The sequence below is a fragment of the Budorcas taxicolor genome, chromosome 5 (assembly GCF_023091745.1).
Source record: "Budorcas taxicolor isolate Tak-1 chromosome 5, Takin1.1, whole genome shotgun sequence".
Classification (NCBI taxonomy): domain Eukaryota; kingdom Metazoa; phylum Chordata; class Mammalia; order Artiodactyla; family Bovidae; genus Budorcas; species Budorcas taxicolor.
In genome coordinates this window covers 109,014,342-109,158,520 of record NC_068914.1, presented here as the reverse complement: position 1 = coordinate 109,158,520, position 144,179 = coordinate 109,014,342, and the positions used below count along the sequence as shown (strand labels likewise).

At 38.6% G+C, this 144,179-nt stretch overlaps 2 protein-coding genes and 2 long non-coding RNA genes across 4 annotated transcripts; 3 read left to right on the top strand and 1 right to left on the bottom strand.

Moving 5' to 3' along the window:
- Positions 1 to 30,423: 30,423 nt before the first annotated feature.
- On the top strand, positions 30,424 to 40,947 carry ARL1 (ADP ribosylation factor like GTPase 1). The gene is made up of 6 exons (XM_052640945.1): positions 30,424 to 30,610; positions 32,797 to 32,934; positions 34,863 to 34,944; positions 35,833 to 35,944; positions 37,739 to 37,917; positions 38,646 to 40,947. The coding sequence occupies exons 1-6, from the start codon at positions 30,607 to 30,609 to the stop codon at positions 38,674 to 38,676; spliced, it is 546 nt and encodes a 181-aa protein (XP_052496905.1). The 5' UTR covers positions 30,424 to 30,606; the 3' UTR covers positions 38,677 to 40,947.
- A 4,851-nt stretch (positions 40,948 to 45,798) lies between these two features.
- UTP20 (UTP20 small subunit processome component) lies at positions 45,799 to 132,797 on the bottom strand. Its single transcript, XM_052640944.1, has 62 exons — positions 132,644 to 132,797; positions 131,725 to 131,805; positions 129,729 to 129,795; positions 129,481 to 129,613; positions 128,833 to 129,021; positions 127,906 to 127,987; positions 127,139 to 127,276; positions 126,508 to 126,663; positions 125,707 to 125,853; positions 125,488 to 125,622; positions 123,952 to 124,029; positions 122,058 to 122,236; positions 117,770 to 117,925; positions 117,537 to 117,625; positions 115,894 to 115,999; positions 112,281 to 112,431; positions 111,532 to 111,594; positions 110,596 to 110,754; positions 109,054 to 109,130; positions 108,221 to 108,300; positions 107,614 to 107,857; positions 102,144 to 102,329; positions 98,494 to 98,584; positions 97,354 to 97,439; positions 96,454 to 96,579; positions 92,952 to 93,118; positions 90,871 to 91,079; positions 85,772 to 85,915; positions 85,097 to 85,176; positions 82,643 to 82,860; positions 81,875 to 82,019; positions 80,177 to 80,264; positions 79,128 to 79,271; positions 78,880 to 78,930; positions 78,621 to 78,773; positions 77,139 to 77,294; positions 76,677 to 76,817; positions 76,117 to 76,254; positions 72,201 to 72,340; positions 71,870 to 71,952; positions 69,471 to 69,763; positions 69,021 to 69,160; positions 68,691 to 68,847; positions 65,314 to 65,412; positions 64,421 to 64,588; positions 62,888 to 63,054; positions 62,069 to 62,210; positions 61,039 to 61,155; positions 59,478 to 59,648; positions 59,114 to 59,245; positions 58,596 to 58,706; positions 56,528 to 56,607; positions 56,039 to 56,108; positions 55,730 to 55,912; positions 54,876 to 55,007; positions 54,272 to 54,404; positions 52,356 to 52,543; positions 49,754 to 49,825; positions 47,881 to 48,144; positions 47,569 to 47,695; positions 46,297 to 46,442; positions 45,799 to 46,053 (listed from the first exon to the last, which is right to left on the bottom strand). The coding sequence occupies exons 1-62, from the start codon at positions 132,686 to 132,688 to the stop codon at positions 45,898 to 45,900; spliced, it is 8,349 nt and encodes a 2,782-aa protein (XP_052496904.1). The 5' UTR covers positions 132,689 to 132,797; the 3' UTR covers positions 45,799 to 45,897.
- Positions 58,806 to 63,063, top strand: LOC128048539 (uncharacterized). Its single transcript, XR_008199395.1, has 3 exons — positions 58,806 to 58,957; positions 59,594 to 59,857; positions 62,908 to 63,063. It is a non-coding gene; the product is annotated as an uncharacterized LOC128048539 (long non-coding RNA).
- A 120-nt stretch (positions 132,798 to 132,917) lies between the features above and the next one.
- LOC128049035 (uncharacterized) lies at positions 132,918 to 142,275 on the top strand. The gene is made up of 4 exons (XR_008199422.1): positions 132,918 to 132,944; positions 135,461 to 135,614; positions 137,819 to 137,920; positions 142,151 to 142,275. It is a non-coding gene; the product is annotated as an uncharacterized LOC128049035 (long non-coding RNA).
- The last annotated feature ends 1,904 nt before the right edge of the window (positions 142,276 to 144,179 follow it).

The window sequence follows — 144,179 nt, the reverse complement described above, 5'->3', positions numbered from 1 at the left end:
GTGAAAACACCAAGTCCTAACCACTGGGAGTGATTGAGAGTCCTCTTGAGAGTCCCTTGGAGCAAGATCAAACCAGTCAATCCTAGAGAAAATCAACCCTGAATATTCATTGGAAGGACTGATGCTGAAGCTGAAGTTTCAATAATTTGGCCACCTGATGCAAAGACTGACTCATTTGAAAAGACCCTGATGCTGGGAAAGACTGAGGGCAGGGGGAAGAGGGGACAACAGAGAATGAGATGATTGGATGGCATCACCAACTCAATGAACATGAGTTCTAGCAAACTCCAGGAGACAGTGAAGGACAGGAAAGGCTGGCATGCTGCAGACCATAGGGTTGCAAAGAGTAGGACATGACTTAGTGACCGAACAACAACAACTAACCACTGGACCACAGGGAAATCCCTAAACATGTTTTCTTTGCACATTTGTTAGTAACTACCTAGTGTGTTTCAGGTCATCTTTACTCCTGATAGTTGTTCCTCCCAGAAGCTGCTGGTTCGCTCAAGGACAGGGCTGTATGTAGTTGGGGAAAAAATGTTTGATAAACTGTGGGTTAGAGGGGAGAAGTGAGACATCTGAGATACTCCCTTTCATATCTTTGATGGTAGCAGAACTGCCTTCATTTATTCCATCCGATAGTTGCTGTGGGTTTCCCAGGTTGCTCAGTGGTAAAGAATCCATGGATCAGGAAGATCCCTGGGAGGAGGAAATGGCAATTCACTCCAGTATTCTTGCCTGGTAAATCCCATGGATAGGAGAGCCTGGTGGGCTACAGTCCATGGGGTTGCAAAAGAGTCAGACAGGATTTAGTGACTGAACATGCATACCTATATAGATGCTGTGCTAGGTGCTAGAATATATTTGTGGATAAAACAAAAATTCCCATCTTTGTAGCATTTCTATGGGGGAAAGACAGATAATGGGCATGACAATAAAGTCAATCACATAGCATGGTAAACAGTAAGTGGTTCATGAAAAAAAGAAAGCTGAGTAGGGTAATGAAAAGCAGGAAGGAGAACAGTTCCTCTTTTAAATAGGGTCATCAGCCATGCTGTTTTAAGACGGTAGACTTTGTGCAAAGACTGGAAGGAGGTGAGGAAGTGAACTGCTTAGTTGCCAGTGAGACAACAAGTCAAGGACTGAAAGAAGCTTAGGACCAATAGTGTCTCAGGAGGGAGAGCCGCAATTAATTCCTGGGATTATATTGGTTGCCTGGGGTCACAGAAGTAGTCTTCATTTCACCTTTCCTGCTTTCAGAACCCACTTCTAAATGCTTTAAATGTCATGTTACTATCTCACGGATAATGATTTGAGTATTGACAGAATCAGGTTCTCAGGATGCCCCCTTGTTTTTCTCTCTTCTGGTGCCGTTAATGCTATGAGTGATGTGTGATGTGTGCGCAGTCACATCCGACTCTTTGAGACCTCAAGGACTGTAGCCTGCCAGGCTCCTTTGTCCATGGAATTTCCCAGGTAAGAATACTGGAGTGGGCATTGGAGCTGCCATTTCCTACTCCAGGGATCTTCCTGGCCCAGGGATCAAACGCACATCTTCAGTATCTCCTGCATTGGCAGGCAGATTCTTTACCACTGTGCCACCTGGGAAGCCAGCGCTATGGGTAGTGGAGGCATAAATTTTCTCTCTAACTTCCCTGGTGGCTCGGATGGTAAAGAATCTGCCCACAATGCAGGAGACTTGGGTTCAATCCCTGGGTTAGGATGATCTCCTGGAGAAGGGAATAGCAACCTACTCCAATATTCTTGCCTGGGAAATTCCATGGACAGAGGAGGCTGGCAGGCTACAGTCTATGGTGTCTCAAAGAGTTGGACATGACTGAGCAACCAACACTTGGATTGAGAGCTTGCAAGCCCCTACTCTATGGTTAAGTCAAAACTGGAAGTCAAATTGCCTTACTAGAAGTTTTAGCCCAGTTTGTAGCTATCATTTTAATTCCTGAAATTGGATTTAGGGACTCAAAGTTGCTAATGCCCTGTGGCACTTTTAGATAGAAGATAGCACTATGGCCTCAGGGTTTCAAATACAATGCCCACAGGCATTAAAAAATCATTAAACCTGTAAGGAGATAAGGCAATTTGAAGGAGAACAAGTAGTAATAGAAAATAGAGTTACCACACCAGGGCTTCTGATATTGGAGTTGTCAGCCACAGGCTATAAAATAATTATGTTTGATAGTGTTTAAGGAGATAAAACACAAGATTGAAAATCTCAGCAGAACACTAAAAATTATTTTTGTTGATAGCAGAGGTTAGGGGTATGGCAGATTTGAAGAAAAACCAGTGGAAATTCTAGAACTAAAAGCATGCAGTAATCTAGATTAAGAACTCAATACATCCATTCATGTCTTTTCTATCTTGGAAAATAGAAAAACAAGCCAAATAATTTTGTTCACCTTTTCAAAAACGTTTGGCTTTGCTGATTCTAATTATGTGCCTTCTTCTATTCTTTGTTCTCTGTATTATCTATCTCCTTTCATTCTGTTTGGATTTCTTCTGTGTTTCTTTCTAATCTCTTATTTTAGACACATGTCTTTAATTTTTGTTTGTTTGTATTTTATTAGCTAACATGAGCATAAAATGATAAAAGTATTTGCTTTATCCTACAAGTGTGTCTAGTCAAGGCTATGGTTTTTCCTGTGGTCATGTATGGATGTGAGAGTTGGACTGTGAAGAAAGCTGAGCGCCAAAGAATTGATGCTTTTGAACTGTGATGTTGGAGAAGACTCTTGAGAGTCCCTTGGACTGCAAGGAGATCCAACCAGTCCATTCTGAAGGAGATCAGCCCTGGGATTTCTTTGGAAGGAATGATGCTGAAGCTGAAACTCCAGTACTTTGGCCACCTCATGCGAAGAGTCGACTCATTGGAAAAGACTCTGATGCTGGGAGGGACTGGGGGCAGGAGGAAAAGGGGATGACAGAGGATGAGATGGCTGGATGGCATCAATGACTCGATGGACGTGAGTTTGAGTGAACTCCGGGAGATGGTGATGGACAGGGAGGCCTGGGGTGCTGCGATTCATGGGGTCGCAAAGAGTCGGACATGACTGAGTGACTGAACTGAACTGAACTGAACAAGTTTTGTTTTTTCCATTCCACACGTTTTGATGAACAGTGTTTTCACTATCATTCTGTTCCAAGTATTTATTAACTTTTCATTATTATTTCTTTTTTACCCTGGAGCAATGTATATTTTAAATTTCTAAGTACAGTATCTCAAAGGGCTTTTAATATGTTTTTTGTTATCAATTTTTAATCCTGAGACCGTGTTCTCTAATCACTCACTATTAAGTTAAGAATTAGCAACAAAAAGAGAACCCAAAAAAACTTCCTCTGTAAAAGGCCAGGTAGTAAATATTTTAGGCTTTGCACAATATATATAATAGTTTCTGCGGCACAGTCTTTTGTTTTTGCCACACCACGTGGCTTCCTGGATCTTAGTTCCCAGGGCAGTGGCGCAGTGGTGTGTGCTCAGCCGTGTTCGACTTCTTTTGACCTCATGGGCTGTAGCCCACCAGGTTCCTCCATGCATGGAGTTTTCCGGGCAAGATCCCAGACCAGGAATCTAACCCAGACCCACAGCAGTGAAAGTGCTGAGTTCTAACCACTGGACTGCCAGGGAATTTCTGTGGCATATTGTTTAATGGACTGTTATGTAGCCATTACAATGAAACATTTTTAAAATATCAATATGGAACTCTAAACTACATTATAAAATAGAAAATGCGTGATCTAGTGTATATATGGTAATTCAATTTGTATTTTAAAGAATATATTAAATATGTGTGCTTACATATGCATGGAATATCCTGGAAGGATATATAGGAAATTGTTAAAAATGAGTGTCTCTGGAGAAAACTGGGGACGGGGTACCAAAGATATGAGACTTACTTTTCACTATATACTTTTTGATATTCTGAATTTCTTTTTTTATAACTTGTATTAACTAGTTTTAAAAGCATTAAACCTTTAAAAAATTATAGGCTGGCATTTTATCATATAACAGTGTTTAATATATACTTTCCTCCCTTGTCCAAAAGAAGTGTCACAAGTAAAAATAAAGGTTACTTTGAAAACAGGTAAGAATATTTTATTAACACCTATTCTCAGTAGAATAAAGAAATCTTAAATGTTGACAAAAGAAAAACAAAAAACCTTAAGCATGCATTTAAAACCTGGCTGTTTGTGGCCTTTAAAAATTATATTTTAAACAAAATTACCTCTTGTCTGAAGTCTATTCAGATTCCAGAAGAGTTTAGCTCTTTTTTTTCCTTAATATATATATTTTATAGAAGTATAGTTGACTTACAATATTTTAGGTACACAGCAAGGTGATTCAGTTATATATATACACGTTATTTAAAAATTATTTTCCATTATAAGTTATTACAAGATATCGACCATAGTTCCCTGTGCTATTTAAAAAATTTTTTCAATTTTTTTTGGCCCTAACATGCAGCATGTGGGACCTTAGTTTCCTGGCTAGGAATCTCAGGGATCAAACACACTTCACCTGCACTGGAAGCAGAGTCTTAACTGCTAGACCACCAGGAAAGTCCCAAGTTTAGCTCTTTTAAAAAGTTGAGCTGACGAAAGTTAAAATCTAGCAGAAAAAGTCCAAGAGTCATAGAATTTAATATGAGTTAGGAAAGTTAAATTTCAAAAGCCTTACGTAAGAAGTAGCAGGGCACAGCAAAAGCATAAACTTTGAAGATCTCTCACCATGTAATAGCTACAGGAATTTGAATAATGGCTTACCTATTGGTTCATTTTCTTATCTGTAAAGTTTATCAACTACCTGACTCCTTGGCTGTTTTGGATCTCCTGAGAACACACATGCCAGAATGGAGTATTGAACAAAGTTGGTTTTCTCTCTCTTCCCTTGGTATATTGTCACATAGAAGGAACTATGATGATATAAATGCTGCCTTTACTTTTTTTTATAATAAGAAGAAAATGATAAAATAACACTAAAGAAAATATATGAATGATAACATATGAAATGTTGTTCATCAGTATCATTGTCATTGGGGAAATCAAAATTAAAAACCACAATGAGCTACATCTACACACATACTAGAATGACTATAATTAAAAAGATTGATAATTAACAAGTGTCAGCAAGGATATGCAGTGATTGGAACTTTCATAAGTTGCTGGTGGGAATGTCAAATGGTATAGTCATTTGGAAAATAACTTGTTAGTTTCTTATAAAACTGCACATGTGTACCTCCTGTTATGACCCAACCATTTCACTCCTAAATAGTTGCCAGAGAAATGAAAACATGTTCAAATAAACACTTGTATGAAAATGACCATAGCAGCTTTATTCATAATAGCTTCAAACTGGAAAAACCCAAATTTCTATCAACTCATGAATAAGTAAACAGTTTGCTATATAGCCATGCAATGGAATTTTACTCAAAAGAAAAAGGAACAAATTATTGATACACAGTCATTCAACATGGATACATCTGAAAAGCATTATGCTAACTGAAAGAATCCAGACACAAAAGACTACAAACTGTAAGATTCAATTTATATGAAATACCAGGCAAAATGATAGTGTCAGAGACCAGATCAACAGGTGTCTAGGGTTGGGGACTGGGGGAAGGAACTGGCTGTAAAGGAGCCCAAGAAAAATCTGGGGGGAGGGGATGATAAATATTCTATATCGTAATTGTGGTGATGGCTGCACAACTCTATGAGTGCTAAGTCGCTTCAGTCATGTCTGATGACTTTATGAACTGTAGCCCTCCAGGCTCTTCTGTCCAGGGGATTCTCCAAGCAAGAATACTGGGGTGGATTGCCATGCCCTTTTGTAGGAGATCTTCCTGACACAGGGATCAAACCCAGGTTGTTTACACCTTCTGCATTGGTGAAGTGAAGTCAGTTGTGTCCGACTCTTTGTGACTCCATGGACTGTAGCCTACCAGGCTCCTCTAGTCCACGGGATTTTCCAGGCAATGGTACTGGAATGGATTGCCATTTCCTTCTCCAGGGGATCTTCCCGACCCAAGGATTGAACCTGGGTCTCCTGCATTATAGACAGACGCTTTACCGTCTGAGCCACCAGGGAAGTCTAGATGGGTTCTTTACCACGAGCACTACCTGGGAAGCCCACATAACTGTATACATTTGTCAAAACTCTTTGCACATTTAAAACTGGTGAATTTGATTTTTTGTAAATTATACTTTGATAGAGCTGATTTTTTTAAAACTAATTATAGAAGATATAATGAACAACCTTATGTCCAAAATTTAAGTTTAGATGAAATGAGCAAATTCTTTGAAAAACATAACTTACTGAGGTGACACAAATAGGAAGGTTTTCTAAACTAAGTACGTTTGTGAAAAAGAAGCTAATACTGGCAAACAAACCAGCATCGTACTTGTCAGGAGCATTAGAGGATGCAATTAGGACTTGTTATTTGTTGTTATTGTTGCTGTTTTGTTTGTTTCGAACTAGTATTTCGAAACCATATTTATCCCTCCTTTTTCTGTTTGCCTTTTTTTTTTTTTTTTCCCTGCACCAAAAGGCTTGTGAGATCTCAGTACCCTGGCCAGGGATTGAACTCTGGCCACAGCAGTGAAAGTGCCTGAATCCTAACCACTAGATCACTAGGGAACTCATTATCCCTCTATTTTCTTAGGAACTTTATCAATGAGTACTATATTGCTTTCAGAAAAAAAAATTCAACTACATTTGTTTACCGGAAACCCGGAGACATGTATTGTTAAAATCAACTATGAAAACCACAAAAGAAAAACAAATGATTAAATATATGAAAGATATACATAACTCAGTGTGAAAATAAGCATATACCCAGGATATTACAAAAATTATAGTAGAAAGAATTTTTTTCCCCTTTTATCCTGTCTTTGTAATTCCCAATTTGGTTTCAGTAGAAAATAAAATCTTACTTAATATGTCTTTATGAAGATCTGGTAGTGGGTAGGAGAGGAAGGTAGGTCTCTGGGTTGAATTTTTGCTTTCTTTAAACAGAAAACTATTAAAGAGATTATTCCTACCCCCATTTTTCTTCCCCTTAAAAAAAGATAAAGCTAAAGTTGAATCTGTAAGTTATTGACCTTGCTTTTGTGTATCTGCACTCATTCAAACTTATTTACATAGTGTACTCCCTCTTGGATATCTTCTCATCTATTTTTGCTCTTTTTTTTTCTCTCAATTTAATAAATCAAGAAAAATCATCCAGGGCACAGACTCCTAAAGTTGGAGACAGATTCCTTGGGTCAAAATCCCAGCTCTTGCATTTTCCAAATTCAAATTTTCCTATGCCTAATATTAATAACAATAAAAACATCACTGACAGTTATTTACTATATGGCATAGAGCAGTTAAGTAACTTGGCCAAGGTCATGTAGCACTCGCTACCTGGGAAAAGCCTCACCTTTATGGAAATTCTATGCAGAGGCAAATTAATCTTGACACTCCCATTGAAGTCCGGGAAGCAAAATTCCCTTCAACCCACCATTGTTGATTGAGCAGCCACGGAAACAAGACAAGACTTACAACCTTAGGTCCTTGATCATCTCAGGGGAGGTGAATGAGGAGACAGCCCAGTAGTTATGTGAGAAACAGACATGGGAAAAAAACTGGGGAGCTGATTTAAGTATGGATCTGAGGTCCTAGAATAAATCAGTAAAAGCTACGGGACATTGGAAAGGCAGCCTTAAAACATGCTCTTTAGAATCACCTTGGGGCTTCCTAGGTAGTGCTAGTGGTGAAAGAACCTGCCTACCAATGCAGGAAACATAAGAGACGAGGGTTCATTCCCTGGGTCGGGAAGATCCCCTGGAGGAGGGCACAGCAACCCAATCCAGTATTCTTGCTTGAAGAATCCCGTGGACAGAGGAGTCTGGTGGGCTACAGTCCATAGCGTCGCAAAGAGTCGAACGTGGCTGAAGCAACTGAGCACAGAATCACTTTGAACCTACAGATTCTGCCAATGTCTGCTAAAACAATTTTTGTAGTGGTTCTTCCAAAGTGAATTGACAAAGCCAGTCTGGTGAACACAGGGTTCCAAGCTGTTTACCTGGGACTGAATGGTCTCCCAGGATGTGGGACTTTCAGTTTTGAAACTGAAGAATTAAAGCAACCCTGGTCAAACTGGAAGAGTTAGTTGCCACTGCAGAAGTAAACTATAAATGTTTGCTAGCATCTGTTGATTACCTGCACTGTGTTAGGGGCTTCTCAGGTGGCTCAGTGATAAAGAATCCACCTGCCAATGCAGGAGATGCAGGAGATGCAGGTTCGATCCCCGGAGGAGAAAATGACAACCCACTCCAGTATTCTTGTGAGGAAAATTCCATGGACAGAGGAGCCTGGTAGGCTACAGTTCAGGGGGTCACAAAGAGTGGGACATGACTGAGTGACTGAGCATGCATGCCTACTATGTTAGATGGACACTGTTCTAAGAATTTTCCATATGTTTGTTCATTTAACTCTCCTAATAACCTCACCCACCATTTGAATACTATCAGTAGCTCCATTTGGAGAAGGAAACGGCAACTCACTCCAGTATTCTTGCCTGGAAAATCCCACAGATAGACGAGCCTAGTGGGTTACAGTTCATGGGGATGCTAAGAGTTGGACACGACTTGTTGACTAAACAACAACAATTAGCTCCATTAGGCAATGAAGGACACAGATGCTCAAGGTCATTGTTCCGGGAAGTGTTGGGACCAAATCCAGACATTGTCCTTCTGGGGTCGACCTTTACATTGTTCTATCCTGGACAAACATCCAAATATCCAGCTGTGCTTTATGTCTGAGGATCTTGGATCCCCAGGAAAAGCAGAAAGGTCAGACTTGCAGGGGGCCAGTATTACAATGGATAATGCGTCTGACAAAGGATCAGAAGAAAGGTCAGACTTAAGAACCAAAGCATTAAAAATGTCTCTTAATTTGAACCCAAGACTGCTAGACTGACAAGTCCATGACTCTCTAGGGCAAAATTCCTTCTGCTTTGGATGAAGTTCTAGGTCCTTAGGACACTTTGCAATTGGTTCTTATGGGCTCTGACTTGTTCCCAGACAACAATGGTTTAAATAGGACTCAGTCTCAGTACTGCTTAGCCAATATTTTTCTCTCTTTTAAAAAATAAGTTATCATTAGTTGAGAATGTACTGTGTGCCTGGAATTGTTCTGAATACCTTGCCTATATTAAATCATTTAATCCTTATTTCTTGTAATGAGTCATATACACACCTGCAGAAGAGAAATTTGAAAGTTATCTTTTTACCCTCTTTAAAGTCGATGATGGCTCATGAGGAAAGGGAAATGTATATACTTATAGCTGATTCACGTTGTTGCATAGCAGAAGCTAAACAACATTGTAAAACAATTATCTTCCAATTAAAATATAAATTTAAAAAATTAGAAAAAAATAAAATTGATGCTGGCTACTTGGATAAAATAAATTGATGGAGAATGGAACATGTTGATACTTCAATTAATATTTCTCCTAGTATTTAAGTAATTTTGTTTTCTCACAGCTAATCTCTGCTTTTGCAATATTCTGATTTATAACCTATTTGTTTTCCTTTTAAACACAATTTAATCCTCCCCATCAAAGTTCTATAGAAGTGTTCTTGGTGATTTATAAACTCATGATTTCGGTGTTAAGGAGTTTTGGAAATGTTGGTTTGCTTGTTCATAGAGGTTTTATCAGGCAGTTTATATGCCCCCATGCTTTAGGGGAGAATGAGAAACCACCAGCATCTGTGGAATTTGTTGAATGATTTGGCTTAGAGCACTAATACTTGGGGAAGAAAGGATTTGAATGGAGAGGGCTTTTTTCCCCCCCTAATTCTCAACCACTCTACCAGAGCCTTGGATTTCTGTTGCTAGAATATTCTTGCTTTCAAGTGGGATTTCCCCTTCTCAATTTTTATGTTGCCATAGGACTAACAGTCATAAAAATTCATGTCCCCTTCCAACCACCCCATTTTTTTTCTCCTTCTAAACCTCCAAGGAGGACTTTCCTGGTGGTGCAGTGGATCAGAATCTGCCTGCCAGTGCAGGGGATGTGGGTTGGATCCCTGGTTCAGGAGATTCCACATGCCGAAAAGCAACTAAGCTGATGTGCTGCAAGTACTGAAGCCCAAGTGCCCAGACCCCATGTTGCAGTAAGGGAAGCCACTGGGATGACACTGCAATCAGAAGCCTGTGCACACCAACAAGGAATAGCCTCTACTAGACTCCACAATTCGAGAAAGCTAGCGGAAAGCAGCGAGGACCCAGAGCAACCAAATTAATAAATTAATTAAACTTTAAAAGATCTTTAAAGAAAAAAGCCTCCTCTGGTGGCTCAGACGGTAAAGCATCTGCCTGCAATGCAGGAATCCCAGGTTTGATTCCTGGATCGGGAAGATCCCCTGGAGAAGGAAATGGCAATCCACTCCAGCATTCTTGCCTGGAAAATCCCATGGATGGAGGAGCCTGATAGGCTACAGTCCATGGGGTCACAAAGAGTCGGACACAACTGAGCGACTTCACTTTCACTTTTAAAGAAAAAAACCTCCAAGGAGGGAGAGACTAAAACTTTCCTTCGAAAACCAAGACTAGTGAGTCAAAAGCCTTTATGGTAAGGAAAGGCAGTCACAGCTTGGATTTTGCCAGTTAGTCTCATCAATAGTGAATTATATTTATAGCATTTTGTATACATTCTTGCCAAAAATGTACTGTCCTGTGTCCAGAGCAGATCCTGCCACCAACCAATAAGTGCATTTTTTTTTCTTTAACATTTATTTATTTGGCTGTGCCAGGTCTGAGACATGTGGAATTTTTTAGTTGCAACATGCAGGATCTAGTTCCCTGATCTTGGATCAAACCTGGGCCCCCTGGATTGGCAGCTTTGAGTCTTAACTTCTGGATCACCAGGGAAGTCTCACAACTTTCTGTTTTAAAATAATTTCAAACTTTAAAGAGTTGCAAGAATAGTACAGATTCAGCAGTTATTAATGATTTGCTACATTTGCTTGTCTAACTTTTTATTTTGGGGGGCCCAGCTGAGATCTATTTATTATTTATGCATAAATTTTTAATAAATCAACAAATATCATGCTCCTTTATGTCTAAATAGTTTGGTATCTATGTCCTATAAACAAGGACATTCTCTTATATAGCTGTGAGGCAACAGAAAACATATATTGGTCTCTGCCCCCAGTTCCTGAAATCTTTGTAAATTCCTTCGTGATAAGAGAGAGTACTAGGTACATCTTTTGTTCTATTGATGTGACTGGATGACCTCCCTGGATGGCTCCTAGGTGTGGGCTGGTCACCAGAAAGACCAAACTGTGATTATAGGCTTGGAATTTTCAGACCCAGTCTCCATCCTCCAGAGAGAGGAGGGGTTTAGAAACAAAGTTAATAACTGATCATGCCTACACAAGGAAGCCTCCATAAACTCCTGATAGTGTACGGTTTGGTGAGCTTCCAGGTAGGTCCTCACTGGGAGGGTGACACACCCCATCTCCATGGGGCCTGAAGCTTCTGCATTCAGGATCCTTCTGGACCTTGCTCTATACTCTTCATCTGTCTGTTTACCTATATCTATTATCATGTCCTTTAATAAACTAATGAACATAAGTAAATACATCCCTGAGTTCTGTGAGCTACTCTTACAAATTAATGGACTCCAAGGAGGGGGTCTTTGGAACCTCCCACCTACAGCTAATAGTGAGAGGCACAACTGGTGTTAGAAATTAGTATGTTAGCTCAAGGGGTGAAGGGCAGTCTTATGGAACTGAGCCCTTAACCGGTGGAATCTGATGTACAGTTGTAGAATTGTGTTAAATTGCAGGACACCCAGGTGGTGTCAGAGAATTGCTTAGTGTGGGGAAAAAAAATTTTTTTTGGTGACCAGAAATGGAGTGTTTGGGACTTCTCTGGTTGTCCAGTGGCTATGACTTCACACTCCCAATGCAAGGGGCATTGTTTCAATCCCTGGTTAGGGAATAGATTCCCACATGCTGCAAACAATGATCCCTCATGCCACAACTGAAGATCCTGCATGCTGCATCCAAGATCAAAGATCCTGCATCTCTACAACTATGACCCAGCACAGGCAAATGAATATTAAATTTTAAAAAGTGAAGTATTTTAGTTAAGTAGTAAAGGAGACTCATAGGGAAAAAACATAAAGGTGGAAAACTGAGTTTTTTCCCTTTTAATAACCATGGTGTAATTTGGGAAATTTGTTATTGTTATAATACTTAATATATTGTTCATATTTGAATTTCACCAATTGTCCCCAGTCCCCTCATTTGGAAATTGATCATAGTGAGAGTATATGTAGTTCATTTATCTATAATGAGGTTTTGTAATAAAGCACTTAGCTCTAGGCTTGACACAAAGTAAGTGCTCAATAAAAATTAGTGATTATTACTATTATCATCAACCTGTACAATGGCAGGCAGAGACAGCTAGTTCTCCTTAAAATTTTCTCAACTTTCGCCATTGGGATGGGGTCATGTGATCCAGTCTGGCCACAGGACTATAGGGGGAAGTGCCATGTGCCCCTTCTGGGCTGAGGGAGAGCTTTACAAGCTGCGGCTCTTCTCCTGCCACAGTGACCCTGGAGGCTTTGTGTTCCAAATGGAGTAGCTACAAGGTGGAGATAGGCTGCCTATTTAAGTTGGTGTTGGAAAAAACTCTCTTGGTGACCAAAAGTGTCTTAAGTGGGGTGTTCTATACGAGTAGTAAAGGAGAGGAGACACACAGGTAGGAAACTAAATTTAAAATAAATAAGAAGTAAACTTTTTTGTCTTAAGCCACGGATATTATATTTTACTACAGTAACACTTAATATTTCGTTGATTAGGTAGCATGTCCACATAATATGTGAACAATAATTGACAATTATTCAAAAGACTAAAACATACTATTAATTCTATCTTTACTGCTGGTTGACTTATGTTTATTGAGACTGCCTGACCGTCCTGCTAAGTGGCGATGCAAAACCAGGGTTCCTGTAATTGTGAGTATAATAGTCTAGTAGGGGAAACAGGCATTAATCAAATAATGGCATAAGCAAATGCAAAAATGTAACCAGCTTATGCTATAAAGAAGGGAGAGGATCATAGTGCTATAAGAGGCTATGATTAAGAAGAAAGATCTGACACCAGCAATGTCATCTTGGGTAACCTGGCTTGTTGTTTATTTGCTAAATCATATCCAACTCTCTTGCAACCCCATGACCTGTAGCCCACCAGGCTCCTCTGTCTGTGGGATTTCCCAGGCAAGAATACTGGAATGGGTTGCCATTTCCTTCTCCAGGGGATCTTCCCGACTCAGGGGTTGAACCTGAGTCTCCTGCCTTGGCTGCAGATTCTTTACCACTGAGCCACCAGGGAAGCAACCTGGCTTAGTATCCTTAGTAGTTTCTCTATAAAATGAGTACATTGGCCTAGTTGATCCTGAAAGTCCCTTCTTTTTTTACTCTCATATTCTATATTTCTGTGTGGATTCCTCTTTTTTCCTTGTTTGTGTGAGCACTTTTTAATTAAAAAAAAAAAAAAACAAATTTAGCAGAAAATTTGGCTAGCACATGAGGCAATGTGACTTCTTTCCCTATAGCTAACTTAAATACAATAGTGTTAGGCAGCCTCCCTCAATGTTTTTGCTGAAACTTTGGAATAATGCTTACTAATCATCTGCAGGGGAAACTTGTGAGCCATGAGTAAGCAGTTTCATTGAGTGACAAAGGCAGGCGGCTGACATCCATTTAGCAAATTCTCTGGGGTAGAATTCGAAAAGTCCATGAAGAAATCTGAGGGTGGAGACAATATTTCCCGCTTTGGCTACCTGAATTCCCATATTATTCATAACTTCAGAAAATCTTGAAATAGCAATGAGTTTTCTCAGGAACATCATAGTTCTTTTTCTCTAATGCTTCAGTGTGAATGTTTTGTGGTAGCTGGAAGTCACTGAGGGATAAAGAAGAGAAAGAGCTCAGAAAAACTGAGCTTATGGTAGCTCAGTCACTGAGGGACTTGGCCAGAGAATGCAGATTTGAGTCTGTGTGCAGAGGTCATATGCTCTAGGAAGGCCCTGGCTATCAGGCTAAAGAGACCACCCACAATGAAGGATCCAGGGACACAATCCTACCTCACAATGTTGCCAAGGACCAACAATGAGTACCTGGCTTGTTCATTATCAAAGTTCACTACCTCATACCAAGTACCATAATAACATGAAATAGTGGACTTAGCACAATCTAAAGAAAGAAACAAAGTACTCTGAGTAAGAAAAGTAAAAGGCATGATTTTCCCCCCTTTTTGCTAAATGGATGTAATGATTGGAGGTCTTTGCTACGAGTTTCATAACACTTGTCTGCCCTAGATAGGTGTCAAAGAGGAAAAAACGACAGAAAAAAATTAGCACAAACTTCAGTTCATGTGACTTTGATTCCCACGTTGATGGCAGCGAAAAAGCCAATACATAACTGCAAAATAACTTTAAAAAAATTACATGACTAAGCAAAACTGGTATTAATAAGCCAGTTCTTCTTTTTATAAAGGACTCGAAACTTGCTAACATAATAGGAGCAGTTTTCTCATGCCCATAGAACCATTTTCACATCCCACATCTTGCCAGTTTGATATTTCCTTCCTTTATTGCTTAAAAGATTGTCAGACATTTTTGAAAGGAGAGAAGTCAATTAAAATACATTTAGACGGTTCTTTAAAAATTCTAACAGGACAAGGAGAATTTAAAATATCAAAAATGATTAAATATGAGGAGTTTATTTTTTGAGAAGGCAAGGAACTTTGGTTAATGTTCTGTATCTCTAAGGGAAAATGCTATATTTTGTTCAAAGTAAATATGGTTTTTTGATTCACTCAAGCGAAGAAATTTACTTTACTTCATATTCTTGAGTTGTCTCAAACATTAAGTCCACATAAAGTTCTTCATGATAATACACCTATCTAAGATTGTATGGAGACTTTGGGGACTCACTGACTTTCAAATCCTTTTCTCTTTTAATCAATGGAACTAGTGTCTCATGGGAAATGTCAACATATGAAACATATGAAAGCCACTTTGATGGGAGAGATGACTGAAGACCCACCTCAAACTCAATCCAATATTCATGTCAAATAAACTTCATTTCACTACTTTATCACCAGAAACCAACAAAATATCTGGCACAGATGTTTGTTGAAAGAATATGTTATGCTGCTTCAGCCAATATCAAATAGAGATCACTTATAATACATATTAGAAAAATTATAAAAATAAATAAATCCCAAATATTCATCAACAGATGAATGGATAAAATATTACATATATATTTTTTATATCTGCAATGGAATATTACTCAGCCATAAAAAGAATGGAATTTTGTCATTTGCAGCAACATGGATGAACATGGAGGATATTATACTTAGTAAAATGTCAGACAGAGAAAGACAAACACTGTATGATATCACTTATATGTGGAATCTAAAAAATACAACAGACTAGTAAGCAGAGTCACAGATGCAGAGAACAAACTAGTCACAGATGCAGTTACCAGTGACGAGAGGGAAGGGGGAAGGGGAACATAGGGGCAGGGATGTAAGAGATACAAACTATTAGGTATAAAATAAGCCACAAGGATATATTATACAACATAGGGAATGTAACCAGTATTTTGTGACTATAAATGGAGTATAACCTTTAAAAATTGTGAATTACTATATTGTACACCTATGATACATAATATCAAATAGCAAATATACTTCATTATAGAAAAAACAAAATAAAAATAATGTAATAACAGAAACTACCATTTAGCATATTCTTTTTAATAATAGTAATTAGCCAGGTAACAGCCTTTGAATACGTTTTAGTTCTTGGCAAAGCAATGTGAATTCATTTTCATTAGAGAAACATATTTTGAGCTCGATAGGGTACGTGCATGCATGCTAAGTCACTTCTGTTGTGCATGATTCTTTGCAACACTATGGACTGTAGCCTACCAGGCTCCTCTGTGGGATTCTCCAGGCAAGAATACTGGAGTGGGTTGCCATGCCCTCCTCCAGAGCATCTTCCCAACCCAGGGATCGAACCCACATCCCTTATGTCTCCTGCATTGGCAGGCTGGTTCTTTCCCACTGGCACCACCTGGGAAGCCCCTCTCAGATGCTACAATGAACTGAAGAGTTCAAGTACCTGGTGTCCACTTTGCCTGGACACTCGTCTCTGGTCTTCACGTGACTGGCTGCTTCTTCTCTTTCACCTTTTAGGCTTCAGCTAAGATGTTACTTTCTTCCAGGCCTTCAGGGATCCTTCTATCTAAAATAAGCCTTTTCCCCCAGTTATATTTTATCACACTACCCTACCCATTTCCTCCACAGAATTTATTGCAATCTATATGTACCTTGTTTATTTGTTTATGTGTTGAAAGTGACATGTTCTGCCTCCTTCGCAGGTGAAGCCCAGGGCTAGGCACAGTGGCTGGCCTATTGTCAGGGCTCAATGAATAAAGAATCAAACATGTAGTGCCCCAAAGTACATAGCTGTCCATGGTGAGCTTAGAATTTAATAGGAGTTTGAAAACAGTTCGTGATTGGAATGGCTGTGGATGGAGGGGTTCCCCAGCTCTGGGGAGGCAGTCTGGAAGGACAGAAGACTTTACTACCAATTGATTAATATCAGCCCCCTGTTTGAACATGCCAGACCAACTTCTTCCCATCCATGGTATTGAACCTCACTTTCTTCAACTGTAAATGAAAACAATAACATCAAATTTGATGTCTATTGACAAAAACCTTCTCTTCTCCATGCATACTGATAAATTTCCCATGGGGCAAGGGGACTGTATGGGAGCGCCTCATAGTGTATATTTAGGAGATGAGAAGTAGGGGGTGGGATGACTCATTTTGAGCCAATGAACAGTTTTATTACGTAGATTGAGATCCAACTGGGGATAGTTGGACTTTAGTTAGAGAGGGTCTACCAGTTTGTCTGAAAGACTCAGGAGCTTTTCCTAAAAGGCTCTTATTTCAGGGGAATTAGTTATTGGGGAAAAAAAGCCAATTTCGAGTGTTGTCTATCGTTTATCAGTCAGATTGAAGAGCTTGTGTATCGTGTCAAAAGCGAGAACTGGACAAGCTGTTTTGACACAAAGGTTTCAGTAGGACATAGTGGGGGAAGGAATGTCCCGTTGTTCTCTGTAGTGCAGTGATAGGGTTACCGAATCAGGTCCAGCTGCTTAGTACTCAAAAATCAATACTCATGAGACAGACAAATCTTGGTAGGAAAGGAAAGTTACTTCTAATCAGAATGCCAGCAATCTGGGGAGATGGTGGATTCAATGCACGCCCCCCCACCCCTTCTCAAAACCAGCTCCAAAGATTCTGCTCAGCCATGAGAGTTTTCAAAGGGAAATAATCTCAGTTAATCATTGAGATGCGGGTGTGGGTCAGAGTCGCCACCATCCCCCACTGTTTGCAGGCTTGTCGACTTTAGATGCTCTCTTGTTCACACAGTTTGTTGATGAGGTTACTGAAGGGGAAGCTAGGGAAGAGATCCGGTCATCTGTTAATTATTTATTCTTCATTTCTACTTCTTCGATCTACAGAAAGAATCAACAGATTAGGTGAGGTATTGTGTGGTCAAAAAGATCTGAAATGTGTCCTTAGGCCAGAGATGAGTAGAGTGTGGGGGTGCCTGGTTTTGGGTTAGTAACAAGACAAGGAGACCTCCTGCAGAGAGCTCTGTCTTTACAAAATCTACTTATAAGAGCACAGGGTGAACTCCCTGTATGATGGCACCAGTATCCACCTGTATCTACTCCCATTAACTCCAGGTTGAGAGGACATGTCTGTGGACTTTGCAGGGGGCCTAGTCACCTTCTAGTCACATCTAGAAGGTAGAACCTAAGAGATGCTCTTTATTACTGTTACTCAGTTTCCAGCTTTTCATTTCACTTTATTCCTCCATGTCTCCTCAACAGAACATTTTGCGAGTGTTAAAGAGAAGGAAGTAAATCTATTTGTATTGATACAGAATATTCTCCAAGTTATATCATTTAAAAATTTTTTTATTGGAGTACTATTGATTGACAATGTTGGGTTACTTTCTGCTGTGCAGCAAAGCAAATCAGTTACACATATACACACACCCACTCTTTTCTAGATTCTTTTCTCACATAGGTCATTACAGAGTATTGAGTAGAGGCCAAGATATATTAAGTGTAAAAAGGTACAGAACAATGTAAATATTATACTGCCATTGATAAATGAAGGAAATATACATATAATGCCTAGAAGACATTGGAAGGATACACAAGACCACTCAGATCAGTTCAGCCTCTCAGTCATGTCTGACTCTTTGCAGCCCCACAGACAGCAGCACGCCAGGCTTCCCTGTCCATCACCAACTCCCAGAGTTTGCTCACACTCATGTCCATCAAGTTGGTGATGCCATCCAACCATCTCATCCTCGGTCGTCCCTTTCTCCTCCTGCCTTCAATCTTTCCCGGTATCAGGGTCTTTCCAAATGAGTCAGTTCTTCACATCAGGTGGCCAAAGTATTGGAGCTTCAGCTTCAGCATCAGTCCTTCCAATGAATATTCAGGACTGATTTCCTTTAGGATGGACTGGTTAGATCTCCTTGCAGTCCAAGGAATTCTCAAGAGTCTTACTCTAACACCACAGATCAAAAGCATCAATTCTTCAGTGCTCAGCTTTCTTTAGTCCAACTCTCACATTCATACATGACTACTAGAAAAACCATAGCTTTGATTAGACAGACCTGTGTTGGCAATGTCTCTGCTTTTTAATAGGCTGTCTAGGTTTGTCATAGCTTCTCTTTCAAGGAGCAAGCATCTTTTAATTTCATGGCTGCAGTCACCATCTACAGTGATTTTGGAGAACAAAGCCTCTTTAGTTTGTAGTGATTAATTCTGAGAAAGTGACTCTAGGTGTGGAAATCTGGGGAGAGAGAGACTTTTTAATTATTTCTTTTTCAAACATATCTACATTTATATATTATCACATATCTTGTATACATATTACTTTTGAAAACTATGCATTGCAAAAAATAAAATTAAAAATGACTGATAAGGAGAGTGAAAAAGTTGGCTTAAACCTCAACATTCAGAAAACTAAGATCATGGCATTTGGTCCCATCACTTCATGGCAAATAGAGAGAGAATTTATTTATTATTTTTTGGGGCTCCAAAATCACTGCAGATGGTGATTGCAGCCATGAAATTAAAAGATGACTACTCCTTGGAAGGAAAGTTATGACAAACCTAGACAGCATATTCAAAAGCAGAGACACTACTTTGCCAGCAAAGGTCCGTCTAGTCAAGGCTATGGTTTTCCCAGTAGTCATGAATGGATGTGAGAGTTGGACTATAAAGAAAGCTGAGTGCTGAAGAATTGATGCTTTTGAACTGTGGTGTTGGAGAAGACTCTTGAGAGTCCCTTGGGCAGCAATGAGATCCAACCAGTCCATCCTAAAGGAGATCAGTCCTGGGTGTTCATTTGAAGGTCTGATGTTGAAGCTGAAACTTCAATACTTCGGCCACCTGATGCAAAGAACTGACTCATTTGACAGGACCCTGATGCCGGGAAACATTGAAGGCAGGAAGAGAAGGGGACCACAGAGGATGAGATGGTTGGATGGCATCACCAACTCAATGGACATGAATTTGGGTAGGCTCCGGGAGTTGGTATTGGACAGGGAGGGCTGGCGTGCTGCAGCTCATGGGGTCGCAAAGAGTTGGACACAACTGAGCGACTGAACTGAACTGATAAGTTAGTCTGAACTTTCTCATATTGACTATTACTATCTAGCCTAAATAAAAGGAAAAGAACATACCATTTAGAAAATAATACGTAAACATTTTCAGTTTTCATATATATGAGAAATATTTTGTTACACATGTATGTTCAGTCACTAAGTCATGTCTGACTCTATATGTGTATAAATAAACATAAGTATATATACATGTATATACACACATACATATATATATTATTATTATTTTTTTTAATAAGGAACTTTCTTATTTTGGGTAGGCTGGTTTCTTTCCCAGAACAGAACATAGCAATACTGCTTAAGAGGTCTGGCTCTAACATCAAACAGCTTGAGATTTAATCTTAGGTATGCCACTTACTAACTATGCACCTTGGGTAACTTAACCTGTCTAAGCTTCAGTTTCTTTGCCTTTGAAATGTGGAAGAATAGTCATACCTAATTTATATGGTTGTTAATGAAGACTACATGAAGTAATGCACTTGAAGTGGTTAGCGTATTGGCTGACCCAAAGTAAGCACTTGTAAGCATTATTAGAAAATGCATGATGAAAATGAAGGGCACACAGCAGTGAGGATTTGTGGGAAGTCAAATCTGTTTTCCTTTTTGAAAAATGTGGACATCCAGTGACAAATATTGATAATAAAACACTTTAAGAGAAATTCCATTGTGTAATTAATAATCTAGTAATTTCCAGTCACTGCTTGAAGTTTTGGATGTGGATTAAATGGCAGGGCTTAGTCGGTTTAGAAGAGACTGTATTACCTGTGTTATTGACACGTCTTTCTGGATGCTCTCACTATTCCCAATTTTCCCATGTGTCACTTAACAAGGTGGATAGAACCAGGGAACAAAGAGAAAGAGAATAGTCCAAGCCTGATTGTAACTAATGAGCTGGGCAACCTCAAGGCCACACCGGCCCCACTTGCAAAACAAGGAGACAGGCCCAGATATTTCTCAGGTTCTTCTAGATCTAACAGTTCTACAAAAAAGCCATGCCTGCTGAAGCTCTCCTGGTCTCTACCGATTCTATATCCTGTGTTACTCCATTCTGATGAACTCAGGTTATGAGGTGACAGAAAGCTGTGTAAAGTGGGAGCTAAAAATAACCTCTTCCCATAAATATTGTATCAAAAGCTAGAGAGCTAAATAAAATAAAGGTAATTAAAAATCAGTATTAATGTGTTTTCTGAGAATTTTCACTTTGTTATTCATTTTATGAAGAGAAGTTTCCACCAGAAGCTAAATTAAGAATGAAAACCTTCAGAGTTTAAATAGAAGAAACAGACTTCAGTGACTAAAATCTACTAAGAATCATTCTGCTTTATATCTACTATTCAGGTGACCCAGTACTCTTAACAGGTGTACTCATTTAGCTCATATTTTCTAGCATTTTGTAGAAATGTTATAAATTATGTGTAATAATGATTAAATGCTTTACATTTGTGGCATTGGTGTCTCATAGTTTACCAAGAGATTTTTACAGTTTAATAATTTACAATCAAAACACCTGTCTGGTCATGAATTTGATAATATACAACATAGCTCTTTTCTCTTGTCAAAACGATAAATTGATATTTGAGTTAGGGTTTATTTAATTTTATAAAGCAAATATTGCAAATTGGTTAAAAAAAAAACTGTTTAATAGAAATGCAAAATAGGGTGGTATGTTCTGGAATGCTTCTTTTTTCCCACAATAGTGAGTTAGGCAATATTCAAAGAACTTCCTTATTTTAACTTTAAAATTTAAAACAACTTCTCTATATCAATAATAAAGTTTCTTTGTTTTGTACCAGGCAGGGAGTTCACTTCATTATTTGATATGCAACATGGTATTTGGTATAAAGCCTGTTGTTTAACCAGGCTACTAAAATCATGTTATGATACTAATTCATAAGCTATAGGACCAATCTTTTATTCTCTATAATGCTGAAGTTCTCATACAAACTATGTGCTTTTGGTTTTGGAAGTTGCGACAGAAACAGCAGTAGCAAATTTCATTGTTTCAAATACCAAAGAGAAAATTTTATAAACTCATTTTAGGAATTTTAATATTGTTAATTTTTGAATAGATCAAATTATGGGGAAGTTCTGCATTGCCTCTTTCCTCCATGTTCTGGAAAATGACAGTATAGACAAGCAAAGCACTTGATTTATCTTTGGGATAATAATGCTGAAGTGAGTCATTCAGTCATTCAACAACACTTTATTGTATATTTACAATTTCTTTCCTCACAGGAAAGAAAAAGAAGTATATAACTGTGTACTTGCACATACACAATGATAATCATTAATTGCTTGTAGATGATGGTTTCAAACTCCAAGTACCAAAAATGGATACTCTAATAGATTAAAAAACAACAACAACAACAAAACACTGGCAGCAGGAGCACTAGGTTAGCCAGGGAAGGCTTTGCCCAGCACAAAGAGCTGGAAAAAGATGGATTGAATTCAAACAGGGGGAAATAAATGGAGGAAATATCCCAGGGACAAGAAGCAATATATAAAACATTATAGTATTAGTCAGGCAAAAGACATGTCCTGAAGACAATAAACAGGTCACAAAGCATAGAGCTTAAAGGGTGGTTTGTGGACCAGCAGCATTAGCATCCCCCAAGAACTTGTAGATCTACAGAACCAGAACCTAATTCCACATCTTCAAGGTTTTTGAGTGCTCTGTATCTATATTAAAGTCTGAGAAGCTCCAGTCTACAGGTTCTTCATTTCGTGGAGGAATCTGAACTCCAGAGCAATTGGATGTCTTCCCTGATGAAAATGCAAACTGCACTCTAGAACCAAAATCTAGCCATTCCTGGAAATGGTGAGTTTCCCCCCAAATTCCACAATGTCTGCCTAGTTTGGAGAGAGGAAGTAAGTCAGATATGATTGTGAAAGTATTTGATTGCCAAGCTAAGAAACTCAGGTCTCATCTACTTATGAATTCAATAAACATTTATTGAACTCCATTGTGATAGCACTGGGGATACAGAGAAGAATAAGAAAAGCCCTGCCCTTAAGGAGGTCACAGTCTTATGGAAAACTAAGTAACCAACAATTATAAATATCATTGTGAAAAAGAATTTTAAAGATTTATAACTGAGAAATTAATGATTTATTCAGTTAACATTTACTGAGTGCCTAGTATAAGCAAAATGATGGTATTCAAGCATATTTGGGATTGGGGAGAAAAAGAGATGGAGCAATTAAGTGGCTGCCACCTAAGAGTAGGAAATAAAGGAAGAATAAATAAGGTTTGGTTCCTGTGAATTTGATGGAAGGTCAGAGAAGAAGCAAGTCTTCATTAACTCAGAGGTGGTGGGGTAAGGTAGAATTTGGATCACTGAACAGAGAAACAGGAAAGTGGAGAGAATGAACCATATTTTGGGGGGTTTGTTTTTTACTTTTTAGCTGGGTGACAGATATGTTCGATTTTAGATATGTGAATCTTGAATGCATGTTCAAAGAGAACTTTCTAGTAAGGAGTGGGAGGTTCCGAACTGGAGCTTAAGAGAAAAACAGGGCTGGAGAAATGATTGATCAGATGTTTTTTCTTCCTAACAGATCATTTGAATCATTGGACAGTAAATAGGATTGATTGTGCATTTTGAAGCTGTCTGTTGCAGGTTAATTACATTTTGTTTAAAGTAAATCTTCAAACTTTCCTTTCTTAGCTGAGAACACCACACGCTAGTTCAGTGATCTCAATCACAACTATTATGTTCACTAACATCACTTTATTTCCTTTTCCTGCTAGTGCAACTGTAACAGCAAAAAAAAAAAAATTACAATAGCAAGTTTTTCTTTCAACTCCATTTGCAAAGTCCTACTCTAGTACATTTTGCCTGTGTTCACTTTTTAAATGTGTTAGCTAACTTCGGAAATCACAGCTGTCTTGTATCCTACAAAATGTGAACAACTGTATCAACGGTTATTACAGTCAATGCGCAGCTGAGTGACTCAAATTTCTCAAGAGTTAATCATGCAATTTAATTTTAACATGCAGATTTCATGCTATATTTACCTATTATGCTCTTGCTTTCCCCAAGCTTTGGGCAAGATTTATTGACAGATTTATTCCAACTACCAACTTCTACGTGGTATTCTCATTTGGTAGGGACTGAGTCTTATTGTGGTAGACTTGGGGGATGGAGTGTCCTGGGGTGATTTCTGAGCCCTGATGCCATGACTCAGCCGTAGATTTCTCCTACATACCTGGGGTGTTGATTCGGTTCATATAATGGAGCTTCCATGTTGGTTTCCAGAGAGCCTTGCAATGTAGACAAATACATTCACTTTATAGAGGAAAAAACTGAGACTCCACATGAGCAAATTCAGAGTCACAGCTGATGGTATGGGCTTTGGTGTTAGACTAGGACTTAAATCTAGGCTCTGTCACTTTTAACTAGATGACCTTGGACAACTAAAAACAAACAAAAAAGTCAGCTAGTTTACTTTTATTAAAAGAGTAATCCATGTACATGGTATAAAATTCAAACAATATAAAGGGTATACAATAAAAAATGTCTCCCTGCACTTTAAGTCTGTAGTCCTCTGTGCAGAACAACCATTCTTAAGTGTTTCTTGTGTAAATGTTCAGAATGTCATGCATTTGCAAGCACAGCATAGTACAAATGTGGCTGTGCAAACGCGCAAGCATATGTATAATTCCTAAAGCTGACATTTTGGTCAGGGGTATGTATATTTAAAATTTTGTATGTAGATCCTGCCTAATGATAAATGCACTGTGGATGAGAGTGACAATTTTCCCACATGGAACTACTTAAAAATTTTACAAATTAGATAGGTGAATGTCATCCTAATGTGCTTCCTTCAAATTATTTTTAAAATATAACACATAGACAGGAAAACACACAAAATATAAATATGCTACTCAGAGAATTATTAAAGAAGCAAACAAGTCAGGTCAAGAAAGAGAATATCTAAATATTCCAGAAACTTTCCTCATGCTTCTTCCTACCCCATTTCTCCTTTCCCAAAATTAACATTATAGTTCAGTCATGATAGCTTTGCCTGATTTTGAATTTATATCCATGGAATCATACATAGTATGCTTTCTTTGGTGTCTGCTGCTTTTGTTCAGTAATGTGTTTATGAGATTTCTCCAGTATACAACTCTAGTGCTTTTGTTTTGTTATATAGATTTCCATTATGTAAATACATGGCAATTTATGAATTCTTCTATGCTGACAGATAGTTGGGTTGCTTAGTTTTTTATGAATAAAGCTACATACATGTCTTTGTACATGTCACTTGGTACACATGTGCATGCATTTCTGTTAGGTCTATACCTAGGACTGTAGCACTGTCACGGCCATGTCAAGATCAGTCTAGCCTTTGAGAAGATGAACCACCACATGCAGAGAGAAGCCAACCACCTCAGCCAATGTACCAGTTGCATATAGCTGTGTGAACAACCTCCAGCAAGATCAGGAAAAAAAACTGCTTAGCCAATCCATATGATGGTGATAAATAATACTTACTGCTGGTTTAAGTCCCTACATTTCAAAGCAGTTTGTTACACAGCAATAAATAACTGACCTAGAAATTGGTACCAGAGAGATATGGTACATAAAAATTGCATTTCCCCATGTAAGGAAATGGCAACCCACTCCAGTATTCTTGCCTGGAGAATCCCATGGATGGAGGAGCCTGGTAGGCTACAGTCCATGGGGTCGCAAAGAGTCAGACACGACTGAGCAAATTCACTTCATGTACATGCATTGACTTGGGAACCATACTGTGAGTGGAGGCTGGAAAAACGAAGAGGTTGTTAGTGAGAGCTGGAGGACTGGCAAAAATTATTTTAGGAAAGGATTGAGAAATAGGAAAGGTGAGAAAATATTAAAGAAGGCTTGGAAAAGAGTCAACTGTGGCAAACAGTTGTGGAACAGTGGATAAAAATGCTGCCTGTGGTAACTTGAAATAGAGATAAACGAACTTGCTGAACTGATATATTTCCAGAAAGAAAATTGATAGTGTCATCCGGCTTCTTAGCACTGAGTATGATAAGGTATGGGAAGAAAGGCACTAGAGAGCTTTTCAGTTTGTAAGAAGAACTTGGAGGAAATACAGAGAGCCCAGACTTCCTGGGTCAGAAAATAAAACTGTTTCTTATCCCAAGTTTTTCCAGCTGGCAAGAATTTCAAAATAAGAAATATCCCCCATTCTATAATGAGGTTTGAGAGGAAACAAAGCAATGAGAGTAAAGCTCTCACTTCTGGTATAATAACTTTGATAGAGAGACAAGCCAGTCTTGCCCTTGGGGAAAAGGGGAAGGTGGGAGGAAGGGGTAGGGTTGGTCAAGAGGGCAGTCTATAAAAGAGACCACAGACCCTGTGCTACTGTGGCTTGTGTTGTGTCCTCTGGAACAGGGGACAATCACAGCAAGACGTAGTTTAGGAAGAGCCATTAATACTGTACCTAATGCCTGCCACATCCACCCCAAAAGGACAAATGCTGGTATTAGAAAAGAACTATAGTGAATACCTATTGTGTCCAGCTTCTATAACTTCCCCATTCCTGCACCCTTATTCATGCATATGGTGCATATGAAAGCAAATACGATTTTCCAGTGGGCACTGTTCTGAGCGCCGAAGAATTGATGCTTTTGAACTGTGGTGTTGGAGAAGACTCTTGAGAGTCCCTTGGAAAGCAAAGAGATCCAACCAGTCCATCCTAAATGAGATCAGTCCTGAATATTCATTGGAAGGACTAATGCTGAAGCTGAAACTCCAGTACTTTGGCCACCTGATGTGAAGAACTGACTCATTTGAAAAGACCCTGATGCTGGGAAAAACTGAAGGCAGGAGGAGAAGGGGACGACAGAGAATGAGATGGTTAGATGGCATCACTGACCCAATGGACATGAGTTTGAGTAAAATCCTGGAGTCGGTGATGGACAGGGAGGCCTGGCGTGCTGCAGTCCAGGGGTTACAAAGAGTTGGACATGACTGAGTGACTGAACGGAACTGAACTGTTCCCCTAGCCACAGCTGACAGGTCCAAGTGTGAGCAGCCTCGTTACAAAGAATTTAGTGTGTGGGTGTGGGGAGAGTGGGTGCAAATGGTAGGGATAATTATCAAGCAAGAGTGACTCTGAAGTATGGCCATAAATTGATGATTATTACAGATGAGTGTTAAGTGCATGGGTGTTCTTTGTAACTATTCTCTCAAGAGTATTTTGAAATTGTGTATCAAATGAGAGTATGATGGAAGTGCTAGATTGTCTTTCTGGGAAAAAAATGCATGCATACAGAGAGAGAAAATTCTAGAGATAATTTCAGTAGGTTTACAGTCTCCCACAAGTCTATCTATGGATTTCTATGATGTCAAGTTAAGAACCCTTAGTCTCAAAAAAGCTCAAAATATTCAGGAATAAGTTTAACCAAAGTAGTATAAGACCTGTACACCGAAAACTACAAAATATTGCTAAAAACAAGTAAAGATGACCCTAATAAATGGAAAAACATCCCATGTTTGTGAATGGGGAAGACTCACTATTATGATGGCAAAATTTCTCAAATTAACCTATAGAGTCAGTGCAATCCTTACTGAAATTCTAATTGCCTTTCTTTGCATTAACAAACTGATCCTAAAATTCATATGGAAATGCAAGGGATCTAGAACAGCCAAGACAATCTTGAAAAAGGACAAAGTTAAAGAATTCATTCTTCCTGATTTCAAAATCTAACACAAAGCTACATGATGGTATTGTATGAGAACAATACATGAGAACAGATATAAACATCCCTGTACTAGAACTGAAAAGTCCACAAATAACTGAAAAGTCTACAAATCTGTACGTTTATGGTCAACTGGTTTTCAACAGAGTGAATGACATGACCATTTAACAGAAAAATCAGTTTCAACAATGGTGTTGGAACAGCTGAATATTTACATGTAAAAAAATGAACCTGGGCTCCTACCTCATAAGTTACACACACAAAAAAAACAATTAAAAATGGATCAGAGACATAAATGTAAAAGACAAATCTACAAAACTCTTACAATATGGGTGTAAATCGATGTGAGCCTGGATTAGGCAATATTTTTTTTAGATATGACACAAAGAGCGCAAGCTGAAAAATAAAAATACATAAATAGGGCTTCATCAGATTTTAAGTTTGTGCATTAAAGGATACTATCAACAAAGGGAAAACACAATTCACAGAACTGGAGAAAGTACTTGTGAATCATGTATTTGATAAAGGTCTAGTTTCCAAAATATACTGAGAACTTCTACAACTCAATAAGATGACAAATAATTCATTAAAAAATAGGTAAGGGATTTGAGTAGACATCTCTCCAAAAAAGATAAACACATAGCCAATAAGCACATGAAAAGATGTTTAACATCACTAGTCACCAGGAAAATTCAAATCAAATCCACAATGAGATATCATTCCATACCTACAGGATGGCTATAAGTTAAAAGTAAAAAAAAGTGTTGGTGAGGAAGTGGTGAAATAAGAACCCTCAAATGTTGCTTTGAGGGAAGCAACCAGGGCAGTTTCCTTGGGGGGAGCAATGGGGGAGTTATTGCTTAATGGGTATAGAATTTCTGTTTGGGGTGATGAAAATATTCTGGGATTTGATAGTGGTAATAGCTGCAAACTTCTTGAATATATGAAAAACCACTGAATTGAATACTTAAAAAATGATACTATTGTATGTGAATGATTTCTCAATTAAAAAAAAGACCACATAGTCTAACGAGAAATTCTCTGACAAAGTACATATTATTGCAAAGAAACATCTGAGATGTAATACATATGTGTAAAAATCACACATCTAGTTATGATTTCAAAATGTTGCTTAGTTTAAAAAACAATTATAAATGCACAGTGTGAAAAGCCCTTCTGAAGCTTATATTTACTATACTTTTATATTTATTATATTTCATAGGTTCTGCTTCATTCTGCTTGGAATTTATTCTGCTTGGAATAAAATCTAAGCAAAGAATGTAACTTTCACTAGCAATGGAACACACTTAAATCTTAACTTTCTAACTTTGGAAACTACAGAAAACTACAGTATGGTAGTTTGCAAATCAATTTACCAAACGTACGGTTACAGAAGGCATCATAATGTAGTTACTTTAGGTCCGGAAGTTAAATGATCACAGTAGATGTCCTAGCTCTATCGCTTAGCTCTTTTCCACTTCTTCATCTGTGACTGAGATAGGTGGAATTGAAGTTCCTTCTAGCTTTAAAATTTTAAACTTACTCCATCTAATTGTGGCTTTACAGTCAAAATAATTTTGGAATTGTTTTCCTTGCTTGGACTATATTAAAGCGTTCACATTTTAAAATTTAACATATTATTATTGTATCATAACATTTGAAAGGGATTAAATCAATTAGACCAACTGATCTCATTCCGCTGAGAATTGGCCTGAGGCAATACCACCATCTGGTGGTTTCTCTTCAAACATAACTTTCTAGAAGACGGTTTGGCCTCATCAAATTAGGACAGGTGGTTTACATATGCCTATTTTAGGAAACAAATTTGATAATGTTGCATTTGTTTTAAGTTAACTAATGCTTATGTAATTGGTCTTAAAAACTTGTAATTCAATACATTCTCTCAACAGCTATTTGTTTAGTGCCCAATTATAAGAACAAAAGAGCAAACAAAATAAAAAATACTTGCATTCATAGATGTAACAGTCTAGTGAGAGAAAGTAGACAGATAAGCATAATATAAGTAAATTGTTAACTGGTAAGTTCTATTAAAAATCAGGATAAGGGGGATGTAGGGTAGGTTGCAATTTTAAATAAAATCTGAGCCAAGATTTGAAAGAGGTCACGTCAACTCTACACGCTTGTCTCAAGAATAAAATTCCACTGACTTACAATCTAAGTATCTAGCTTTAATTCTATCGTGCTACTGTACTTCCGCTTCCTCAAATGTTCCTTCGTAGTAAGCAGGGACTGCAATACCAGGTCAATATTAACAGGAAAGATATTAACATATTAACAGGATAATAAAATATTAACAAGGACTGCATTTTGAAAATGACGGTGCCCTAAAAATACATACCTTTCCTAGAGTAATGACTTTAGTATCAGGAAAGGTACAGGTGGAAGAAAGGAGGGGCTCTAACGCTGACCCTATGGACCACTGCGACGCCTAAAATCTCAATAGCCGCCTCACTGTAAGGCTGCTCCGCAATGGTGGCGCAGGGCTCTTCCTGTCATTACAATGTAGTTCTATTTCCTGATCCGAGAAAGGAACCGGGGAAAATCAGGTAAACTCCGCAGGGTGCTTCTGGACCAGGAATTTCTGCGACGCCGCAACCTGCGCCCGCGCCCAGACAGCCGCATCCAGGCCCGACGCGCATTCCTGGTTGGCGGATTCGTCACTTCTTGGTGTCAGAAGTTAAAATGAAAATTCTAATTTCTCTACTTTGGAATCACTTATTGTCCAAGAAAACAGAAGCAAGAGCAACTCGGAGTCCTTGAATCTTTTTTTTCCTCTCGTGACTCCCGCAATATCTACACCATGTTTGCCGGGGATTGCGTCGAAAGCGACGACGCGGACGCTCAGGCCTCGGTTTCCAGCGCGCAGTCGCGGCGGCCCTCGCTCCCGCCCCTGCCGGGAGGTCCGACGTGGAAGTTGCTGGCTGACCAAGCTTCCAAAGAAACTGTCTGGGAGCCAAGAGTCCGAGCCGGTGCCGGAGCGCAGGCCTAGGCGAGGGGAGGTGGCGGCGCCGAGACTCGAATAGGAGTCGCTGCCGAGGTCGGGGCCAGTCTCTGACAGTGGACGAGGGCGGACAGGCGGTTCATCATGGGTGAGAGATCTGAGAAGGGAGCCTGGGCGCCCTGAGAGGCCGAGGCCGAGGGGGCTGGGGTTGGGGAGAGGAGGAACAGAGGCGCAGGCCTGGGAAGCCCAGCCAGCGCCTCAGGGAGCTGGTTGCTGAGGACTTCGGCACCTTGGCTCTTCACTAGTGTGCGTGGACTCTGCCTCGAACCTTCGCTTCTTGTCTCCCCGCGGCGTCAGGGGTGGGTCACCGTGGGTCGGTGAACTTTTCCCTTACCTCCTCGGACCCAGCGCCGCTTGCTGGACGGAGCTGGTCTGCGAAGCTTGGCAACATGTCAGTCGCAAGTTCGCTAAGGTTTCTTGGGTGAAAGATGAGCTCTGACCTTGTAGTGGCAGCTTGATACTCTCTCCCTGGTCGCTGGGACAGCGTCAGTTTAAAATCCAAAAGGTGTTGCTCGTAATGTTTTATTGCCAACACGGCATTTATCTGCTTGGCTGTAACTTTTTCTGTAAGAGAGGAATATGGCGGGGGGAAGTGGGCAGGGAAGGTATTACTGGTCGGTGATGACGTTTTAAACCCAATTTTTGGAGTGCTAATTGAGATAGCTACATTGTCGTCAAAAGCATCAGATAGAGCTTCGCTCCCCAATGGAGCCCAAATGAAGGTGCAGATTTTTGAACTTGTTCACAACTCTCCAAGTGATGCAAATTCTTTGGGTTATTTAAATACCTCAGCTATTTTCTGGGGAGTTTCCATCTTGCTCTGAAACATCAGAAGCACTGCCCTGTCTTTTTGCATAACCCTTTAAGTTTTTTTCCTACTGCCTCTTTTTAACCTGTAAGAAAGGATTTTGTCAAGTCACACTGCTTATGTTACAAACTTTCAGGGTTCTCTAGCCCATGGTGGATTCATTTTTCCAGACTTGTAGTTTAAAATTTTGTCATTTCTTTGTAAAATAACCAGGTGTTGTTTGTGAGCATCGTTTCTGTTGTCAACTTTTTTATATTGTCAGTGTAACTTTTTTTCTAATCTTTTCAAATGTCTTTTGGTAAGAAAGGGCCAGAGTGCTTTTATTGGGTGGGGAGGGGTAATCATTAAAGAAAGAACTTATTTTAAAAGAGCATCTTGTTTGATTGTAGAAATAATAAAGATTCTGAATTTCCACCTCCATCACTCTTAGGGGTTATTTTATTTAAACACACATGAACAATTCAATCTATTACTGGGAGGCCCTGCTGACACAGAGGATGATTTTAAGTTTTAACTTTTTTTCAGCTGTATTGAGGTATGAATGACAAAAATTGCGTACATTTAAGGTGTAAAGCATGATATTTTGATATATATATATATACATTGTGAAATAATTACCACATTCAAGCAAATTAACACATGCATCACCTTACAGTTACCCTTTTTGTGTGTGTGATGAGAACACTTTGAGATCTGCTGTCTTAGCAAATTTCAAGGGTACAATATGTTATTAATTAAATGTAGTTACCGTGATGTTCATTAGATCTCCAGAACGTATCTTCTAATGAAAGTGTATACCCTTTGACCAACACTGATTTTCCCCACTCTCCCAGCATCTGGTAACCACCATTCTATTCTCTGTTCACAAGTGCTTTTATATTACACAATACCTTGTGTATAGGAAGCCTCCTGGTAATAGTTCATGATATGTTGAATGTAGCTTTATTACTAATTTTTAAAATGTTTTCATCAAAAATAATTTTTGTTATTTTTGGCTTCTGTCTCAATTTCTTGGCAAGTTACATTCCTTATGGAGAATTCTCAGTGATTGAAGGTACTTATGGTACTACTGTTGTACAACAATAATAATTGCTTTTCATGTTTAAGGACTTCATTGTCCCACTATCATTCTAATTTGCCCTTTAATTTCTAGAGGTAATAAGGATATCATGTTAAGCTATCTGTATTCTCTTGTTTAGAAAGTGAGCTACATGAGGGGAGTCATATTTCTCTTATTTTTTGCCTATATCTTCTGAGCCTGCCTAACAGTATCCAGGACATCGTAACAATCAGTAATTACTAGTTTGATGTTGAATGATGTATTTCATTGGAAGCAATGTTCCTATGAATGGAGGAAAATACTACAATGTTATTGAATTTAGTATAGCTTTTAAAGAACAAGATTAAATGTTTTGTGGATCTAGTTCTTGAAATGATATTGAAATACATTTTTGTTATTTTCTAAGGTGGCTTTTTCTCAAGCATTTTTTCCAGTCTGTTTGGAACTCGGGAAATGAGGATTTTAATTTTGGGATTAGATGGAGCAGGAAAAACTACAATTTTGTACAGATTACAGGTTGGAGAAGTCGTGACTACTATTCCTAGTAAGTGTTGGTATGATAAACTAATTATAGGATAGGAGCTTTTGTTTTCCATTGAAAAAAACTTTATTTCTGAATACATATGTAATGTAATTAATAAGATTTGTAGAGCATAATAATTTGTAGAGCTCATAATTTCTATGAGCATAATATTGATAACTTTTTTTTTCATAAATTTATGGACAGCTTGGTGTAATTTATGAACCCCTGTCCATGGCTGGGTTCTGCTGATTAGAGCTGTTTTAAAAGTTGGGTAGAGTTAAGCCACATAATATCATTGAGAGCCAGTATCTTTATTGATAAAATGAAGATAATAAATATTCATTTGCTTTGAAAATAAAGCCAATGAATAGGGAAAATAAATCAAGTATATAAAATAATTTGTAAATCTGAGTAAAGACTTATCAGTATGTTGATACTAAGTTATACTATTACATGTGCAGTGTTTTTTTTTCTGTACTTGTTATTATTTGATTAAGATTAGGTATTTTTTTTTTTAGTAATCCTATTGATTATTTTTAAAGATCTGAGTTGAAGAGACTGAGTGTTGAATTAATCTGGAACTTAAAAATATCAAGAAAAGTAACACCTTTAAATCAATTGATATCTTAGAAAAATATTCTTTAGTAGTACTAATTTACTACATAAGAAGACTGTTCTGTTACTTATACTATTTTCATTTTTTTACCCTGATCATTAGTATACTTAAACTAAGTTTAACAGTTCGTAGAGTTTGTTCAAGAATGTCTTTAAGTTACTCTGTCACTCAAGGTATTTCTATTTAGTACTATTTAAACTTCCAGATTAAAAAAGAAAAGTCTAGCTTTTACAAAAGAACTTTTTGGACCATGTCATCTGTTACTTCTTGCTACCGCATTCAAGAAATTTCAGTTTCTTTGGTTTTTGGTTCTCAAATCTCCCATCTGTGCTGCAGTTGAGTCATGGTGGCCGCTGTGGTACCCACAGCTCAGTGGATTGCGTTTTAGCAAATGTGGTTTATACCACGTACTTTTCTGCAAATAAACAACATTTGTAATTGAGGTTGAAGATGGTGATTACACTGCTACCTAATTCTAAGGGAGACATCACGAACTTGCTTTTTACTTTTTCACTCAAGATGTGCTATAGTAATTTTTTTATACTTGCCGTATATACTCTTAAGCATCGTTTACCAGTATAAACTTAAATCTAAAAAATTAATTGTCCAATTATAGCTGTAAGTTACATTTTGCTTTGATTTTTTTTAAGTTTATAAAATCTTAGTAATTTTCATATGTATAGCTTCTAAGTTTTTTCAGCATCTTCTCCAGCTCCTCTGGATTCCTTTCATTGAAAGTGATAGTATCTTGCCTTAGGCATGTGATGCCAAGCTCCACCTAAGAAGGATGGCAGGGAAAGGGGTTGAGACTCTTCCCTTTTGACCATCTAGCTGTGACCTTACTGTGGATGAGCTCTTGAGGAAGTCTTCAGAGGGTCTGTGAAATTCCCTACCTTAGCGAACTCAGCTTCCATAAAGAGGTATACAGCCATTGCTGTGCGTTACTGAAGTTTAGAATCTAGGCTTTTATCCTATTTGCCAAATACCAAAATTCCATTTTTTGTAATACGTTTACAACTGTCCTTTCTAAGTATAACTTTCTGAACACTTTTTTATGCCAGCATTTAACATAATAGGATTTCCATTGAGCAAATTATCTAATTGCAGAGGTGGCTGGGGGTTCTTATATACCCTGAAAGTGGGGTTGATCTTGCTTATTGGGGGAGGGTGGTGTGTGTGTGTATGTATAGCACAGCATACTGTCGTAAATGGAATAATATTTGAACTAATCATGTGATTCAGCAATTACCACTAATTGCTGAAACTCAGACTGCACACTTTGAAGACAGAAGGTATTAGTCTACATATACTATTAATTTGCTTTCTCTTCCAGCCATTGGATTTAATGTTGAGACAGTAACATACAAGAACCTTAAATTCCAAGTCTGGGATTTGGGAGGACAGACAAGCATCAGGTATGGTACAAAGGCCAGACCATTTTGTAGTATTGGGATCCTTATTGCTCTTTTAGGGTTAACAGCAATAAACCAAAATATGTCTTCTTTTGTAATGTAATGTGAGCTACCTGGTTTAAAATGAGGTAAAACCACCTTATTCTCTCAATTAAAATCTGAGAATTAAAGATTTTTAACTGAAAATAATTAAAATCTACAGAAGTCAGTTTTTCCTATATCACTTAGATGAAAATTTTTTCCATGAAAGTCTCAAGACCTGATTACTTCAGTAGTTTTTAAATAAAAAGAATCCTCTAGTTAATTCTTGTCAGTCCCTTCCTCTGTGAGACAGACTGCTTTGGATTTCATGAAAATACCTTTTGGGCCCACTATTTAGGACTAGATGCATTCCCCAAGCACTTTGCTGCCTTTTAACTCATTTTATTTCTTGAACCACTTTGGATTCATTTGTTAATTTTAGCCATTTCTACTTCTTGTCTTCAGTGATCAATTTAAAGTCTGTTACTAAAATTATTTTTAAAGAACCCTTTTCTCTTAAGGAGTTTCTAGTTAAAGATTTATAAGATACAGTGATCAGGTCTGCATGAAACATTTTTTCATCAGTACATTTAGTGATTTTATAAATTCTTCTCTCAGCCTGTAGTCTAAACTTATTCTGAAGCTCCTTGATCCTATGTTTTATCAATATTCTTTCTACCCATTCCCATCTGAGGGATATGATACATGTCCATCAGAAACAATCATCATGGCATTGATACTGATATGGGTGCGAAAGGATTGGCAAGTAACACCCTTCACCCCACCATAGCCAAGTCCTAGCATATAAATTAACCTATCAGTTTCATCTTTCAAATAATAATATATTCTCCCTTTCTGAATTTTCTTTAGGCCATACTGGAGATGTTATTATTCAAACACAGATGCAGTCATTTATGTCGTTGACAGTTGTGACCGAGACCGAATTGGCATTTCCAAATCAGAATTAGTTGCCATGTTGGAGGTAAGAAAACTTTATTAAAATGTGGGTAAGTCATTTATATTTGCTTGCTCTTTTTATTATTTATTGTCACATGCAGAAACAAGTAAAAGGGAAACAGGGGTCTCCCCCACACCCATGTCTATAGTATCATTTTCTTTTATGCAAATTACTTTCTATTCCAAAAATACTGTTGGGGAGAGTTGAAGACAAAAAAAAATTCCAGTCCTGTAACTTCCTTTAAATTAGATTCCTTAATTTCCAGAAAATTCAGAGCTAAACCCTTTCTAAACTGAAGTGACTATTCTACGTCACTTCTGTGAAGTGATTGTTTTTTTAATGTCTTCATTTCTGGTTGTATAAATTAGCATATGGAAGCAGATTTATTATATAAGTATATAAATAATAAAGTATATTTGTTTTAGAAACATTGAAGTTCAGAATGGATTTCTGGCACAATTCTGGCCCCTGTTTACCTCTCCCAGCTTTATCATTTTTTTTACTCTTTCCTGTGTTTACAGTACTTCAGCCATACCAATATTTCTTTTCTTTGCTCAGTGAGTTTGTGTACCTGACACCTGGTTTAGGGTTTTGCACTTGCTTCTCCTGCTTGGAATTCTCTTTCCCCAAATCTTTGTGTGGCTGCCTTCTTGACATGTTTTATCTCACATGTTTCTTCCTCAGAAAGGAGGTCTCAGTTATATTCTAACCCTTTATCTTACTTAATTCTTTGTAACTATTTACCATTTCTTTCCATTATTTGAAACATATTTGTTTACATATGTATGCTTCCCACCCTAAAGTGTAAAGTTCTTTGCCTTTACCTTGTACCCCTGATGTATGGAACAGTGTATCACAGCTCTTAACAAAGAACCCAGTACATTATATTCACTGAGGTTTGTAGATACTGATAAGCTAACTGAATTTAGAGGGTGCATTAAGTAGTCATCTAAAAGATTTTAAAATTGTTAAATAAGCTTCTCAAATGTACTAATGATTAACTTAATAATGAAATTGCCTTTGCTTGAGAAAATTAGATGTATAGGTTTCCTTTTCCCACTAAAACTATGATTCTGAATTACTCAATTATGAATGTTTAAGTTCCCGGCAACTTGATTCCTAGTTAGAACCAAAACTTAGAATATTTTGGACTTCTGAGTTCTTGGATGATTGACTTCTTAGTAGCTTCCAATTTATAAATTTCAACCTAAAGTTTTAAAGTTTTGCCAAATTTTTTTTTTAAACAACATAGCATCACATTTATCATAAAAGCTTCTTAGACCAAATTCAAAGTATAAGGAATTTTAAGGGACTGGTTAAATGCCTCAGCTATAACATATTTTTAAAATATAAGCTTTATTTAGCTGTAATTCACATGGTATAATAAACTTTTATTATATGAAGTATGGTATAAAAGAAATGGATTATTAACTTCAGTTCCCAATTCTCAAGTTGTATTGGATTGTTGTTAGGTTTTTTGTAGTATTAGGATTTGACTTGTGTAATCTTTCTCCACAGAAAACTAAAAGTTGTATTCATTCTTTAGGAATTAACTTTTAATTAATTCAATTAATATTTATTTATTAGTGATATAAAGTACACATGAAGGTTGAATCAGGACTATTATATTAAAACTTACAGACACAAAACCAATTTGTTTCACCTTTGTACACAAAACTTCTAAATGGAGTAAAGAAATATAAAAAGGAGTTAGGAAATAACTTTTAAAATAAGATTTTAAAATAAGATTTTTTTTTTGACATTTCTTCCTAAACTCAGGAGCAAATTGATTAGAGAGTATTTTTTTATTTTACTTAGGAAGAAGAGCTGAGAAAAGCCATTTTAGTGGTGTTTGCAAATAAGCAGGACATGGAACAGGCAATGACTCCCTCAGAAATGGCAAATTCACTTGGGTTACCTGCCTTGAAGGACCGAAAATGGCAAATATTCAAAACTTCAGCAACCAAAGGCACTGGCCTTGATGAGGCAATGGAATGGTAAGTATGTTTCCAGAAGCCGTTTGTGGATTTATGTGTACATGCATTTGTAATTTCCCTTTGGTCTTAAGGATGAAATCAGTTTACTTTGCATTTTATCATATTAAGTTCCTCCACCTTTTTCTTCCACTTGTTTTCACATATATCTGCTTTTGTTTTAGCCACACATACTAATTATAGTTAGGTAAACCACCTCTCTGCTATATTAATAGCTTTTTCCTTTACTCAGCTCACCCTCCAGTTCCTTATCCTTCAGGACTTAGGTTGAGGCTCTCTGCTTCTCAAGAGTCTTTCTACCTCCAGGCCCACTGCCTTACCACACACACAGATGTCCTTGTCAGAGATCAGTGATATAATAGTACTTGTTACACTGTCTTGTAGTTGGTTTGTGCATCTGCTTATTAAATTATCATCTCCTTGAGAACTGAGGCTAGTTTTCATCTCTGAATTGTCTACATCTGACCTGGCTATAGTAGGTAGCAGCCTGGAAAGTAGCTATTTGGTTGTTTTTGATTTTTCATTCAAAGCATAGACAAAGTGAGAGCTAAAATATACCCTTGTGGAAACTGAGTCCATAACTTCATTCTTCTAATATAACCATCTTAACCTTCATCATTTAAAGTGCTTTGGAATTCATCTTCAGTATGAAATTTATATTATAAACGGTCATTCTCTATACCTGAAAATTTGAAGTTAATTTTATGAAACTGTTCATTTTCTCTTCACAGGTTAGTTGAAACATTAAAGAGCAGACAGTAATTCAGTCACTTTTGCTCCTCTGAAACGAAGACCACATCACATATCCCTTTGGAAACAGTTAAGTGTGCTCCACACTACTAAATGTTAAAGCTGTCTGATTGTCAGCATATACCGAACTGACTGGAACATTTGTAATACATATTAAAACTAAATATTTGGTTGGAAGGGTAACTCATCGTGATTGAACCAACTTAATGTCTGCCCTGTATAATGTAAAATATTCTTTCCTTGTTATCTTGTGTTAAGGTATATATTCTATTTGTATGCAGTCCTATTATTCAGATACAGTCCTATTAAAGAATGTACTCTTAATGAGGAAGAAACCCTCCGATTTTTAAATTAGTGGTTGCATCTTGTTTGTATTAACACTAATGAATATCGTAACTCAGATTTTTCCCTTTAAAATGAATTAGGTTTTTCCAAAGATTAGGCTCAATAGAGAAGGCCAAGAACTTAGCGTGGGTAATTATAGTCTTCATTTGTTTAATGACCACTTTATCTAAGCTGTTTCGTTTAAAAGCTTTTGGTTATAGGCATGAAATAATTATTTTGGTGGCTAACTTCACTGACTTATCTGTAATTATTATTTTATACTATTTATAGTTGTTTAGGAAGTTTTTTCAGATTTGGACCTACTCAGTCAATTTGTACAGGAATCCTGCCATATAGCTAGGACATCATTTTTACATCTTCATTTTTATGGACATGGGCCCAAAATGCTGATAGACTGGCTTGACTAAAGTCACCTGCAAGGGGATCTTACAGTGAGATTACAGGGTCAGAAGCTTGTCCCATGAACTATACTATAAATTCCTGGAAGTGCCAGCATTGACAACACAACTTAATTCCTTATGTAAAATTAAGCTAATAGAAGTAGACATAGTGCACTCAAAATAATGTCTATAAATTTTTCCATACTAGTAGAGGTAGTAAAAATAGTCATCAATGGTTATATTTGATCAAATTCACAACACATTAAACAGAATTTCATATTAAAGGAAATTTTTTGAAAACAAGACTTATTTTAAGAAGCATTGTAAAGGATGTTTTTTACTGTCTTTGGTTCCTTCTATCTACCTGTAATTGAACATGTGACTTTGAATGGTGAAAAGTCAAAATCTTATTGATTCTAGAGGGAGAGAAACTAAGTATTCCTGATTTAAAAAATTAGACTTACTGCTGCTAGACTATCAAAAACAATTATTTCCTAATGGACTTTACAAACAACCCAGTCTACAGTGAGACAGAAGTAAATAGAGACCTTAGTAATTACTAAAATTGGGAGCAATGTTTTTCAGGCCGCCTTCCAGGAGCATGTGTTCCCAGTGTACCCCAAAGTACTAACAGTATATAACTGACATCATGTCATAGTTTGCAAGGCACTCCTGATGAGCAAACTGTCTTTTTCATATTCATATCCCTAATGTCCAGTATGGTACCTGGCACATTATGGCACCTCAGAATATGTTCATGGTTAAAAATGGTAGGCTGTATGTCTGTCAGCTAGGAAACTAGTACATCAGCACTTTATACTTGGGTCCCTTTCTGGTCAGTGGCACATATCTAGTGTTAGACTTGTACCTAAATGGATTAAGCACTCCCCAGTGGTTCAGGATCACTGTGAAAATGGAAGTATGGGGAGGTACAACCTTGGCAGGCAAATGCTGCCTGACAAATAGCCTTGGTAGCAAAGACCTGCACTTGGATGATCCTGATCCCTCTGGTTTGCCACAAAGAATAGGATGGGATAAATAGAGCATACACTGACATTAACCTGGTATAAATAAGAAGGTCCTTGTCTAGCAGGAAACTGTACGTTACAGGAGGTTGAATGTTTATATTTATAAAAATCTACTGAGTCTTGTTTCATGAGAAGCCTGAAAAGGACCAAACTTGAAATCAGAGCATATGAGTTCTAGGCACAAAGGGCCACTCCATCAGTTTCTGTTTGGTTTTTCTTTTTGTACAAATAATATCAAAGGTTTCTTTTAGCGCTAACATTCTGTTTTATCATTCTGTTTAGTAGTTGTGCTGTGTCATGTGATCAAATTTAGAAAGAGAAATTGAGAGTGGAATTCTATTATCAGAATACCTGAGATGCACTTTAAATTGTGGAACTGTAAGCTCCTTGAGGGCAGGGACCATACCGTATTTACTGTTAGAATCCCTTGCATCTAGCGTGGTGCACCTGGCACATACTTGGTACTGGGCTCTCAATAAATATTTACTGGAATAAATATTGATTAAATACTGATTAGAATGATTAAATATTGATTAAAACAAAGCCATGCTCAATATACTTGAGATATTTATTTTTCCTGACTTTGCCTTTAGTATTAATAACTTTTGATTTATAAACTTTCTATAAAAGCAAATACCTGCACTTTAAATCACTTAGAATTGGGTCTGCTTTCCAGGATGCCCCATGTTTATCCTTTTGGGATATTACAAACACCTTGGAAGTGTGAGAACTCCTGTTTGAGATACAAACTACATCACAACACAAATTGTGAAGTTCATGAATGTTTGAACATTTGATTCCTATGCCATATGCTGTAATATTCTAACCCTGTCACCATAAAGAGCATGGGCGTTCAGTCCCAGGTTTAATCTTGACTCAGCTACATTCAACCTGTGTCACCTTTAGGTAGATTATTTAACCTGAGATGAGATTCCTTATCTGTAAAATAATGAGTTTTAGGAAGCTGTTAGAAAGACTTAAATAAATGAGTTAAATAAAATGTAAAGTGTAGGATTTTTCCTCCCCCTACCCTTCCAAATGTATTGGATACTAAAGAATATTGCTTCTGTTTAATACATCAAGTGTAGAGAGGCAAAAGATAACATATGGTTGAACAACATAATGCCATACTGTTTTCCATAGTATTTTATAAAAAAGTTCCCTTTCTTCCTCCACGCTTCCCCACATTTGGTATTGTCAGCCTTGTTAATCTGAAGGGTTCAAAATGGAGTTTCACACACATGTTAATCTGCATTTCCCTAATTATTAACAAGGTTAATACAGGAATGACTCAAAAAAAGGACATAGCTGATACCAAAACCCTACTAGTACAGGTTTTAGTCCTTTAATTTCTGGTGTGGTGAGACAGTGGTGTCTAGGGACTCCTACAGCCAAGGTGGCGGTTTTGAAGTTCATGAGTGCCACCACGAGCTGGTCTCAAGACAGTGACTTACTAACCAGTACACAGTTCAGTTCAGTCGCTCAGTCGTGTCCGACTCATACCACCCCATGAATTGCAGCACGCCAGGCCTCACAGTCCATCACCAACTCCCGGAGTTCACTCAGACTCAGGTCCATCGAGTCCGTGATGCCATCCAGCCATCTCATCCTCTGTTGTCCCCTTCTCCCCCTGCCCCCAATCCCTCCCAGCATCAGAGTCTTTTCCAGTGAGTCAACTCTTTGCATGAAGTGGCCAAAGTACTGAAGTTTCAGCTTTAGCATCACTTCTTCCAAAGAAATCCCAGGGCTGATCTCCTTCAGAATGGACTGGTTGGATCTCCTTACGGTCCAAGGGACTCTCAAGAGTCTTCTCCAACACCTCAGTTCAAAAGCATCAATTCTTTGGCGCTCAGCCTTCTTCACAGTCCAACTCTCACATCCGTACATGACCACAGGAAAAACCATAACCTTGACTAGACAGACCTTAGTCGGCCAAGTAATGTCTCTGCTTTTGAATATGCTATCTATCTAGTCATAACTTTTCTTCCAAGGAGTAAGCGTCTTTTAATTTCATGGCTGCAATCACCACCTGCAGTGATTTTGGAGCCCCCAAAATAAAGTCTGATACTGTTTCCAGTTTCCCCATCTATTTCCCATGAAGTGATGGCACCAGATGCCATGATCTTCATTTTCTGAATGTTGAGCTTTAAGCCAACTTTTCCACTCTCCTCTTTCACTTTCATCAAGAGGCTTTTTAGCTCCTCTTCACTTTCTGCCATAAGGGTGGTGTCATTTGCATATCTGAGGTTATTGATGTTTCTCCCAGCAATCTTGATTCCAGCTTGTGTTTCTTCCAGTCCAGCATTTCTCATGATGTACTCTGCATAGAAGTTAAATAAGCAGGGTGACAATATACAGCCTTGACGTACTCCTTTTCCTATTTGGAACCAGTCTGTTGTTCCATGTCCAGTTCTAACTGTTGCTTCCAGACCTGCATACTTAAGGCAGGTCAGGTGGTCTGGTATTCCCATCTCTCTCAGAATTTCCCACAGTTTATTGTGATCCACACAGTCAAAGGCTTTGGCATATTTAAGCAGAAATAGATGTTTTTCTGGAACTCTCTTGCTTTTTCCATGATCCAGCAGATGTTGGCAATTTCCAGTTGAGCTATTTCAAATCCTGAAAGTTGATGCTGTGAAAGTGCTGCACTCAATATGCCAGCAAATTTGGAAAACTCAGCAGTGGCCACAGGACTGGAAAAGGTCAGTTTTCATTCCAATCCCAAAGAAAGGCAATGCCAACGAATGCTCAAACTACCGAACAATTGCACTGATCTCACATGCTAGTAAAGTAATGCTCAAAATTCTCCAAGCTAGGCTTCAGCAATACGTGAATCGAGAACTTCCTGATGTTCAAGCTGGTTTTAGAAAAGGCAGAGGAACTAGAGATCAAATTGCCAACATCCGCTGGATCATGGGAAAAACCAGTACACAAGTACTGGTTACAGCCTGTTACAGCCATATTTGGTAACTGGGTTAAGGGCCACTTATGCTTCCTTTGCAATGCCGATTTCTATCTTTTGCCACTTTTTCAACTGTATCATCTTTGTTGGTTTTTGGTATTTGTTATATAGCCTGGGTGCTGTTAATCCTCTATCAGTATAAGGTACATACCACATCCCGGGTGTGTCATCTTATAAGTAGAAGTTCTTTTCTCACATCATCCCTCTCTAGATAGCACTTTTTGTCTTATTTTTCATTCTCTGACAGGACAAGCCCCTTACGCTCTTCTCCTTTTTTGAGTATCATGGCTATTTTCGACTATCTTCCATATAAATTTTAGAATCAGCTTGTTGGGATAATATGAGGAACTCCTTTGGGATTTTGCTCAGATTTGTATTTAACCATAGGTTTCCAACTGGGGAAGAACCAGCAACTTATGATACTAAATCTTCCTACGCATGAATGTGAACTTCTCCATTTGTGCAGATCTTTCTTAATGCTCAAGTGTTCAGTTCAGCAGTCGCTCAGTTGTATCCAGCTCTTTGCTCCAGGCTTCCCTGTCCATCAGCAACTCCAAGAGCTTGCTCACATTCATGTCCATTGAGTTGGTGATGCCATCCAACCATCTCACCCTGTCCTCCCCTTCTCCTCCTGCCTTCAATCTTTCCCAGCATCAGGGTCTTTTCAAGTCAGTCAGTTCTTTGCATCAGGTGGCCAAAGTACTGGAGTTTCAGCTTCAACATGAGTCCTTTCAAAGAATATACAAGACCGATTTCCTTTAGGATGGACTGGCTGGATCTTCTTGCAGTCCAAGGGACTCTCAAGAGTCTTGCTCCAACACCACAGATCAAAAGCATCAGTTCTTGGGCACTCAGCTTTCTTTTTAGTCCAACTCTCACATCCATACATGACTAGTGGAAAAACCATAGCTTTGACAAGTCGGACCTCTGTTGGCAAAGTAATGTCTCTGCTTTTTAATATGCTGTCTAGGTTGATCACAGCTTTTCTTCCAGGGAGCAAGTATCTTTTTAGTTTCATGGCTGCTATCATCTGCAGTGATTTTGGAGCTCCCGTCTGTCACCGTTTCCATTGTTTCACCATCTATTTGTCATGAAGTGATGGGACAAGATGCCATGATCTTGGTTTTTTTAATGTTGACTTTTAAGCCAGTTTCTTCACTCTCCTCTTTCACTTTCATCAAGAGGCCCTTCAGTTTCTCTTTGCTTTCTGCCATAAGAGTGGTGTTATCTACATATCTGAGGTTATTGATATTTCTCCCAGCAATCTTGATTCTAGCTTGTGCCTCATCCAGCTCAGCATTTCTCATGATGTACTCTGTATATCAGTTAAGTAAGTAGGGTGACGATACACAGCCTTGACATACTCCTTGCCCAATTTTGAACCAGTCTGTTGTTCCATGTCTGGTTCTAACTGTTGCCTCTCGACCTGCATACAGATTTCTCAAGAGGCAGGTGGTCTGGTATTCCCATCTCTTGAATTTTCCAGTTTGTTGTGACCTACACATAGTCAAAGCCTTTGGATTAATCAATAAAGCAGATGTTTATTGCTTTTTCTATGATCTAACGGATGTTGGCTATTTGATCTCTGGTTCCTCTGCCTTTTCTAAATCCGGCTTGAACATCTGGAAGTTCATGGTTCACGTACTGTTAAAGCCTGGCTTGGACGATTTTGAGCATTACTTTGCTAGTGTGTGAGATGAGTGCAACTGTGTGGTAGTTTGAGCATTCTTTGGGACTGACTGGAATGAAAACTGACCTTTTCCAGTCCTGTGGCCACTGCTGAGTTTTCCAAATTTGCTGGCATGTTGAGTGCAGCACTTTCACAGCATCATCTTTTAGGATTCTAAATAGCTCAGCTGGAATTCCATTACCTCCACTAGCTTTGTTTGTAGTGATGCTTCCTAAGGCCCACTTGACTTTGCATTCCAGGATGTCTGGCTCTAGGTGAGTGATCACACCATCATGGTTATCTGGGTCATGAAGATCTTTTTTGTATAGTTCTTCTGTGTATTCTTGCCAGCTCTTCTTAATATCTTCTGCTTCTGTTAGATCCATACCATTTCTGCCCTTTATTGTGCCCATCTTTGCATGAAATGTTCCCTTGGTATCTCTAATTTTCTTGAAGAGAGTTCTAGTCTTGTCTCCTTGCTATTCTTTGGAACTCTGCATTCAAATGGGTATATGTATCTTTATAAATATCTATGTAAAATTTTATAATTTTGCAAATCTGCTTGATTTACTAACTTCTTCTACCTGCTGTCTTGCTATTTTAATGTGTATTTTTAAAAAGAAAACTACATTTTAAACTCTATAAGTCAAATGCTTTTTAGACAGTGAAGATACAGTAGTAGTATGAAATATTTTAATTAAAAACAAACATGAATTATATTAAACTGTATAATATACAATCTATGCCAAAGTTTAAATTAAATAATAAAACCTGCTATGATTGTGGACCAGCAGGTACACCAGGAAGTTCATGTTTCCGGGTAAGTTCGGACACAGCACAGGGAGCACTTTACTCCACCATTGCTAAATCTTTCAGGCTGTGGCTCTTTTGTCTCTTGGCCTTATAGCCTGGACGCAGGAACTCAATCTTTCTCTTCTTTGCTTCACTTTTATTTTTGTGTTTCTTCAGCTTTTTCTTGGCAGCAATATCAGGATTAGTTACAAACTTGAAAAAAGAATAGAAATTTTGTATTATTTTTAAAGTAAATGTTAAACCAATGAAATTCAAATGCAGAAATGAATCATTTTTGAACATCACAAAATATGGAGCCCCAGCTATAAAGTCCCACCTCTCAAACATAGCCAATTCCTCTTTCCTCCCTGGGTAAGTATGACACACACATGCACACACGCCTGGTTAAAACCAGTTCAGCCCAATGAACAGGTCAATTTGAAGCAGCAAGCCTACCTCCAAAGCCTTTCTCTTTTTCCGGAGTGCCCTTTTCTCAGTAGCCTGTTTCTGTACAGAGGCAAAGGCTAATGAGAAGCTCTCGAGCCCGACCAGCTTTTTCAGTAATTCTATGATTTCCTGGGATAGATTCTTCAGTGAAGGATCTAATGATACACAGAGTAACAATTAGGAACACATAGGAAAGGACATATTTGAATATGCACAAAATTAACATGCAGAATTTAAATTCCCAAGGCATGATCGCTTTTATTACTTCAACATTAAACACTGATCTGAAAACTAGTCTCTTTGTTTCTGAGTTCCTGAGAGAATAAGCAGAGGTGTTGGACACAGCATTCCATGGCACCTCCTCATCAAGGATGCGGCTAGAGATCAGAGACCATGAAGCACTTTCCTACGGGGATCCTGGCTCAGAAGACATATAAGTAATTTGAGAACTGGACAGATGTTTTGTGTTATCTTTATTAACCTGCTCAGGTCTGTGCAGATGGGGGCAAAGAAAGGTAAGCATGTATCTCTAGGTCCTCTCTAATTCATGGGTCACAGAGGCTTGGCTCTGGCTGTAACCTCTTTTTTGGGGGGTGGGGGGATGGGGATCAAAGACTCCTTTTAACCACCAGTGCTTGGCAAATATTTGGCGCTCAATAAGTGCTGGTTGAGAGCCAAAGCCAACCTGACCTACTCTAAAAAACTCTCAAGGCTGTAGGAATAAGATAGCTCCTGTTTTGACATTTACTTCATTTATTAATATTTTAAAACTCTTAACATTCACTTTACTCCCTTGCTTTCCAATCCCGAATTTCCACTAGTCCTGTTACCAAAAGAGAACTTAAGGATCACTGAGGAAAAGGTACCAAATGAACCAAGCAAGAAAATATACTAGGAAAAATGAGAACATCTGAAGTAAAAACTATTTGATAGTTTTGCCTTATAATTCTTAACAGACTAATAGTGACATTTGTTCAGTATTGTTCATAGCACTGTAAGGTTTAAAACCACCCCAAATTAGTTTTCTTTTAATATTTAATCTACACTTAGGAGTTAAAAAAACATCATCCTTTAGGAGAGAAACCTTGACTCTTAGACACAAAAAAGCATACAGAAGATAGTAAAAAATAACACAAATATGCTTTATTTGTTTGCTGTTGCCTTGATACCTAGCAAGTTTTCTTTCTTAAACTCTGGCAGAAAGGGAGGACAGAAAAGAAGAAGGAAGCATTCAGGAGAGAAGATAGGTATTTTAACATGTAGAAGACGACGCAGAATTACCCTGCTCTGAATAGGTGCTGTTCAGTTCCCGGAACAAAGGCGCTATGATCACTGGGAGGTACGGCTTCACCTTGTCTCTTCCAAGGTCCATTGCTATGGCTCCGAGAAATTTAAAGATGCATGTTCTCTGAAAGTACAGATCATTTTTCTTTTGTACTTGTAGCTACAGAGTTAACTTAGAAAACAAGGTCTATTTAGGGGCAGATATTATGCTACAGTTGTAGGTTCAAAAGGTTTTAGGGACTTGGGAGGATAGCTAGTGTCATTAAAAAAAAAAAGACTACTTTCAGCCATTTTGCATATGTACCACACCTTTAAGGGGTTTCTAGGTGAATACGCAGCTTCCACTTTTGCGATCCGGGACAATTTCTGGATCAGCCAGAGCAGTGTGGCTGGCCTGCTGTGCTCTTCTTTCTCATCTGCACACGCCTTGTGTTCTTCCACACCCTCTCTGGCCATGCCATCACCTAAAACTTCCTGTTCTTCCATGTCTTCTTTTATGTCCCCTTGCTTGTCCCCAGAATCAGGTTCCAATAAATACAAGACTTTGGCTACAAACAACAAATTCTTAACAACCTTAAATAAAGGGGGTGTGGGGAGTGGGAGAGAGGGGAAAGGTAAGAATTAGATTCTGATTTTGCAATAAATATGGCTTGGTAAAGCAGAAGCTAAAACAGGTATCCTACAATTAGACAATAAAAAACTGGTATTCCAATATTCATGAGCAGTCCCTTTTTGTAAAAATTCAGTTTACCTGACAGTGTGTCCAAATCTATTTCCATGTAACTTTTATCCATTTGGCCTACTTCTGGTTCTTTAAGGTCCCACTGAGTAATTTCATTCTTGACCATCCATTTATATTTTTCAAGAGAGCTTTCATCCTCATTGCATTAAATTCCTTCATCTAGTCCTCATAGAAATAATAATTTTCATTTGTTGAGCACTGACTAGTTGCTTTGTATACATTCCAATTCACCTTTAAAATATCCCTATCAGGTACTACTGGGCTTCCCGGGTGGCATTAGAATCCACCTGCCAGTGTGGAGACGCAAGAGACATGGGTTTGATCCCTGGGTCAGGAAGATCCCCTGGAGCAGGAGATGCAACCCACTCTAGTATTCTTGCCTGGAGAATCTATGGGCAGAGGAACTTAGCAGGCTACAGTCCACGGGATTGCGAATAGTCAGACACAACTGACCACATCAAGTACTATTATCAGCAGGGAAAATCAGGGCAGGCTCAGAGTTGCTGAATCTCACCCAAAGACAAAGTGGTCAGCCAGAAGTCAAAGGTCTTTAGAATTCAAGCCCAAGTTCTTATATACTGAGCCTCTTCTTTCCCACATATCCCATTAAATTAAACTGTCCAGGGGAGGTTTTTTCAGTCTTGTAATAATGGACCCATTTATCAAATCCTAATCTTGGGACATCTATGAAATCTCTGCTGTGGGTATTTCACACCTATTGTGTGACGGAGGAAATCAAGTCGGTTTTGAACTCCTTCACCATCCTGGCTACTCAACAGAGTAGCAGCCAGGAGAGTCTACTGTGTGCCTAAAGTTCCCCCAAATGTGGCACTCAGAGTACTACACGCTGTCCAAGGCTAGCCTGGTTATCAAGAGTTAATGCCAAGAGTATCACTTCCTTCTGGAAGCTGGGCCTTTGTGAGGACAGTACCAGATTTAGAGGCCTTTCCCTCCTTAACAGCTACTTCACATTGTTAACTCCAAGAGTAAGATGAACTAAAATCCATAATTTCGTTCATCCTGAGTCAGTATTTAGTCAATCTCTTCCTACCTGTCCTGGGTATTGTATGGTTTATCAGCCTCTACTAAAATATATTGTGTGAGACCCCACCCACTGTCCACCCTGGACTTCTTTGGCCTCACTTTGCTATCCATTCCCCCTGCATTGGGAACACAGTCTTAACCATTGGACCACCAGCAAAGCTCCCAAACGTACCATTTTTATTGGTAATTTTAAACAGAGCCAGGAGTAATCCCAGTTTGGACTCTAGAGTCGATTAGATATGTGTGCCTAATTGATCATGTATATAAGTGTTTATTTATATTTCATTTAATTCCCCAAGACTTAACTAGGGAAAACAAAAACCAAATGTGAGCTTACTCCTATACTATTGGTAGCATAGGTCCCTTATATTTAACTGGAAGGATCATAATACTTACCTGCTCTCCTAGAGACTGGTCCAAGAATTTGGAGTGCAACTGATGGCAAGAGGCTAGGCAGATACTTTTCATCTGTGAAAAGAAAATGGACATTGTCAGACACCACACAGGGTATTCCTGATTGTTTTCAAAGACTTCAAATAACTGTAATAATGCAACTATGGTAGTAGATTTTTGTCTGAATGAGCACCTACTTAGATCTAGAGAAGGAAGGTTCATGAGCAGAAATTAAATGTTCCCTTCTGTCTGTCATAAGCATTTTAACTAAAGGACATGGGGATATATAAATCATAATCTTTAGATTACTGGTAGACAACTTTACAACCTTCATATACTTTTCCTTTCTCTTTTCTTTTCTTCCATCCTTCACTCTCTTTCCTCAGAGAAAAATCCACTACCTTAGTTGCACTATTATAGTTACCTGAAATGTACCAAGGGAACATTTCATGCAAAATGGGGACAATAAAGGACAGAAACGGTATGGACCTAACAGAAGCAGAAGATATTAAGAAGTGGCAAGAATACACAAAAGAACTGTACAAAAAACAACAACAAAACAAACAAAAAAAAAAGAACTGTACAAAAAATACCTTCACGACCCAGATAATCATGATGGTGTGATCACTCACCTAGAGCCAGACATCCTGGAATGCAAAGTCAAGTGGGTTTTAGGAAGCATCACTATGAACAAAGCTAGTGGAGGTCATGGAATTTCAATTGAGCTATTTCAAATCCTAAAAGAGGATGCTGTTAAAGTGCTGTGCTCAACAAGCCAGCAAATTTGGAAAACTCAGTAGTTGCCACAGGACTGGAAAAGGTCACTGTTCATTCCAATCCCGAAGAAAGGCAATGCCAAAGAATGTTCAAACTACCACACAGTTGCACTCATCTCACATGCTAGCAAAGTAATGCTCAAAATTCTCCAAGCCAGACGTCAACAATACGTGAACCATGAACTTCCAGATGTTCAAGCTGGATTTAGAAAAGGCAGAGGAACCAGAGATCAAATTGCCAACATCCGCTGGATCATAGAAAAAGCAACAGAATTTCAGAAAAACATCTATTTCTGCTTTATTGTCTATGCCAAAGCCTTTGACTGTGTAGATCACGACACTGTGGAAAATTCAAGAGATGGGAATACCAGACCACCTGACCTCTTGAAAAATCTGTATGCAGGTCAAGAAGCAACAGTTAGAACCAGACATGGAACAACAGACTGGTTCCAAATTGGGACAGGAGTACCTCAAGGCTGTATACTGTCACCCTGCTTATTTAACTGATATACAGAGTACATCATGAGAAATGTTGGGCTGGATGAAGCACAAGCTGGAATCAACATTGCCAGGAGAAATCTCAATAACTTCAGATATGCAGATGACACCACCGTTATGGCACAAAGAGAAGAACTAAAGAGCCTCTTGATGAAAGTGAAAGAGGAGAGTGAAAAGCTGGCTTAAAACTCAACATTCAGAAAACCAAGATCATGGCATCCAGTCCCATCACTTCATGGCAAATAGATGGGGAAACAATGGAAACAGTGGCAGACTTTATTTTTTTGGGCTCCAAAATCACTGCAGATGTTGACTGCAGCCATGAAATTAAAAGACACTTGCTCCTTGGAAGAAAAACTATGACCAACCTAGATAGCATATTAAAAAGCAGAGACATTACTTTGCTAACAAAGGTCCATCTAGTCAAAGCTATGGTTTTTCCAGTAATCATGTATGGATGTGAGAGTTGGACTATAAAAAAAGCCGACTGCCGAAGAATTGATGCTTTTGAACTGTGGTGGTGGAAAAGACTCTTGAGAGTCCCTTGGACTGTAAGGAGATCCAACCAGTCCATCCTAAAGGAAATCGGTTGGTCCTGAATATTCACTGGAAGGAGTGATGTTGAAGCTGGAACTTCAGTACTTTGGCCACCTGATGTGAAGAATTGACTCATTTGAAAAGACCCTGATGCTGGGAAAGATTGAAGGCGAGAGGAGAAGGGGATGACAGAGGATGAGATGGTTGGATGGCATCACCGACTCAATGGACATGAGTTTGAGTAAACTCTGGGAGTTGGTGATGGACAGGGAGGCCTGGTGTGCTACATACAGTCCATGGGGTCATAAAGAGTTGGACACAACCGAGCGACAGATTTGAACTGATCCTCCACTCATTCAATGTGTTTATGGTATTCCCACTATAAGCCAGGTGTTGTGCTAGGCCCTAAGACACAGGAGACAGATAGAACATGGTCCCTGCCTAACATTTTCATGAACATGATGATCTCACTGAGGCATCAACAAGGTTATGAAGGAGGCGCGACAGACCATATCTTCCTTTCCAGCACTGATAAAGAACTTAAAAATGTAATGGAGGATACATGTGCTAAATAAGCAAATAAAAAATCTGATTAGGGTCTAAAATTTTTCTTCGAAAAACCTTGGCCTTGAGGGTGACCCCTCTCTAGTTACTAATACTCATATGGATCCACATGTACATCAAGTTGTTGACTGGAAGACTTCCTCCCAAGGGCCAACCCTAAGATGGTAACATGAACCAGAATGAATACCTCATGAAGATGAGGGAAGGAAAAGGTGTTAGAGAAATCTTACCTTTTGCTCAAGGTCACTTGTTAGGAAGTGGATTGCGACAGGTTCCGAGACTTTGTTTTTAGTTTTTCTGACATGCCGTTTTCTAATAAGTTCCTCAGGTTGGCAAGAAGCAAAGAGTAATCCAAAAATCTGGGCTGCTGTGAGCCACACCCAGCTGTGCGGATATCTCAAGTGGGACTGCACGTGACCTGAGGGAGCCAAAATGCATTCTCAGACGTCTCAAGGCTTTCCTGACTCTATGGTGGTGAGCATGACTAATTTAGGCATTTCTTGAGTATCTATTATGTGCTTGAATTTAGGAACCAAAGATGAACAAACTAGTCCCTGCTTCTCAGAAGTGAGGTGGAGACTGAAATAACTAGAGAACCAACTCCTACCATGAGAAATGACATGAGAGAGATCTGAGTAAGCCTAAAAACAGGCCAGTTTCATAAGAACTTAGCTTCAGATTCAAGGAGGTAAGGTAGCATCAACAACTGCAATTTCAAATTAAAATTAGATATATATATGGGTACACTCGTTTCTCCTAACTGTTGAAATCAGTGGCACCAGGTAGCTGACTGGAAAGGTATCATTTAATAAGGCATTCTGTGTGCCAGCCATAGGCTAAGTGTATTACACATATTAGCTCATTTAGACCTCACAACAGTTCTGTGAGGTTGGAATTGTCATTCACAGTTTATAGTTCCAAAGGGGGCTAAGTAATGTGCCAAGCTGTACCAGGCAGAACCAAGCCTGGACCCAAGCTCAATCTGGCCCCAAAGCTCATATCCTTAAATATGGCCTCATAAAGGATCTTCATTATGTGCCCTCAAAGCTCATATTCTTATGCTACTCTCAGAGCCACTCTCCATATACCACACTTGGGAAGTCCAATAGAAAAGCCTTGTGTTGGGGAACAGGACTAAAATTTTGAATGATCCATGTCATATCTGAGTTTTAGTCTATGCTATATTTTATGAAGATGGTTTTACTTTTTTTTTTTTAATATGAACCACTGTAATATCTCAATGGAGCCATACCAGAGTAGGCTATACAGTAACTTAGTAACTGGATTATTTTTCTCATAAAATCATGAGTTCTCTTGAAACAAATGGTATTTAAAGCATTCATTGCAGTGTCTATTTCCTAGTATTTAGTTTTGATTAATCAAAGCTAAAAGGTTTAATTAATAATTCTAGGATCTTATTTTTTATTTAAAGAGTGTTATATAACTTAAATATTTCCATAGCAATGGAATGATTTAGTAAATTATGGCACATTTACATACAATGGATTATTTATAGCCAATTAGAAGGATATCTATTAAATGTTATATATAATATGCTTACTTAAATATAAACAGGATATAAAAGTTATATGGAATTAGGCAACCTCAAAAAAATCCTATGGCTATTTGACAAAAGTAAGACTGGATGGAAATGTGTAACAAATAAGTAGCAAGGAGGACTTCGGGAAGCTTCTTCCTTTCTTTTACTCCTCCATAATTAACATAGTTGGGCTTCCTTGGTGGCCAGTGGTAAGGACTCCACTTGTGATGCAGGAGACACAGGTTTGATCCCTGGGTCAGGAAGATCCCCTGGAGAAGGAAATGGCAACCCACTCCAGTGTTCTTGCCTGGGAAATCTCATAGACAGAGTAGCAGCCTGGAGGGCTACAGTCCATGGGGTCACAAGAGCCAGACAATACTTAGCAACTAAACAATAATTAACATAATTAATTTATTTATAAATGAAATATATTATTTATGAGATTATATTAATTTGCTTTTCCTCCCAGAAAAACATACTTTCACTGGGTGCCATTGCCTTCTCCGAAGCAATCTGAAAGGCCTATTGAATCTTTTTCTTATGAACTTTCCCCCGATATTATATATTCCTAATGTGTTTATTTTTAAAGAAAAAGGAAATACTCACTCCAGATTTTACTCAGAGTTTCAGAGGGCTTGGTAAACTGAATGATATTACATTCCTTGATGAGTTTACTTATCAGCGTAAGAAAACTGAACAGAAGGCGATCTGCAGCTTTTTCTTCAGTCTCTTCCATGATCTAAAAGTAGGAAGAATGTTAAATTAATTAAGACAGTAATTTCAAAGTATTCTATGGACATTTTTACTCCAGGATGTACATCTATAGCAGGGTTTCTCAACCTCAATACTGCTGACATTTTGGTCAGGTAATCCTTTGCTTTGGGGGACTGTGCTATGCATTAGAGGATGTTTAGCAATACTCTGGCATCTACCCATTAGACGACAGGAACACCCTTCTGTCCTCCAGTTGTGACAACCAAAACTATCTCCAAACATTGCTCAATGTCCCCTAGGGGCTTATGAAATTTTGATCATCATATACTATGGAAGATAACTTAATCTTCATTTCAAAAAAGAAGAACTGCACTGAGTTCTTACTTTTATTAATAAAAAAAATTTTTTGACACAAATATTTAACCTGTTAGCTACACTACCTCAAGTAAAACTACAAAAATAAGCCAATACTTTTACTCCCTAACAAATAACTTACATCTGTAAAGTTTTCAGGATCAATCTCCTTTTCAATCACAGGGAGAACAATTCCAAGTCTTCTCTCAAAATTGACTCCTTCACTCTCCGCAAAAAAGCCACAGATCAGGGCAGCTAGTTGTCGATTTAAGCGCTACAGAAAATAAAACCATGACAAGACAATAAACTTGGGAGGCTATTTCTAAAACTGAAATGAAGGTGGTTATGACTGTCCTCAGTAGTTCTTTATGATACCAGAAGTTAACAGAATGTGGGTTTTGGGTAGCTAATATGAAAAATACAAAGAAATCTTCATCTCCCTAGAAGAAAAATTTTAAAAAGTGGTATTCATGATTATCCACTGAATAACTCTTTTCTCATTTTTTTATTAAAAAAAAAAAAAAAAAAAAAAAAAAAGGCGTTCCAGGCCCCCTGCCCAAAATCCCATTCTGATTTTAAAGCCAGTGTTACATTACGATGTGTTGTTTGTATTCCACAAAGATGGGCCAGTGATGATAGGGATGGATTTAGCAAGTTGATATAATTATTGGCAAAATACATTCTATAAATTGCATAAGCAGATATTCATCAATGGAGATGAATTGGAAACAAAGATATCAATGGAGATTGATTAAGTAAATTATAATACATTCATATAGTGGAGTAACTGGGCAACCCTGACCTTGTTGTGGGAAGACAGGTGATTTTTATGTTGTTCTCTATTTGTTGTTACTCTCTATAACTTATTACCATAATCAAATAAAAACAATAAAGCTACTTGGGAAAAACTAATTCAACAATGTATAATATGTATTCTTAAAGTATAAACACCAAAAGCTCAGTATTCTTTGCAGTATGACTATAAGCAACCCTGACCTTCTTTGCCCCAAACCAGGTGGTAACCATATCGAAGAGCCAATCTTTTTTCTCAAGGCTGATTTTACTGAGTAAGGATTTGATTGCCATGGATGCCATCTTCTTACACGTGGCAGAGTCATCGTTCACCATCATTAGACAAAGAGGAATAAAGAACATTCCACAGTTCTCATGGAGCAGTCCCTAAAAGAAAACAGATACTTATGAGCACACTGAGACCAGAATTCTCACATATGTCCTACCAAAGGAGGACGAGGGGCTCCCAGGAGCCACAGCTAACAGAGGGTCTGTCTCTGTGATTCACAGTACCTGAGGGAACGTGTCAAAGAGATAAGCAATCATTTCCAAGGCGGACTCTCTCCCGGTCTCATGTTCATAACTAGGGTAAGAACATCAGAAGGACTTGTTAGTAACTTTAAAATTGACCAATAATTATTTTTAAGAATTTAAAATATTGCCTCAAGGTGCCAGTCTATTTCTTAAAAAGTGGGAAAAAACTCCATTTTCCCAACTTTAATATAGGTACTTATCAGGCTACTTTGCAGTTTAAAATCTAACTGTTAGATTTTTACTGTTCTCCTAAGCAGACTTTAAGGACAACTGATGATCAGACCGAACTGAAAAGCAGCTTACAGAACTGCTCTATGAAGCCATGTACAGTGCTTGGCAGTCAAGCCAGTGGTTCATAGGATAGCACCCTGGGAAAATGTGCCATATGTTTCGACTTTGCTCTTTTCAAGACAGCCCACACATTAAAAGGCAGCCCACTGCCTTGTATGGTTTATGACTTCAACTTACGTCAGTTGAGCAAGCATGAATTCCAAGTTTGGTCGCAATTTGTCACCCAGAGGATAGTCAAGAATGTATTTCAGAAAAACCTAGAAACAGAAATCACACAAGAGCTTATCTGGAGCCCGTCTCTCCAGGATTTCTTTTTCCTGACCTGCTTTCTGGGACACACTGGTAGGCTATGAATACTGGGGTGATAAGTTAGGTGAAGTCTGCCTCCTGAGTCCATAACTGTGCCTCTCCCCTCTCCTCCCACTTCACTTCCTCAGGTCCTGCCTGGTGAAGAGTCAAGCCCTGGCCCACCACGAGCCTGGATGTTTAGAACTCCAAATCTCAGCTCACACCCTGGCAGCTCATCACTCTGAAAAGAGGCTTTGGTGAACTGAGTATGGACTGTGGTTCAACCCCATATTTCTCCTGAAATAAGACTTCCCTGGTGGCTCAGATGGTAAAGCCTCTGTCTACAATGTGGGAGACCCGGGTTCGAGCCCTGGGTTGGGAAGATCCCCTGGAGAAGGAAATGGCAATCCACTCCAGTACTATTGCCTAGAAAATCCCATGGACAGAGGAGCCTGGCAGGCTGCAGTCTACGGGGTCGCAAAGAGTTGGACACGACTGAGTGACTTCACTTCACTTGACTTCACTTCAAGAATAGCAATAATAGCGATAGTAATAATAACCATTGCATTTACTGAATATCTTCTGTGTGTCAAGCACGGGATGAAGTGTTGCTCAGCTGGTTTTCATACTCCCTTAAGAAGTAGATATGACCCCTTTTACAGATGAAGAGAATGGAACGGGCACAGAAGCTAAGTAACTTGCTCAGGTGATAGTACCAGAATCCCATGCCTAGTGTATCTACATCCAAAGGCTCTCGTTTCAGAGCCTTCAAACTGCTGTATTATTCAGCTTCCTTTATTAATAAGCTGTGAGAACTAAGCACACCATTAACCTTTCCAAAGCCTGTTTTTCTGTCAACCATAAAACGGTGGTACTGTTTCCTTTGAAGGGAAGTTACAAATAGAAGCCGGGTATGTAAAGTGCTGGGCGTGCAGCTAGTGCTTAATAAACAGCACCTGGCCCTCCTGCTTCCTAAATAAGTTAACTTTCTCTGAAGATAGCCTCAGCAGCCCAGCCCTCCTTTAACTCCGAGTTCATATTTGCAATTCAGAACCTTCTATTTCCTGGGTTGATATGTGGTCATATTATCAGGACAGATTTATGAAAACAAACCTGCTAATGTCATTCCTCTGCCTACTGATTTCAATGACTTTTTGTTATTCTTAGAACAAAGTCCTAAATCTTTAACAAGACTACAAGGTCTTGCCATATCTGGCACCTTCAACAAGCTAAGCTCTTACCCACCTCAAGGCTCATCTTCCAGCCTGCAAGGCTAAGCCTTATTCTTTCCTCAAATTCTGCTTACATGCCAATCCTCAGGAAAGCTTTCCCTCACTGTCCCACTAGGGTGGTCTTCCACTGTGTTATATGTTCTTCCATATTTTGTAGACTTTAAGAAGTACAGTTTTCCACATTTTAACATATCAGACTGAAATTGAGATGTCTTACAACGAATGGCATCATACCACTATGTCAAAGTTTTTTTCCTTCTCTGAGGTATATAAGTAATGGTGTGTCTTTAAGTGATGAAATAGAAATATGACAGTATTGTTTTCCTCATGGCACTTACGATGATTATAATTACATAACCATTCATGGGATTTCTTTTTTTTTTTTTTCATTCGTGGGATTTCTGCTTTGTGTGTGTCTGCTATAGGACATACAGGGACTCTGACGGGGCCACCATATGGAAATCTTTCTTGCAGGTTACCATGCCGCTGAGGAAAATGTATTTCTTCATCCATCTGAAATATGCCACATAAGTGCTATACTCAAAATGCTCCTTATACTGAAAAACAGCCCAGTACTTGGTATGTGAATGGGCTCCTGAGTCTCAGAATCAAGCAACAGCATGACACAAAGTTTTCAGAATTCAAGCAGTGTTGACATCTCTCTACCTAAAAACCAAACAGAGAAGGAAGGGCCCAAATATGGGAACAAACTTCTCTCCACAAACCTGTCTGCACTGGACTCTGGCAGGTTCGCTTTGTGCAGAGATTGCCAGCTTGGATACTTTCCGCATGACATCATCAATTTCTGGGACCAACAACTTTCTTGATAAAATGGCCTAGAACACAAAACGAGAAGACATACTCATTTCACGTTTTACCGCAAATGGCCTCTTGTTTACTAAGCCGACCTGATGTTCAAGTAGCCTCAGGCAGTTTTCAAACATAATGAAAGTATCTCCAAAAGAAAAAGAATATAAACTTAAAAAAATGGTTATAATGGTCAGTTTTATGAAATGTACAAGTAAAGTACCTGCCTTTGTACAGAATTCCCTGAAGTGTAACATAGAGCTCACGTTCAAACATTTTGGTAAGTAGATATGTTAGCTTATAATTAATCAACCAAAAAATAATAATCTTTTTAAGAACTATCTACAGCTAGTCAGAGCACTATGTTCCATGTAATTCTAAATATCTGACATGAGGCTCGTACACTGTACAACCCAACAATCTGGTGATGCCATACCTTTAGAAGACCAAATGCAGTGGCTTGTCTTGTAGTATCATAGATGTCCTCCTCAGCATATGCTAGTAGAACTTGAAGCTGCTTTTGAGTTATCTGGTACGACTTCACTTTCTTCACAAGTATGGTCACACACTGCAAGTCAACAACAGTGAGGTTAACAGAACATCTCACAGACAAGCATCCAGTGTTATGATAAGGACTCAATACAACAGCAATGTTTTTTCACACAGTTTACTAACACTCTGGCCTTACCAAATTAATCTGGAAGAAATTTTGACCAAGACCATAAAGGATGATGAGGAAAATTCACTATGTTGCTAGTCCTGGTCCTGGCTTTTTCTAAGTGCAAGTGAAAACACCTCACCTTGAAACAATTTACCACCAAGTGGAAGTTCTGTCCCCTGGCAGCCCCGAGTTTTGCATAGTCCTTCAGCAAAATAAAAAGGTGTTTTGTCAGCTGCTCTGCTTTTGTTTCTATAGATGGCAGGGGGAACCTCAAGATCCAGATCAGGCATTGCAAAGCACCTGTGATCACCTGAAAAACAAAAAACAGAGAAAGCCAATCAACTGATGAAGTGACCAAACGCAAGAATCCAGCACCCGAGGCTGTGTAGACTCTGGGCAATCAAGCTGAAGGAATGAAGTGCTCTGGCAGTCTACTCAGGAAGCACTATGCCCGAAGTATATAAGAATAAGATAAGGAACTTTCCTCTTTCCTGTTGGAGAAGCACCACACAATGGAAGGTACAGCCCAAGCAAGTGAGAAAAGGTGCTCACTTACCACATTCTTACCCTACTATGTGTAAATGATTAGATGAGGTGGCTAATTTTAGCATTTTTTTTAAAATCACATTATAAATCCCTTTCCAATTTTCTAGAATGGTTCTTTCATGTAATCCATTCTTATTGAGCTTATGTCACAAGACACTCTACAGAGTGTTAGAAATATGACGATAAAAAGGATGCCATTCTGCATTTAAAGAGTAGATAGCTGACTCAGAAATTAAGCATGAGAACTATGACCTATAATTTGACATAGTTATGTGGAGTGCCAAAGATACGAGAAATGTGCTGGGATCAAGTGACTACAAAAGGATCCCTGAGCCTTCGAGATTATCTAGATCAGGTGGTTCACTTGGCTCAGCTCTACCCAATAGATGCCTACACTCTGATTGCTGGAATGGCCTTATTGGCCTAGATCAGATGAAGACAGAGGAAACAGCTTAGGAGTCAGAAAAACCAGGGCTTCAATCCCAGTTCTGCAGCTGTTTGACTGCAGAGATGTTCCTTTACCTCTTGGCACCTTTACTGTAAAACAGGCCATCTGACAAGGTTGGCAAGGTGTGGGCTTTGGAGTCTGATAGACTGAGGGTCACATCCTAAATCTGTCATAGGCGACAAGTCACTTAGCTAAAGGCCTGGATTTCTCATCTTTGAAGTAGAAGCATAAATAATATATACTTCATGGGCTGTTATGAGCAATCATGGCAGTGAGCAGTAGTGACAAGGAGAAGGAGATGATCACTGCCATGGGGACAGCGCTACTTACCCTCAGGAAGTTGTGAGGATCAAATGAAACAACTAAATGTACCTAGAAGGGCGTTTTTTTTTTTTTTTTTTTTGGCCTCATTGAGTGGCATGTGGACCTTCCCAACCAGGGATTGAACCTGTGACCCTTGCATTGGAAGCACGGGGTCTTAACCACTGAACCACCAGGGAAGTGCCTTAGAAGGGCTTTTATAATTATTAAGGGCTCTCCATTATTATTAAATTGCTATTAAGGGAGCAATTTAATGCACGGAACAGAGGTGGTTCATGTTGTTGTAAATGTCTTTAAAAACTCAATCACCCTGTGAAGCATGAGCCTAGAAACAAGTTTTAGGTATTCTGCACAACACAGGTCCTGTGAAGCAACAGATGCTCACCTTCACATCCATGGAACCCAGGCAGTCTATGAGGAGAGACACAAAAGGATCCAACATTTCCAGGACATGTTCACTTGAAGACTTGACCTTGGAGGTCTTCAGACTAAGGTGCAACAGCTAGAAGTTTTAAAAAGATACTTCATAAGAATGAGGTTAGGCGTAAGAATAAGATTAAGACTAAGGGCATAAGAATGAGGTTAAGGTGAAATGATTTTGAGACTAATGTGAAAAGTTAAGATGCTTCTATTTGAAATCAGAAAAAGTACAAGGAAAAGGGAACCACCTGGGAGAGTCTCAGTAAATGGAGAAGGTGGGAGCTTACCATGCAGCTGAGATTTGAAGTTCATTTAAGAAGTGGTTATTGCTCAGCATCTACTTTGATTCTATGCACTGGCCCAGCATGAAGGATGTGCCAATAAACCAAGATGGGCAGGGTCCTGGCCCTGGATCTTGGCCAGGAAGACAGACTCTAGGGAATAATTCACTATACAAGGAGGGTGCTTTGAGAGTTCTGTGGGGACCTGGGCAGAGGGAGGTACTGGGGTGGGAAAAGTGTAGATGGTGAGGTACTGGGGTGGGAAAAGTGTAGTGACTCTAGAGAACGGAAGGGAAGCCCTGCATCCAGCATGAGGCCATTCCCCTGTGGCCCAAATGAAAGACAAGGCTCTCTCCTGGGAAAATGGGAGCCAATGAAGGATGAAAAAAATATATACAATAAAATGATCAAACTTGTGTTTTCAAAACCTCACCATCTTTTTAAAAGATTTAAGAGTAGTTCAGAGGTACAAACTCATAGGCAAAGCAACAGTGAAAGCACTGTAAATATTAGGTCAGAATCACTAATTCTGAGAAAGTTCTACAGTCAAAATAAGTAACAGATAGTAAATGGACCAAGGTACCTTAAAACGAATTCCATAATTTATGGTAAAAAGTGTTTCCAGAGGAAATGAGCAGTACTGGACACTCAGCAGAGGATTAAAAGGCACAGACTCACTGTGGGCCGCAAGTCTTACTTAAGGTTAATTCTTACCCGAAGCCCAGACTCAATAAATATGTGCATGTTGGTTTTCTTGCTCACGACAGCTTTCTGTCCGCCTCGAACTGGAGTTGGGGGGAGCAAAAGACAGCTCTGGGGTGGCAGCCGTGGATCTGGTGCGGGGGTTGCTGGATTTCTGTCAATCAAATGGAATGAAAACCAGTGGAAACAAACACATTGAGATGCTGCATCCCCAAAAGCTACTGTCTCTTTCTAGTGATGAGCCTCCAGCACCAAATACTGTGCTCTTGGCTGTGGGGTTTTTCTCCCTTAACCATGAGACACAGAAGGGATGATCAGGTTGCTGATCAAAGTTTCAGAGGAGGTGAACGCACATCTAAGTTAAAATCAACAGCAAGAGGATGCTCCCTTTGACTTCTGAAAACAAATGCCAAGGAGTCTTTCTTAGAACACCCCAGAAGCAAAATCCAAAAGAAGTTCACAAATAGGTATTTAAAAATCTTTGGAGGTCTAAGACTCTGTTTGGTCAGAACAAGAAGTATATATTTAAAATCTACCCTAACTTGGATTGAATAAATATCTAAAAAGTGGTGTCAGAGAAATGTTAAAATAATTGGTTGCCTTCATAGCTACTTCATTCAGCAGAAAAATAATCTTGTGTTGACATGTATCACTTGGAAGGACCTCAGTCCAAACACCACAAAGTAGTACCATCTCACAGCTCAGATAAATATACCCTTTTTTTTTTCTTTTACTAAAGCCAGTTATTAAATGAATCCACTTAAGATGCTGAGAACTGAATGGCTTATTTGAAGCAAGCACCTAAAGGATACTTGTTTTTTTCAAACTTACTTTTCTTTCTGTGTTAACAGGGGGAGATTTTCGCTGACCAAACCATAACTAAGCAACAGAATGGATTCTGCTGTCATTTCCTGGTTTACAAGTAATCCTGCTATGATTCGGCGTAAGGTTTCGTGAACTTTCCGGGCCAGTTTTAAACTTGTGGTATTTTGCAAGATCTAAAGGCAAACACAAATGCATGCTGAGGTGACAGAACGGCATTTTGATTTGTTATAACAGTAGTTTTATATATTATTTTTAAAATATGTTTTTTCCTAATTAAAAATGAAACATTTTTAATAAAATTTCAAATGTAAGTATAACATAAAATCAAATTTACCCATGACCTCATCCCCAGAAATAATCACTGCCATTAGTGTATGCCTCTGGAGTTATTGGGCCTCCTCTGTATTCTCTTTGTTGTTGAGGTCTGGGCACAGGGCTGGAGATAGGATGTGACCCTTGGAAGATGCCAGCCTTCCAAGTACATTGAATGCAGTGATTTACAGACAAGCACGTACACATCAACACAATGCAGTCACTCCTCACAGGAAACCATGCTAATGAAGACAGATGACTGCCAAGTCTCAGGGCTGGATATTAGGTATTGGGCCAAATCAGAGGAACTTAATGGGAGCTTAGCACCATCACCCCAGCAAAACCCTCAGCGTGTCACAGCTAGTCCTCTGCATAGGACATGGTATTAGTAACTTTCATTACCTTGAGGGGACTTGATAATTTACATGGAAAATGTGTGCTTTGTTGACTCTTTTTCATCTTAAAAATGTATCTAACGTTCTTAGATCAGGCTCAGATAAGCTAAATGTATTTCAGGAACAATTAGGGAGTGAATCTAGCGTCAAAGCACGTGGAATTAGTTGATTTACATCATTAGATAGGGTTTTCTGCTCTAGGTTTAGAATGTAAAACTGTAATAAAGTGAATTAATAATGCTTGTTGAGTGTTCACCCCTGCAACAGGCACAGTGAGCACTCTGAAGGCAGGTAAATTACAGTCCCTGCCCAATAGGAGGCAGAATGAAAATGGAAAGAATGTGAGCTTTGAAATTCCAGCTTCAGAAAGAACTGGCATGAAATCCTGGCTCTTCTCCTTATTCAAGTTTCTTGCTACCTTTTTGAGCCTGAATTTTCTCGTGTGTCAGATGGAAGTACTGTCAGTCTCAGGGATGGCTGTGCCGATTAGAAGACATAATGAAGCACAGTGCTAAGAACACAGTGATGTGTTCAATAAGTGCTGGTTCTCGTCCTCTTGGCAATCTGGGAGCAGCAGTCTCACTCCAAAGGCTAGTCTCAGTTACTGATGGGACTCAGCTGTGTAAGTCACCTATAGTTCAATTTCTGTTGCCTTTGCTTCTGCATCTCATGGTTCACATCTGACTCCTGGATCAGAATGCCCATCTCAGGGCTGCCAGACACATGGTACTCGTGTTCTTAGTACTAAAGTGGATCACGATGCTCAAGGCTCTTTTCAAGAACTCAAGACACTGAAAGGTGGTGATTCTCTATATTACATTCAAGTCTTTACCTCTTTCAGTGGAAGGATAAGTTTTGTAACCTGATCTTTTCCTACAAACTTGCCCAAAATTTCATAAGAATCATAACTCTTGCTTCTTCGTGCCTCCATGACCTTGGAGAGGATCTGCTTTACTTCCTTCTCTTCAGCAACGGCACCAAACAACTCGTGGTTAAAAATCTTTAAAAGGAAAAAGCTAGATGGTAATTATGTATACTCAAGCAAGATATGCCAAGATAAGCAGTCTCTGCTTATGGTTAATTTCTATTAGATTTCACTTTTTTTCAATGTAGCTTAGAGACCAATTATAGAAACACTTCAAGATTTATACCAATGGAAAACAAAAGAATACTACACAGATTTACATATATAACTATATAACATACAAACAGGGACTTTATTTGATATTACCAAAAAGTACCTTAATTTCCCTTTAAGAAAGTCTCATGATATTTGAAATTTAATTATCAAAATTAATTCATTTAAAAACATAGTATCTAAACTTTTAATGTATAAACAAAAGATTGTGTGCCAAACTTAGTGTCTTTCTAACCCACCCTCCAAACTACTGTATTATCCAATTTTAAAAGTTGAGTGTTATTAATTTTTCACTATTATACATACAGTTCTGGTGAATATACATTTGTACAAACCCCAGATCACACCTGATTATACCAACTCAGGACCTACAGCAGGGCACCCATCTCATGTCACTTGAATCTTAGCTTTTTAAACCTCTTCCAGCCTAAGAGGTGAGAGAGTACATTATTTTCATGTTTATGTTTTATATTTATTATATATTTATATGTTTGTTTATAGGCTATTATTGTGTCTTATTTTGTGAAATGATTTGTGTTCTTTGAACTCTTAAAAAAAAAATCAGAATTCCTTTCTCTAAATCTTACCTCAATCATTATATCCAAACAAGAGTCCAAACTCCCGACTTGGAGCTTGTTGGCGAGGCCTTGCAGCAACATATAGACAGTGAAAGTCAGCACATGAACCTGAAGTGAGATATATGAGAAGAGCACAGATGGTCAGGACCACCACAGTAGGAAGAACAAGATCCAGGAGGACTGCAAAGGGTACACTCTGATTATATATCTGTCAGCATTGCAGGAAGCTTTGCTAAATGACACATACTTATATCAGGGTCTAAAGTCCTTTAGCCAAATGGTCACTTTGTAGAAAAGATACTCAGAAACACATCACATGCACAGGGTCTATCACTGTGACCAAATCAGGCCAATCATTTATAAAGAACAGCATGCATGCTAATTTGCTTCACTCATGTCTGACTCTTTGTGACCCTATGGAGCCCACCGGGTTCCTCTGTCCATGGGATGGATTCTCCAGGCAAGAATACTGGAGTGGGATGCCAGGCCCTCCTCCAGGGGATCTTCCCGACCCAGGGATTGAACCCCAGTCTCTAATGTCTCCTGCATTGGCTGGAGGGTTCTTTACTATTAGCACCACCTAGGAAGTCCATAAAGAACAGCACAAGTCTTGAACTTTTAAAAACCAACCTCTGAATTAAGCAGCCTCCACGAAGAAAACAAGTTTCTGCCCTTAACAGTGATCACACCTAGCGTTCCTTACAGCTTACTATGGGCTAGACACTGTATTATTATTCACATGTACTATATCGTTTATTCCTCACTCACTCTATCTATGGTGTAGGAGAAACAGCATCAGTGCTTTCACTTGAGGAAGCTGAGACACAAAAAGGTCAAGCAACTTGCCCAAGGTTACAGGAACAGGAAGTGGTGAAGTCAGGATCTGAAAGCAGATGGTGCCAGAGTATACACAGAGTACATTCTCTACACTGCTTCCACTGCTGTAAGTTATCAAGGTAAACAGGTAATGACCATGTGCTAAGAAAATACACTTGGCTGTCAATATACAGACTGTATTTTAAAGGCATAATTTCATATATATCCACTTATGATCTTTAAGTACCTTTAATATATTTAAAGTGTTTGCTGAAGACACTGGATGCATGGAACCACTACTGGGGAAGAACACCAGAGTACAAGTACCACCAAACGTCCAGTGAGTTTACCCCTGTTTTCTATATGGCTATCCCCAAGCCAATATGGAAATCATGCTAGGATTCAGAGAAGTCTATGAGAAGTCCTGTGGCTTTAGGAATAGGAGAGAAAACTCAAGAATGTTCCAAGAGAATAAGGAAATCTGTTTTTTTCTTTTCTCCATTTCCAACACCCCAAGGATCCTGTGGTGATGGTGGCAGTGGCCTAGACATAGGGGCTGCAGCAGCCACAACTCTGCAGGGAGACCTTCCTTTCCTTCAGTGGGACTGCAATTTGGAAAGGGTGGGCCCACAAGCTGCTTTTCTCCTCTCCAACTTGCCGCTGCCTAACCTCTGTGTGGTTACAGCTGTGGGAAGTGTGTGGTGAAGTAGGAGAAACAGCCCCAGCTTTGTAGCTGGAGATCTGAAACATGGAAAAATAAAGTGTTAACAAAGAATCAGAAGATATAAGGAACTAAGGAAACTTGAGAAGTGAAAAGAAAAATAACTGACATAAGAAAATTTACTGGATGGTTCCAACAGCAGGACGGAGATTAAGAGGAAGGAGTCGGTGAACTAATATGAATCAACAGAAATTATGTAATCTAAACAGAAAGGAAGAAGACTGAAAAACAAATGTGAAGCACACATCAGGGATGGACGCTGCTGCTGCTTAGTTGCTTCAGTTGTGTCCAACTCTGTGTGACCCCATGGAATGTAGCCTGCCAGGCTCCTCTGTTCATGGGAATTCTCAGGCAAGAGTACCAGAGTGGATTGCCATGCCCTCCTCCAGGGGATCTTCCTGACCCAGGGATCAAATCTGGGTCTCCTGCATTGCAGGCAGAGTCTCTATCACCGAGCCACCAGGGAAGCCCCCAGGGGTGGATGGGACCCTTCAAACAAGTCTAATATACAGTTCACTGAAGTCCCAGAAGACAAGAAAGAATGCAGTGCAGAAAAGTATTTGAAGAAATAACAGCTGAAAACTTTCCAAAGTGACCAAGAAGCTCAACAAACCTCAAACAGGGTAGAATCAAAGAAATCTGTGCTCATAATCCAACTGCTGAAAAAGAAAAAGCCTTTAAAGCTGCCAGAGAAAAATAACGTGTTACTCAGAGAGGAAGAACAAATTTATCAGAAAGGCCAGAAGAAGCGGCATGACATTTTCACAGTGCTGAAAGGAAAAGAAATAACTGTCAATGCGGAAGTGTATGTCCTTCAGGAAAGAAGGTGCAACAAAGACAGTCACAAGGCAAAGAAAACAAACGGGGTCTACCGCCACCACACGTGTCCTACATGCTTGTCTAGAAAGGGAAATGATACCAGAAGAAATCTGGAAATTCAGAAATGAAGAAAAAGCAGTAGAAACAATAAGAATCTGAGGATTAAAAACAAAACTCTGCGCTGCACTCGCTGTCTGCAGTGGCCCACACTCTTGTCTGCGGAGCATGCTTCCCTCTGAATCTGAATAAGTCTACTTCTTACCTATCAAAACAAAACAAAGCAAAACAGCTCTAACACTGCCTGGTAAGTTTTCAACATATGGTGAAGTAATACATAAACAACTACTAAACAAAGGAAGGGTGATCTGTATTTTTACATTTCACTTGAAGTAGTAAAATACTGACTCTAAACAGATTATTAAAAATTAAGTATAGTTATGGTAACCTAGAGCAACCACTCTACCAGGAGTCTTGGCTGGTTACTTCAGAAAAACAAGCTGTAGTGTTTCTCAAACTTTCGATCACTTGGGGATCTTTAAAAATGCAGATTGTATAGGTCAGGGCTAAGGTCCTGATTGTTCTCCTAACAAGTTCCCAGGTGCTGCTGATGCCACGTGTCCAAGGCCCACATTTAGGAGCAGCAAGACAGCCAGGTAACTACTCAGAAAGCTCTGCATTCCACCTGGTGCTCTTATTAACTTCATGACATGTATGTTTCAACTCAAAACAAATTTTTATTGTTCACATTTGTGGCAATACATTCAATAAGAATTTTATTAAGAACTCATGGAATACAAAACCTGATATCAAGTGATTCGAGAGAAAATCCAGATTCTTCCAAAAGATAAAAAGGCTTTTTAAAAACTAGATTTTTAAAAAATATGGATTAGAAATTTTTAAATATTCTTGCTTGCACTCTTAGTACATCAACTTTGCAAAAGATAGACCCAAAGTACCATGACTTAGTGTTCAAAGTGCAACTATGTGAACTCCAACCCAATTTGAATATAAAATGCATGATGCAATTTACCTGATAGCCACGCACAAGTGTAGTCTGTAATTCTTTTAAAATATATTGTAGATAATGCACACCCAGATCCTCTATTATTTTTGCGAGGGTGCTGCGTGCAATGTCTCTGATTTCCTGTGCTCTGTTCTTGAGGAGGGCACACACTTTCAGCAAAATACTAGAACATGAGTTGAAAATCTAATTAGCAGAAACAAATAAAAATACAAATATCCTTTTGTTTCTTACTCATAATCCAAATTATTCCAGTTAGGATTCTAAATTATAGCCAACTGTGACAGTGCTTCTCTAACAAAAGAGAAGAACCAATTTCTGATTTGTCACATAACATACCTTGGCAGATTAGTTTCCATAACTTCTCTTGGAAGGGACTGCATTAGTTTAACCATGGCAAAAGCTAAAGGAACTCGAACCACTTCCTCATCATTCACAACCTTCGATTTTATGAGTTTGTGTTCTTCGTCTCTTTTAGTCTGTAAGAAAATAAATAAATAAACTGAAACAAAAATAAATGGATTAGGGACCTACCAACACTACAACCTTGCAGCTGAAAAATTATCTACTGGTATCAAAATGATCATGAAGAAGGATCATTACTCCCTTAGCTGCAGGAGAGGAATCTGAAGATGAGGAGATAAGAGAAGGAAAGTGAAACGTGAAATGTAGAAAAAAAGAAAATCCAAAAGCTGATGTCAACCCACGCAGTTAGGAGCCTCAGTCTGATACGGCCCCACAGACACCCGAGTTCAAAAAGACCTGCTGGGTCCTAGACAGAATGATTACCGTAGATGCCAGGCATTTATGGAGCCTGGGCAGGATGTCCCCAGTTATGGTTCCTTGGATATTTTTAATTGTTCTCTCCAATTCTTCCTTATTCCGAGGAAGGAAGGAGATGGACTTTGTGATACACTCAGATTCCTTAGCCGCTGTCCCTTCATAAACAGCTGGGTCAGGGTTCTCTGGCTCTTCATTCTTGTCTGACAAAGTCTTATTACATTCATCCTCCTTCTCATCCTCACCCATATGCTCTAATTCCATGGCTTCGTGCTCTGGCAACTCAATCGCTTCTGTGGTATCTATGTTTAGTAAACAACAAAAGTCAACTTCGATAAGGAAACAACATAGGTGTGTTAAGTAGTCTTTTCTACCAACATCTAATGAAAAAAAATCACCAACTACAAGGGCACGATAAAGACTGAGGAAACAGAAGTAAATGAGAGTGTTAATGGCTCTTCACTTTCTTACAGTTTAGTCTAATGAGGAATAGAGGCAAGTAAACTGATAATTATAAAAAAGAGTGGAATAGCAAGTACAGGGTACTTGAGGAACACATGGAGAGGCTGGGAAAAAGGTTTCTAAAGCTTCCAAAGTACTGTGGTTCAGTTCAGTTCAGGGGCTCAGTTGTGTCCAACTCTTTGCCACCCCATGGACTGCAGCACACCAGGCTTTCCTGTCCAGCATCAACTTCCAGAGCTTACTCAAACTCATGTCCATCAAGTAGGGGATGCCATCCAACCATCTCATCCTCTGTCATCCCCTTCTCCTCCCGCCTTCAGTCTTTCCCAGCATCAGGGTCTTTTCAAATGGGTCAGTTCTTTGCATCAGGTGGCCAAAGCACTGGAGTTTCAGCTTCAGCATCAGTCCTTGCAATGAATATCCAGGACTGATTTCCTTTAGGATGGACTGGTTGGATCTCCTTGCAGTCCAAGGGACTCTCAAGAGACTTCTCCAACACCACAGTTCAAAAGCATCAGTTCTTTGGCACTCAGCTTTCTTTATAGTCCAACTCTCACATCCATACATGATTACTGGAAAAACCATAGCTTTGACTAGACGAACCTTTGTTGGTAAAGTAATGTCTCTGCTTTCTAATATGCTGTCTAGGTTGATCACAGCTTTTCTTCCAAGGAGCAAGCATCTTTTAATTTCATGGCTGCAGTCACCATCCGCAGTGATTTTGGAGCCCAAGAAAATAAAGTCTGTCAGTGTTTTGTTTCCCCATCTACTTGCCATGAAGTGATGGGACCAGATGCCAAGATCTTCGTTTTCTGAATGTTGAGTTTTAAGCCAACTTTTTTACTCTCCTCTTTCACTTTCATCAAGAGGCTCTTTAGTTCCTCTTTGCTTTTGCCCTAAGGATGGTATCATTTGCATATCTGAGGTTATTGATATTTCTCCCAGCAATCTTGATTCCAGCTTGTGCTTCATCCAGCCCAGCATTTCGCATGACGTACTCTACATGTAAATTAAATAAACAGGGTGACAATATAAAGCCTTAACATACTCCTTTTCCGATTTGGAACTAGTCTGTTGTTCCATGGCCAGTTCTAACTGTTGCTTCTTGACTTGCATACAGATTTCTCAGGAGGCTGGTCAGGTGGTCTGGTATTCCCATCTCTTGAAGAATTTTCCACAGTTTGTTGTGATCTACACAGTTCAAGGCTTTGGCGTAATCAATAAAGCAGAAATAGATGTTTTTCTCGAACTCTTACTTTTTCGATGATCCAATGGATGATGGCAAAAACCTACATTCTTGAGCATGAATGTAGGCCAACAGGGCTAATGCAGAAACGTCCCTTAGTACAGGATTCAAACTGGGCAGTGTGGTGGGGCAAGTCCAGACCTGGCTCTGCTAACAAGCCATGACTAACTACAGTCCATTAATTTAACTCTTGTGAGCTTTGGATTCTTCACCAGTAAACTGGAGATGGTTTACTTGCAAGGCTATTATAAGTATTAAATGTGATAAAGTCTCATTTCTGACACTTCATTGACCTTAATAAATAACAGCTATATGTTAGTCTTTGTTTTGTTTATGTGCTGTGCAGCTTTAGGAAAGTTACTTTATATCTGAAATCTCAATTTCTCATATAAAAAATATGGAGTAACTAACACCTAAGGTTCTAGTAAGATTCTTATGAAGACAAATGAGAATTTCTGTGTAAATAACCTATAGCTCAGATTTTTGCCCCATACATTTTAGACTGGACTTCTCTACTGTTAAACAATTTTCAGAATACTACTCAAACCATTCATTTTAACTTCCTCCTGACTCATTCACTGGTCACTGCTACAAGAGCAGAAAAAGGGAGTTAAGCTGAATTTTGCCTTCTTTAATTCATAATAATAAATAACAGAAGAATAGGAAGGAAATTTGGTTTAAGAAAGTTTAAAAAACCTACCCTCTTCACTCTGAAGTTTTCTCATTTGTTCTTCAAGAGTTTTGTGGTCAGAGTGGAATGCTTCTAACACTATCACTAGCAAACTGTTAAAAAAAAATTTCACAGAAACATTCATTTGATTAATAATATCATTTGACTCTTAAAAGAAGTTAGACTTCTAAAAATTAAAATTACTTTTTCCTATTTTAGGTATTTTTTCACTTTAACAAATCTTACTATCACCTCACTGATACAAATTAAAAGTAAACTGGGATTATAGAAAGGTTATTTCAGAAAGGAATCCAAATTTTACATTTCATAAACAAAACAAAAATAGGAAGTTTGGCCATACCTGACACCCAACTTTTGATTGATCTGTCCCGCCTGTAAGACATGAATGAAATGTTTCAAGTAGTATACATATGCTGACCAAGAGAGATGTTTGCAAACAGCTCCAATGACTTCTGTGGCAGCAATGGTTATATTTTCATGCTGTAAAACAAATCAAGAGCATCAGTAAGAATAAGTATTTGCAAATAAAATACACATACACAGCTAACTTGGTACAATAAAAATCTTAGATAGCAGGTGATCAGAAATTAGGAAAGAATGCCCAAACTATGTTAAATAGTTTTCCTCTAGCTCTGGAAAAGCTTCCGTCAATTTCAAATGATATCTTCCTTTCATTAAAGGATTTAACACATTTTAGACTCTATTTCACTCAGACCTCCTTTACAGGCTCAAGCCTACAACTGTGAAGTAAATTCAAGGTATAAAAGTTGATAAATGTTAAAGTTAACTATAGATTGCACTATTGAGCACTCATAAGAACAATGCTTTGGAGACAACTCTTTCAGACCTCATGAAGAAGAGAAGCTGGATTTACTCTCATACCTTAACTAGGAAAGTAGAGAAGAATGTATCAAACAATTTTCAGACTTTGAACATCAGTATAGGACAATGACCCCTGACAGAAAAGAAACAAGTAAAATGAGCCTTATAACTACCCTCAGTTGATTGTGTGGGGATGACTGTCAGGCCATAGCACAGGAGAAGAAACCCCAAAAGAGACCTGTATCTCCTTGAGTTAAGGGGTCAGAGCTCAGGCTGTGGAGCTAGAGTCCGTAGGGCAGAGTACCAGAGAGAAGAGTTCAGAGAGAAAAGCTGCCCAGAGAAAGAGCCCCTTAAGCTTCAGCTGAGAATTGACCAGTACACTCTGAATAAGGAAGAGATGAGGAGAGAACTACCAAAAAGGAAAAGATGCAACAACCATCAAAGACCATACAGGGACGAGAACAGTTCATGTTCCTCTCAGCCAGAGTGAAAACCCTCACGATACACGGAGGACTGGGTATTCAGGTACTCAGAAGGTTAGTACCTCAGTGGCAGGTTCAAATGAGCACCACACCAAGGGCCACTTGTGCCTAACAGAGCTTAAAAGTGAGCCTCAAAAGGACCAGACTACTCACAAGTAGCCTAACTGCATCTGAAAACAATTCTCAGAAATACTTAGAGAAATACAAAAATACCCAGCACCTAGCAAAGTCAAATTTATGATGTTTGGCATCTGATAAATAACTACCAAGCATACAAAGAAGCTGAGAAATAAATCTAATAAGAAGAAAAATCAAACAACAGAAGCACAGAAATGACACAGATGACACAGCCCTGAAAACAACTGATACAACTGTATTGCATATGATTAAGAAGGGAGAGGAAAGCACGAGCATGTTACGGAGACACATGTGAGGCATAAGAAAGGCCCAAACTGTACTACAGAGATGGAAAAGACAATTCTGAGGGAAGAGATACTGGATGGGATTAACAGCAGATTACACATGGCAGAAGGAAACACTAGTGAATTTGAAGACATAGTAATAGAAAAATGAAACCAAATGAAACCCAGAAGGAAAAAAAAAGCCTCAGTGAGTTATGGGATATGGGACAATTTGGAATAGCCTAATATATGATGTTATCTCCAAAGACAAGCTGCTACTGCTGCTGCTAAGTTGCTTCAGTCGTGTCCGACTGTGTGTGACCCCATAGATGGCAGCCCACTAGGCTCCCTCGTCCCTGGGATTCTCCAGGCAAGAACACTGGAGTGGGTTGCCATTGCTTTCTCCAATGCATGAAAGTGAAAAGTGAAAGTAAAGTTGCTCAGTCGTATCTGACTCTTAGCAACCCCATGGACTGCAGCCTACCAGGATCCTCTGTCCATGGGATTTTCCAGGCAAGAGTACTGGAGTAGGGTGCCACTGCCTTCTCCGAAAGACAAGAAGGGGAACCAAAAATATCTTTGAAAAAGTGATGGCAAAAAATTCAAAGTCTGACAAAGACTACAAATCTATAGATCCAAGAAGCTCAGCAAACTCCAGGCACAAAACAGTAAGGCAATAAGGCACCTGATAATCAAATGGCTTAAAACTAGTGATAAAGAGAAAAATGGGTGGGGGGTGGGAGGGGGAAAGAGATGCTCCACTCAGAACAAAGGATGACTTCTTTTGGAAACAGTATAAACGAGAAGTCAGTTCGAAGTATTCTTAAAGTATTAGGGGAAAAAAATCCAAAACCTGTCAAACTAGAATTCCATACCTAGAAACATTATCTTTCAAAAACAAAGATGAGAAAAGACAAACAGGAGCTGAAAGAATTCATTACCAGTAGACCTGCACTACAAAAAATTTAAAGAAAGTCTTCTTGTCAGTAGTAAAATGATACAGGGTGATTATCTGGACCCACACAAAGGAATGAAGAACACTCAGAATTATAAACATGGAAACAAATACAAAAGATCTTTTCTTTAGTTTTAAAGATCTCTTTGAAAGATAACTGATGCTTTGAAGCAAAAACAACAGTGTATTATGTGGTTTAAAGCTAACATACAGGTAAAACTTATGAAACAAAAACAGCACAAAGGTAACTAACAGGCCAACAGAAGTAAAATAAAATCACTAAAAAAATATCCAGTTAATCCAACAGAAGAAGAAAAGGAGGAAAGAGAGGAAAAAACGGGACAAATAGAAAATAAATAACAAGATCATAGATTTAAACCCAACCATATTAATAATCATCAAGTGCAAATGGTCCAAAACTAATCAAAACGTAGAGACTCTCTGAGTAAAAAAGCAAGATTCAGCTATATAAGCTACCTATAAGAAACCAACTCTAAAAGTAAAAGTAAAAATCACAAATAGGTTAAAAACAATAGAAAGGTATACCAAACCAATATCAACCAAAGCTAAAACAGTTTATTTTTTCCACCTACACCTCCTTCCTGTTTTACTGCCCTCTATCCCTGAGGTGCTTATTGGCTCCTTAAACTAGAATTTAGGGACTCATTCTTTTACCTACTTAGGAAGTTTAAAAAAATTCTTTAAACATCCTGAAAATACAGAAGAAACCTATCCTTGAACAAAATCATATAATCAAGTCACAAATCCTGCTAGTAGGTTAGACTTAAATATTTATCAAGTCTTTACCATGTGCAGGCACTGTTCTTAGGCACTGTGTCAGCTGCACAGCTGTGTCCGACCCTTTGCGATCCCATGGACTGTAGCCTGCCCGGCTCCTCTGTCCATGGAATTCTCCAGGCAAGAATATTGGAGTAGGTTGCCATCTCCTTCTCCAGGGGATCTTGCTGACCTGGTTCTCCTGCATTGCAGGTGGATGCTTTACTGTCTGAGCTACTAGGGAAACCCATTCTTAGGCATACGTAGTATATACCTGAAGATATTCTGAGTTCAAATATAGGTTCTGACTGTATGTCTCTGAGAAAGTTATATAACCTCACTTATTCTCAGTTTATTCTCCTATAAAATAGCAATAACAGTCCCTACCCACAGGGCTGAGTTGCTGTAAGGATTAAATCAGAATTGTGCTTATATCTGGTGTAGTGCTGAAGAAAGGTAGCTATTGTTTTATTTCATTTCTTACAAGCCATTTGGGAAAATAATGAGAATTAAGGCCTATGATACAAAAATAAAAGTATGACATCTTGGTGATGTGATCATTTCTGTGAAAGGAAATATTCTGTGGTTAGCCTTTGTGAGCTAATAATAGTGAACATAAAATAATAGCCACCATTTTCAGAGCATGTGCCTGGTACAATTTTAAGGGCTTTTATAAGATCTATTTTTAAAAGAACTATTTTAAGTCTCTAATTATGGTGAACAACATCAGTATGGATGCCACCAACCCCACCTACACTTTGCAGAAGTTCTGTCATGGTACAGGGAAAAATTTACTGGCTTCTACAGCTAAAGCCCTACCTTGAGCATTTTCTCGTCAAAAACTGGTGCCATAGCATAAGGCATGATGTAATTCTGAAGAGATTTAGAAGACAGCACGACTTTGCCTTCCATTAGTTGTTTTGCCAGTTTCTTCAAGGCTCTTGCTCTTCTGTGGATCTATGAGTTAGATAAAATATAAATTAGTTACTGAATGAGCTCACCAACAATCAGCTCCATTTCAGTATCACATTCCTCTTCGATGAAAAGATTAAAAGAGTGAAATACAGTCCATGTGTTACATGAGCAAACACCTGTGCCTTGATTTGTTTCCAGAGACATAATGCATAGCATTTCTTTACCAATGAATCCCAGAGCATTTAAATTTCTTAGCAAATGGCAGGGAAAGGTGACACTATTATTATGGCTTGTGATACCACCAAGCAAACAAGCATGTGCTATGCAAATCTGATGACCACAAAGACCAAGAAATGAGAAGCTCAAAACTTTTTGGAAAATTAAAATATATCTTTTAAAATGAGAACCATTGAAATGTTTGTTTCAAAGACAAGGGGGAAAGAAAAAACAGAATTGTCTTCTACCTGAATGTGCTTCATATTCTCAAAGAAGTCCATTTCTGGATCGTGGCAGTCAGTAAGCTGAACCAAGTCTTTAAATTCTGGTTGATTTGGAAAGGTTTGAATTAAACAGGAAAGCAGTGTGGTATAATCCTGTTGAATACTCTGCAAATATCAAGTTAAGAAAAAAAAATTTTTTTTTTAAGAATTTGATTAAGTAATACAAAGAAACACCAAAAAGTCATTAAATTTTTTTAAAAAGTAAAACAGTGCCAATGTAAAAACAAACTATATAAAATTAGAAATGACTGCTCTCTTCTCCATTCCCACTCCCCTGTTAAAAGTCTGGTAAGTATTTATACAATCAGGTATTTTAATTAAGTGTACTAAGGTTGACTGCTTTTCCACAAATTATAGCAGAAGTATAGGAAAACAAACAAACAAAAAATCCACAGATAACAAGTACTTAATTGCAAACCTCAATACCTCTGTCTGGCTCTTCAATCCTTTCCTCAATTTCTCCAGGAGAGAACGATGAATGATTTCTCTATACTCTTTCTCTGTGACATTCAAAGCAGCAATCTTTTTGATGATATTCATCAAGCACATGCTTGCATTATCACTTAAAGACATGTCTCCTAACTGGACACAGGAAAAAGCCCAAATTATACTGTGCAATAACTGTAATATGGACTATTATTCCCTACTGAAAGAGCTTGTAACATTTAGCCACTCTTCTGTATAAAACTCTCTACTAAGAAATGTCCCACAGGCACTTCACACTTACGGAAGAACATATATAGGGGTGTGAGAAACACAGTAAGCGACTTGGAAAATCCATGCTTACTGAAAAGGGTTGGTTATTTGAGAAAATACTATGATATGTTCTTTTGTAAAATTACTGATTTTGTCTTTTGAAATTTGGTATTTTGTACATCATGGCTTGTTTTTCTCCCCCCTCCCCCGACTTTTAATTGGAGTATGAGATACAGTTTTTAATCAGCTTTATTTCTCCAAGCAAAGAGAATAAAAGGTTCCCTAAAGCCAGTTTCAATACTCAAAATCAGCCGTTCAGTTAGAATGACAGAGTTGGCTGGTGTCATTCTGGTTAGCTGCTCCAGAGTTCATTTATAAAGAAGGTAGGTTGTAAGTGTAGAAAAATATTCTCAACTACGCTAACGAGGCAGTGATTCAGAATCCCTCATGTTGAACTTTGATATATGAAGAATGAGCCCCAAATGGGGAGATTACTTTTTCCTCTATTACTTAATCCTTAATATTTGACAAATAACAATAAAATACCACCAAAGAATACTGATACCACTACATAGTTAACTATTAAGCAAGGGTTTCATTTTCCCTATTTTTGAAATTTAATTCATTTTAGCAACATGGCACTTAATATATAGCTCCAAACCTTTTTATTTCTACTGTATCAATAAAAGAGGGAAACTGTCAAATAATATGGCTATTTAACTTAAAAAAACTGATATGTAACTGACACACTGTGAAATTTACCCTTTTAAGTTGTATAATTCAATGGTTTTCAGTATATTCCAAAGGTTTTACAACCATAAAACCACTAGCTAATTTTAGAAAATTTTTACCATCTCCAAAGGAAATTTTGTACCCATTATAATACAATCACTCAGTCCTCATTTCTTTCTCCCGTCACAGCTCCTGAGAACCACTAATTTATTTTCTGTCTCTGTGAATTTTCCCATTCTAATACAGAGCTTTTGACTTTTCAAAGTGCTTCCACATACATTATTTTTTTCAAAATATCTGCCTTTCATATCATGAGAGTAACAGTATGGTCTTTGCTAAACTAAATATTGAGCAACTAAAAGAAATGTTATACTAAAAATCCCATCCCTCTCAAAAACCAAATTAAGAAATTAGGTTATACGGTTGTACTGTCAAAAGAATAAAAAATAATCCATAAATTTTTACTATTAAAAAACCTACCTCCATGTTATAGAAACAATTATGCATAACCGGAATTAGGTAGTTAATGTCTACAGTTTGCATCTCTTTAATGTAAGAGGTAATGGTCTGGAACGCCGAGAAGCGAACATCAAAGTTGATATCATCAAGATGTCTTTGATCAAAGGCGTTAAGCTATAAGAAATGCCAGTGAAACCATATAAATGAAGGCATATAAATCTTAAATAAGGAAAATAATAACAGTTTTGAAGCAAAAGAGACTTAAGATTTTCTTTCTTACCTTGACAACATCAGTAATATATGTTAATCCACTCTCAAAATCAGAAAGGGTCTAAAAGGAATGAAAGCAGTATATTATTAGTGAATACAACATTAACTTTTCTGCTCCCCATCCTCTTTGATTCCCTCCCTGCACTCAAAAGTACATGGAAACATCATATTGGTACCAAGAAAGCTGCTAATATACATTCCATGTCTTAGTGATCTTTGAAAAAGGAGTGATTTAGGATAAAAATGAGTATTACAGACCTTGAAAACTGTACAAAGCAACTGTCTTGACAATTTGTTCTTAATAACTGAGAAGAGTTTTGCTAGAGGCTTGAGGAAGCTTGTAGGCTCCAGACAATGTTTCAACAGGTTTTGTATTGTCACCAGAATGTCAATTTCTGTATCCTTAAGAAGTAATAACATTGAGAGAAATCATATTTCAGTAATTCAGAAAACTGGCCATGTTGTTTTTAATATATTACAGCACAGAAAACAAATAAATATGTGTAACAAGTAAAAGTAGTAGTAATTAGCAAAGTTATTTTATGGTCTTTTAAAGTTCTTTACATTTTAACTTGATCAAAAACCCGTAATAGTGTCCATCAACAGTTTCTTCCTTTAGTTCTAATAGAAAATATGCATGGTTTTAAAACATAATTTCTTCTATTTTCTAGTCAAAAAAGAAACAAAGAAAATGAACTTGCTGACAAAAAAACACACACTTTCAGTTGTGCAGAAATGCGTGGTCTTCTAAAACTGAATTGCTACACGGTAAGAGTCATTTAGTATAACTACTAAGGCTTTATAAATGAGTGTGAGAACTGGGGAGACTCTTTTAAAAATTAAAGGCTAAATTAGGGTTTGAAAATCATACCAGAGACTCTCAGCAATGTGTGAATATATGTGAATATGAAAACAGTTTGACTTTTCATTCAGCTTGCCATTCATATTTAAGATCACTATCATTCACATTTAAGATCAATGTACACCTCAGGTTCCAGATTTGTGACTGATCAAAGCCAGAGAGGGGAGAAAAACCCTGAGATGGATAAGAAGCTAAACAAAGGAAAACAAAGAGGTGAGATTTTTACTGTAATAGTAGATGATGAAGTCTTCACTTTCTTACCTGCCCTCATTCCTTTCTGTCCCAATTTTTCTCCCCTGTTTTCAGTTTTATATTGCTTTATGAAGTCTTCTCACAAATACTCTGAGACAAATATCTCACAGACTAACCAATAAAATTATTTTTCACAAATAAACCTAATAATAAACTGTCACTTCAAAGACAAATAACCGCTGTGAATTCATACCTGAGCAACACTGCCACGGTAGAGGAACGGCAGGAGCAGTGTAATGAGCAGAGAACTTTGTTCTTTTTCTTTCACAAACTTGCTGATCCTGGAGAAGGAAAAACAAATGGGATAGGTAAGGAAGACATGTAAGATATTTCCCAAGAAGTTAAACTTTTTGTAGAAAAACATCAGCGAGGGAAGACCCAGGTAGCTTGTAACTATGTGAACATGTGTACAAAGTTTAATTCAGTTTTTGAACAGTGCCCACTCTCCTTCCATCTTCAGGTTGGTGGCTACCATTCCATTGTTCTTGTTACATCTGATTGTGCATTGCTGCTGCTGCTGCTAAGTCACTTCAGTCGTGTCTGACTCTGTACGACTTCATAGACGGCCTCCCACCAGGCTCCCCCATCCCAGGGATTCTCCAGGCAAGAGCACTGGAGTGGGTTGCCACTGCTTTCTCCAATGCATGAGAGTGAAAAGTGAAAGTGAAGTCGCTCAGTCGTGTCTGACTTTTAGCGACCCCAGGGACTGCAGCCTACAAGGCTCCTCTGTCCATGGGATTTTCCAGGCAAGAGTACTGGAGTGGGGTGCCATTGCCTTCTCCGGATTGTGCGTTGGTAACTGCTTATTTTGCAAGGAAATAACATTTTTAAGTGTCGAGATTTGCTTTAGGCTTTGTATACATTTCAATTTAACTTTCACAAAAGCCATATAATGAGCAATTATTAACCCCACTTTGCCCAGAGAAAACAGGCTCAGAGAAACTGATGTCACACAAAAAGGAAGTGGCAGAGCAGGGTTTGAAAGACCCTGGTCTTTCTGGTGCTAATCATCATCATCGTCTCACTACCACATAGCCTATGATAAAATGTAATAAATATATTTGGTATGGTTTCCCATTCTACGTAAGTTAGAAATACACTAGTATAACCGAAACATTTAAAAGAAGTTCCTGGAAGATTTAACACATCATTTTCTGTTGTTGCTAAAAGTAACAGAAAAAATAAACTTTCAACAACTAAGTCCTGTAACAATTTAGAGTTTAAGATATAACCATTCTGGGGGAATTGCCTGGCAGTCTAATAGTTATGACTCCGTGACTCCACTGCATGTGACAAAGGTTTGATCCCTGGTCAGGGAACTACGATCCACATGGCATGTTCCATCCCCCCACAAAAAAGACACAATCATTCTGTGCACTCAGATTTACCAACCAGACACTTTATAGAAATCACAGTTACCTACTACCAGGTCTATAGTATATAGAGAATTTTTAAGCAAATCTTTAAAAATCCTTACAAGATCTTGACTCTTAAAAAAAAACAAACATAGCAACCGGCTCTTTTAAGTTAGTTACTTTAATCAATCCCACTAAAAAACTACAACTTTATAATCTCACGTAATTCAAAATCCTAATTGAACAAAATATGCAAAGGCTAATAAAGCACATCTATTAGTCTACCTTAGAATTCTGAAAAGTCTGTTATATTTTATAATAAAGACAGATGCTATAAAAGGTCTATTCCAGCAAAGAAAACAAATTCTACATAAACTTAAAACTGGAGGACATTTAAAATACTGAAAACCTTTTTAGGTTTAACCTAAAACCTTTAACCTTTACCTTGCTAAAGTAAACGAAAAGCCAAATATAATTAAAAAAAATTAAAATCACAAGTGGTAACATTACCTTTTAAGAACCAACAGACCACTTACTTTGAAAGAATGCCAAGTTCCTTACTGACTTGTGCTCTATTCTTCTTCTTTTTTAACTTTTCTGCACTTATTGTGGTTTTGCTGAGATATTGGAGAATAGCAGGTACATGAGGTAGAATTAATCGTCCTCCTATTGTGATAGACTCTGAAATATAGGTAAATGTACTGATTTTAATTAACTGCACTATTAAAAGATAACTGTACAATATCTTCTCAATGCCAGAAAAGGCAGGCACTCAATTACCATGAAAATTTCATACATTTCAACCTCCAAGATTAACTAAATTTCTTCTTAGTTAAAACATCTATGCTGTTGTTCAGTCACTAACTCATGTCTGACCCTTTGCGACCCCATGGACTGTGGCACCCCAGGCTTCCTTTATTATTATCTAAATTGAAAATCCAATATGAGACCCTTGAGGTTTTATTTAAACCACTTTCAGTAGCACTAAAAGAACTGTTAGGATAACATGGTAAGAAGAATTCAGAGACATGACAGTGGAAATCATTCGATAATGTCCTAGAGGACAGTTGAGCTTTCTGGAGAGTAAATAGTCTGAATTTCTAACTACTGCAAAGAAAATTCAGGTTATATAAACTGAATTATTAGGTATTTAATTAATCTAGATATGAATTCCTAGAGAAGAGAAACTCTCTTAATAGCCTAGATTATCTGAATAATCAGATTCTATTGACTTTTTCGTTCTGAGAGTACAAATGATACCTCAAAAGTAGAAGAACCCTTTTTGCTCTGTACAGCTTACATACCATCTGCACTTTCTGTGTATACACATCCTGTCACCGGCAAGCTCAAAACCGTTTCTGAGGGTTCAAAATCTGGAAGGCTAAGAAGGTCGTCGGCTATTTCCATCACAAGACTAGCTGTGGCTTCAGAGAGGTTCTTTGCTGAGAGAATCGCAAAAACATTGGTCAGGATATCACATTCTGGGTGCCCAGGTTTCTGTTTAGCCAGGAAACAGAAATATCTGCAAGAGGAAGCATTGAAACAGTCACCTTCTTTCTCAATATGTTTATTTCTAAAAACATGTTCCTTATGGATTTTCAGTTTAATGAAGATATATGTGTACGTGTGCAGATGAATGCTTGCTATTAAGCTCAGAAGGGAAATTACTTTAAAATTTGATGGATTATAATTCTAGGCACCATACAAACATTGTATTATCTTGACACTTTATGTGTATTTCTCATATTATCTTGGCACTTTATATATATTTCTTTTTATGTATATGTTAATCTTCCTAACATCTCCGTTATGGTGGTATGCTTATCTCTACATTATAGATGCAAAAACAGAACTGTCCAAAGCCACTAAGCTAATAAGTGGTAAAACTGAGCTCTGAACTGCTAGTTCTAAGAGAAATGTACTAAAGACAGGCTATTTTTCAATTATAAGCCTTCTAGAATGTGAATGTTTATGCTATTGCTGCTAAGTCGCTTCAGTCGTGTCTGACTCTGTGCAACCCCATAGATGGCAGCCCACCAGGCTCCCCTGTCCCTGGGATTCTCCAGGCAAGAACACTGGAGTGGGTTGCCATTTCCCTCTCCAATGCATAAAAGTGGAAAGTGAAAGTGAAGTCACTCAGTCGTGTCCAACTCCTAGCGACCCCATGGACTGGAGCCCACCAGGTTCCTCCATCCATGGGATTTTCCAGGCAAGAGTACTGGAGTGGGGTGCCATCGCCTTCTCCGGTAAATGTTTATACACTCACATAAAAACCAATGTACTACAACATGAAAATTAGGAATACAGACTACAGGTCAAATAAACATTTGCTGATCTAGGATATGCAATATTCAGATTAGGATCATTTGTGAAAGGAAAGGTGATGAACCCATCCCCAATAATGAAAGCCTCAGATAAACAATGCCCCAAAGAGAAGGGAACACAAAAGCTTTCTAGCTACACGTAAACCAGCCAATTGTTTTACAGCAAGAGATGCGATCCTAACAATCAGTTGGAGGTCAAACTGAAATAGTTTGCTTTACCAGTTCATCATCACTGGAAAAAGAGCTCAAGCACTTGAACATGTTTAATCTTGACAAACTCAAAGAAAAGTTCTAAGAGGTTATGTTCATACAAGTTTGTCCAGTAGATACTGGGGACAGTGTGGGCAGGCACCAAACAAGACAGTTTACATATAATCATCTCTATTGTCAATAAGAAAGAAACTGTAGCAGAGAATGAAATGGCATCAAGTGACGTGGCTCTATCCTTGATGAGGACCTAATTAACATAAAAACGGAATCACTATTGTAAAGTCTTCTTCGGTGAAAGTCCTTCATACCTTATTTGTGTAACAATGATACAACCATAAAACGTTTCTCAAGTATGCCTATGAAGTGCTGCTTATAAACGTCCAATGAGAAAACAAGATATGAAATCACTTTATCCAACTGGGAATTAAAAGAGCCCTTCTGACAGTAAAGACAAAATAGGCTTTCCTGAGGAAGACAATATCAAGGTATTCGGTTTGTTTTTGAAGACTATTTAATGACATGGGGAAATGTTCATGACAAAATATACATGAAAAAACAAAATCAAAAGATAGCTATACGGTATGATCCCAATTTTGTAAACCGATGCCAAGATTTTAACCTCACTGAATCAATGATAAAACACATTTTCCTTTATTCTATCTTTTGTTCTTCGAACTAGATAGGACAAACTTAAGTCTGCTTCCATCACTCTTCAGTAAATATGCGTTTAGTTTTTGTAACAAAGCATCTCTGAACCATCAGTCAATGAAGGTTCTGTTAATGGCTCATAATGGCCATAAAGGGATACTGTATCTGTGACCATGAGTGCTGCATGCAAATTTAGATGGCGTTTTATAAAGAATAGAAGAAAATGACCTAGAAAATCCAGGAAACCTATGAAATTATTTTTAAGTGGGAGCTGAGAAAAAGACTAGAATGCCAATCACAAATCAGCTTTTACTGATTTTCTATTTCACTTTATATTTATACATAGATACACTTGTAAAAGCATTCTTCCTGGATCATACTACACCTATGATTCAGCAAATGCACTTTTCTTTAAACTATGGATTTTGAGACTCAATGACTTTACTCTCTTTAACTGCACTAAACATAGTTCACTATGTGGAAAGAGCATAAATGACACTATTAGTTCCCTTTATTCGTTTTGACTAGATTAGTCTAAAACACTGCCATTTTTAAAGGTACAAAAAAAAAATTTACCTTGCATTTCTGCACCAGATACTAATTAGTTTCAGTAGAGGAGTAGGAGAATACTGACTTTCAGATCCAAGCCTGCTGATCTAGATACAAAATAAAAACAATACAAGATAAGAACATATACAGACTTGAAGGAAAAAATCAAACAACTAAAAAGCAGAACAAGAACAGAAGCCACACGAGGATAAAAGAGCCAAGAGATAGAGATTAATATTTAAAGGATAAACTGAACAGCGAGCAACTGTGCCTAAGATCAAGTCTCTGCTACAGTCTTAGCTATAACTACACCAGTTATCATCACCAAGTGCGGACAACCAGAGAAATCAAACAAGAAAACATGCGACAAAAATCCCAGTGTGTTTTTCCTCATGCTTGTCAAAACCCAGAGGCATACCATGTGAGGTGCTATAAAAGTTGTATGGCATTTGCTTAAGAGACACAGTCGTATTCAAATTAGCCTTAAGTATAAATGCTACTATACCACAGAAACTAGCTCTTGAGCTTTTGGTGGTAGTGGAAGCAAAGAAAAGTATTCTAAAACTTCCAGAAACAAAGAAGCTTGACATGACAGAAAAGGCCAGGATAAGCATTCATGCCTGGGTGTAGACTGTGCGGGTAAAGCAGTACTAAAGGAAAAAGCAGATGGTATCTGGGCAGAATGTGGAAATCAAGGTTTACCTGGGGCCAAACTACACCATGAAATACTGCATCAATTTCTTCTGTTCTGAATGGATAGGACTCCCAATCCAAAAAGATATCAGTTACCATTTTGATTCCAAGACGTCTTAAATTCTTCAGTGGGTTAATAAACCTCAGCTGTATCTGTAAAATAAAGATCTTCTATTATAAGAAAGTATTGTTTTTATCTTTGATTCCTCAGGGAGGCACTCCTGCTCAGACAGCTAAGAATCAAGCTGGAAATCCTACTAAGTCGGTTGACTCTGGTTCTGATTCACATGGAAACATCAGTAAGTCATATCGCTTTTCTCACTGAACAAGAAGGGAATACAGACTTCAAAAAAAAAAAAAAAATCAAGTGGTGATATGTGTTCCATTATCAATGTCCAGCAAAATCACACTAAGTGTCCTCAAGGCAAAACAAAATCTCAGTGGGAACATCTGTTTTGTATTCCACACTGTTTTACTTTTTTATTCAAGCAATTGTCTCAAGTAAAATTCTGATTTCTTTCCACAAATAGACACTCTAAACAAAACTTTTTCTCCCATTATAATGCTTCAGATTAGGAAAAATAAAATCTAAATGTTCATTTCAAATGAAAGCCACTTTTCTATTTTTTTTATATTTGTATTATTATTTTTACTTTTTTTTAAGACTATGAGTTTTTGGTTATTGTTAAAATTAGTCCACAGGACTGAAGAACTTATAATTTCTTCAAACAGTGAAATACTTTGTGCAGTAAAGGAGAATGAATTAAGGCCTGCAAAGATCTCAAAATATACAGCTCAAAGGAAAATACAATTTGGAGAAAAATAAGATTTGTCTGTTTAGAGGCACAGAAGCTAGAGTCAGTAGATGTCTAAATTAACAGCAAATTTCTTTTATTAACAGGTATTGCTACTTCCACTGGCATCTCCTTTCCTACGAGTTATAAAATATAAATAATGTAGCCAATTTTTTTAGGCTCAGAGTAGAAAAATATACTGAGCCTATACTAATGAGTCCCATGGTATGCTAGCCATAGTCCTGACCTCAACTTATAATCTTCCTGAACATTTATTAAACTACATGTGAAATGAAAAATAACAAAGATAACTGACTTAGGACAAGAATTACTATAAATTAGAGCAAGGTTAAACTTCAGGCAGAATTTCCACTGGATCTTAAAAGATGAAGAGATTTAGGTCAGGCAGAGGGAAAAAAAGGCCTCAGAGAGATTTCTCCCAAGCACAGAATGTTGTAAAATCAAACAAATGGGAGAAGATTCAAAACCTAATTGTTTTTCCACTCGATTAACATATTGTGAGCTCCAGATATATAAGTGGCAACTTATTTTCTACACTTGACTTTAATTAGTGACATTTAAAGCACACTAAAATGTATGAAGACAACACAAGTGCTCTAACATAATGAACATCAAGTCTTGTGGCCACGATAACATGGAGAAAACTCTTAAGTTACCTGTCATAAGAATCTGATAATCTGATGAATGGAAATATCTGAATATGAAACTGAACATTTTAAATTCAAGAGAGTATGAAGATGCCATTAATTTGCTATGTAAATCTGAGGAATCATGATGGCTGGCATACCCATCAAGTTTCTACCACTCACTTCTAACTAATTATTTCATTATACAAGTTACAAAGAGAGGAAGTGACAGACAAGCACAAGACAGTGACACTGTTACAAGTCATTCTGTTTTGCCTCAGTTCCACTGGCAGTATTTCCATTGTTCTCTGGATCACATCTGGCAAAAGATAAAAACTATTACTGATATTTGAAGAAGCACGGTATCAAGATCCCCTGGAGCAATAAGAAACTAACCTTAGCAAACAAGACACCAAATCAGAGGCCCCACTTTCCCCCACCTCCATCAGCCCCCCAAGGCCCCCATCAAGTAGAAGCTGCATGTTCTATTCTCTTTTGTAACTACAGGGCCAACCGCCCAGTCTTCTCAGTAATAGTTGAGAAATTAAACTGGAGAAAAAGCCTAAGAATGAGCAACTGCAGACTTTAATTCCTAGAGGAATACTCCATATGACAGAGTTTATGGACATTTACAAGTTACTTCCTTACTTAAATATACCAAAACAAAAAAACACAAAAAACTAAAACCAAATCAAAACAACCTTCAAGACACCATTTCAGTGTCAGTCAATGCCCTAAAGGATCTGAAAGATACAAAAAAGTCAATGTTTGACTTCACTCAAACACACAAGTGCAGAACTTTAACTCACTTGAGCATATTACTATGTGATAATTCATTACAGAAACTCAACGAATTCCCTGGACCTGTCCAAGAATTAACAAGAAAGAAGAAAAGAAGGCTCTTATGTGTCAGGAAGGCTAGCACCTCACTGTCTAATGAACTGTGAAACTGCATAAATGATCCTTTGAATTACTGATTGTTGACTCAGGAGTAAGGCTGCATTACTGAGTAACATCTTCTAAGTTAACCAGAAAGTCAGAGGACTTTCGTGATTTAACATGCCCACGTACAGGCAGTCACTGTCACTCACTATGAGACAAAAACTAAAGTTCTGTTTCTTCCTGGGATATGTCAGTACTGCTCTACCCCAGGACTTCGTGCTACTAGTCGTTTTCTCTGCCTGAAATGTTCTTCCAGTGGCTGGGTAGGTTTAAGCTCAAATATCAGCTCTTGAGAGGTGACCCTGAACACCCTACTAAAAGCAGCACCCATCTACCTCTAGTTATCTTAAATTCTTTACATCTTCATGCCTTTCCCTAACACGCTCATGCTTTCCTTTACTTTTGCGAATGTATGGCACGTAGTTCTTAATGTCCTTGTCTAATTCTATCACCTGTATCATTTCTGGGTCTGATTCTATCCATTTTTTTTTTTTTTCATTACCGGCAAAATCCTCCTCTTTCCTGGTAATACCCGACTGGATGTTAGACACTGTGAACTCTAATTTCATTTAAATCACCCAAAAGGTTTTGAGCTTTATTCTGGGATGCAGTTGATTTACTCAGGAAAAGTTTGATCTTTTTAGGCTCTGTTAGGTGGAGGCACAGTAGCTTTTATGCCTGGGCTAATCTGGCTCCACTACAGAGACAGTCCCCTTCCAAGGACACTCTGTGATGCCACATTTCATGAGGTTTCTGCTCTGGCTGTCGGGAACATGAGCTGCTCCCAGCCCTGTGTTGGCTGCAGGGCTGCTGTGCCTGCTCTCTTCAGGTGGTTTTACTGCTTCTAGACATGATAAAATAACAGGGACCAGATTTAGCCTCCCATCTCAAGACGCTAAAGAATATATGAAACAATGATTTTCTGGACACTGGACAGCAGTTAACACAGGACAGTCATCCCTGAGAGGAGAAATAGTCGAGATGAGTCCTACACATTCCTTGGCTTCCTGCCTGCAGACTTTCAGACCTTGGTATGGGAAGGAAGTGCCCAGAATGAGGGGACAATGGTGCGGCTCGGGGAGGCCAAGGTGGCTAGAAGTCACGAACAGAGGACAGGAGAGAAAACAGGGACACAGAGAATGACTTACAGACGTCTGCAGAGGGACCTCCTGAGTTTATTTTCCTCTTAGAACTTACCAACTGAAGGAATTTATTTATTAAAGGCTGTAGTCCCTCTCGAGCCTCTCTTTTGAGAGGGTATTGTTTCCAGTTAGGAAACCGAGTGGGATCTCAGAGGACAATGACTGGTTCAGCTTGGTGGGCTCGTCCAGGACTCCCCTGGTCCTACACCTGGGGGTTAATTTTGTCCTCCCATAGTTTTGGTCCCTCTCTATTGAAGGTGCAATGGGTTCTTCAGTAGTAACCAGGAGCTGCAGGGCTCTAGGGGCTGAAAAACTTCCCATCTAATCTCCCCAAGATACTGAGCCCTTACTATTTCATTTTCCATCTACAACAATGTCTGGCAGATAGCAGGTGTGAAGTAAATATTTACTAAATAATTAAATGGACAGGAACTTTTGTTTGATCCTTCACCCCAGTGCTTAGTACAGTGTCTGACACAGCAGGGGGTCAATGAATAAGGCAGCATAAAATTCTGGCTGTATCTGAGAGGCAGTTTACCAGGCACATCGATAAAACAAGTTAAGTTTTAGCCAAATTAAAACTGTGCCTATTTGTCATTAACAACAACAGCAGAAACCTGAGTTATGAATCAATAGCAGAAACCTGAGTGTGGATTTTCACTTCAGGTCCTATCTCCTTCAAGAAGTCTTCAGTCCATAAAAACATTTTAAGTTCCCCTAAACTCCACAGAGTAAACTTATATTCACACACCTGTTTCAACAGAACATAAATATATCATCTTCACAATCCTTCAGAAAACATTTCCTAAGCACCATCTCATGAAGTCTTCTGGCAGTTAGCTAGTTGGCTTATCATGCCCAATCTTGTTACTTACCTTCACTTAAAACATTGCATTTAGAGTAGGTAAGCATTTACTTTTACAAGACTTCTGGGCAACTCTATCTCAACAAGGACAATGCCAACAGTGTTCTCTTCATTCTCCAAATACTCTGAATAAATGAGAGTCAGAAGATGTCTCTCATACTTTCAGGCTTCTGAAATTATAAATCTAAGAAACATCAGTTCAACTATCCCAGACTTTGGTCTCTGAGACACAGATAGAACTAAGTGCCTCCCTACCATTTCACCTCCTTTTTAAATAGACACTTGATATAATCTGCGTTTTCTAGCTATTCATAAGCATTTATAACAGTGAAGATTCCCAAAAGGAAAGGTCATTTTAAAGAGACACCTTACGTAAGAAAGATTTAACCTAGAATGATGTTAGCTATTCAGGCTCCAACCAATTTTCCAAGTAAAACACCGACCTGTATTAGCCCAAGAAGAAAGTGATAAAAGTTGCTCAGTCATGTTCGACTCTTTGCAACCCCGTGGACTGCAGCCTGCCAGACTCCTCTGTCCATGGAATTCTCCAGGCAAGAATACTGGAGTGGGTAGCCATTCCCTTCTCCAGGGGCTCTTCCAGACCCAGGAATCGAATCAGGATCTCGTGGATCGCAGACAGATTCTTTACCAGCTGAGCTACCAAGGAAGTCCTATTTGCCCAAGAAGAAAGCTAAAGTTTAAAGTGAATCTCGCTCACCTTTTCTCGTTGGTCAAGGATGTGTGATACAGTTGCCGTCATGCAGAGCAGTAGCTGCAGAATCTTTGGTAAATATGCGCTGATCAGGTGACTAATGTTCTTCAAGACTATCTCAAGGCTATTTAATATGCCGTGCTGACGACCCAAAGGAAGAACTTTAGACAAATCTAAATCTTCTACTGCTTGAATGACAGCAGAATGGCACTCTCCTGGTAAAACACAGAAGAGAAGAGATAGCATGTGAAGTGAAATATTAGCTCGTTCCCATTTACAATTATAGCTTCCTTTCAATTTCTCCCAATAATATAGCATTTTCTATTGTTATAATTTACAGATAATATATTTTACTTATTTTTTTTTCCTTTTGATTCTTACCAAACATTAAATGAGCTAGATATAGCAGGTTTTACTATTATCACTTTATAGATGAGGAAACTGAGGAATTAGAGAGAATAAGAAACCCGTGAAAGAACCAAGTCTCTAAGCCCAATTCTTCCCCTATTTATACACTTCCTCAAAACCTGAGGAATTCCATTTTATTAATATTCCATCTATCAACTTTCCACATTTTCCCCTCTGAGCTTTCATGGACTATGCTAATTTCAGCAGTTTCAAAGAAAATACCTTGCTATGTGATAAGCTCTTTAAAGGCTGAGAATCGAATGTTCTATTTCTCTTGCAGCCGCTTGCGAATAAGTAAAACAATAGTCCTTTATAAATGGGTGCCAAACTGATTCCATAACTTACTTAAAAGACTTGAATTGTTATTGCTTGAGCTTTACTTCAGACCAACTGGTATGAGATCATGAGCTTGCTGATTCACACACATAAGTGGTTTATCCATAAGGGTATCATTTATCACTACGCTCTTACAACAGAGGCCATTGCACTGAACAAAACCTTTTGTATTTGTTAACAGCCAACTTTCTTCACAGGGCAATATTATACTGAATGAAAACTTTTTAAACAGCTATACTTATTATTAAAAAAACAAAAAGCAACACATTACCCTACAAATAAATCTATGTTTGCCTAAAGCAAACCAATTATAAAACTGCAATAGAGGTATTGTAGTCAGGAAGATCTGGGTTTGAATCCCAGCTTCATCTGGGTTCAAATCCCAGGGCAAAGTACCTACCTCTCTAAGCCTGTTTCCTACCTGTAAAATGGCAACAAATAAATACTGAACCCTAATGTGGCTGCTTTAAGGGTCAACTGAGTTTTAGGTAAAGGAGCCTGTCATTAATTCTGGCACGAAGTAGATGCTCAATAAATGTTAGCCATTATTACTTTTAATTACTAACCTCGCATACTGGAGAACATATGACAGAACATCACATTGTATACAGTTACTAATCCACTTTGTTTAGACTGTGAGGTTAAGAGCAGAGGTTATAAATGCTCAGTTTTCTATTTTCAACAGTGTCCAGGGCACAGGGGGTATTTGACAAATCATTATTTAGTAGGTGAATGACTCAATGAAAGAATACCTGCCAGGACAATTACGATTCATTTTGCAGCATGCTTTAAGTTTCTAAGGAAAAACCTATTCATCATATATGTCTGAGAGGTACCACTTTTCAAGGGCTTGCTTCCTTGGTGGTTTGGGTTGGTAAAGAATATGCTTGCAATGTGGGAGACCTGGGTTCGATCCCTGGGTTGGGAAGATCCTCTGGAGAAGGAAATGGCAACCCACTCCAGTATCTGTGCCTGGACAATTCCCACAGAGAGAGGAGCCTGGCAGGCTACAGTCAATGAGGTCACAAAGAGTCAGACACGACTGAGTGACTAAGCGCTTGGCACATGCTCTACAACTTGGCATCACTTTTCAAATGGCCAAAATGTACAATAGAAGCAGAAAATACACATTTTCTAATCAGGGGCTTATTAGCACAAGGCTGGTGATAATCCCAAGAACATTTGTGAGGTCCACCTAATTCAATCAAAATTTAAATGAATTGCATGTCAGCAAAAGACCACCACTGAGAAAAGATGCCCAAGAGCGTAGGAGAACAGCCTGAGACAGCAGAGGTCTGAACAGAGAATGTGCATTCAGAGCGTGGCAGGCAGTTGATACCTACCGTTCCTGAAGTGCTTCACAGGCTCAAACAGCAGGTCTAAGAATATCTCGATCTCTTCTGGCTGGGTCCCAGCCAAGAACCTCAGGACGATGGACATGCGGGTACCAGAAGCAGATTTCCCCTGAGTTTTACTTCCAGTCTTATTCTTCATTCGACCATACAAAATTCTAAAATGTCCAAGAAGGTTATTTGTTTGCACATTAATCCTAAAACATTATTTTTTTGCACATTAATCCTAAAACACAGTTGTTTTGTTTTCCTAGAAGGCTGGAATAGCAGCTCAACAGATTTAAATGAATGTTTCTAAAACAGGGAAGAATGAAATAAAAATCAAAATTTTAACATGGAGATTTTAAAATAACAACAACAAACAAGGCAAAGGGAAGCAGGAAGAAGAAAATGATAAAGACAATGACTGGAAGCTGGTTCTTTGGAGGAGGGAAAAAAAGAAATAAAACAGGCAGGCCAGAGATAAGTCTCAACAAGGAAAAATGAAAACAGGAATATATAGATTAAAACGAAGTAAAATAAGAGTACAACTATAAGTAAAACAAGGAAACTGGAAAGATTTCAATTAAATGGGCAATCTTCTGGAAAAAATCGACATCTATAAATAGTCAAAAGGAACCTAACAAAACCTGAAGAGATCAGTAATCTTGAGTAAACTTGGAGTCAACACAGTTTTACAGATGAATTGTTAAAACTTTCAAGGAAAAACAATCCCTATGATATAGTTCCACAGCAGGGAGAAAGGAGGAACTAGGCCTTTTTCAGGGATGGATCTAGAGATTATCATACTAAAGCGAAGTTAAGTCAAAGACAAATATTATATGATATCAATTATATGCGGAATCTAAAAAATAATACAAATGAATCTATATACAAAAACTGACTCACAGGCACAGAAAACAAACTATGATTATCAGAGGGGAAAGAGATGGGGAAAGGGATAAATCAGAAGTATGGGTTAACAGATACAAACTACTATGCATAAAATAGATAAGCAATAAGGATCTACTGTATAGCACAGGGAACAACTATATTCAGTATCTCATAATAACCTAAAATGTAAAATAATCTGAAAAAATATACAAATAATCACTTTGCTGTACACTTGAAAGTAACACAATATTATAAATACTTCAATAATAATAAATACATAATGGGGTGGTGGGGGAAGTCTACAACATTTCTGAAAACAGTACCCAGTGCTGCATTAAAACGGTATTAAAGCTGAATAAGGATTATTCCAGGAAGGCAAGAAAGAATCACCAGTGAAATCTACTAATACATATCAATGGCTCATAGAAAAAAGTTAATATGATCATTTAAATACATGTCAATAGGCATTCTAATAAAATTCAACATCCATTTAGTAAAAAACTAAATAACATAGTAATAAAAGCTACCTTCTTATCGTGATAGAATTACTGACTTAACATAAAAAATTTAAAGACAATGCTTTTCAAACTTTTTGATATTAGGATCCCTTTTTACTCTTAAAAATTACTGAAGAGCTTTTGTATATGTGACTTTTACCTATTAGTATTTATACATTTTTAATAAAAACTGTATCTTCCAAACCTGCCCCTCTCCAAATGAGAGAGACCAGAGGCACTGTTGTACATTTTTTTCCTCTCCAAATTTCTTTATTGCTTGGCTTATTAGAAGATAAACGAATCCTCCTATCTGCTTTTACATTCAATCTGTTGCAATATACTGTGGTTGAAGAAAATCCAGCCTTACACAGGTATGCAACTGGAGAAGGGGAACATATTTTATAAACTTTCAGATAATTCTTCTCAGATAACTGTGAATATTCCATTTTGATTCTACACCAAAGCTCAAGAAGAGGCAGTTTCTTAAAGGCTAGTTGCAAGGTGGAATCTAAAACCATTATCAGTGAACTTTGTAAACTCTGTTACATTAAAATCCATCTGTCTACTTTGCACTTTGAACAGATCTTTACCCATGAATGATTCTGTAATATGCATCACTTACTTGGAAAACCTGATAAAAAATTCCATGGAAACCAGTGAGCTGAAGAAGTGTTTTATGCATACCTCTCAATTCATACAGAATAATAAAGACAAGTCGCTCAGTCATGTCCGACTCTTTGTGACCCCATGGACTGGAGCCTACCAGGCTCCTCTGTCCATGAGATTCTTCAGCCAAGAATACTGGAGTGGGTTGCTATTTCCTTCTCCAGGGGATCTTCCCGACCCAGGGATCGAACCCGGGTCTCCTGCATTGGAGTCAGACACTTTAACCTCTGAGCCACCAGGGAAGCTCAATAAAGACAAGTACTCAAGGCTCAAGACTCAATAAGGGCAGTGAGTGAAACCAACTTTTAATTTTTTTTTAACTCTAGGTTTGTGGCAATGAAGAATGACTAGCACAGTTTGGAGCCACTGTCCTGATTCATGCTAAGCACCTGGAGTTTTATACATCATTGCTTTTGCCTGGTCAGCATAAACAGGAGCACAAGGAGAAAAGGGAATGTCTTTATGAAGAAAGTTTTAACCTCGTGGATGTCCCAGAAGCATCTCTGGGACAGCCCCCACCAAGAAGGAGCAGACCACACTCTAAGACAAGAACAACTGTTCTAGAAACATTACTGTTAAATACAGTAGCTAGACAAGGATAACCACAACTACCACCACTCCAATTAATTCATTAGGCTCTGTAGGGAATATGTAGATCAAATGACAAAACAGTGAAGAGGGTATTTATATCAGAAAAGAGAAGACAAACTCCATCCTACCACTACTGCCTAAGGGGCATGGAGTTTGTCTTCTGGTAGAGAAGACGGATAGTAAGAGGCCATGATGGATGATTAAGTACTGTGAAGAAAGACTGTGGTGTGGGCTCTGAGAGGGGTGGTAAATGAGAGAAATGTTAGAGAAGCAGGTCTAGGCTAGGTCATATCAGGCCCTTACAGGAGTAGTAAGGACTCCATCTGTTGTTCTCAGTAAAATGGGACCTCAGAGGTTTTTAAACAGGGACTAACAAGCTGACTGATGACTGTTATTTACAATTATTTTTTGACCCAGAAAAATCCAGTAAAAACTATAATAAAGTTTTATACATGGTTAGTTTTTATATCTCATAATTCATTACCTATCAAACAAATGCATTATTTTTACTATTTCTCAATGGTTGAAACCTTAGAGAAATACTGGATTTAATTTTAATAGCACTATTAAAAAAACACAATGTCAAGATCTTTCCTCATATTAGGGACAAAATATTTAAAATACTGGATTTAATTTTAATAGCACTATTAAAAAAACACAATGTCAAGATCTTTCCTCATATTAGGGACAAAATATTTAAAATAAGTCTCTATAACAATTTGACTTTCCCCAAAGAACCAATTATAAAAATGAATAAAATTCTAGATGAAATATTCCATTACAACTGCTGAAAGAATCGTAATACTATATTCACAACTGTTTTTGTGATCAATCCTTATGATCAGTTTTGAAAGAGTATAAATTACCTCATCAGAACAGGAAACAGCTCTACTCGGTGGGCTGCTTTCACCACTGTATTATCTTCAGAAATGCTAAAATGCACTATCTCTTCCTTAAAGTTTCTGTCTTCAAGCAATCTTTGTAGGTTTTCCCTTTAAAAATAGAATTTAGCACAAATCATCACTTAATCAAAACTACTTTTTAAAAATATAATTGAGTAATAAATATATACATAAAAGAAATAGGCATTAAGAATATTTTACATCGTAGCTGACACCCATAAAAGAAAGTCTTCACACAAATACCTTCCAAAATGGCAAGTTTCAAATTTTAAAAGGTAAGAGGGATCATAGTGAAAGTGAAAGTGGCTCAGTCGTGTCCGACTCTTTGCTACCCCATGGACTATATGGTTCCTGGAATTCTCCAGGCCAGAATACTGGAGTGGGTAGCCTTTCTCTTCTCCAGGGGATCTTCCCAACCCAGGGATCAAACCCTCTCCTGCATTGCACGCGGTTCTTTACCAGCTGAGCCACAAAGGAAGCCCCAGAGGGATTATAAGGGGTTAGTCAATAATTCAGCTGTTTAAAAAAGCATAATATGAAAGCTTTCTTCAGTTCTTGGAATGTAATTACGATGATCCTTAAGTAATCACCAATATTTTAATGCCATTATATAAGCAAGAAGAAATGACATAACCTCAACACATATTTTTCAATTAATATTCTCTCTCCTACCTTATTATCTATGAAGAGGCACTCTTAACAAACAAATATACTTCTAGTTTTCATTTCTTACCTGAAAATAGCATTATGATTACCTTAGAAAAGAGGGTTAATTTCCTGGGGCCTTTAAAAAATTATGAGGCTCTCTGGTAAAGAGAGTAAAAATAGCCCCTTAAACCATTTCTTTAGCTTCAAATAACTTACCTGTAAGGGAGAATATGTGGATGTTTATATGTCATTATGCAATCCAGTGTTATTTTTTGTACCATCTGATCCTGATGTAGCAACAACTAGGAATGATATTTTATAAAATAAATGAATGAAGTCAAATATACACATGCCATCAGATAGTAATTTACTTTTACTAATTTGCTAAATTAAAATTCTTAGAATCTAAATTTTTAGATGCAGGTTAAAGATGATTCATGACAATAGCTTTACATTGTCCTGGAGGTAACATAAGATAAATAGAATGTATATAAGGAACAAAACAAAAACACAACTCTGACACCTGCATCCCACATGCCAAACTCTCAGGTCTGTCTTTTGGCCAAGGCCAATTCCCTACAGGACTTTAGATTTACACCAACTGGATTGGTCCTGTAATGAGGGAAAGCTCTTATACCATGAAGGTAACCACAGTCAGTAAGATGCCAGGAAAGACCCAGCTCTAAGGCCTCTCTGATCAGTCCAGATCTTTGCTTCCTGTCGACAACTGAGAGTTTTGACTTCTGATTTTATAAACAAGTTATATCTGAATTATAGACAAAATAAGGATAAATTCTGCCAAAATAATGTTTCATTTAAAAAATCTCCAAATGAAAAGATAAAATCTTATTTCCCCAGATGGCTAAGAATAACATCCCATGCTTTACTCTGCTTCTGACATCAGTTTTTTTTTTTCTTCTGCAACATTTTCTGGAATTCAAGGTCATATACTATAACTGCAACAGACTACTACTCCACCTACTTTCATTCAGTCTACCAGACCCTGAAACGCTAGGGCTCCATAAGGCTAACTTGCCTAGCAGTGAAAAGTAGCAGCTCTCTTGGCACAAACGCCTACTCCCTTCTCATAAGACAACGAACACTTTGCTACACCCACTGTTAACACAGCCAATTAACGTTTAGTCACCCTCAATTTCTTTAAAATCCACTAAATCAGTACTGTCTAAAACTGTTCCTCAAGGTATAGACAGTATCTGTTAGTTAAAAAATATATACTTAAAATGTAGAAATCAGCCCTAGTCAACAATTACTGAAAACCTAGACGTTATTTGGGTAAAGAAAATGGTAGAAAAAAGTTCACAACTAACTACAGTGACAAGAGTTTATTTTACTTACCTGAAGATACAGCTCGTATAATTTGGATTCCAGATATAAGGCTCGTGGATTTGAAAACTTAGAGAAAACTTGCAAATGAGCAATTAACTGCCTAAAATGCAAAAAACAAACAAACAAAAGATACAGAGAGAAAAACAGAAAAAAGAAAAACCAGATATAAAAACAGACATTATTTTTGTAAGATGACAGTATCTACCAATTTTCTCTGACAAGTACTCTAAACATCTCAAATACAGTTTCACTGTTAATTACACTAGCAAGTTTTAATTACTTGAATTTAAGAAATCATTCTCCAGTAATTCCAAATCTCAGGCAGGCCTTTCCCCGAAATTCAGGCTCCCAACCTCAGAAAACCATTCAGGATGTGCTTGCTAGTTGCTAAGTCACTTCAGTCGTGTCCAACTCTCTGTGACCCCATAGACGGCAGCCCACCAGGCTCCCCCGTCCCTGGGACTCTCCAGGCAAGAACACTGGAGTGGGTTGCCATTTCCTTCTCCAATGCATGAAAGTGAAAAGTGAAAGTGAAGTCGCTCAGTCATGTCCAACCTTCAGCGACCCCATGGACTGTAGCCTACCAGGCTCCTCCATCCATGGGATTTTCCAGGCAAGAGTACTGGAGTGGGGTGCCACTGCCTTCTCCGCAGGATGTGCTTAGAATGGTTTAAATGAAACCAAATATAGAAAGAAAGTAATCAAAACACTAACATATTCCAAAATTGAACACAGATGATTTTGGAATGATCCTTTTTTTTCTGTCTAGTTTTTATGCAGTAGACAGGAAAGTGGAACATACTACGCTTCCTCACTTTCATATAACATAAAAACGGATGTCAGGCCACAGAGGTCCAAGTTTGGAAAACCATGGCTCTTGCTTACCAAGAAACAGAAAGATAGCACAATGTTCTGTGGTTGGAATTTAAACTTGAAGATGGGGTTGCCTTCAAATAAATGGTTCCATCAAAACAGAATGCGCAGAGAGCTTCCACTGCATTTACATGTTCAGCTTCCTAATACTTAAGACTCCGTGATGCTTTAAAAACACGTGAGAAAACTGTTTTCCGTGTATAATTTAAAAGAGGTATTAAAACTTAAAAAACTGAATGAATAAATTAAGATCTTGAGAGATGTTATTTGCCTATTTCAAGAACCTAAGCAGGGAGAAGTGAAGAGAGGTAGAAACCAAGCCACATGTGTGGTTCTGCCATTCGGAGCTGCTGACTTTGGGAAAAGTCCCAGAATGTCTCAGCATCTCATTCCTCATCTCAACAAAGAACAAGACTTCCAGCTTTTCTGCAGGACTGAATTAAAGAAAACAAGTTGTGGTACTTCAGTTCCTAAGAGTTTAGTGAACAACACATTTCTTTGCCTAAGAATAGGCAAAAAAAAAAAAAAAAGGCAAAACCGAAAGTCTTACTAGTTAATAAAGAGAAAAACAGCTGGAAATTATGACCTCTTTAGATATTGTAGAAAAACAGGGGTAAGGGAAGCACTATTATTATATTTAACCTAAATGCCTGTGATGATTAGTCTTATGTGTCAATCTAAGTTACCGTCCCAGCTATATAACAAAACACTAATCTAGGTGTTGTGACGAAAATATTTTTGTACATGTGGTTAACATCCACAACCAGTGGACTTTAAATAAAGGAGATGACCCTTAATAATGTGGGTAGGCCTCATCGAGTCAACTGAAAGCTGGAAGAACAAAAACTGATGTTTCCCAGAAAAGGAATTCTGCCATAAGGCTGTCACATAGTAATCCTACCCTATGAATTTCACATATAAGACTATAGCATCAAATCCTGCTCCAGTTTCCAACCTACCCAACAAATTCTCTGGTAAGCTCTGACTGATACAATGTCCCTGTAATTACTTATCACTGAGCCTTTGCAGTTTTACGAAACATAATTTTAAAATCTACTGAAACAAACATTCCTTCCCTCAACATTTACTAAGTATTTTTTATGTGCCATGTAGCCTTCAAGAGACAAACAGAAGTTAATTTACAGGTTCTCATTAAATACCTACCAGTGAGGGGTGTGTTCCATGGGTTAATAAAATTGGACTATGAATATACTGAGATGGCCCCCAGAAGAATGTGATTATACATTTACTTACACTTTCAATGCTGCTGAATGCTAGCAACATTCTAGGTTTGGCTACAAGGGGCAGGGAAATTAATCAAGACATGGAACTTGTCTTTAAAGAGCTTTAAATTTACATGGAAGATTTATTAAAAAAAAATTAATATCCAAGGCAAGGAACAGCATCTGACCAGAGGAGCTGTTATCAAAGTTTGAAGGTGGGTAGATAATTAGATAACTTCAAAACACAGGAAGAGCTTCACTGAAGAGCGCAGTTGTGAGAACTGCGCCTTGAAGTTATGACTAGAATTTCCCTTGGCAGCAATGAGGCAAGGGCACTGCAAAAAGAATGCTATAGCAAAGGTCCAAGGATAAGAACAAAAGAGGTATGAGCGCCTGAGTAGCTTATTCATTCACTCAGCAAACAAATATGAGGACAAACCCTTGGCCAGCTGTTATGCTGAAGCACATGAAAACAAACGCAGCAATCTCTGTCTTAGGGGAAGTAGTAGGCGACAGAACACTCAAGAGCTGTGGAAAGGCAGGAGCAGGGAGGCTGGGATGTGATCTTTCTCGCCCCCGTGCTTTATACACTATTTCCATCAGCCAGCATGTCCTGTGCCTGGTAAACTTGTTTCTCAGCTCCAAAGGTGATCTCCTCTTTGTAAAAGTCTTCCCTTTGTGGTAGAATTACTATTATTATTTTTTTTACTGTGCTCCTGTAACTTCTTTAAAAACATTTCTATTAAAATATTTCACCAGGCATTAGACTGCTTTCAGCTCTGCAGAGGCTAAAGACCACTCACCTCTGTAGCTCTGCATTTAGCAGAAGAACCTCAATACGGCTGCTGAATGCTAGGTGAATCGATGACTCATGGGAAAGACTCAACAAGTGGGCACATGAGATTGAGATGCAAAGTGTTACAGTAACACAGCAGCACCAATCTGGTGAATCCCTGATACTTCAATTCAGACAATCTTTAAGTAAGCTGAAAGCACAGTCCCTTCTTTTTTCTAAGATTTCTAACAATTTAGGTAAATGAATAATCCAGAGAGCCAGAAAGAGAATATGACAGCATGAAAAAGCGAAGAAAGCCAAAAGTAATCAAGACAGAAGTCAAAAGACCAAGTTGAGAGTGCTGACACCCTTATTTATAAAAGAAAATATGTTCCATTCTGTGTTCCCCTAGCACACAAACATAATGTCCCAGTGCTATGAAAGCGAACGGCAAAGGTCAAGGCCATTTAACTGCTACAGGGCCCAGGGCTCTCATCTATAAAAAGGTGCTATAAGCAGATGATTCCAAAGTCCCTCAACTCTAACACACTGCAGCTAAACAAGAAAAAATAAAAAATAAGCAAGCAAAGAAAAAAAACTCAGAACACTGGCAGTTTTCTTTAGGCTGTAAAAGAAAATCCTGGGAAGATGCAGCAGTTTGGTAAATAATTATCTGAGTAATTTCACCTCATTCCTGGCTACTTCACAGGCGGTCATACGAGGTCTCTTCCTGCCCCTCCCAGAGCCCTGGACCGGAGCCCTGGATCTTTCAGCAATGCTGAACCTACTTTGCTGCAGCTCTTCTTGTCTTTTTCTTCTGTGAGGGTTCCTCTTGAGGCCCCAGCTCTTCCTCCAACTCGTCGTCGTCTCTGGCGGCAGTCTCCTCTTCTGCTTCCTCTATTGCCAGCCCTCTGCCTTTTCTTCGCAGATCCTGGGTTGGTGCGACCTGCAGATCTGCTGGGTAATACTCATTGCTACAGTGGAAAGAGATCAGACAGATATCCTAAACGCTTGTGACAAATGTGTGCCCCCAGTTCATAGACTCACACACAGAAGAAACGCCAGAGGCCCCTTAGTGGAGGTCTTCCACAGTATTTAAATGCAGCCTTTCTTAGGGACCTTATCTGACAAGTCAATCACTAACTGCAGAAGAGAGCTGCTTCATCGTTGCACTGTTGAGAATAACTGAAATGTCTATTTTGGACTAAGCTGAAATCGGCCTCCCTGTCTCTGGAACCACAACTCGGGGAGGAGTGTGTAGGGGTAGATGATATTACAGTATTTAGACCATGCTGTATGTGTAGCCCAAATACACTGTTTTGAGGATGTCCTTTCAAAAAGAGTGCCACAACAAATTCCAGTCCTCCAGGTATGGCCTGGTAAGACAGGGAGGACTATCAGTTCTGTTGCTTTTGAGGGAAGTCACAATATGACAGACTCGAATGGAACGTCCAGGCAGTGAAAATCAGTAATGCTTCATGTTTTGGCTCCTCGAAGCTTCTGCAGTTGGTATTCATATGTGTTATTGAATTCCATAGCTTAAATTTTGGTCCACTGTTGTAGGTAACTAATACTACCTTGAAGGCTACTGTTCAGTGCATTACTTTTGTGTCACTTTGGGTCATTAATCTAACAATTATAAACATGTTGTCTATTCTGTGCATGACGCTGGGTTATAGATGTGAGGAAACTGATCAGACTGACTTTAAAGTCCTCACTCAAAAGTATGCTGACACATGTTTGAGGACAGCATCCTATAAACACACCTTAAAGAAATATACTACAGGTTAATACACTACACCACACCTGGAGGGCTGAGACACTACCAGGCTCAATGCTGTATTCTTAGCTAGCAGGCTCTTGCCCTTAATAAATTAAAAAAAAAAAAAAAGAATGAATGGATGAAATGAACAAAGTTGCTCTGTCCTTTACAAACTGTACCATCACTATTTAAAAACATCCGTATTATACTCTCAACGCTCAATTAACCAAATGAAGTATTTTTATAAATAAGATAGTTCATACAAAGCACTTATAAGAGTGTCTATAAGACACAGCAAGTAGTCATTAAATGTCACCTATTATTAAGATACTGTTTCTATTGTTAGTCATTCATTTCTGCTGCTGGTTTGGGGCTTCTTAGAAAATGTTTACAAGGGATTCACAGTTAGTACTAATATCAAATTATTTGAAAAATATTTAGAAGTATAAACGTATAAGCCCCCAAAAGAAAAAGCCCATAATGTATTTCAAAGCCAGATTTAAAGGTGACTCTTGGGTTTTCCATTAGTTTGGATCATCTATCAAGATATTGGTTATAGGTATTAAGTGCCAATTCACCTTAAACATTTTTTAAAAATTATATCTTTTTAGTCATTATCTTTTTAAACTCAGAGACTCACTTCCTGTTACAGCCTCCTCTCTCCATCCCCACCTCCACAGTACCTAGTCCCAACAGAGGTAGATGTTTACATGAGGCTAAGGAGTAATGTATTTCTTTACAGAAAAACTTAAAAAAATCAACATGACAGGAACTTCATATCCTACTAACACCTTTAATACCAGCTTACATAGGTACAGCTCCTTGAAATTCACAAAACAAATGATAAACATTACTTTACATGATCTTCAAAACAAGGAAAGGAAGCTAAATGTCACTGTTCTTGTTCTAGAAATAAATTAAAGCCCAAAGGGTGAAAAAGAGAAAATCATTACACTACTACCACCATATCTATTGACCTGTGTGCATCTTTGCTCGTAACCTTTCCCAGAATGAATTATTCATGCAAACCTTTTTATTTATGCATGGGATCCTTTCTCCCCTTACCTATTCAAAGACAGGGCTCTAGCGATTTTAACCCCTCTGGTGTGACTAATTTCCCCTCACACCAGCATTACATACATAGAGACTGTTTAATTAAGTTAAACAGCAATACCACCAAAGGCCTTCTTTCCATTCCCAACTTCCTTCCACCTATGTCTGCTTCCTTTCTGTAAGAACTGTCCATACTTGCTGTTTCCATTTTTCTTCTCCATTTTCTCTTAAGCCCATTTTAATCATACTTTCATCTCTATCAGATTAACCAAAACAACTCTTGTTAAGGTCATTCTAAAGTCAAAAGTCAACCCTTATTCTTCATCTAACTGATGTCTTAGAGATCTGATTCCACTGATTACTATAAGAAATACTGAGTGGTCTTAGTTCTTCTATTACTCTGTCCTGGACTCCTTTGCTGGTTCCTTAACCTCAAAATATTACAGTTGGTCCTTGGAAATCTTTTCTCCCTGCATTTACACCCCAGGTGTGACTTCACTCCCTATCTCATAATTTTAAAATCTATCCATATACTGATGAGTCTCAAATTTATTATCTTAAAACCAAACCTTTCCTTTGAACTTTAAACTCCACAATCAACTGTCTACTTGAAATCTCTACTTAGATGTCTGTTTAGTATCCCAAATTTAATATGTCTTTAAACAAAACAAAACCAAACAACTCTTGATCTTCCCCACAAATCAGCAAACTTCTGCATTTCTTCCAATCTCAGTCAATGGTAACTTTCTCCTTCCATTTGCTCAGGCCCCAAAAAACCTTATAGATATCCTTATTTTCTCCCTTTTTTCCTTACTGCATACCCCCCACCACTCACAACCCCTATCCTACATGTAATATTAGCAAATGCCTCAGGTTAATCTAGTTGCAATTCTTCAAAAACGTACCTTTTTAAATTGAAATCTGAAAACTGTCCAAAATTCAACTACTTCTCACCATCTGCATTACTCCCACCATGGTCAAGTCACCATCGTTTCTTGCACAGACTTTTGCCATCTCCTCCCAACTCCCCTCCCCAGTCCCTCTGCTCTCACCACTTCTGTCCCACAGTCCATTCTCAAAACAGAAGCCAGAAAAATTCTAGAGAAAACATTCGTTGTGTAATCCTTGTTTAACCTTCCCAAAGGCTTTCTATTCCACTGACAATAAAAACCAAAGTCTTTACCGTCACTTCAAAGCCCCTACACAAATTCATTCTCCTGTTAAATTTTTTGCTCTCACCTCCAACTACTTTCTTCCTGGATCACCCTGCTGTTCCTTGAAAAGGCTGGCAGGCTGTGGTCTGTGGCCTGTCTAACCCAACCCTACACCATTTTCCCATGTAACAAAATGATAACGGAAAATTTACCTTTGATTGACTAGTACTGTTCTATATTTTGCACCCCTTATCTTTAGCGTTTTAAAGCAATCTGACTCTCACAGAGCATATCTAGTCAAAGTAAAACAGTACTCCAGAAAGTTCTTGTTATTCTTTGAGAGCACATTCCTCAGCATCATGAGAAACGTTCAAGAGGTTCAAAACCGAGTGGCTTAGTCATTAAGACAGTATGGTACTGGCACAAAGACAGAAATATAGATCAATGGAACAAAATAGAAAGCCCAGAGATAAATCCACACACCTATGGACACCTTATCTTCGACAAAGGAGGCAAGAATAAACAATGGAGTAAAGACAATCTCTTTAACAAGTGGTGCTTGGAAAACTGGTCAACCACTTGTAAAAGAATGAAACTAGATCACTTACTAACACCACACACAAAAATAAACTCAAAATGGATTCAAGATCTAAACGTAAGACCAGAAACTATAAAACTCCTAGAAGAGAACATAGGCAAAACACTCTCCGACATAAATCACAGCAGGATCCTCTATGATCCACCTCCCAGAATACTGGAAATAAAAGCAAAAATAAACAAATGGGATCTAATTAAAATTAAAAGCTTCTGCACAACAAAGGAAACTATAAGTAAGGTGAAAAGACAGCCTTCTGAATGGGAGAAAACAACAGCAAATGAAGCAACTGACAAACAACTAATCTCAAAAATATATAAGCAACTTATGCAGCTCAACTCCAGAAAAATAAATGACCCAATCAAAAAATGGGCCAAAGAACTAAATAGGCATTTCTCCAAAGAAGACATACGGATGGCTAACAAACACATGAAAAGATGCTCAACATCACTCATTATCAGAGAAATGCAAATCAAGACCACAATGAGGTACCATTTCACACCAGTCAGAATGGCTGCGATCCAAAAGTCTACAAGCAATAAATGCTGGAGGATGTGGAGAAAAGGGAACCCTCTTACACTGTTGGTGGGAATGCAAACCAGTACAGCCACTATGGAAAACAGTGTGGAGATTCCTTAAAAAATTGCAAATAGAGCTGCCTTATGACCCAGCAATCCCACTGCTGGGCATACACACTGAGGAAACCAGAATTGAAAGAGACACATGTACCCCAATGTTCATCGCAGCACTGTTTATAATAGCCAGGACATGGAAACAACCTAGATGTCCATCAGCAGATGAATGGATAAGAAAGCTGTGGTACATATACACAATGGAGTATTACTCAGCCATTAAAAAGAATACATTTGAATCAGTTCTAATGAGATGGATGAAACTGGAGCCAATTATACAGAGTGAAGCCAGAAAGAAAAACACTAATACAGTATACTAACGCATATATATGGAATTTAGAAAGATGGCAATGATGACCCTGTATGCGAGACAGCAAAAGAGACACAGATGTACAGAACGGACTTTTGGACTCTTGAGGGAGAGGGAGAGGGTAGGATGATTTGGGAGAATGGCATTGAAACATGTATACTATCGTGTAAGAAGCGAAGTGCCAGTCTATGTTCGATACAGGATACAGGATGCTTGGGGCTGGTGCACGGGGATGATCCAGAGAGATGATATGGGGTGGGAGGTGGGAGGGGGATTCAGGATTGGGAGCTTGTATACACCCGTGGCGGATTCATGTCAATGTATGGCAAAACCAATACAGTATTGTAAAGTAAAATAAAGTAAAAATTAAAAAAAAAATTAAAAAAAAAAAGAGTGGCTGGGGTTGAGTTACCTGAAAGTACTTTTAAGCCCTAGGCAGACAAAAAAACAACGAACAATAGGGCAAGAAACAACAAGGCCACTGTGCATTGATATAAGTCAGTATGGCCTTTCTTACTTTGCAACCTGGAATTTTTTATTAAAACCATTTATGAGCTGGTTAGATTTTGATTCATGTAAGAACAAGTAAACACAACTAGTTTATTTGTTATCCATAGAGCCAGTGTTTTAGAGATGTGCTAGTGATTTGAAAAGATGACAGATATAAGAACTCAGCCAATCTGGGAATTTCACTTTGTACCTTCTCTTCCTCATACCCTACTAGCGACATATTCCTAGGAAAGAACACTTACTTGATAAATCTCAAGAAAAGTGGGGAAAGCTCCCTGGACCGAGGCTCTACCCTTTCTGGAAATTTTGCCAGAGCTTGCCAGAGCAAAAAACGAAAATTGGTGTGGTCCAGTCTTTCCTGAAGGTCAGTTTTCAATGTCAACTGCTTGTGATAAAGAGCTCCAACGTTTCCTTCCTGAGTCTGCTCCCAATTTGCATCTCCAATGGACTTCTCCTCATCTCTTGTGTCATTCTGCAATGCTTTCTCTGAAAGAAAAAAGGTCATCATAACCACTAGAGAAATGTTACTAACAACATCTATGTATGTCTTCCAGTGGGAGAATCTCCTTCTCTAGTAATACAAGCAAACAATAAACCATATACAAAGGTTATTAAAGATAATCTATTTCTCATTTCTGTTTCCCAATTTCATGTGTAATTAAGCAACAGTAATTAGGGAATTCCCTGGCTGCCTAGTGGTCAGGACTCTGCCCTTCCACTGCAAGTGGAACAGGTTCAACCCCTGGTTCAAGAACTAAGATCTTGCAACCCTCACAGCATGGCCAAAAAATAATTAAATGAACAATCTTTCCCCCCACCCCTCAGTTCTCTTTAAATTCCTTTACATACCAGCATGTGTAGCTGCTTTTTCTAGATGCTCATAGTAGACTTTCCAAAACTGCTTATTTTCCATTTCATGTGCATGAGAACTAAGAGTAAAGATCATAAAACAAATATGTAGTACAGGTCTTATTTTGAGAGATCTCACAGGGAAAAAAAAAGTAAAAAAGGATATAATTAAAATATTAAGTTATCCCTGAATTTGAGTTATAAGCAACTTTTGTACTTCTTATTTTTCAAAATACTTACACTACTTAGAACTAATAGTTAGGCTTTTGAGAGGGCATATATAATATATTTCCAATCTGACAAAAAGGGTAGACAATCTGAAGACAAATGCCTACAAAAGAATAGATTTCTACAAATGAGGCACAACATATGCATTTTCATATGATTATGACAGTACTTTTTAGAATTAAAGGGTTTTGGATACTAGATAGCGAAGGTTTTAAGAAGTCTTATTTTAAAATTAAAGTTTGGCTCAAGGATTTTATATATACAAATAAAATTATGTATTAAAATTTTTACTTTTATTATATTACTGTTACTATAAAAAATTCAACAATATAGACATGCAACATAAAGTAAAAAAGAGAAAGTTCCTCAAAGTGATTTCAAAGCACAGAGAAGCATATATAAAACATCTGACTTGTCAAACACTTGGTATCAGATAGAATAAATTAATGTTTATCTTTTCTTCACCTTGTCCCATAATGTCTTTAAGGTAACTATAAATACTATACACATCCAGTCATTTAAATCACACCCTGGAGTACAATACCGGCTCCATCATTCTGCAGTAATGAAAGCACAACAGCTTCATCCATTTCACCCAGGCTTACCTTATGAGTTCAATAACAGGATCCCAGAGAGCACTGAAGTTTACATACAACATGCCTAATAAATAACGAAGTGGCACCTGTAATCATAGAGAACTAGTTCAGATCAGCATCAAAATGCAAATATCCTGACTTAGGACAACCTGAGGTTTGGAAGGAAGCTTGTGTTTTAAGAAAAAAACTTCTATGTATCAATACAGATTTCAGTTACAGTAATTTCCATCCTCTCCCCAAAATGTCACTGGCTATTCAACACTAAAGAAGAATCACTAAACCAAACATAGTATTCAAACTCACTCCAGATGTTTATGCATGAAGAATGTATCTGAATCAACAGATTTGACTCATGATTAAACTCACTCCTGACAAACACTGCCATCACCTGACAAGACAAAACGTGAACAGTAATTAGGAAAGTACAGGTGCCTAAGAACCCAGCACAGTACTGTGAGTGGCAGCTGGGGCTTCACGAGCAGATATATGAGTTCTTAAGACTATACATCAAGAGTTTAGTTCAGAGGACGTAAAGTCTTCTCAATCCCTTTTGGAATGATAACCACTGTCACCAGCATCCCCATGTGCTCAGGAAGCATCATGCAACATGGTAGTTTCATTGTTATTGGGGGGTGGTGCTTGTATCTACTTTAGCAGCAGAACCCTTTTCCAAGTGAAACATAACATAGGACATACAAAACAAGTTAGGGACAGAACTGCTCTGACAGAAACAGGAATGCCTCCACTTGGCCTTCTTCCCAAAGGGATCATGATATATCAAGGGTAATGGACAGAAAATGCCTCATAGAGAAGGTAGAGGGCTGACGTCCTGCTGCATTGAAAAAATCGGGAGGTGAGTTGCTATTCAGTCGCTAAGTTGTGTTTGACTCTCTGCAACTCCATGAACTGCAGCACACCAGGCTTCCCTGTCCTTCACCATCTCCTAGAGTTTACTCAGACTAATGACCACTGAGTTGGTGATGCCATCCAACCAAGAGACTCTCAAGTCTTCTCCAGCACCACAGTTTGAAAGCACCAGTTCTTTGTACCTGGCTGTTAACTTGACATTGCTCCTCCTGCTGCTACCTACTATTTACCCTCACACATGTGTGCTTAGTCGCTCAGCTGTGTCCGACTCCTTGAGACCTCATGGACTGTAGCCCACCAGGCTCCTCTGTCCATGGGGATTCTCCAGGAAAGAATACTGGAGTGGGTTGCCATGCCCTCCTCCAGGGAATCTTCTCAACTCAGGGATCAAAGCCAGGTTTCCTGCATTGTAGGCGGATTCTTTACCGTCTGAGCCACCAGGGAAGCTCCCTTATTCTCACATACTATACACACTCAGGAGAAGGGAGGATAACAGAGTATTGTTACTATTGAAAAGGCTGCAGAGTCGTTTAACTCAAAACACTAAACAGCTGGGAATTTATTTAAATTCTTTTTAAAAAGTTCTTTTTTAAAAAAATTCTCTCCACTTTTCCCTCTTTTAAAAAAAAGCTAGCTAGGCAGATCTTAAAGTATAAATTAAATATTTTTTTAAAAGTGTTTTACCTCCTGTAATGGCCCATCAGGGACTGCAGACTGCACTGCATCGTGCCTGAGTTTTCTCAAATGAAGGAGCTTTTCTCTGTAATCATTCACAGTGGCTGGCACGAGCTCTGCCTGGCGCAGTATAGCAAAGACAGACTGACGCTCTGAGAGCCCATCATCCTGAACAACCACAGGAAACCAAGAGGAAGGTCAGTGTTTTTATTTTCCAAAAAGAGTTATCAAATGTGCACAGAAGTCTAAAAGATAAAAACTGGCATATATTAACGTTTTAAATTAAATAAGTAACACATTTTTGGAGTAAATGATTCTTTCTTCACACTACTTACTTTTTGGTCAGTAATTTATGTTTAAGGTCTAGCACAGGCATGAAAAGTAAAAAAATCTCTAGACTGGCAACATTTATCAAAATAAAGCAAATGTATATATACTTTCACTGTACAATTCTACTTCTAAGTAGAAGTAATTTCTACTTCTGGAAGCAGTCATTTGTGTTACTGTACAGATATTTGTGTAAGAATGTATACAGCAGTATTATTGGAAATGATGAAGACTACCAATAACCCACCTAAGCATCCAGCAAGAGAGAACTGGTTAAATACAACATTTTAAACAGTGGGGCACTATTTAAACTTTAAAAGAAATAAGGTAGCGCTGGAGGAACTGACATGGAAAACACTGTGTGACACCATTTGTTTAAATTATATAAGTATGTACTAAATTATATACATATGTACAAAAGTCTAACAGTCACCAAGTAACTGGATTTTCAGTGATGGCCTTACTGAAAGTGCAGGAAAAAGAATTACAATTTTTTTTCTTCAAATTTTGTGATAGATATTTACATAGTATTTGAATTTTCTGCAAAATTATCATTTTAGGAAAAAATATATCATATTACATTTTTTTTAAGTTATCCAAAATGAACAGTTAAAATACCTCCATTAATTCCGGAAGCCGAACCTCAAAGTGGTTTAGGATCCTTATTGTCAAAAGTCGAATCTACAGAAATTAAAAGGCATGTTTCAAACTCCAAAGTTGAAAAGCAAGAAGAAACTGACAGAGTCAATGAGAGCTAGAGTTAAGTTTCATGGAATTATAAACGATATACCTGCCACTTGTCAGAGTAATACATATTTATTCTATCTTATTTCATATTCTAACACCAACCAACACCTGACTCAAACGGTCCATGGGAAAATTAATGGCCAGACTGGACTGAGAAGATAACGAAACCGTAAAACCATGCTCATAAAACCATGCTGTTTCTTTGAACTATGACACTATAAGCATCTCTATAAATAAGTGCAAAGATTCTGACTGAACTTCTAATTCCACTGAAATTAGTGATCCTTATTTACAAGCAACATGTTCAGGTATTTCTATACACCTTAATGAGCAGCAGAATCACCTAGAAGAAGTCTTTGAAAAACCGTGTGGATATTTTACTTCCACCTATGCCTGCTGAATCAGAACTTGGGACTGTGGCGACCCAGAATCCATATTTTTAGTAAGCTCCCCAATTAATCCTGCTGTAATCAGCTAGTAGGTCAGTGTTTAGGAATCACGGCTTTAAACAGAAACCACCTCAAAGCAGCATTTTCTGATTAAGGACCTCTGACAACCCCTGGCAATACAAATAAAAACAAAAGATGAGAGGCAGAGAATACACCACAAAACCATAGTACCTTGGATATACCAGTCGAAATGTTTGCTTGTAGCTTGGGAAATAATTCCATTAAAGCCTCCTCTGAAAGTGGCCCCCTGCAGCCACATAAGGATAATCTCTGATAATAGAGATCAGCCAACAGCAACACAGATGGCTCCAAAGGAAACGTTCTGCAACGAGATATTTGTTAGACCCCAAGTGTGCCACACACCCCAAAGAAGTCAGGCTATACTAGAAACCACAGAAGATTATCACTGACGGAAATGTAAGACAGAACAGGTAAAAGTTATATGTGGACATTTAGCATCACTTAAGACATGAAGAATCTGAGGCTTAGCAATAGTGAGTCACAAGCTCAAGAAAAGACACACAGCCAAGTGGAGGCAGAGACAGGATTATAATACTGTATTGTGACTAAAGTCCAATGCTGTCTTTTCAGCAATAAATGACAATGCCATATGAGAGGATGTGTAATATTTGTGGGGTGTTTTCCATGTCCCAGGCACTGAGTTATGAGGGAAGAGGTACAGAGCAGGGGCCGGCACACCAGCTTTGGGGTAGGGTAGTCAGCCCATCCGCATCAGCGATGGAACCCCAAATAAGCCACTTAACCGCTGTGTACTATCCTCCAACAAATATCTATTGTCTACCATGTACCAGTGACTTTTCCTAGATATAGCAGGAAACCACAGAAAAAGTCCCTTATTCTAATATCAGAACGTAGCTCACAAGTAAATAATTAATGACAGTGGTGAGGATGGTGGACAAAAACAAATTGGGGAAAGGAGGCTGGACAGAGAAGACTGGTGTTGGGGGTCGGGAGGGGTGGTCACGGAAGGCAGAAACTGAAGGAAGTCAAGAAGTGAGCTGCAGGACACCTGGAAGAAAAGCACTCCAGGCACAGGGAGCAGCAATGCCAATTCCCAGATAGGTGTGCCTGCCCCTGTGAGCAGAACTGAGGCAGCCACTCCAGCTGGAACAGGCTGAACGAAGCATGATGGGGGATGAGGTCAGAAGCCAGGGCTAAGATTACAGAGCCCCAAGGAACACCACGAGGACTGTGGACTTCATCCCGCAGGAGCTGGATACCATGGGAGCAGGGTTTCTCATCAGTGGCTCCACTGTTGTGTGGACCAGGGACTTCGCTGTAGGCCCGTCCTGTGCACTGCAGGACACTCCTCTACCCACCAGACCCCATTGGCAGCCCCCAGTTGTGACAATCAAAAAGTCTCCAGAATTGCCCCTGGCCAAAATTCAGTGTCAGAGGGTTGTTGGCAAAAGAGTGACATGTACTCTTTCAACTGAAAAGAATCACTGTTGATGGGTTCAAAACGGACAGCAGCAGGGCCAGGATGGAAACAAGGAACCTTGTTAGGAAGCTACTGTCATCACCAGATGAGAGATGGTGGTTCCCAACAGGGCAGCAGTGGGTACTGAGCACCTAGGATTCTGGATTTACTTAAGAACGTTTTTTGGGTTGTGCTGGGTCTTCACTATTGCACGGACTTTTCTCTAGTTGCGGAGAATGGTCCACCCTAGTTGTGGTGCGCAGGCTTCTCATTACGGTGGCTTCTCTTGTGGAGCAATAGGCTCTAGGGCATGCGGGCTTCAGTAATTACAGTTCCCAGGCTCCAGAGCACAGGCTCAGTAGCTGTGGCTTACGGGCTTAGTTGCTCCACAGCATTTGGGATGTCCCCAAATCAGGGGATCAAACCTGTGTCTCCTGTATTGGCAGATGCGTTCTTTATCACTGATCCATTGAGGGATGCCCCTGAATTTATTTGAGAGCTTTAGTTCTCCCTTTTATAATGTGAACAGTACTTCCAGTTCAGGGAGTTGTGAAGATTGCATTAATTAACATACAGAAAATACTCAGAAGAGTGACCAGCACAAAATGAAAATACAATAAATGCAATTTGCACAGTTACCACTGCACTCTGGGTTTGATTCTATCTCTAAGAGGGCAATACGGCTATTCCTTTTTGAGAATAAAGTGGAGATGAACTAACTCAAGGCTACTGAGCTGGTAAGTAGTAGAGACAAGGTTCAAATCCAGATTGTCGTGGCTGTGAAACCTCTGGCTTAACCAATAACCAGCCCACATTCAGCACAGAGGCCTCCACCTACAACTTTTACAACCGGAGCTGTCACCGCCACCCTCCAAGCTGATCCATTCCCGTTAGAGGTTTCCAGGCCTCCGAGGCTAAAAGCACCTGCCTGGGAGACCAGCTGGCCTTCTGCAGGGGACAGACAAACCCTACTCTGTTATGAGTGCCTTTCTGTTTCAAAACCTCCACAGATGCCTTAAATTCTTCCCACTGAAGAACACAGTGTGAGAAGTTTGATGATTTTAAAGAAACAGTGGCTAGGGGGCAACATATGTAATATGATAAGTAGGATGACAGCAAATTCTCTCCTTAAAGGAATTTAAGGCAATTCAATTAACAATAGAGACAGGGCTGCCTTGCCCAGATTGTATTATTGCAGTAAGTCTCCAAACTGGTCTCCTTTATCCTCCTTCAGTCTCTTCTCAATATAGCAGCTGGAGTGATCCTGCATCAGCCTGAGTCACTCCCCTATCAAAAAAAAAAAAAAACCCGGGCTTTCCCTTTCACTCCCGAGTAAAAGCCCAAGCCCTGCGATGGCCAGAGGTCAAGCTCTGCCTGCCACCTCCACCTCTCGTATCACCTACTCCTGGCTCCGCTCAGGGACAGTGGCTCCCTGATGCTCTAGTCAGGCACTTGCATGGAGCCCCAGCACTCATGTCTCCCCCAGGGGCCCCGACATCCCCATGGCTTACTCCCTCACTGCTTCTGTGATTCTGCTCACATGTCCCCTTCTTCGTAAGGACTCCCCTAGTTAAAAATCCTATTGTTCCCAACCTCCAGACTCGCCCTATCCCAACTTTACTACTGTCCAACAGGCTACATATTTTAAAATATGCAGTTGTTTATTTTGTTTAGTGTCTCTTCTTGCTAGTGTGTTAGCTCCATGAAGGCAGGGGATTTTGTGTCATATACTGTGTCTCCCAGTGCCTAGAATAGGGTCTGGTATATGAGAAAAGCAATAACTATTTATTGAATGAAGTAAATGAACAAATATATTTTTAAAAGCATGGAGATAAATTGGATTAGACTCCGGAAATGGAAGCAAACTACAAGATTTTCAAACGGCCTGATCTTTAGAAGGGGCGCTAAGCTGAATGGCTCTGAGAAATGGCCCTGTGTTACGACTCAAATAAAAATAAACTGAAGAGACCAAAAACTGAATTGTCTGGTATATAGTGAAGGACCACAGCAGAGTTCGCTAAATGTGTAAAGCTGAGAAAGATGGTGAAAGAAGCAGAAATGTATATGCGGGAACCACTGTGCAATGTCATGCGACTGACATTATCTACCCACAATACTCTGTGATACTATAAATCTACATGCACAGTACAATACCTTTTACAAAGATGAATCATCTTTAAAGACTGTATCTGAAATGTTCTTATTTTAACTGAAGTATTTAAATCGATAATAAATTTGCTATGTGAATACAGCTCAGGTGAAAAATAGACCCAACATTTCACAAACACAGAAGCCTTTATATCTGATTCATCATTAAGCTGAATGGAAGGTAGGCCTACTCACAACACTAAGTTCTTCACACGTTCCACAGGAACCAAACGAAGAAGTTCGGAAGATTCTTCCAAACCTAGCAGAGTATTTACAGCTTGACAAAGAACAAATAAGTTTCCTAAAGGCAGAAAAACAGGAGAGACCACATTATTTATTTCTTTGATACAATAACTATCATAGAGTTCCTAAATTAAAGTGAATCTGTGCCTTCTGAAGGATTTTCTGTCAAATGTCAGAATATAACAGAAAGGAACTGAAAGAGGTTTCAAGTCTTTAACTTTCTTAAGAGAAAAATATATTCAGAAATAGAGTAAAAATGTATGTTTCCTTCAACTGAGATGAGAAAATTCAATGGTTCTACTGACTGGCATTATCAAAATTAGAACTTTTGAGGAGAACAGACTTAGACTTTCTAAAAGCTAAGAAATTGTCTTTGTATAAAACTCAAGTTGATTTTATGACTCCAATTTATAAGAAATCACACAATCCACTCCATTTATGTTAGTTAGATAATCATCTAATCCTAGATCAAAGGTTGGCAAACTATGACCCACAAGTCAGATTTTGTAGGTAGTCTGGTTTTTTATGGGCAACAAAATGAGAATGCTTTTCCCATTTTTAAAAGGTTGTTTAAAACAACAAATAAACAGAATATGCCACAAAGACTGAAGACTGAACGTGGCCCACAAAAGCTAAAATCTTGACCGTGTGGTCCTTTACACAAAAAAAAGGCTGACCTCTGCTCTAGCCTTAGAACAAGGCTATCCAACAGAACTTTCCGCAACGGTAGAAATGCTCTATACATGTGCCAATGTGTAGCCACAATCCCATATGGCAGTCACTAGCCACACGTGGCTACAGAGCACTGGAAATTCTCTAAACATGTCTGCTTAGTGTCTAAACAGATACTAAACACAGAACCTAGTACATTAATATTTAAATGAGTGACTACCATATATACAGATTAGGAACAAAAAATACTGAGCTAGAATAAAACAAAATACCTTTTATTTTTTAATTGTATCAAAATTTTAATACTTACCTTCTTTTGATCAAAATGCCTACTTTTAAACTGCTGTTATCAGGGAGTAGGGAGAGATGGACACGTATACAACAGGAATGGTGTTTGGGACAGGGCAATCTAATTCTGCCTGGATGAGTTGAAGGCCTTCTTAGAGATACTGTGCTGGAGTTGCTTTGAAAGCTACGAGTTCACCGAATGATGACAGACCCAGAAAGGACTCCAGGCAGTAGGGACACATACATAAGAGCAGCTGGAGGGGGTACAAGAGAGTGTCTTGCCCAGAATAAGTAAATGCTGGGGGACAAGTATACACTGGGGCTGGACTGGGCATAGAAGATGCGAATAAGACACAAGCTGGTACTCGAAGTTGTATCTCATTTCTTTGACAGTAGTAGCATTCTGCTGCTTTACCTTTGGACTCAGGCAAATGTTCAGACCATCCTGACCTGGTCACCACATTACGAGGTGGTAACCTCGTAATTACATCTCAGCTTCTTTCTTCCCTATTTACACTCGGGGGGGTTCTGCCAGAATATAATGACGGTACTATTCTCTGGTACCCATGTGTTTACAGCTCCTCTGGGTGTGCCAGGAAAGACAGACAAGAGAACAAATGGTGATTGTAACTGACCTTTTCCAAAGCTCCCTCTGTCAACAGTCATGAAGAGGGACTCGATGAAGCCGGTGACTAGTGGTGTCACCTTCTCCTTCTCCAGGGGCCTGTCCAAGAAGTGGAGAGAAAAAGGGAAACACTCAAACTGGCATGCAACAACTTTCTCATGAAATAGCAAAAAAATGACTACTAAATATTTTCATCAGTTTGCTAAAATACTTTTCACAATTAAACACAGTCGATTTTCTCACCTAATATGAGGTAACACGACAAGGGCTGCCCAAGAACATGAAAGGTAAGTAGTATCTTGATTCGGGGGTGACTGAATTATAGATAAAAGATGGTCCAACACCGAGATCTGTTCCTTTCCTCCCTTGGATTTCGTCGTCTTCTGCCTTATATAGGATCTGAAAGAAGAAAAGATGAATACTTAAAATAAGAAAAGGAGGTAACTGCTTTTGCCCTCTGAGGCTCGAAATAAAATTGGTTCCTCCACTGATACTATGTATAAAATAGACAACTAGTGAGAACCTACTGTATAGCATAAGGAACTCTACTCAGCACTCTGTGGTGACCTAATTAGGAAAGAAAACCAAAAAAGAGGGAATATATGTACACATACAGCTGATTCACTTTGCTGTACAGCAGAAACTAACAACACTGTGAAACTATACTTCAATTAATTTCTAAAAATTGGTTCCTTTCCATGTGTGGAGATTAGCAGGGAGGAGGGAATTGGTGCTGATGGTTGAATACAAATAACTAAACAAATATGACTCATTCACTGATTTTCAGTGGCAAGGTTTTTCAAACCCGTTGGTTCTGCTTTCTTTTTCTATTTTAATTTGCTTTATAACTTGCAAAGCAAGTCTCTTCCAGTTTTAGGTATTATTTCTGAATTTGAACTACTGATGGACAAGTGTTAAAGGTAATTTATTGTATGAACTGACTTCTTCCATCCCCCTCTTTCCTTTTTAACATGATAAAATGATTAAGGGGCTTTCCTGGTGGCTCAGACAGTATTAGAAGTTACTTCCTCTGCTGCTTTAATCTGGTGTTTACTCAATGATATTTTCTGACATGACACTCAGTTTTAGGTACCTGTTACTTTGGCAGTATTCTTGTTTACCAATGAACTCTACCTCAGTCTTATTTCAAACACAGAATCTAACAGAAAGAAAAGTCAAAGAAACAATAAATAAAATGATCTATTATAATTTATCCTTCCATGACCAGTCTGGTAAACTTGTTATGAAACTGAAGTAGAATATCAGGTTTTCATTCCTATACCTTTTAATCTTTAAAGTTAATGAAAAAGTTGCACTCTGTTTTGTTTCATACTTATCAGGACACTGAATGCTTGGAAACTACGGTAGATAAAAATCAAGTTAATTTGATTGGTAATTTCTAAAAGTTGTTTTAGAACTTGTTTATACAGTCTTTCTAGTACTAACCATGACTCATAATCTGCAAGAAATCTTACAAACAAAAAAAAAAATGAGATGCTTTATAAAGGTAAGTCATTAGTTGCTATGTCATCCCCCTGCTTTATCACACCTGCCAATGAGCTCCTCCGATAAAATCCATAATTCTTACGTCATCCTGTAAGGCCCTGGGTGATCGACCTTGTCTCCTCCTCTCACTTCCTCTACTTCCACTCTCTTCCTTTCTCGATGCTCTTTACCTGCACAAGCTTTCCTTTAGTTCCTCAAACATACACGCTTATTCCAATCCTACGGTCTTTGCAGGAACTCTCCTCTCTGTCTGGAAAACCTTTCACCCAGCCTTTCTCTGCCAGGCTGGATCCTTCTACCATTACAATTGGACCAAAAGTCCCCTCTCCAGACAGGACTAGTGCTGTTCTCTATCTACTCTCTCTCGACACCCTGTTTTATTTTTCCTTTATCACTATCTAAAATTATCCTATTTACCTGCCTCACAAGCTTGCCCCACAGAGAGTGTCATCTCCTCCAAAGAAGCCCTTTTTCATTATTATATCCCAGTGCCTAGAACAGTACCTGATATGATAAGTATCTGTCAAATGACAGAATACATTTATCTTCTGAAGACTCTTTTCACACCTATTATCTTCTTTAACTTCCACTATAAATTTGTGGATGAAGTGTGACCAGAAATATTCAGACAAAGACAAGTTATTCTACAGGGTGACAGAAATTTTCTTAATGATGGAAGTTTTCTTACAGAAAGAAAACACAGAACCTGTGGCACTTGCTTTAAGTTAATATGCTTCCATTTATTAGGAATGATAATTTCTATTTGAAAAATAGTAAGCAGAATCCTTTCAAATAACTACATAAACTTTGCTTTAACTTCCAAAGAGTATGTATCATTTTTAATAAAACTGAGAAAGTAATCCACAGCCCTTTTAACAATTCAAACAATGCAAAAGTGTATAATCTAAAAGCTAACAATCACTTCTTTCTTCCTCTTACCATCCTTCTGACATAAATAAAGGTAACTGTTTTGTGTATCTTTAGGGAGTTGTCAAGTCTCTCCAAACTGACCTTTAGATTTAATATAATTCAAAACAAAATCCCAGCAAGGATTTTTTTGTAGACATAGGCAAGTTTCTTCTAAAATTTATACAGAAAAAAGGACCAGGAATAGATGAAGTAATTTTGAAAGTGAAGAACACAGTGGAAGGATTTAAGATTTCCTAATTAATTTTACTGTAGTAATAAGACAGTGTGGCATCAGAGGAGAAGAGACACATAGATCAGTGGAACAGAAAAGACAGCCAGAAAGTCCCACACATTAATGTCCAGTTGATTTTTGACACAGATGCAAAAGTAGTTCAATGAGAAAGAATAGCCTTTTCAACAAATGTTGCCAGAGCAGTCGACATTTAGAGGCAAAAAAGGAAACTTGATCTAAACTTCACACCTTATAGAAAAATTAACTCAAAATGGATCATGGACTTAAATGTAAAACATAAAATGATTAAGACTTTAAGAAAAATAGGAGGAAATACTTGAGAACTATAGCTAGGAAAAAAGTTCTTAGACTCGACATCAAAAGCATTATCCATAAAAGGAAAAGTTGATAAACTGGACCTCATCAAAATTTAAAACTTCTGATCTGTGAAAAATCTTAAGTGAAGGAAGATAAGCTACAGACTTGGAGAAAATACTTGCAAAGCAGGTGAAAGGATTTACATCAGAATATATAAAGCATTCTTGAAACTCAACAAGAAAGAAACAATCAAGTTAGAAAATGGATCAAGGAAATGAACATATATTTCACTAAAGACGATATGCAGATGGCAAATAAGCATATCAACATCCTTAGCCACTAGGGAAATGCAAATTAAAACCACCATAAGATATTACTACAGCCTATCGGACTGGCAAAACCAAAAAATTAGTGATAATATCAAATGCTGGTGAGGATGCAGAGAAACTGGATCACCTATACTGCTGGTGGGAATATAAAACCGCACTACCACTCTGCAAAACTACTTGACAGCTTATCAACCTGAACATGCCCTTATCATATCATCCAACAAGTCTGCTTTTAGGCATTTATCTCAGAGAAATGGAAAGCTATGTACATGAATGTTAATAAGAGCATTATTCATAATAGCCAAAAACTAGGAATGGCATAAATATCTTTCAACAAGTGAATGACTAAACAGACTGCTCCATCCATTACCTTGGAATACTACTCAGGAACAACACACAGAAAAATGTTAAAAAAAATAACGGGTTACTGATGCACAAAACTTAGATAGGTCTCAAGGGAATTATGTTGTGTGAAAAAGTCAATCTCCAACGCTGTACAGTATAATTTCATGTATATAGTATTCTTGAAATGACAAAAGTGTAAAAACAGAGTGTAAGATTAGTAGTTGCCAAGAGTTTGGGTTGGAATGCAGAGCCGCAGGGTGACTGTGGTACTGAAAGTAGCACCAGAGATCCTTGCAGTGAGGGAACAGCTCTGTATCTTGACTCTGGTGGTGGTTGTGAACAGACATGAGATAAACCTGCACAGAACTACATATCCGTGTACATTTACACACACAGATGAGTGATGTAAAACTGGTAAATCTGAATAAGGTTGGTGGATTGTACTAATGTCAATTTTCTGGTTGTGATATTGAAATAAGTTTATGTAAGATGTTGCCACTGGGGGGAAACTACAGGAAAGGTATATGGAACCTCTCTGTTCTGTTTATTATGACCAGACGTGAATATACAATCGTTTTAAAATAAAAGGTTAAGAAAATTAATAGTAACTTCTTTCTTCCGCTTACCATCTTCCTGAAGTTAACAACTTAACCTGTTTTTGTACCATTCCACATGTGTTCCTATGCTTATATGTACTTTTGATTCTAACTTTACAAAATGTCATGGTATTAGATGTACTCTCCTACAACTTATTTTTTTCATGTAACAATATATCAGAGACATTTTTCCAGTTAATACATGTAGATCTTCAGTTTTTACAATATTCTGAATGCATTATTTTTAAATGGGTAACCATACCGAGAATGTAAGAAATTAGGATTTTAGAACTTACCCCACCGTCTGCTGGGAGAAAAGCAGAGGGTACTTCTCAATCGCCATGGAGCCAGCGGTGGGAGGTGCTGCTTTGTTAAGAATGAGCTTGGCCAAAATGGCCAGAGCTTCATCTCTGACTGCAGCATCATTCGTCAGGAAGCAATTCTCAATATACACGAGAAAGCTGGGTAGGAAAAGCTAAAAATAAAAAAGGAAATCACACTTATTAACAGATGTAAATTTCAGAACATCTAATGAAGAGAATATCCTAACACTTCCACAAAGAAAAAGAGATCATAAACAAAGATACCAGATCTCTCCACAGGAGCAAAGGAGGCAAGAAGACAATGGAGCAAGGCCTGAAAAACTGAGGAAGAATCTAAAATGCTATACCTGGGGTACTGGCAGTGTAGAGTGAGGAGACAAGACACTTTCAGACGTACTAAAGCTCAAAATTTTACTACCGTTCACCTTTTCTCAGCAACCTCTGGAGAATGTGTTTCATCAAAATAAGAAAGTAAACTACAATGTAAGAATGCAAGCTATTGCAAGAGAAAGACATGGGACCCAGGAAATGGGCAAGTCCCAGCATGGCATCTGTGCAGTGGGCAGAGAAAGCAACCCGTTCAGAGTTAAACGGCTCTGGGAAGACCATCTCCAGAAGAGGAAAGATCTGTTAAATGATCTGCTAGTTTGCTGTGTGAAAGGCATTCTACGAGGCTGCTGGAAGGCTCGCTGACGAACAATTTTAAAGAAGCAATTTCCAGTTTTTAAAAAATGAGGCAACTGGAAAAAATGAAAGGGTATACAAAAAAGGAAATGTAAATATAAAATACTCCTTGCTTATAAGAAGTACTGAATACGACCTCAACCAAAATTTGTGATGTTAACTCTCTACTGAGAAGAGTAGTATAAAAGAAAAAGAATCCACCTACTCTGGAGGAAGCCTACAGATGAGGACTAAAATTAATGTCAAGGAAAAGCAGTATATTCAGGTGATTTAAAAATATAAAGTAAATATTAGAAAAAAAAATAGCTAAAAAAAAATCATTAGGTGTGCTTGTTCCTGGTGAGGAAAATGGGGTGGGAATTAAAACTTTTTTTAGCCCTGTGTGACCTTTCAAACTACATGCATAGGATACTCTGATAAAAATAAATTATTAAAAAAAAAAAAAAAGACCAAAAGGAACAGAGAAGGAAAAGATGCAGCTGCCAAGAAAATGAGAGGGCTATAAAGGGTCCTCACTGGGCAGGAAAGAACAGAGCTAGGACATGTCTAAAGAAGTGGTGTTTTTTTTTTTTTTGAGACAACCAAAAATATATATTATTAAAGACTAAAGGGGAAAACAAGAGAAGAGATAGACTTCTATGCAGTACATAGTAGGATCACCAGTTTTAAGGAGTGGCAAATGTTCGATGGGGGTGAGGGGAAAAGATAAACTCAGGATTTGACGACACACTGTGTAAGTGAAAAGTGTAAGTGTTTGCCACTCAGTTGTGTCCAACTCTTTGCGACCCCAAGGACTATAGCAAGCCAGGCTCTTCTGTCCGTGGGATTCTCCAGGCTACTGGAGTGGGTAGCCATTCCCTTCTCCAGGGGATCTTCCCAACCCAGGGACTGAACACAGGCCTTCCACACAGCAGGTAGATTCTTTACCTTCTAGGCCACCACTACAGGCTGTAACTTCCTAAAAGATTACTAAAACCAAATTGGTTACCTATTATAACTGAAAATGCTTAGCATGTGGAATAAAGTTTCACATGTGACCTAGAACTGGAATACAATTGCTTCAAAAAAAAGAATTAAAAACATCAAATCCTTTTCCTTTCAAAACACAAAAATCACAGGATTTTTTAAATTGGTTATTTTCATCATGACAGAGTCAAATCCAAGACTTAATAATCTCACTCACCTGCTCAAACTGCTTCATACCAAACATGACTTCTGAAAAATCCAAAATTAAGCGTCTTTCAAAGTTGCTTTCAAAAATCTGTGGCAAAGAATACTAATGTAAGTACAAAGAGAGTACTCTCCCATTCCTGAAAATAAAAACATCCCAAATCTTCAAGGCCCTCTAGCTTGCAAGGAGGAAGTAGTGGGATGCTCAATACAAGTTAAAGTAGTCATGGGAAGCAAGAAGAACTGGATTGCTGAGTCTGCCACTGCCAGGTGTGAGCCCAGGCACTGGGCCCCCCTCCACAGGAAAGGAACTACTAAAGTAAAGGAATGGTGGGCACACTCCCACCAGCATTCTAAGTGCTCAGCCTTCTCCAAAGGGACTTACAGATTCGAAGGGCACTGTACGTCCAGTGATTAACACAGGTGCTCTAAGACCTGCTCATTCTTTCCCAGCTACACAGAAACATAAAAGGGCAAGCAACACTTTATACCTTCTTTATAACTTTACACTGCTGCCCTACAAAGAACCTAACTGATTTTTACTTTCAATCCCACCTCCCTCCAATTCATCTTCTTAACTCACTAAGATGCCAATCTCATTCATTTCCCCGTTTATCGTTTTTTCAGGACCCTCCACTACTTGCAGAGGGAAAAAATCCAACCTAATTTTTCAAAGCCAAGCAGAGCCTTACTGATATATATCACACTTCCTGTGCCCACAGCCCATACATTTTTGAACACATCTTTGTTGTTCTCTCTCCTAGAGTTTTTAATTCGTTCTCTGACTGGCAGACTGATATTTAACCTTTAAGGACTATCCAAAATATAAGTCCGTTGAAAAGCGTTTACTGTTCCACAATCCCAGACAGAATTAACCTTTAAGTTTCAGTTCAGTTCAGTTGCTCAGTCGTGTCCAACTCTTTGCGACCCCATGAACTGCGGCACGCCAGGCCTCCCTGTCCATCACCAACTCCCAGAGTTCAATGTGACACAAATGCTGACAGACTGATTCAACAGATTTTAACTATATACTACCAAGACGCTCAGAGGTTAAAGCGTCTGCCTGCAATGCAGGAGACCTGGGTTCGAACCCTGGGTTGGGAATATTTCCTGGAGAAGGAAATGGCAACCCACTCCAGTATTCTTGCCTGGAGAATCCCATGGACAGAGGAGCCTGGTGGGCTACAGTTCACGGGGTCGCAAAGAGTCGGACATGACTGAGCGACTTCACTTTCACCAAGACACCACCTCCCTAACAAAAAAATCACAGGCAAAAAAACCACAAAAAACTGTTCATCCTACCATATCTAGTCCATAGCCTACACTGGGTTAAGTAAATATTTGTTCAGGTGAATATTTGCTGAGCAGATTTAGCTTTTATCACATTTGTTTTATTTCCAATACAGCATGTGATTCACATCTCCTTAACAAGATTATAAATTCCCTGAAGGCAGAGCCTTTGCCAGGCTTCACTGGTATTCCCCTAAAGGCTTACTCAGTGCTAAACATAATATTAACTACTCGATTAATATTTGCTGAAGTAAATTACTTTTTCTATGGTTTCTCTGATGAGGGTCTCTGGCAAGGAAACATTTTCGCCTAGGATCAAAGCAGAAACTACATCCAAGAGTGTCTCCCGGCAAGATGTAGAGAGATGGGCTGTTTGTAATGTTTGAGACAAGACCTGTAAAACAAAAGGGAAAACAATGAACACTTAGCAGTCAGCTTCTAACAAACATGTTCTAAGCAAACTAAGTTGGGAACTTACTTTACAAACATCAACAGGTTTGGTTATCTTTGATCCATTTCCATGTTTTACAAGTATCAAGTATGTTTCTAACAACCTTTTAATCTGTTCAGAACTTTCACCACAGTTAGTTTCAGTTACTTTTGTACGTAGGTCCAGGAGTGATTCCTGCAAACGAAGAATTTAAGAGAGAAAAACTATCAACTATCAAACTCATCTGTTAATGAAAATATTATGTGAAGCCACTCAAATTTTCACAATCTTTTGCTTTGAAAGAAAAAGACACCTTTACTTGGAGTCACTAATGCTAACCATGAATGTTACTCCCATCCAAGTACTAACCAGGGCTGACCCTGCTTAGCTTCTGAGATCAGATGAGATTGGGTGAGTTCAGGGTGGTGTGGCCACAGACATAACCAACAACGTTTCTGAGTGCACTGTTTCAAGTTCTTAACAAGTATTTCCTCACCATCCGCACAAGTAGAGAATACTATTACTCTTAGTCACCAGATGAAAAGAATGAGGACTAGACACTTAAATGACTTTCCCAAGTCACAGGAGCAGTAAGTGGCGAAGAGGCCATGTGGCTCCGAAGCCTGTGCTCTTAACCACTACACTCTACTGCATGCCTCTCAAGATACTGAAAGCAAGTAAAAGTATCAGCACGGGGGGAGAGGGAAGGAAAATCCCAGGAAGTGTGTAAAATTATGGTAACAACAATTATAGAATATAATCTCCAGCAGCAATCCGCTGAGCTAAGAACAACAGCAATCAACTCCTGCACTCCTAGTTACACACAAATACTTAAAAACCACAACTCACCTGCAAACATTCAAAGAATATTCCAAAATGTTCCTTGTAGATATAGAGTGCAGCGGATTTGACCATGTTTTTGAGTGTTTCTCCAACTAAAATCCACGGAAGTTGAGCTTCTGTTTCTGTAACTGGTCCGAGCTTTTGCAAAATTAGCTTTATTGCCTGTGGAAATCCAAGAGTCAAGAAAATGAATGCGTACACTCTTAGTCTCAAGTACTACACTGTTCTTTCCACTCTTGATTATTCTCCACTCTGATCAAGCTATCTTAAAATCTGATTCAGGATAATCAAGGATATGACAGTTCTGGTGGTTAACTATGTGTCCCAAAACAATTTCAAAACTAGGATTAGGAATTTTATCATACAACTGCCCACCCCCCACCACCCTCACTCACTGATCAATTTGTCTTACCTTCCAGCATGCAGGATGAAAAAGAGAGCAGTGATTTTTCACATGAGGAATACCTAATAACCCAGGGCCTATATTAGGTAAGCACTGCTTTTAAAGCCCTAATGCTCCCCAAATGTTTTCTATTTATTCTACATAATCCTCTCTCTGAATCACCTGTGTATATCTCATCCATTTCCTTTTTAATCCTTTTCACAAAGACTCAAGGAACTCCTCTAGCTTATTTACCTTCTCTGTGCAAGAGTGAAACATATTTCTAACTCCTTTGCACATTTCAAAGAGCAACTGTCCAACGCCTTCTACTTTTTCTGGATGTTCATCAAGATCAAGAAACATTAAATTGAAAAGTGCATTTTTATCAGAAACCTAAAACACAAAATGCAAATGGAAAACTGCATTTACAACATAAACATATCCAAAAGAAGAATTACTATTTGCTATTCTACAGATTTATATTTAAATGTAATAAGGAAAAAAATTCTGAAAAGAGACACTTGCAATGACTTCAAACTACTGCGAGAGTACAGTAACATTTTTAATGTTACACAGAAGTGATTAATTCATTGGTATAATATGAAGGTATGTACCAAGAAAAACTATATAAGGCAACATTCTATCATTTATGAGTATGAAAGAAATTTAATAGCAATGATTTTATTATAAAAACTCTTATAAAAACAAAAACAAATGAGACTATACAACCAGTTGCTTACAGGAAACTATTATAAAAATCCCTGTTAATCTCACTGCTCATGTACAGACTGACGTGAATTAGACAATGTATATACACCACGTAATAATAAAAGAAACAACCAAATTATTTCACATTAGTAAGCAAAAACAACAATGATGAGATAACCTCAAAACAGTAACTGGTTTCCATTTATATATATATATATGTCAGTCCATAATAACCATATTATAAAAGATATTGCCTTCTGTTCATCAGATTCTTGAGAATTAATGAGCAATAAACATATAATTATCAAACTAACCTTTCTCATCAAAAAAGTAAAGCTTTCAGCAGCAAAATTTCTTATATGTAGCTTTTTATGAGCCAGAAGTGTACTATACATGCTATAAATGAGAAAATAAGATGTTTAATTAATCATTTTAATAAAGATGCATTAATAGTACATGTCAATTATGTTCTTAACACTATGCAAGGAATGCAAGGAAGGTATAATAAAATGAGCAGTTTAAAATCTCATTTGATTACATGACACTCACATGTCAAATGGAAGACTGACGGTAACAGACATTAAAAATTCTAGGACTGGCTGTTGTCAGTATCAGTACAAACTGCCTGGACTTCCCTGGTGGAGTAGTGGATAAAGAATCTGCCTGCCAAAGTTGGGGACATGGGTTCGATTTCTGATCCTGGAAGATTCCACGTTCTATGGAGCAACTGAGCCCCTGTGCCGCAACTCCTGAAGCCCATGCACCTACAGCCTGGGCTCCACGCACTGAAACTAGACAGCAGCGCCTGTTTGCCACAACTGGAGAAAGCTTGTGTGCAATAACGAAGAGCCAGCGTAGCCAAAAACTAAAAAAATAAAAACCTCCCTTGACCAAAAGATAAAAACTTAACACAACTTAAACGCTAAAAACTATCACTGTAGAAGAGGATCACTCTTCTGAGGGGCTTCGAGCACACAGTTGTTTCCACAGAGGAAATCTTACGTTCGACAAGCGCATATTGCTTGTGCTCTCAAAGTGATACAGATGGGGAGCAGGACTGACTGCAGAAGGGCATGAGAAATCTTCTGGAGATGAGGGAAACATTCTTAAACTGGATTGTGGTGATCGTTGCATAACTTTATAAATTTACTAAATAGCACTGAATTATATACAAAATAAAATTTTAAAGCTAAAAAAAAAAGAGGAAAAAAAGAAAAATGTGTATGAGAGAAAAGGGTTACCTGTATATATTGGACATGTCTTTCACCATCAGTCTCCAAAGGTACTTGTACAGGTATGACAGAGAGGTGAAAGCCCATTCTAACAACTCCGTGTCCTGAGTCTCCAGGATTGAGGTGATGGTCAGAAAAAAATCCTGAAAATGGGGATAGAAGTCTGTCTGCAGATCTCGTGCCAACTGTACAACCAAACTGGATGAAAAAAATAAAGAAGGTAATTGATTCTGAGACATGAAGATTAAAAACCGAACACTACAAATCTAGTTCACAAATGATAACCAATCGCCTATGATGAAAAGGTTAATTGAACCTTCTAAACCAAGTCTCAAAAGAAGTATAAAATTTTTCATGTTTTAAGAGTTGAGCAAAGAAATCAGGCTAGAGCAAGAAGATACACTATCACAAGTTACGGTCAATCGTTCCAAAACTGTCAAAACTCAGGTTCTTATAAAAGTAGAGAAAGCAAAAGAGTATATATCCTTAAGATTCTGCTTTACAGTAATATACCAATATTTTAATCTAACAACAACAACAAAGGTAAATTCTTGCTTCTACATTACAAACACTAGATCTAAAGCACATGTAGCTATAAAGCAACCTTTCTTAAAATTCAGATAAATGTTGTCACCTTTCTCTCAACATGCTACTTACTCCAAAAGGGGCTGATAGGCGTAACTGTTCTTGATTTGCAAGTGCGTCTTCAAACTCTGAACTATCTCATTTTGATGGTACACCAGCTGATTGAATGACTGGCATTTGTCAATAACCTCTTTGTAAAATTTCCCTGGGTAGAGGAAAAAAAAAAAAGTTCTACTTTTCCATCACACCACTCTTTAGCTGTTTTGACCATATTCAGTGCAAATGACAGGTGAATAAAATAGAAACAAAACAGAAAATACCAAAGTGTTCTGTCAGGTTCAATTCTCTCCACTTCAGCAGACCCTCAAAAAAGTAGGTTTCAACTTCCTGCCAAGATTAAAGCAGTCCATCAATTAGACAACTCAAAGAAAAACTATAGTCAAGGTAAATAAGAATAAAGATACAATAATATTTTAAGACAATGATAGACAAGAGTTGAAAAAAATCCTCTTCGTTTTTTTTTTTTTAGAAAAGGGCATTAACTAACACACCTTAAAAAGCAATCAGGTATACAATATGGGCAGCAAATTTAAACATATGCAATAGTCACATTTTTTTAAAAAATTTATTTTTTTCGCAATTTTAAGCCAGGAAAAATGTTGACTCTTACAGTTCTTTCATTCTGCTTTTGGAAAAATGAATTGCTACACTATCTGCCAGAAGTAATCTGGCATTTCTATTAAAATTAAAAACAGGTATGTCCTTTAACCCAGTGATTCCATTTTTGGAGATTTTCTTATAAAATTTGTGATTTTATAAGTATAAAGATGTTCATTCAGCTTTATTGTTGGGGGGGCGGCGGGGGGAAATAGAAAAAAGCCTAAATATCCAACAATAGGAAAATGGTTGGCATATACCGCATGGTCTACACATAGTAAGATATACCACGTGTCAAAAATTATATCTATTACTGAATTAGAAGGATGTTGAAAGTATTCTTTCAAAGTGAGAAAACCAGGTTTTATAGTGAGGAATATGGTAGGAACCAATTTTTCTTAAGAGGAAAAAAAGAAAACCTCTTTAAGTGTTCGCACATATTTATATGAAACTAAAGTTCTTACTTAGATGACTACCAAATCATCAAAAATGGTTGCCCTGACTCCAGTTGTGCTCTTTCCTCCACATTAAAGCCAAAGAGATCTAAAACTTACACTTGGATCATGTCACACACTCCCCTGCCTTATAATCCTAGAATGATCTCCCATAGTTTCAGGATAAATTCAAACTTAGCTGGATATGAAGGTTTTCATGGTCCTTAATTATCTCTTCAGCATTATCTTCCACCAGCTACCGCTTTCACCCATTCACAGTTACCATCAACACAAACATCCCACATCCAATTATAAGCATACCAAAATGCTCTGCAGGTTCTTGAATGTGACATGCTCTCTTTAGCCTCTATTCCTTTATAAAGGTTTCTTCCTCAGCCTGAATCAGCCTTTCCTGCTTTCTTTGCCATGCTAAAACCCGCAGAAACAAGACTCAATTCATGTAACACTTGTCTACTTAGTCTTTTTTGACACCTCACTTTACACCCCTAAAGAATCTTGGTTAGGCTCCCTTCACTGTGAGCTCCCAAAGCATTATGTGCCTACCTAGATAACATCACTTAGCTGAATTCACATATTACAGGCAAGGCATTCAAAATGACAGTGAGCAGAGCCTGACTAGAGTCAAGGGAAAAGCTGTAAAAACTGAGGTTGAATCCCAAGTTGATGCATGTTATAAAAATTATGGCAGAGAAATGATGCAGTGATTTTTAAATAGAGTTATGGCTGAATTATAGCATGGTCAGAAACGGAAAAAAGTTATATGGTCAAGCCCCCCTTTTTTTAAATAAAGGAGGAAACTAAGCCCCAGTAAAGTAACTTGCTCAAAATCTCTTTAAAACTGTAGTTTCAGGAATACAGATCTGCAGCGGGGCTCAGAATGCACAAGGGAAGGAAGAGACTGGAGTCAGAGGCCACCTGAGAATCCAGTCAATTTTCTAACATCATCCAATAGAACTTTTGCAATGATGAAACTGTTCCATATCTGCATTTGGTCAACGTGGTAGCAACTGGCCACATATAGCTACTGAGCACTAGAATTTTTTATTTAATTCTATCTAATCTGTCAAGTGTGGCTACTGTTTGAGACAGCACAGGTCTAATGCATTTCAGGTTCATAAAAGAATGGCTTGAGAAATAATTCAAGTCTCAGACTGAAAAACCAACTATGAGTACTTGAAGATCAGCTAATTTAACATTCTCTTACCTCATCATAGCTTGCAGTTCTATCAATTCGGTGAATAATGTCGATATTCACATTCCCCAGTCGCTCAGCAAATGTAAGAAACTGAAGGGGAGGAGTATATTTAAAATACATTATCATTTTATACGTTTCACATCTTGAATATCTGTTTTAGTGCTATATAATCACGTTGACAATTTCCTTGTGAAAGTATAAAGTTTAAAGCTTCCATACGCCACCTCATGTTCTATCATTAGAAATGATAAGCTTTACTTTCAATTTCAGACTTGTATTTTCAATCAATCATAAAATGTATAACTGAGTTTTACAACTAGAAGTAGACATCACTGATGAATCACAGAAGACAACTTTAAACAAACTGAATGAGCGTTAAACAAATGCACTGCACTACTATAGGAAGAAAATGAAATATTTCTATATTTGCAAAATGTTTAAAATCAAATTCCCATGCTAAACTGTGTTAAAAGACAGCAATGTGGCCTCGCTAGATCTACTGCTAGGTTTCATTCATACCCTACTGCAAGCACAGAATCTGGCGAAGTCGTTTCACCAACTGTATTTTTAAACATACACAGACCTACGGTTGTGGAGTAACAAAGAAACCCTCTAGAAACAAACAGAAAGGGGTGTTATCAGCCAGAAGCTGTAAGTCACTTACCTCCTCCACCGACCCGCCTCCCCAATTCGATTTTCAACGACAAAAGAGCAAAAAAAAAAAAAAAAATCCTAACCGGTTAGTCTGTGATACTGAATTGGTTGTCTGGAGTTCCGGCTTCCTTCCCCATCCCATTATTTATTACGCTAGGAGAGAGGAAAACTCGTTTGCCAGAGCCTCCGGACAAGAGACTCTCGCTTGGTCCGGAGCACGGTACTCCTAGAATCCCGCTCAGAATCAGGCCCACCGGCAAGTTCCCTCGCTCACCCGGTACGTGTTCTCGGTCTTGTGGGAAATCGGCTTTGGCTTCATGGCTGCAGAGGGGCAGCGGCCCGCGAAGATCTCGGGAAGGGTCGAAGGGATGCTACAGGCTGTAGAGAAAGAAAACTGGTTCACACACTTGGGCTCCCACGTAAGTAGACTGTCTCACGTGCGGCTCGAGTTAGTGGGAGCCGCCATGTTGGAGACGGGGAGGAGCCTAGGTGCATCACGTGAACGGAAGTAGCGGACGGAGCAGGAGCGCCAGTCCCAGAGCCTTCTGGGAACGGCGGAGTGTCTGAGTGAGTAGGTGAGTGTGGAAGTTTATCAGCTGTCTTGAGCGAAGGTTTATAAGAGAAATGTGCGTATCGTAAAAGAAAACACGCCCGTCGTCATTAACAGCTGACCATCACTAACCCTCACTATGTGCCCTACACCAAGCAAAGTTCTTTACCTTCATGGTTTCACAGTAAAGCGCATTGTGACCGTTCAGTTCAGTTCAGTCGCTCAGTCGCGTCCGACTCCTCGCGACCCCGTGATGATTCGAAATGAGGTACATATTTTTAAGTCTCTTCGGCCTACGAAGAAAGCAAGGATTAGCAACTGATAAGTGGCAGTCTGGCAGAGGTCACTCAGCTTCCAAGTCTGATATTCTTAACCTGCCTGCCAACGCAGGAGATGTAAGAGACGCGGGTTCAATCCCTGGGTTGGGAAGATCGCCTGGAGAAGGGCATGGCAACCTACTCCAGTATTCTTGCCTGAAGAATGCGATGGACAGAGAAGTCTGCTGCTACTGCTAAGTCGCTTCAGTCGTGTCCGACTCTGTGCGACCCCATAGATGGCAGCCCACCAGGCTCCCCTGTCCCTGGGACTAAAGTGAAAAGTGAAAGTGAAGTCGCTCAGTCATGTCTGACTCCCCACGACCCCCTGGACCGCAGCCCACCGGGCTCCTCCGTCCATGGGAGTTTCCAGGCAAGAGTATTGGAGTGGGGTGCCATTGCCTTCTCCCACAGAGAAGTCTGGAGGGCTACTAGTCTGTAGGGTCGCAAAGAGTTGGACAGAACTGAAGCGACTTAGCACGCACACATCGCACAGTAACTCATGGTTTCATGCACAACCAATTAGCTTTTTGTTATTTTCTTACCAGTTTTATGTCCTGTTGTTAAACATAATTATATGAATAGGTGTGTGTGTGTGTGTGTGTGTGTGTGTGTGTGTGTGTGTGAGAGAGAGAGAGAGAGAGAGAGAGAGAGAGAGGTTTTTTCACTTCATTCAATATTTCTGGAGAGTCTGCTATGGCCCGTGCTCTGTTCTGTTTGAACTGTGGTGTTGGAGAAGACTCTTGAGAGTCCCTTGGATTGCAAGGACCTCAAAACAGTCAATCCTAAAGGAAATCAACCCTGAATATTCATTGGAGCTGAAGCTTAGATTCTCTGGCCACCTGATGCAAAGAACTGACTCAGAAAAGACCCTGATTCTGGGAAAGATTGAAGGCAGGAGGAAAAGGGAACAGCAGAGGATGAGGTGGTTGGATAGCATGCCTACTGGGTGGACATACCTTTGAGCAAGCTCAGGGAGTTGGTAGTGGACAGGGGAGTTGGTGATGGACAGGGAAGCCTCGTGTGCTGCAATCCATGGGGTAGCAAAGAGTCAGACACGACTGAGCTGAACTGAATAATATTACTATTAATAATAATTTTGTTTGGAAATGTTTATTCTGGTGTGCTTACATCGTAAATACCCAAGGAGAGATATTCAGTAGACAAACTGAATATATTCCTGCTTAGTCATGTATGGATGTGGTAGTTGGACTGTGAAGAAAGCTGAGTGCCGAAGAATTGATGCTTTTGAACTGTGGTGTTGGAGAAGACTCTTGAGAGTCCTTGGACTGCAAGGAGATCCAACCAGTCCATTCTGAAGGAGATCAGCCCTGGGTGTTCCTTGGAAGGAATGATGCTAAAGCTGAAACTCCAGTACTTTGGCCACCTCATGCAAAGAGTTGACTCATTGGAAAAGACTTGATGCTGGGAGGGATTGGGGGCAAGAGGAGAAGGGGATGACAGAGAATGAGATGGCTGGATGGCATCACTGACTCAATGGACATGAGTTTGAGTGAACTCCAGGAGTTGGTGATGGACAGGGAGGCCTGGCGTGCTGCAATTCATGGAGTCGCAAAGAGTTGGACACGACTGAGTGACTGAACTGAACTGAATGCTCAGTGTAGAGGTCAGGGCTGGAGGTGTGACTTAAATACATTTAACTGAAAGTGTGAAGTTATTTAAAACCATGGAACTGAATAAGATGATTTAGGGAGAGAGTGATGTAAAGGAGAAGGAAGAAGAGAAGAGAACCGAAGTTGAGCAATAGAATTCTCCAACACTTAGCAGCAGCCAGAAGGGTGACAGGAAAGAGAGTCATTGACAGAAACGGACTAGTCTTGGCCTAGAAGCAGAGCCAGTCACCAACTGTAGTGAAAACTGAGGAGAGAGAAGTAGCTGCTGGATCTGACAAGGTTATGGTCACTGGTGACCTTGAGAAGTACTGTCCAGTGTGGAGGAAAGGAAGGAAAGGAAGTGAGCAAAATATGTATGGTGAAGAAATAAAGTCGATATTGTACTTTTATATTGTTACTGATATTACATGTTTTTCCATGTTGTCACAGGGTTGTAAAAAATAATTTTTAATGTCTCCATAACGTATGAGACTTTTAAAAAAAGTTTTTATAGGAATATGCTTGATTTACAATGTTGCATTAGTTTCAGGTGAGTAACAAAGTGAATCAGTTCTACATGTACTCACTCTTTTTAAAATTCTTTCCCTCTATAGTCAATTACTTCCCTAGTGGCTCAGAGGTTAAAGCGTCTGCCTCCAATGTGGGAGACCCGGGTTCGATCCCTGGGTGAGGAAGATCCCTTGCAGAAGGAAATGGTAACCCACTCCAGTATTCTTGCCTGGAGAATCCCATGGATGGAGAAGCCTGGTAAGCTACAGTCCATGGGGTCGCAAAGAGTCGGACACAACTGAGCAACTTCACCTGCACCTTCACCTTGATAGTCAATTACAGAGTATTGAGTAGAGTTTCCTGTGCTATTGAGTTTTACTTTTTAATAATAAAATATAGAAGCACCCAATGTTTGGCTGGCTTCCAGTAGGCTAATTGACTTTTTTTTCTGTAGGTGGTTGTTCACTTTGCTGGATCACAGATTCTTTAAGGAAGTCTAAGAAAGTTGTAGATTTTCTCTTCAGAAAAATGCTAATAAGCTCATTCACACTAAAATGCATAGATGATTTCAAAGAGTTAGAAGTCTGCAGTTACCTGAGGGTAAGAGCCCATACTCTAAGCAATGTTCCCAACCTATTCTTAAAATTATCCCCAGATAATTGTGTCCTTTTCCTTCTCTTATTTAGTTTTTGAAATGAAGTTAATGGGACAATAAGGAGTGGAGAGAAACATGAAAATCAGAAAGCTGACACTTGCAAGTTGTATATTGCATTATTACTCCTTATATGATCCTTATATATTAGCAGCTCTGGTTGAACTGTTTATTAATACACCATAGTGTTTAAGAGCATAGATGCTAGAACCAGTTTACCTGGATTTCATTGAATCCTAGCTCTGCCATTTATTCCTGGTGTGGTTTGGGGGAAAGTTACCCTCTCTGAGCATCAATTCCTTCTATGTAAAATGGAGCTAACAAAAAGTATGTACTTCATAGGGAGTGTTGTGCAGAGTTAAGAAGCTAATGGATGAAAGGTACCAGGTACCATAACTGCATAACCTTTCACAAGTTACCTAACCTACCTGAGACCCAACTTCCTGACCTATTAAAAAGAAGTGACATTAATAATGATACCATTTTTAAAAGGAATTGTATTGGCACAGAGGATGGACTAAATGTTTACTGAATGGATAAATGGTCTACTATCTTCTACTTGACAAGTTCCTTAAGGACAGAAACCATGGACTTTTTCAGCTTTGTATCACTAACGCATCCCCTGAACTTGAGGTTAATGAGTGTTTGTTGAATTAACAAAGTGTACATTTTGTTTAGCCCTGACAAACTCAAGAGTAATGTAACTTCCTACATTGAACATGGTTTGTGTCACAGGATTTTTAACATTTCTTCCAAAGCTGTTTCTTAGGTTCTATGGAATAGCCAAAGCAGCCCTGAAAAGCACCACTGTTTACTTGGGAATCTGCTTTCCCCCAGCTATTGCCCTCTATGCCAATGTCTTCAATACCCAATGCCATCCTCTGTTCCCTTTTACCACAATGGTTCTGCCTGCCCCATCCCTTCCAGCCAGTTCATTTAGACAAATTCTTTCATTTCTTCTTTCATAAGCTTGATTGGGAAGTCTTCGCAATTTTGCTCTTTAATCTTTGTTTCCTCAGTGCCCTCTAATTTAAAGCCCAGGGATTACAAAAGCACAAGGAGTTTGCCTAGCTACATGAACCTAAGTTTACTCATCCACAAATTGAGGGTAATACTAGTGCCCCTCATGGAGTTGTTCTGAAGAGTCAGTAACCTAATACTTTGGTTATCAAATTGTGGTCCCCAACCAGCAACATCAACTCTGCATGGGAACTCGTTAGGTGTGAATTCTGAGGCTTCACCTCAAACCTGTCGAATCAGAAACTGGGGATGAGATATTTTTATTAAGTATTTGCTATTGTCATTATTTTATTCTCCTATCCATATCACCAGGGTAGGTTGTATTATCCTCACTTTAAAGATAAGGGATCTGAAGCTCAGAGGACTTCTAAGCAGTGGAAGGATTTGAATTTGGGTCTTACAGTGTTTTTTTTTGTTTTTTTTTTTTTTTTTACTGCCCCATTTTTTTTTTAACTTTTTACTTTATATTGGAATATAGTTGATTAACAATGCTGTGTTACTTTCTGTACAGCAGAGTAATTGAGCTATACCTATACATGTGTCTATTCTTTTTCGAATTCTTTTACCATTTACCTTGTTGTGTGGTACTGAGCAGAGTTCCCTGTGCTATACAGTAGGTTCTTGTTTTCTATTTTAAATATAGCAGTGCTGACCCACATCTTAAGAGTGTGAACTAGGAGGGACAGACTTAAAGAAATAAATGCATGGATATCGTGGTGGACATTTGTTGATTTCTTGACAGTGTGTGTTCTTTCTTCTTCTGGAAACAACATCCTGATTTTCCTTTCAGGACTCACTCTTCCCTCATTCTCAGTATCTGAAGTTCAGATTAGACACCTACGAGGGCCTGTGTCCTAAGAAGTATTTCTTTGACCAACTAACTGGTTCAGAGGTGAGTGTGTGTCCTAAACTGGACCAAGGGCCCTATCTGGAAGTTTCATTAGAGCTGTTGGGAAAGAGGTGCTTCTTTTTCTTGGATTTTGCAAGATGATAGTAGCCTTAAGCTGTTGGTGGCCATTGTGTGACTTCATGGAGAAGTCCACCTGAGAATGAGTTCTGTGCAAAGTAAATGAGAGAGAGAGAGAGAGAGAGAGAGAGAGAGAGAGAGAGAGAGACAGGGAGAAGGGGTGAGGGAGGGAAGGAGATTAAGATGAGCTTATGTGAGCCAATGGATCCCTCTATCCAGTTCTTGGTCTTTTCAGTTACCCTAGTTCATAGATTCCCTCTTTGTGTGCTTAAATCAATTTTAATTGGGTTCTGTCACTTTCACCCAGTTCAGTTCAGTTCAGTTCAGTCGCTCAGTCGTGTCTGACTCTTTGCGACCCCATGAATCGCAACACGCCAAGCCTCCCTGTCCGTCACCAACTCCCGGAGTTCACTCAGATTCACATCCATCGAGTCAGTGATGCCATCCAGCCATCTCATCCTCTGTCGGCCCCTTCTCCTCCTGCCCCCAATCCCTCCCAGCAAAGTCTTTTCCAATGAGTCAATTCTTTGCATGAGGTGGCCACAGTACTGGAGTTTCAGCTTTAGCATCATTCCTTCCAAAGAAATCCCAGGGCTGATCTCCTTCAGAATGGACTGGTTGGATCTCCTTGCAGTCCAAGGGACTCTCAAGAGTCTTCTCCAACACCACAGTTCAAAAGCATCACACTTAACACATCTGATTTAAGCTTTTTATGTTGCTGATAAATAAGACTGGAAACTTAAGCCTTCCTCTCAATGCAAATGTTTATATGGTGAGTCAGAGTCAAAAAAAAAAAATCAAAGACAAAATCTTGAAAAATAGGAATCAGTGATAGACTGGAAAGAATATCAGACCAGGAGTCATAAAACCTGGTTTCTAATCCTGGGAGGTTCACTCAGCTGTGTGACTTTGTAAAATTAATGCTGCTCTGAAAGAAGTAATGTATACATATATGCTTTGAATGTTCCATTGAAGTCAAATAATTATTAGAGTTTCTCCTTAAACTTCTTACATGTTTACAATGGTACATTTTCAGTTAATTTAGTGGTGGAGGTAGAGAAGGAGATGCTTCTCAGTTTCTGATGTACCGCTCTTTGAATTGGGTGATAGAATACTTTAAAGATACATTTAAAAATACATCTTAAGAGAATGGAAAGGCAAGTCACAAACTGGGAAATATATTTTTAAAACATATATCTGATAAAAGATGTGTATCCAAAATGTGCAGAGAACTCTTATAATTCAGAAATGAACTGAGTTTAAAAATGGGTAAAAGATGTGAACAGACACCTCACCAAAGAAGTTATACAGATAGAAAATAAGTGAATGAAAGATGTTCAACATCATAAGTCATTAGACAGTTGCCTATGTGTTAGATTGACTAAACTGTAAAACAGAGGTCTCCAGCCTCCATACCACAGACCAGTACCAGTCTGTAGCCTGTTAGGAATGGGGCCACACAACAGGAAGTGAGTGGTTGTCTTCCATGAAACCAGTCCCTTGTGCCCAAAAGGTTGGGGACTACTGCTCTAAAATATTGGCAACACTAAATCCTGGGGAGGAGCAACACAAACTCTCATTCATTGCTGGTGGGAATGCACAATGGTACAGCCACTTTGGAAGACAGTTACCTGTTTTTTGTAAAGCTAAACATAGGCTTATCATATGATCCACCTGTCACTCTCCTAGGTATTTATCTAAATGAATTGGAAATTTATGTCCACACAGAAACCTGCATATGGATGTTTATAACAGCTTTACTCATAATTGCCAAAATTTGGACATGTTCAAGATGTCCTTCAATAGGTGAATGTTTGAACAAACTATGGGACATAAATATAGTATTGTTCATTGATAAAATGAAATGAATCTGAAAAAGAATGGATATATGTATATATATGACTGAAGCACTTTGCTATACACCTGAAAATAACACAACATTGTGAATCAACTATACCCCAATATAAAATAAAAATTCAATTAAAAAATGAGCTATCTGGTTTCAAAAAAAAAATGAAAGAAGCTTAAATACATATTGCTAAGTTTAAAAAACCCATTTGAAAAAGCTGCATACTGTGTGACTCCAACTTCATGACATTCTGGAAAAGGCAAAATTATAAAAACAATAAAAAGATTGGTGGTTGCCAGGGGCTGGGAGGAGAGGGCAAATAGGTGAAGCATAGTGGGGTTTAGGGCAGTGAATCTATTTTGTATCATACCATAATGGTGGATACATGACCTTATGCATTTGAGAGTACTCCCAGAACAGTAGAACACAAAGAGTGAACCCTCAGTTAAATAGACTTTCGTTAGTAACAATGTATCAGTCTTGGCTCATCCATTGTAACAAGCATGCCACAGTTAGTTCAGTTCAGTTCAGTCCAGTTGCTCAGTCATGTCTGACTCTTTGCAACCCAATGAATTGCAGCATGCCAGGCCTCCCTGTCCATCACCAACTCCCACTCAAGCTCATGTCCATCAAGTCGGTGATGCCATCCAGCCATCTCATTCTCTGTCGTCCCCTTCTCCTCCTGCCCCCAATCCCTCCCAGCATCAGAGTCTTTTCCAATGAGTCAACTCTTTGCATGAGGTGGCCAAAGTACTGAAGTTTCAGCTTTAGCATCATTCCTTCCAAAGAACACCCTGGACTGATCTCATTTTGAATGGATTGGTTGGATCTCCTTGCAGTCCAAGGGACTCTCAAGAGTCTTCTCCAACACCACAGTTCAAAAGCATCAATTCTTTGGTGCTCAGCTTTCTTCACAGTCCAACTCTCACATCCATACATGACTACTGGAAAAACCATAGCCTTGACTAGACAGACCTTGGTTGGCAAAGTAATGTCTCTGCTTTTCAATATGCTATCTAGGTTGGTCATAACTTTCCTTCCAAGGAGTAAGCGTCTTTTAATTTCATGGCTGCAGTCACCATCTGCAGTGATTTTGGAGCCCCCCAAAATAGTCTGACAGTTTCCACTGTTTCCCCGTCTATTTCCCATGAAGTGATGGGACCAGATGCCGTGATCTTAGTTTTCTGAATGTTGAGTAATGCAATGCAATTAATACTCAGGGACAGACTTCCCTGATGGTCCAGTAGCTAAGACTCTGCACTGCCAGTGCAGGAGGCCCAGGTTTGATCCCTGGTCAGGGAACTAGATCCCACATATTGCAACTAAGAGTTTGCATGCTGCCGCTATTTATAAAAAATACCACGTGCCACAACTGAAAAAGAAAAAGAACCTGCATGCTGCAACAAAAACCAAAGATTTTGCATGCCTGAAAATAAGACCCAGTGTAGCCAAATAAATAAATAAATAAAAATAAAACAAAAAATGGGGGAAATTGTACGGGAAGGAAAAGTTGGCATACCGGAGTTCTCTACGCTTTCTGTTCAAGTTTTCTGTAAACTTAAAGCTGCTCCAAAATAAAGACAATTAACTTAAAAAAAAGTTGCATCTCCTTCTAACTCCTTCTTGTAAACCCAGAGTTCTTTGGAGAACATCATGACTACTTGAGATGGGATCTGGAAAGACAACATCCTGCTCTTGAATCCTGGGAGCTCCAAGAGGAAGTTGGATCAGAATCTCCTTAACACTGGAAACCAAGAAAATCTGGATGTGTGATTCAGAGTGAAAGAGAAGCAAGTGACTCAGAATGCCAGATAGGGAAAAAAGTCTATTTACATACTCGATGAATTTCTATTGAGTGCCAGCTATATGTCAGAAACTGATTTAAAGGCTTAAGAGACAACAGTAAACAGATGAATTCCCTGTCTTCGTGGGGCTCGTGTTCCAGTGCGGGGAAATAAAAAATAAATATGTAAATGATGTTAATCTATAGTAGATCATCAGATGGCAATACATCCTATGGAGATGAATATACCAAGTGGAGAGTATGGCAGAAACTTTTAACTATTCCACAGAATTCATTCCCCTTTTCATTTTTTAGAAACAGAACCCCTATCTCAGCTTTTAACTGATAACATGGCCATGGCATTAGAGTCTGCATTTCCCCTGCCTTCATTTTGCACCTGGATATATAGTGCTGTGACCAAGTTCAGTTCAGTGGAGTATGAGTGGAAGTGTTTTGTGTAACTTTCAGGTCACTAACTGAAGGATAAAGCCACTTTCCTCATATCCTCTCTTTCTCCTTCCAGCTGGCTAGGAGATGACACTGACTGGAGCATCCTTGGAAGCCAACTATGGAAGATGACAGAGCACCCAGATTTAGAGTGCTCAATTACTGACTATTACACAAGAAGGAAGTAAACTAACATAAGCCACTTTGGGTTTAGGTCTCATTTCTGGGTCAGGAAGATCTGTCGGGCTACTTACTCCAGTATTCTTGGTCTTCCCTGGTGGCTCAGCTGGTAAAGAATCCGCCTGCAATGTAGGAGACCTGGGTTCAATCCCTGGTTGGGAAGATCACCTGGAGAAGGAAATGGCTACCCACTCCAGTATTCTGGCCTGGAGAATTCCTTAGACTGCATAGTCCATGGAGTCGCAAAGAGTCGGAGATGACTGAGCAACTTTCACTTTCACTTTCATTGCCGCTTAGCTGGTACTTGATTTGGAGAGCACCAGAGCAAAGTGGGGAGGATTTGCAATGTTGTATAAGGTAATCGGGGAAACAGAAGCATGAAGGAAATAGAGGGAGGGAACCATGGACATGAAGACAATTCCAGGCAGAAGAACAACAAGTGCAAAGGCCCTGAGGCAGTATTGAGCTTCAGTCTGGTCCAGGAATAGCCAGAGGTCTAGCATGTCAGGAACACAGCAAGTAGGAGAGGAAGTCAGAGGGTTGAGGAGCAAGCAGATCGCATATAGCGAGTTATAGGTCATACTAGGAGATTGCTGAAATGGCCTCTTAAGAAAGAGTGGCCAAGGTCCAAGGGCAAGGACAATGAAAGAAGGCCCATGGAAGAGGAAATCACCAGATGTCTTATAGGAGCAGTGAAAGAAGACTGCTATGCATTTCTCAATCAACTATAAGTTGATTTATGCTTATATTCACGGGGAATTATAGAGACAAAGACAGTATGATTTCAATATATACTCTTGGATGTATTCTATTAAACAGATACTGTATTTGTAATCAAATGCTGTCTGGGCAGGTGCGTTTTCCAGAGATTCAGTGGGGATTTAATCTAAGTGATGAGTAATCTTCCACCAAGAATAACCACAACCCAATGCCCAGGAACATCTTTGTCACAAGAGCTATGCAGTCACATTGTTACAGGCATTCCCCATTTTACAGGCTAGGGTAACCCAGAGAAAGCAAATGACTCATTTGAGATGACACAGGAAATTAATGGCAGAATTGGGAACTAGAATCCAGGTGTCCTGACCCCCAATTTAATACGCTTCCCATTACAATTAACTTTACTTCATGCTAACTACAAAAGGTGATGGTGGATATTTCAAGTCACAAAACAATCCTAATGACATTTGCCACTGGATTTGGCAGTATTCTTGCTTGGAAAATCCCATGAATGGAGGAGCCTGGTGGGCTTGGCGGGCTACAGTCCATAGGGTCACAAAGAGTTGGATACAACTGAACGACTTAACAACACTTTGGTTGAGGAATCCATTATTTTGTCAGCAACAGATTTTCTTCCTCTAATGATTCTTTGTCCAAAACACCGTGGAATGAAAAACTGCCTTGATTGCACACAGTTAGATAATCTTGATGGAGATAGTGTTAATAAGGCCTTTTATTTATAAAGGACTTGAAGATTTGTAAAGAATTTAACATCTGTCAACTCCTCTGATCCTTACAGCATCCCTGCAAGGTAAACAGGGTAGATATAAGTTCTGTCACATTACAGATGAAATAAAATAATCCCAGAGATGAGAAGTGACTCAGCTGAGGTCACGCATCTCTAACTGATGATGCCAGATTTTCTCGCTCCAGGTTCAAAAGACTTCTTGCAACATGTATCCACCCAGATGATTAATAGCTGATACTTTACAGCTCTTGCTATGAATCAGGTACTCTTCTGTGTTTTGCATATTATGACTCATTTACTTGTCTTACAAGGTAAATTCTATTGTTATTCCCTTTAGTGATGGGAAAACTGAGACTGAGTTACTTACCCAAAGTCACAGTTTCATAAAGCAGTCAGAGCTGGAACCCAAATATATGTAGACTGTATCCAGAACCTGTGCTTTTGGCCACTGCACTGT

What these genes read in the sequence shown, in the direction of transcription:
- UTP20 (XM_052640944.1), bottom strand. Translation starts at nt 132,688, where the DNA reads ATGAAGCCAAAGCCGATTTCCCACAAGACCGAGAACACGTACCGG. An exon ending in CGTGTGAAGAACTTAGTGTT is followed by an intron (nt 112,432 to 115,893) that starts GTGAGTAGGCCT and finishes ATCTCGTTGCAG; the next exon opens with AACGTTTCCTTTGGAGCCAT. An exon ending in AAAAGAGAAAGGCTTTGGAG is followed by an intron (nt 46,054 to 46,296) that starts GTAGGCTTGCTG and finishes TCTTTTTTCAAG; the next exon opens with TTTGTAACTAATCCTGATAT.
- ARL1 (XM_052640945.1), top strand. An exon ending in AGTCGTGACTACTATTCCTA is followed by an intron (nt 32,935 to 34,862) that starts GTAAGTGTTGGT and finishes TTTCTCTTCCAG; the next exon opens with CCATTGGATTTAATGTTGAG. An exon ending in GGAGGACAGACAAGCATCAG is followed by an intron (nt 34,945 to 35,832) that starts GTATGGTACAAA and finishes AATTTTCTTTAG; the next exon opens with GCCATACTGGAGATGTTATT.